This window comes from Podarcis muralis, chromosome 17 (assembly GCF_964188315.1).
Source record: "Podarcis muralis chromosome 17, rPodMur119.hap1.1, whole genome shotgun sequence".
NCBI lineage: Eukaryota > Metazoa > Chordata > Lepidosauria > Squamata > Lacertidae > Podarcis > Podarcis muralis.
Window position 1 is genome coordinate 36,404,749 of NC_135671.1, and position 136,164 is coordinate 36,540,912.

At 47.7% G+C, this 136,164-nt stretch overlaps 2 protein-coding genes across 3 annotated transcripts; both read left to right on the top strand.

The window, feature by feature from the left end:
- The first annotated feature begins 8,027 nt into the window (after nucleotides 1-8,027).
- Nucleotides 8,028-41,631, top strand: TFE3 (transcription factor binding to IGHM enhancer 3). The gene is given in 11 exon segments (XM_028711902.2): nucleotides 8,028-8,376; nucleotides 22,933-23,046; nucleotides 30,934-31,147; nucleotides 31,970-32,245; nucleotides 32,363-32,452; nucleotides 32,953-33,070; nucleotides 33,202-33,258; nucleotides 36,771-36,846; nucleotides 38,962-39,109; nucleotides 39,223-39,470; nucleotides 39,472-41,631. Coding segments are annotated over 11 exon segments (1,647 nt in total). The 5' UTR covers nucleotides 8,028-8,266; the 3' UTR covers nucleotides 39,668-41,631.
- A 3,230-nt stretch (nucleotides 41,632-44,861) lies between these two features.
- GRIPAP1 (GRIP1 associated protein 1) lies at nucleotides 44,862-110,735 on the top strand. Of its 2 annotated transcripts, XM_028711650.2 has the most exons (26): nucleotides 44,862-45,130; nucleotides 49,325-49,391; nucleotides 50,692-50,753; nucleotides 50,922-50,948; nucleotides 52,192-52,299; nucleotides 53,245-53,398; nucleotides 54,383-54,606; nucleotides 56,076-56,123; nucleotides 56,266-56,297; nucleotides 56,816-56,863; nucleotides 58,662-58,761; nucleotides 60,174-60,251; nucleotides 65,767-65,859; nucleotides 66,330-66,464; nucleotides 67,382-67,477; nucleotides 69,095-69,307; nucleotides 70,188-70,301; nucleotides 70,458-70,535; nucleotides 72,035-72,130; nucleotides 73,502-73,558; nucleotides 75,968-76,067; nucleotides 86,420-86,547; nucleotides 88,718-88,846; nucleotides 90,563-90,656; nucleotides 101,707-101,861; nucleotides 109,647-110,735. In XM_028711650.2, the coding sequence occupies exons 1-26, from the start codon at nucleotides 45,089-45,091 to the stop codon at nucleotides 109,737-109,739; spliced, it is 2,571 nt and encodes an 856-aa protein (XP_028567483.2). In that variant the 5' UTR covers nucleotides 44,862-45,088; the 3' UTR covers nucleotides 109,740-110,735. The 2 variants fall into 2 exon arrangements, with proteins under 2 accessions (XP_028567483.2, XP_028567484.2); XM_028711651.2 differs by lacking the exon at nucleotides 65,767-65,859.
- The last annotated feature ends 25,429 nt before the right edge of the window (nucleotides 110,736-136,164 follow it).

Below are 136,164 nucleotides of genomic sequence, written 5' to 3' on the forward strand. Positions count from 1 at the left end.
ACCCTAGAGTCTGGCAAGACTGGCCCGTACGGGCAGGGCTACCTTTACCTTTTTATAGGTTCAAATGAGAAAGATGCAGGTGTGGCTTCTATCTGACCCACCAAACACTCACTCTGCACCATAATAAAGGCAGAATGGAGCTCCATGTGGGAAGAATAAGGCAGGGATGGGTGCAAGGGCATGGCTGACAGCTGGAACATGATGCGCAACGGGCATGGCAGACTGGAAGAGGTGTGGCAGGCCCTCTAGAAAGCCCTGGGAGGCAGGATTAGGCCCGGGCACCAGATGTTCCACCCTGCTACTATAGAAACTGAGAGGAATGGGTAGATAATAGGAAGACAGAAGGATAACTGACAGGTGGAATCCATAGTTGCAAAGCAGAAGTAGAGAAGAGAGTAATGAAGAGATAGTGAGTATATACATATACTATATGCATATCCTTAAGTGGATATGATCTCATTTTATTTTCACAGCAGCCTTGTAAGGTAGACTTGGGCTGCATTACACTATACCATGCGTAGTCAAACTAAGGTCCAGGGGCCGGATCTGGCCCATCGCCTTTTAAATCCAGCCCATGGATTGTCCAGGAATCAGTGTGTTTTTACATGAGTAGAATGTGTCCTTTTATTTAAAATGCATCTCTGGGTTATTTGTGGGGCATAGGAATTCGTTCATTATTTTTTTCTTCAAAATATAGTCTGGCCCCCCACAAGGTCTGAGGGACAGTGGACCGGTCCCCTGCTGAAAAAGTTTGCTGACCCCTGCTATACCTTTAAAGCACATTCTTTTTCCTCAAAGAATTCTGGGCGTTGTAGTTTGTTAAGGGTTGCTGGGAATTGTAACTCCGAGAGGGGTAAACTGCTTGGGTGGGGAATATGCTTCTAACACCTTCTTTAAAGTGACAGTGTGTTCAGATCCTTGCCCAGCCCAAGATTAATTTTACATTGGGGATTTGATGCCAGGTCTGTTCTTTGCACCACCCTGCATGCAGAAACGTAGGCATTCAGGACTCCAGAACAGTGCAGGCAGCGAGAGAGAGGAGGGAAGCACCGAGAGAGTGTGTTAATCCCTGCAAAGCCTGGCATTGAGCAGCCAGCAGTTCGCACAGCTTTGTATACCAGGCATATGCGCGACCCAAACAGACACAGTCTGTTCCTCGCCAGCTCCGTCAGTTCCCGGGAAGACACCGCTCCTCTGCTGGAGGGAGGAAAGAGAGCTTTGCAGACCCAGCCCAGGAGTCCTGGCAATGCAGGAAGGGGTACCATTTGCCCATCCGCGAGCCTCGCCAAGGGGCCCCCGCGGGTCTCCGCCGCGCAGTGCTGCTCGCTCCATCAGCTGAGCTGCAACAGAGGCCCGGGCAGCTGCAAATCGCCCCATCATTTCCTCGCCTGCATCTTAGGTGGGCTGGAGAGAGCAGGAATCCGGCAGCTTGGAAACCGCAGGTCGTGGCGACAGCGCCCCCTTCTGACTCTGCCTGCAGCCGCAGGCGCGTTCCCTGCGCCCACTTTCAGCGGGGGAAAAAAAGCTTTTGATGAAATTTGACTGATGAAATTTAGAGGCAACCAGCCGCAAAGCTTGCCTTGGGGACCGCGGTCATTGGGAGGGTGGGAAAATATTTTGCTATTTTTTTTTTTATTGTGCTGCCTTTACTTTTAAAAAGTTATTTTCTCTGCAGTATCTTACTCTTGTTGGCAGCCTTGAGCAGCTATGGAGAAAAAATAGGGATGGTGGCATATGAAGGGTTAAATAAATCAAATAAATAAACTAGAAAGAGGCTGGATGTGAACCTTAATGGTCTTGATTTTGATGTTCACCCCATATATGCCTGTGGCATTTATTCAAACAGCAATTTTTAAATATTAAAAGTGATCTGTTTGTATTCCTATCGCAAAAGGCCGCTAGTCCTATGAGTCTGTCACATTAAAAGAAATGAGAGTGGAAAGAAGTGAAGGGGGATCTTGTGGCACGACAAAGACCCACAAATTTGTTATGGCATAAACGTTTATGAACCATTGTCTGCTTTTTCAGCTGTAAGGCTTCAACATTAACCTTAATGCAATGTTAGGTAAAGGTAAAGGGACCCCTGACCATTAGGTCCAGTCGTGACCAACTCTGGGGTTGTGGCGCTCATCTTGCTTTATTGGCCAAGGGAGCCGGCGTACAACTTCCGGGTCATGTGGCCAGCACGACTAAGCCGCTTCTGGCGAACCAGAGCAGCGCACGGAAACGCCATTTACCTTCCTGCTGGAGCGGTACCTATTTATCTACTTGCACTTTGACATGCTTTCAAACTGCTAGGTTGGCAGGAGCAGGGACTGAGCAACAGGAGCTCACCCCGTCGCGGGGATTCGAACTGCCGACCTTCTGATCGGCAAGTCCTAGGCTCTGTGGTTTAACCCACAGCGCCACCTGCGTCCCTTTAGATAGTTAGATAGTTCAGTGCTATTTTCATACCCATACTGCAGATGAGGGAGACTGAGGTTGAAGGATAATGCAGTGTTGCCCACAGATTAATTTTAGACTCTGGGCAATAGTCATATGGAAATCCTCTCTTTAGATAGTAATGTGCATTTGCTTCGACATATGGCAAGCCATTTGGGAGCCTTCCTGCTCATGGGGTTGTGTTTTGTTTTTTACCAGCTGCACAAATTCTTCATCAGATACCCCACACTAAAAGAAAATGCCAAATAAACACAAAGCATGCTTTGTTCCTTGCCTGCACTGGCAGTTTCTCCAAAGGAGCCCGTGGCTCTTATGTACCATACAGTGACAATTCATTTGTGCATCTGCCTCAGCTCATTAACAGGCACAAAGAGAGAGAACTTTTCTTAAAGCTCAGATTCATGATTTTGTGGGATCACAGAATTGTAACTTTTGCCCAACACGGGGCTCAAACCCACAACCCTGAGATTAAGAGTCCCCTGCTCTCCCATCTGAGCTACCCAGGAGTGTCACATAGCTCAGACACCCTAGTGCTTTCATTATATTTACAAGGGTGCAAGGAAGCATTACCTGCCTTGAGATGAAGGTGCAGAAGAGAAGGTTCCAGCCCAAAAGAAGGTGTTTTAAATTGCTTTGGGCAGTTTCAGTTTTCAGCACATTCTATCCTTTTGTAATTTGTGTACGTGCTGTTCTTGACATGCTGCTTAATAAAGACATATGCCTAACGTGTCTGATTGCCGTTCCTTTTTGAAAAAATTGTGCATTATCAGCTTTCCAACAACACTACTTCCTGCCTCCACTTTGCAGCTTCCCTAAAGCCATCAAGTGAGTTTGTGGTAGAGAGAGATGAGATCTGAACCAGGGATTCTCTGCTTCACAGATCATACAGTGGTAAAGGTAAAGGTAAAGGGACCCCTGCCCGTACGGGCCAGTCTTGACAAACTCTAGGGTTGTGCGCTCATCTCACTCTATAGGCCGGGGGCCAGCGCTGTCCGGAGACACTTCCGGGTCACGTGGCCAGCGTGACAAAGCTGCATCTGGCGAGCCAGCGCAGCACACGGAAACGCCGTTTACCTTCCCACCAATAAGCGGTCCCTATTTATCTACTTGCACCCGGGGGTGCTTTCAAACTGCTAGGTTGGCAGGCGCTGGGACCGAGCAACGGGAGCGCACCCCGCTGCGGGGATTCGAACTGCCGACCTTTCGATCAGCAAGCCCTAGGCGCTGAGGCTTTTACCCACAGCGCCACCCGCGTCCCGTCATACAGTGGTACCTCGGGTTAAGAACTTAATTCGTTCTGGAGGTCCGTTCTTAACTTGAAACTGTTCTTAACCCGAGGTACCACTTTAGCTAATGGGGCCTCCTGCTGCCGCCGCGCCGCCAGAGCACAATTTCTGTTCTCATCCTGAAGCAAAGTTCTTAACCTGAAGTGCTATTTCTGGGTTAGCAGAGTCTGTAACCTGAAGCGTATGTAACCTGAAGCGTATGTAACCTGAGGTACCACTGTACTTGTAACTGCTGTTCTCCCACCTCTCGATAATACTTCTACAGCCTACAGGAGTGACAGGAATCTTTCACGTAAAAAGGTAAAGGTAAAGGACCCCTGACAGTTAAGTCCAGTCACAAACGGCTCTCGGGTTGCGGCGCTCATCTCGCTTTACTGGCCGAGGGAGCCAGCGTTTGTCCGCAGACAGTTTTTCCAGGTCATGTGACCAGCACAACTAAGCCGCTTCTGGTGAAACCAGAGCAGCACACGGAAACGTCGTTTACCTTCCTGCCGGAGTGGTACCTATTTATCTACTTGCACTTTGACGTGCTTTTGAACTGCTAGGTTGGCAGGAGCAGGGACCGAGCAACAGGAGCTCACCCCGTAGTGGGGATTCAAACCACCAACCTTCTGACTGGCAAGCCCTAGGCTCTGTTGTTTAGACCACAGCGTACAGCGACATTAAAAAGAAAGAAAAGCATCCCCAGACTCCAGTTCTGAAGTGGTCCACCCCACTAGGGCACCTCAGGATCCAGCCCTTTATTCTATTGCAGGTGTAGGCAATGCTTCTGAGTGTGCGCGCTAGTCTAGCACTGGTTTGCCAGTTCTTTTGCAAATGCAATTCGAGGTGCTCACATTAGTGCTTAAAGCCCTACAGCAGAGCTTTCCAAACTTTCCTTGCTGGTGACACATTTGTAGACATGCATCATTTCACAACACAATATAGTGGTACCTCGGGTTACACACGCTTCAGGTTACATATGCTTCAGGTTACAGACTCCGCTAACCCAGAAATAGTACCTTGGGTTCAGTACTTTGCTTCAGGATGAGAACAGAAATCGTGCTTTGGCGGCGCGGCAGCATCAGGAGGCCCCATTAGCTAAAGTGGTGCTTCAGGTTAAGAACAGTTTCAGGTGAAGAACGGACCTCCGGAACGAATTAAGTACTTAACCCAAGGTACCACTGTAATTCAGTTTTACTAGCAAACTGGAGGTTAAACTAACCCCTTTCCATTCCCCCTACCGGTCAATGTTCTTTATTGGTTTCATTCAATATTACATCTATTCCATTCATCATCAAAAATATCATAGAGTACAAAAAAGAAAAAATAATGAAATACACCCAAAATTAATAAAAAAGTCAACACCTCCATAACTTTAAATCTTAAATAATCTTCTACTTTCCCAGTGTGACTTCCATCTGCCTCACTGTGGGTCCTTTCTTCCTTTTTTAACTGTGTTCTTTTTCACCTTATCAATTATCAGCATTATATACACTATATTATCCATCTGTCATGCAATTTGTGAAAATTAATCGAAGCACACTAAATGTTTTATTTGGGAGCAATGTTTTTTTAAGTACCCTCCATAGCATCTCCACTCTTTTATAAAAATTTGGCTTGTTTGATTCCTGATTATTTCTGTCATTTTTGCAAGTTCCAGATATTCAGAAAATTTTATCTGCCATTCTTCTCTCGTTGGAATTTTCTCTCCCTTCCAATTCTTAGCAATCAACATTCTCACTGCTGTTGTTGTGTATAGGAATCCCCTTCTTTTATCACTTGGGATATCTGTTGTCAAAATGCCTAGAAGAAAGGCTTCCGGGTTTTGGGGGGCAAATGTTTTTTAAAACATTTTTTTTAAAATTCCTCATAAATGATATTCCTTTTTCATTTTATTTTTGTACACCCCCACCACCAATCCCTTTCCAACCCTGGGAGCGTTCGCACAACACACCTACAGACTCCAGTCGACACACTAACGTGTCGTGACACACAGTTTGGAGAGCTCTGCCCTACAACAACTTAGGCCCCAAATATCCAAAGGAACGTCTCCATCCCTACTGACCAAGCTTCCTGTGTGTAAGATCTTGGTAGGTGAGACTCCTTCGAGGTCAGGTGAAGCCTTCTTCCCCATCTTCCCTTGCAGGGAAGGGGCAGCATTTGGTGGTTCGCCTCAGTTGCCCAAATGTCTTGGACCAGCCCTGCTGCCACCCTCAGAACTGTGGGCGACGGTGGCTCAGGAAAAGGTTTCCTTTGCGGCAGCCACTGAACTATGGACTCCCTCCCTGCCGAGGTCCATCTAACATAGTGAAGGCATAGTTCCACTTGGAGTGGCTTTACATGTTTTTACAATTGCAACCATTTTATCTGCTTTTATAATTCTATATTCTACTGTTGTAAACTGCCCTGCCCAGAGACCATATGGCAGGCGTGTCCAAAGTCCGTTTCGGGGGCCTAATCCGGTTTAATCCGGCCCCTGTGGCAGTTTGTTTTCTGGGGTAAAATCCTAAAAAAACCCTCAACAACTTCTTTTAAAAAAAATCATTTTTATTGATTTTCCAATAAAAAACATCCAATTAATATATCCCATCATAATACTTTTTTATTTTAATTGAAGTATTAAAACCTCAACAACTTCAATCCTTAAAAAAGGTCAACAATTTTGGTTGGCTCCTTTGTCGGCCTCCACGGCCCTTCATTTCATCAAATCTGGCCCTCTTTGAAAAATGTTTGGACACCACTGCCATATGGTGAAAGGCTGCTAAGAAATCTTACGAGGGAAAAGAAGTAAGTCTATAATATGCCCCACAATTCCTGATGGTAGAAAATGTGACATCCAGTAGCTCATGGTGATATGCCTAAAAGTGATAAAACAATCATTTAGTGCAATCATACTGGTGGAATTATAAGATGGTAGTAAGGTTGTGCCTGAATCCATTATGCTCCATGTTCCATGTCTTTGATATACAAGAATATGAGTAGGCATGGCTGACGAAGCCCGGTTGGGCAAAACAAGGAATTATCCTGAAATCCTTGTCTTATTTTCTGCATGTGCCATTCTTCCAAGTTCTTCGTCTGAAACCTGCATACAAGGAATGCTAGAATTCTTGAAATCATCTTTATGTGGAACACTACAAGATTGATATTAGAATTCCACATCGTGGATGCTAATATAAGAACTGAATAGATTGTATTTCCTGATCAATCTGCTGGACTTTAACTTCTCATAATATGTTTTGTTTATATGATAAGTTGGTCTATAGAACCATATATCTTGATATGATATGTTGAATCACATTTGAATTTTTTTTAATAGAGGTACATACAGCCTGTTATGTTTGTGTTGTTGGTAGTTAAGGTACTAGCAACTTGTTTGGAAATCAGGAGGTGGGAAGGAATTGGGTATGATTCACCACTAAACTCACATGTGATTATTGTGGGAAAAGCCAATTAACGTGTCTCGGACTGCAGTATAAGGAAGATTTGGAAGATAACGACAACAAATAATATCTATTTTGTTGGTATTTATGAGATTTCGTAGATTCTTTCCTTATATGTATGGCAGCTTTATATTGTCTGCTGGGAAAGGGACAAGACAGAAGAGAATGTGAGACAGCAACTGTTACCTGTGGTAATGAAACCCACTGATTTATAGAATCATAGACTCTTAAGAGTTGGAAGGGAGCCAAAGGTCATCTAGTCCAACCCCGCTGCAATGCGGGAATCGATGGCCTGATTCTCTGATGACAATATTGTCATATTTGTCGGTATAACAAATCTCTTCAATAATTTATGTGCTCTTGCGAAGGAATGAATAAAATATGATAACCGTGAGTAACGACAGAAATTTAGCAAATTCAGACATGCAAGGTTGGAACAGGGTCTTAGCTGATAGCCAAATTAATACAGGACGGGAAGAGTATTGCAATTTCCTTTGGGAGATCACCAGATCAGATCCGGACCCTGGAATCTATTTACCTCGATGTTTATCTCACAAATCTCAGCTATCGGTTGCCTTAGGGAGACCTAACCTTCCCCCCCAGTTGGCAACATCATGCAGGTGGCCCATCCGTCTAAAAATGTGAGGTTCAAGGGCGCAAGTTGACAAGCCGGACTCGGACCTGCAATCTCAGTCATCCGCGGCGGCGATCATTCTGCACATGCTCAGAGGCACGCTTGCCAGCGATCCCAACCCACGTCCCAGCTGAGCGCCGACCAATTTTAAGACCCCGTCGCTTCGCCTCGGCGAAGTGATCGCCTCCGATCCCAGCTCCACCCGGGGGAGGATCCCAGTCTGATGTCATTTCCCGTGGAGATCTCCCCCCGCTTGCTCCCTCTCCAGCCGGAAAATGAAGCAACACTCCGACTGGATGTTTTTCTCCCGCGCTGGGAGGAGACGGGTCTCTTGAACCCGCCACCCACCCGCAGCTCTTCGGCCCGAATCGCTTCTGCGCCCTTCTCCCCAACTTGGATCCGGAGCGCCTCTCCCCGCATTAGCCGCCGGGAGCCCCAGATTATCTACCGGGGGGGGGCTCCAGTCAGGGGGGGGCGGGGGAATGATGTCCCATGACACGAGCGAGAGGCCCCCCAACCCGGAGCCGCCCCCCGCCACGGTCTACGTCCTCGTGGAAGACCCGCGATCCACGGACGCGCTCCAGCTGCTCAGGTGAGAAGGCGCCCCCTGCGCACTTAGGATCGGGAAGAGGATCGGGCGGGGCATCTTCGGCAGGCGCCCCTGGGGAATCCGAGTCGCCTCCCGGATCACTTATCCGTGCAACGGCACTTGTGAATCCCCGTGCAAGAAAGGCCGGCTGCGTTTCCCGCTAGGCTAGCGTTCCAAGGCGCGCGGACGGGACGACTCGTGGGGAGAGGCCCGACGCGTGTTCGCTGTCGCGGTCCAGTTGGCCCCCGACGTGTGAATGGAGCGGCGTGAAAAAAAGAGAACTCTGCTCTTGTGCACAGGGTCAGAAGTGACTCCTGGAGCACTGGCGTTATTGGGAATCGGGGTCTGTGATTTTTTTCTTCTCTCTCTCTCCCCCCACTATAGAAGAGGAAGTGTTGTTTATTGGTTAGGGCTTTTGTAAGTGTCTTGGAGGCAGTGTTAGAAACTGAGATATGAAAGCTAGGAGCTAAATGGCACGTTAAACTTTCTAGGTTGTGGGCGCAACAACAGACTGTCTAGGTGCACTTTTTTAAAACGAGAATACCAAGCTGAAAATGAATGAACTGCAGCTAAAATATGTTCATTTTTCATATGGTCTAGTCCTTCCCTTGCCCCCCCCCCAATATATTCTTAAGAGGGTCTCTTCTCCAGTCTTCAGAGAGTAGCTGGAAGTGGGGAGGCAGAAAAAGGTACAGTGGTACCTCGGGTTACAGATGCTTCAGGTTAGAAACTTCGCTAACCCAGAAATAGTACCTTGGGTTAAGAACTTTGCTTCAGGATGAGAACAGAAATCATGCTCTGGTGGTGTGGCGGCAGCGGGAGGCCCCATTAGCTAAAGTGGTGCTTCAGGTTAAGAACAGTTTCAGGTTAAGTAAGGACCTCCAGAACGAATTAAGTACTTAACCCGAGCTACCTCTGTACTCCTTTCCTTCCCCTCTGCAGTTTTAATCTGAAATCTTAGGCTCAGTACTGCGCCCAGAGCTTAAAAACTCCTCGCACTAATGAAATTCCCTGTCGCAAAATGCGCCTAGAAAAATGGGAGTTTTGAACCCTGCTTGGAGGCCTATATGCAGTCGATAATACTTTCCTGTTTTCAGTTTAAGACACTTTAGCTGTAGACCAGCTGGGTTTAGGAACTGTGCTACCTTTATTTTATTTCCCTCCTTGCAGCGCACGGCATGTGAAACTGCTTTTCATCCGAATGTGGGCTCACCTGGGTTAAGCACAGAGAGCTGGTTCTAATGTCAGAAGCCTGGGCCTTAGGAAGAAGAGTGGAAAGGAGGTGTCTCTGAGCATGTGCCAAAAGCATGTCTCTTACCACCTCTCACCCAGCTGAGGCTGGACTTTCATGACCTAGGGTTAACTATATAACCCCAATGAAAATGAAAACAGAAGACCTAGACCAAACCCCTTAAGGGAATAGGAATTCCCCTGCAAAATCCAGGCCTCTCGGGTTTGGAACAGGGACACAAAAGCTCTGTGTCCTGCCGGCTCCTGGTGTTTTCCCAGCCCGTGGTTTGAATTTGCAGATTATCTGTGTGTTCGTGGTGTGTGTCTGGGGGGCGGGAGGAGAGAGAAGTAGCTCAGTCAGTGACTCATTTTCCTCCTGTTTTGCTGACAGCAGTGCCTCTCTGGGTGCAGTTAGCTCCCAATTCTTCCCTTTTCTGCAAAAACTTTCTGCTGATCTCAACTTTTACCTGCGAACCGATCAGTGCCAGCCTTGGGCTCTCTTGTTGACTGTCGTTCAAATTCCCATTTCTGCTCCGTTCTCCCTGCCCCCAGCCCCCAGGCCCCCTGCCTCAGACTCGAGAGCTGGACTTTTGCTGAGATGTGCACTCTTGGCTCACTGGGCTTTGGAAAAACAACAAATGTAGATGATGGACCTTTGAGACGCAAGTCTGACAATGATGTGGGGAACGGGATAGTGGTCTCTGTTGATCAGGGCAGGGATGGGGAACCTCTGGTCCTCAAGAACATAAGAATGCCAAAGCCCTGCTGGATCAGGCGAAGCTCCAATCTAGGCCAGCAGGACTTCCCCAGCCTGGGGAAGAAGCTCAGAAACAGGATTTGAGTGCAACTGCATTTTCCCTCCCTCCAGTAGAGCTAGAATCATGGCTGTCAACCTTCCCTTTTTTTGCGGGAAATTCCCTTATTCCAGCTCCGTTTCCCGCTGCTTCCCGCTGCTATCCCGGATTGTTAGATATCCCATAGACTGTCCCCGGGACAGGTGAGGCTGCTGATCCCTTATTTTCGAGGCTGCTGGTCCCTTATTTTCAAATCTGAAAGTTGACAGCTATGGCTAGAATATAGCCATCAGGGTTAAAAGACACGTGTATTGCTCGACTACAGCTTCCATTGGCTACATCCCAGACCATTGGCCAGGTGGGAAGACAAATTCCGGGGCCACCTTTGGATAAACCCCAGTAGTTTACCCACATTATGCCTGAAATATGTCTGGGGAGGTGAGTGGGGAAACTGTGGACTTAAGAGTAGATACATTTGTGGCTCGTAAGGTATGGGCAGTTGGATGTGGCCTTGCGAGACTCGGGTTCAGGTCTTACCTTTCTCACAGACTTTGGTTGCAATCCTAACCCCATTCATTTGGAATAAAGCCCCATTTGATTCAGTAGGATTTGCTTCTGAGTAGACAAGGACGCAGGTGGTGCTGTGGGTTAAACCACAGAGCCTAGGACTTGCCGATCAGAAGGTCAGTGGTTCGAATCCCCGCGACGGGGTGAGCTCCCGTTGTTCGGTCCCTGCTCCTGCCAACCTAGCAGTTTGAAAGCATGTCAAAGTGCAAGTAGATAAATAGGTACCGTTCTGGAGGGAAGGTAAACGGCGTTTCTGTGCGCTGCTCTGGTTCGCCAGAAGTGGCTTAGTCATGCTGGCCACATGACCCAGAAGCTGTACACCGGCTCCCTTGGCCAGTAAAGTGAGATGAGCGCCACAACCCCAGAGTCAGTCACGACTGGACCTAATGGTCAGGAGTCCCTTTACCTTTACCTAGACATGGTTAGGGTTGGGCAGGGGTGAAACCAGGCTTTATTTCACCCGGGTCAAAGACCCAGTTTGGCATCTCTGTATGCACACAAATAGGCTGGGAGCCTCAACAGCGCCCCTCTGGACAAAGAAGGCTCCCCCCCCCATAGATACAGCTCTGGATTGGGCTTAGTGAGTCATTCTCTCAGATCCAGTTTGTCCCATCTGCAAAACAGGGATAATACTATATTATTTTAATGTATTGTCATTCCTTCTAATAGGCACTCAGCCACTAAGTTCACTATCAACTGGAAGTGAAACAGAGCAACACAAAAGAAGCTAGTAGCTTCTACATACTGCCAAGGTGAGATGTGGGGAACCTTTCCCCCTTCAGATGTTTGCTGAACTACAACTCCCATCAGCCCCAACCAGTATGACTGATGACCAGGGATGTTGGGAGTTGTAGTTCAGCAATATCTAGTGGCTCAAAGGTTCCCTACACCTGCCCTAGGTATACAAAAGTATATAAATTTGTAAATTTAAACCATAACACCCCTCAAAATGGCCTGACAAGGACTTGTGAGTTTCCAGGATGTATAAAATGTTGAGGTACCGGTTGTGGAGATGAGGGAAAGATTGGAGCTTGGGAGGGGAAAGAAAAAGGGGAATTAAATCATATCCCTTAGAGTAAGCTTCAGAAGCGGGAATCAGGATTGTGGAGTGATGTGACATTTAAACTCCTTGCCTGTATTATAGAGTGATATTACAGAAGGAAGGATTGGGTGGGAGAGGGAATTCTTCTGCTGAGGGTAGCTATGTAGCACAGCAGGAGGCAGCTTGTGGGGTGGTCAAGCAAAGGTATCTGCTTCCCTCCTGCCCATGGGGCTTCTGTTCCTTCCAGGCTGGCTGGAGTCCTCACCTTAAGGAGAGGGAGACACACTGCAACATTTTGTTGCAGGCCCCCCTTGTCTTATTTCAGCCACATGGCGCACTGGGTGATGATCTTTCTCAAATGCAAAAGAAAATGTTTCAGCACGCAAATCACTTTGAAGAATCCTGCGAATTGTGATGTTAAAAATTAAGTTTCAATTTCAGGCGCATCAAAACCTCACTTTTTGTGCCTTCTGCTTTGCAAGTTTTGTCGCTGGTTCCTTCTGGTCCAGCGCTGGTGCCTGGAGATGTTTAGCTGATACAGTTGCCAAGCCAACTAGTCTCTTTTGCAACATCGTTGAGAGCATGTGTTTGTTTTTTTTATCAGTTTGAGCTTTGAGAAACCGTGTTCAAAATACAAAAGTAAAATATTATGATAAATTTACAAGACATAACAGAGACTGGTCTGTTTAAAATCTTGCCTCCGATACAATCCTTCCCATGCCTGCAACTCGTTTCTCTGCTCAGGGTGCGGCGACAACGCAGCAAACGAAGAAGACCTATAGTAACCAGATTGAAGAATCCAGGCGCGGCCCCTTTAAGCAGTCCCTCCCCCCCCTCCCCCGGAGGAAAGGGCGGGGGCCCCTTGGGGGATTGGAATGAAGCCTCCCTGCCGCCCCCTGGCGGCCAGCGGGGCGCACTGCCGAGCCGCTTGCGCTCCCGGGCTCGCTATTAATAGCTTCCAAACGAGGGCGCGTTTGCTGATGCGCCACACGGATTGCGTTTGCTCGTGTGGATTGGGGGAGAGATAAAGGGAGATCGGGGGTGGGGAAGGGGCTCCCTTCGCGGGAAAGCAGCCGGGGCTTCTGGTGGAGAAGGCGCTGCGCGTGTGCGTGCAAGACACACACACACCCAGGGCGGGCTCTGCGTTTGCGCTCCCCTCCTCCCCACGCAGCCGGGGATGCCGGGTTAAAATGCTTCTCCAAAATGGCCCGCACCAGGAAATGCAGCCGCCGCCGCCGCCAGCCCTGGGCAGAGGCCTAAAGTGGGGCAGGGAAGCGAAGGATCGCGGCGCCGGCGGGGAGCTGGTGGAGGAGCAGCCCGTGGCCATCTGGGGAAAAGACGCCGGCAAGGGAGGAGGAGGAGGAGGAGGTGAGCGAGATCCGGGCCCGATCCTAGTTCTCACGGGCTTAGGAAACTCCCAGCAACGCCCCCCTCCTTCCCAACATCGTCTGACCTGGTTGGGGGTGTGTGTTTTTTTGGGGGGGGGAAGAGAAGAGGTGGAGTTGTGGGCTGGGGTTTATTTTCCAGAAATGCGCTTTTACGCAAAACCAGCCGGCATAGCGATCTCCTCTCGCAGCTTCTTATAAACACAGCCCCCTCGCGCATCAATGGACCCAAATAACGACAGGTCGAAGCAAAGCAAAGCAAAAGACATAACGTGACATTTGAGATCCAGATATATATATATTTTAAATGTGCGCCCCCAACAGTCCCAAGTTCGAAATGAATCCCATCTCGTTCAGCGAGTTTGGAGCCCAGCCAAAGATTGCAGGAAGTTTTTTGCCACTCCCCGTCCCTCCCCCGGTTCGTGTCAAGAGAGTGAGAGAGTTGGCTTTTTTGTCGGAAGTTGCTAGTCCACTTGAAGGAGATTGGTGGGGAGGTTTCGTAACTCCTCTACACAGAGCTGGGCAGCGCAGTTTCTGGGAAGAGGAGCTGCTGGGACGTCCACACTTCAAATCTCATCTTTGCTCCTGAGAAGTCATTCAGTGCAGAGATGAGGAACCTCGTGACCCGTAGAGGTAGCAGGAGTCCCATCAGCCATGGCCAAAAACGTCTGCAGGGCCACCGGTTCTCAGCCCCTTCACTAAGTGGCCGCCTGGTGCAATCCTGTGGCTTTTATTGAGAAGTAATGCCCGCCAGGGTCAGTGGGGTTTATTTACACGTTGGCTCTCAAACTTAATCTCAAACTAATCAAGTTACAGGGAACTAGGCAGAGGGCCTTTTCGGTAGTGGCACCTGCCCTGTGGAACTCCCTCCCACCAGATATCAAAGAGAACAACAACTACCAGACTTTTAGAAGACATCTGAAGGCAGCCCTGTTTAGGGAAGCTTTTAATGTTTGATGCATTATTGTATTTTAATATTTTGTTGGAAGCCGCCCAGAGTGGCTGGGGAAGCCCAGCCAGATGGGCAGGGTATAAATAATAAATAATAAATTATTATTATTATTATTAATCCATTCCCGGGAGTCTGTTCGACTCCTGAAACCGTTTGAAAACCAAGGCAAGGCTTCCGATTGGCTACAGGAGCTTCCTGCACTCAAGCGGAAGCAGCATCGGACATTCAGCTTCCGAAAAACGTTCACAAACCGGAACACTTACTTCTGGGTTTGTGGTGTTCAGGGGCCGATCTGTTCGACCACTAAGCCGTTCGAGAACCAAGGTACCACTGTATAGGATTGCAGCTTTGCAGCACCTAACACAATCTGAAAGTGCCATTGAACTCACTGGGACTTACCTCTGAGTAGATATTTATAGAATTGGTGTGCTTGTCTCCCGTCTGCCATATGGTGCTAATAATACTGACCTTTGCAGGAGTGCACAGAAATAATGTTTATCAGTGTTTTGCAAACTTAGGTCGCCAGCGGTTTTTGGACTACAATTCCCATCATCCTTGACCACTGGTCTTGCCAGCGAGGGATGATGGGAGTTGTCGTCCAAAAACAGCTGGGGACCCAAGTTTGGGAAACACCAATTTAGATGAATTGTTTAGGCTGCTGAAACGTGCTATATAAATGCTGTCAGCTGATTAAAGAATTTTAGTTGATTAATTACTGGCTTTTTAACAAGTTGTTTGGTTGGTAAGTTTGATGTACATCAGGCATAGGCAAACTCTAGCCCTCCAGAGGTTTGGGACTACAATTCCCATCATCCCTAGCTAACAGGACCAGTGGTCAGGGATGACGGGAATTGTAGTCCCAAACATCTGGAGGGCCGGAGTTTGCCTATGCCTGATGTACATATTACCAAACCTCATCATAGATGGTGTTTTTTGTGGCAGTGGTGGGAATATATATTGGAGGAAGTCTGAAGTGGACATACAATAGCCTTTCTCAGCCTAATGATCGCCAGATGTTGTAGGCTTGCAACTCCCATATTCCTTGACTATTGGGTGTGCTGACTGGGGCTGATGGGAATTGGAGTCCAACATCTGCAGGGCATCAGGTTCAGGAAGGCTGCTCGTGTTACAACAGCTGAAAAAAAACAACCACCACCATTCATTGTGAGCACAAACTTCCTTCTATTCTATCCCCCCCCCCCCCAATTCTTTGGTAACAGCAGTGTTTATTGCTGTAAAAATAAACACTGCAACAGCTGTAGTTGATGAATCTTCTACTGACAGCTTGCATCCCTAATTGCTGATATTGTCTAAAGCCAGTCGTGAATATCTTTGCCCAAAAGTTGCATGACTGATCCATCCACACACTTAATCAAAAGCAAAGTTCTAATTGAAATGGAGGGGCTAATCCCAGGTTGCAGGTTTTAAAATCAGGTTAAGTGTTTTGTTGCTGTTGGATTGTCTAGTGTGCTCATAAATTGATTACAGCCCAACATTTCCGGTGCGGATAACCCTGAGGATTTCCTTTATGTTGCTGTTCAAATGCTTTCGCACCTGCCCCACAGAATGTACCATATTTTTCGCTCTATAAGACGCACCAGACCACAAGACGCACCTAGTTTTTGGAGGTGGAAAACAAGGAAAAAAATATTCTGAATCTCAGAAGCCAGAACAGCAAGAGGGATCGCTGCGCAGTGAAAGCAGCAACCCCTCTTGCTGTTCTGGCTTCTGGGATAGCTGCACAGCCTGCATTCGCTCCATAAGACGCACACACATTTCCCCTTACTTTTTAGGAGGGAAAAAGTGAGTCTTATAGAGCAAAAATTATGGTACGTCATAGATAGAAGAGCAGCAACTGGAGCTATGTCTTGTGTGAATGGTGCGCAAGGGGAATTGTGGAAAGGTGGTTTTGGAAGGCCATGGTAGCGACTGTGGATAGATAATAATATTAATAATAATAAAAAAAATTATTTATACTCCGCCCTCCCCAGCCAAGGCCGGGCTCAGGGCAGCTAACAAGCAATTATAAAAACAAGTTGAATGAATACAATTTAAAAACAAGATTAGAATACAACTTGAAAACATTGAAACATTAAAATGCAGCCTCATCACAGGAGGAGATAAGACTAGGGAGTCAGAAATAGTGTGTTGTCTGGAGTAATGGCTTCTATGTTGGTTTGGAATGTGGTATCAATGCTTCAGGGGTGCAATCCTATAGGCACTTTCTGGGGAGTAAATCCCCCAGCCGCAGTGGGACATTCTTCCATGTAAACATTTATACGATTATGCCGCTAAGTCTAGAATTTTAAATAGAAAATCAATTCCCTTTAAAAAAAATTTTAAACCCTGCTCTTCTTTAGGGGCCATGTTTTTAATCAGAGTACTTCTAACTGATTGATCAAGCTGATTAGCTAATTAAGCATTTCAGCTCTAATAATAGCTGATATTTATTTACACTGTACAGCAAATTCAGGTGCAAAGAGTGCTTCACATACTCAGTGCACTGATGATGCTGTATATATTGAAAAATCTTTACAGTGGTGCCCCGCAAGACGAATGCCTCGCAAGACGAAAAACCCGCTAGACGAAAGGGTTTTCAGTTTTTTAGTTGCTTCGCAAGACGATTTTCCCTATGGGCTTGCTTGCAAGACGAAAACTTCTTGCGAGTCTTGCGATTTTTTTTGCTCCCCCCCCCTTTTTCTAAAGCCGCTAAGCCGCTATAAACCGCTAGACAAAGAGACTTGTGGAACGGATTATTTTCGTCTTGCGAGGCACCACTGTATTGCTGTAAGCAACAATCCTATGGGATGAGACAGTGTTATTCCTTCAGTACTGCAGACAGGGACCTGTGGTTGAGAGTACTGATTAGCCGAAGGCCTGGTGCTTTCATGGCTGAGCTCAGATCTTGAACTGGAGAAGCCCATCTCCCAGTTCATGGGCTTCTCAAACCACTACACTAGGAAGGGCCAGTCTGTGGCCCTTTAGATGGTGTTGGACTACACCCCCCACTGTCTCTAACCATTGGCCATGTTGGCTGGGTCTAAAGAGAGAACAGCATTGTTTTTGAAAACCCCCAGGCACATTTTGTGACTGGTGCGGGTCCAATGGTGACTGACATCTCCATCTGGCTTCCCCCTCCAACTTTCTTAAGCAGAAGAGCTTATCTATTGCATATATACCCCACCATTTTCTCCATGGAGTACATGGTTCACTCCCCTCCTCAGTTAATCCCCAAAACAACACTGTGAGGTAGGTTGAGAGACTGACTGGCCCACGGTCATCTAGTGAGCTTCATGTCGGAGTGGGGATTTGAACCCTGATCTCCCAGGTCCTCCTCCGACACTCTAACCCAGCCTTTCTCAACCTGTGGGTTCCCAGATGTTGTTGGACTACAACTCCCATCACCCCTAGCTAGCAAGGCCAGAGTTCAGGGATGATGGGAGTTGTAGTCCAACAACATCTGGGGGCCACCCTGGCTTCCTAGAGTACTTCTGCTATGGGGCAGTTCTATAAAATAAAGTAGGTAAATAAATATGGGGAAAGCCAAACATCCCTTAGAGAAGGATCTTAACTGTTTTCCTTGAAGCTTGAATTTGTTTTATTCTGTCTTGTTTTATTTGATGTTTTAACGTGTTGTAAACCACTTTGATATTTTTTTCTTAAAAGTACAAAACAATAGAAATTAAATGAATAATAATAAATCTCACCCCCCCCCCAAAGCACCTCCAGATTCTGTTATGGCGACTGTAACCTAGGTTTAAAATGCCATTTGGTGATTAGTTTATATATCTGAGTTTCTAACACTGAGTTTCTAACACAACAGCACCTGAAGGTTCCTCTTCCCCAGATTTTATGCTATACTGTACTGTACCAGTTCTCTCTCCTCCCCCAATCCAAGTGGGATTAACTTTTGAGGTTACTTACACAGACCAGGTACAGATCGTTTTATTCCAGGAATGCAGACACTTTTGACATTGTGCTAGAGGTGCATATATGTTGATGGGAGGTGTGAAAAGAAAAAGTGTTCTTGTCACAAGTGGGTAAGATGAAACTTGGGAAGGAGATAATGCTGTGGGTCATTTGCCTATTGGTCCAGAAGGTTGACAGGGTGTGTTCATAGGAACCGCTGCATGGCCTGTGGTTCTCTGTGTTGATGCAGGTTGCCTGTGTTGAAATTATTTGTGTAGTTGAGGCAGTTCATTCCTTGTATGTGGTCTGTGACTAGCAATTTTACAAGTAGTACATGACTAATAAGAATACTTCAATGTTTATGTAGTGCTTTCAGGAGTGACATTATAGACCAAACAATCCAGACTTTTAATCTACTGCTGCAGTTTGTTGTTTTATTGTATTTGGCATTCTACATTGTGTGTAGCTCTGAGAGCCAAGGCTGAAGGCCAGCTAATAAATGTTAAAAAGACTGATATATGCATTGCGATGTGGGCCCGCATCCTTATTAAAGCATCAGAACCTGCCTTATATAGAGCTAGAACATGGATCCATGGATCCATCCATATCGTCTATGCCAGGGGTCTGCAACCCGCGGCTCCTTTGCCGCGGCTCCGGGGCGGATACTAGCGAGGGGAGGAGGCGCATTGTGCGCCCCGACACTCCCCACTGTGGCGGGCGCTGTACTGGCTGTGACGTCGCATGGGGGCGGTGCGTGCGTTAGTCACGCACCGTCCCCACGTCACCTTCCCGCCCGCTGTCAGATCGGAGGGCAGCGGCGCGCATGCTTTAAATGTCGCAATGGTTTTGCAGCTCCCAGGTTTTTTTCCCTTTGGAAACGGGTCCAAGTGGCTCTTTTTGTCTTAAAGGTTGCAGACCCCTGGTCTATGCTGACACCAAATCTTCAAGGTATCAGGCAGCGGGGATTGAATTAGGCACTTTGCAAACCAAGGCGCTGCAAGGCAGATCAACACCATACATTGAAAGCCCATCCAATGCCCCTTCAAAGCACTTGGCTTATCCCACAGAGTCCCGGGAACTATAGTTTTCCACACAAGCTACAATTCCCAGCACCCTTAATGAAGTACAGTGTTGGATGTGCTTTATGGATCTTCTCACAGTCCCTGTGCTATCAGATGCATGTTGGACAACAATGGTAGTGTTGGAATAGGAATGTATACACTGAGGAGGAACCTAGGAAGCAAGGCAACTCCATATCTGTGCCAAGCTTGGTGGAGTTACCAAACTCCTCTAGTTTACTCTTTTGAAGTACAGTGGTACCTTGGGTTGCAAACACCTTGGGTTACAAACACTTTCGGGTACAGACTCCGCTAACCCAGAAGTAGTACCTCAGGTTAAGAACTTGACCTCAGGGTGAGAACAGAAATTGTGCGGCAGCAGCGGGAGGCCCCATTAGCTAAAGTGGTACCTCAGGTTAAGAACGGACCTCTGGAATGAATTAAGTTCTTAACCAGAGGTACCACTGTATGTAGGTACCATCATGTGGAAACAGGTGGTCATTAAGTACCCTTGTCCCAAGCTCTTTAGGGCTTTTGTAGGTGGGAACCAGCACTTCTGATTGAACCGAGAAACTCACTGGTAGCCCAGGGTAACTGTTTCAAAACTCCAGTTACAGATGGGTAGCCGTGTTGGTCTGCCATAGTCAAAACAAAAAAAAATCCTTCCAGTAGCACCTTAAAGACCAACTAAGTTAGTTCTTGGTTTTCGTGCATGCACACGAAAGCTCATACCAAGAACTAACTTAGTTGGTCTTTAAGGTGCTACTGGAAGGAATTTTTTTTGTTTCAAAACTGGCATGATATATTATACTCCATACTGCTAGCCCCAGTCAAGCAACGGGCTGCTGTATTTTGCACTACCTGTGAATTTGTCAGTCTTAAAAGGTGCCATAGGATTACACTGTAGGTGGAACCGCCTGCCACACGTCTCGGTTATTGCGATGTTCAGCCATGTACATGCATCCCACAAGGAGTGGGAACCTAGAGGCTGAGGGATGACGAGGCAGAGCCAAGAAGCCCCTGGCTGAAATCTTGCCCTTTGCCAGAAACTCCAAAGCTTTAAGCTAGAAGCTTTACAGTTCTGTAACTGTAAAGTTACTCTACTGCACAGAACTCTACAGTCCTGTGGTTCTATGAAGGAGAATGCTATCAATGGCTATTAGCCATGAATAATGGCTATGTTCCATCTTCACTGTTGAAGGCAGTCTGTCTCTGAATACCAGTTTCCAGGAATCACAAATGTTGTTGAGCTCAGGTCCTGCTTACAGCCTTCTCAGGGGTGTCTGGGTGACATTTGTGAGAACAAGAAGCTGGCTTGAGGCAGACAGCTCCACCTCCAGCTCACCCCCCAAATCTAGGGATGATACTGCTGACCAACACTGCAGGGTTGTCGCAAGGATTCAGGTACTGTACATGGATGTTCTTTTGAACACCTGAAATGTCCTTTATTGAAAGGCCAGAGGTTATTGCTGGAAACACTGTGGATAATTTTTAATTTTAAAATACACCATTGGTATTTTTTTAGGGGAGCTGTTAACCCTGCTAGAGTTGAAGAAAAGCAGTCCTGTTAGGAAGATGGGACAAGGTGGCTGGGAGAGGCCAGGTCTAACCCTATATCTGGGTTTGCAAACACAACAACCCCACGTTTCTTAGTTCTGTGGGTGGGATTCTCACTCCTTTCTCCCAAGTTCAGCCCCAATACTGCTACTTTCTTTTTATTATGACATTCTGTGCAGTCCGTAGTCGTGAAAGTCTCTTTCGCTTCTTGATATTTGGCACACCAAAGCCTTTCTGTTTTGGTGAGCTTCACAGCCGAGTGGTGATTTGAATCTGGGTCTCCCAAGTCCTCGTTCAGCATTCTAATCCCCACAGCACCAGGAGGGGCCTGGGTGGTGGGGCAAAGCTTGTGGAGATACTTCCCAACGTCACTGGGCAGGGCAGGTAGCCATGGGGCTGTGGCCATATGAACACACTGACACAGCCCTTCCACTCTTTCTGTTATGCCCACACAGCCCTGGCATCGCTGCTCCTCTGTCTGCTCCAGCCTCATCTTGATAAATTGCAATAAAGTCGGTTTTGGGAGGTGATCTCTGTGCCGCTGTCCCATTGTGGCTGCTGTCGTATGCCACGCAGACTTAGGTGTGGGCGTTCCACATTCCCATTGGTTCAGCCTTGCTGTGTGAAACAGGACTAAGCTGTACTCTACAGAGATTTAAGGAAGGGAGGAACCTGAGCTTACACTGCCGACTGTGGTGGGCGACATGCAGTAAAAGATGGCATCAAGCAAGTCAAGAGAAACTGCAAGTGTTGGTATACTGCATTTTTTGCTCTATAAGACTCACTTTTTCCCTCCTAAAAAGTAAGGGGAAATGTGTGTGCGTCTTATGGAGCGAATGCAGACTGCGCAGCTATCCCAGAAGCCAGAACAGCAAGAGGGATTGCTGCTTTCACTGTGCAGCGATCCCTCTTGCTGTTCTGGCTTCTGAGATTCAGAATATTTTTTTTTCTTGTTTTCCTCCTCCAAAAACTAGGTGCGTCTTGTGGTCTGGTGCGTCTTATAGAGCGAAAAATACGGTACTTACAATAGCCTTTTCCCCATTCCAGTTGTTTTGAACTACAACTCCCATCAGCCCCAGCAGGCAAGGCCAAGGATCAGGGGAGTGGTAGTTCAGAACATCTTTGGTGCACCAGTTTGGGAGAACACCCGTCTGCTACATGAACAGTTGTTACTACAAGAATTCTGGCTTTCTTCCTCAAAAGATCTACATTTGCTACCAAGACTGAATATGAACAATTTGAACAACAGTTCTCAAAACATACAGCGAGAGTGCAGCAAATAAAAAGGCACAGTCCATCAAAACAATAAATGTAGCAGGCAGGCTTTTTAAAAAAAGACAAAGGTCCATTGCAGCAGCAGTAGAGAGGTCTCTGAAAAGCCATGTTTGCCAGGGCATCTAAAAACACTCTCCGTCTGGAGCCACAACTGAAAAGACCCTGCATTGCTGGGGGGTTGGACTAGATGACCCCCTGGTACCTTCCAACTATTATTCTATGATTTCATGACCCTGCGCCCCTGCTCTTTCTGGAAATCTGCTATATTTCCGTCAGTGAGGAACACACAGAGCAGACCACTGGCATTGACACAAGGTGGGTGTGAGTGGGATGAGCATATTGAGAGAAGGCCGTCCCTAATGTACTTTTACAATGCAGCTTTCCAGATACAAACAGTGTCCTAACTTAAACCTGGAAATGAGTAGTCAATCAGTGCAGATTGGACAAGACTGGAATAATATGCGCTGACTGACCTGGTCCAGGTAGCAGTCCAGTGGTGGCATTTCTGCACCTGTTGAATGTTAGGAATGTTTCCTCTTGTCAGTTCCATGTAGAGCATGTTTCAGTAGTCCACTGTGAAGATTGTGAACGGCCCTGGACAAGTCAGATGTCTCCAGAAAAGGGCACAGCTTGCCTCCTCAGCAAAGCTGGTTAAATGCATGTTTTTCTCTGTATAGAGAGAGGCTGAGTTGGGTCTGTGTCTCAGCCTGTTGTCCGAGATAACAGCCCTTGCAGTTCAAAGAGAACTCGCCTTTCTGACCCCGTGTCCTTTGTATTTTTCTTCCAACAGCTTCAACTCCCTCCTTCCAGAGTCTGGGATTGTGGCTGACATTGACCTGGAGAATATCCTCTCGCTGAGCAGTGACAACTTCTACGAACTGAAGAGCCAGCCCATTGGAGTCAGGTAAGGAGCCAGAGGGCCGCCATCTTTGAACCGCCTTGTAAGCTTGAGGGGAGGCCCTCTGGGCTGCGGCGGGGAGAGAAGGGGAAGGCTTTCCGAATACCCCAAGATCACCTTGAGGTCAGTCTGGATGATTTGCTTGATCTGCTGCTGTTGCGCAAGTGAATAAGGGAAACAAAGACGGACTATCCTTTCCCAGGTTTCCTCACGTTTGGATCCTTGTGGTGCTTCTGCTACCCCTCCCTGGGGCAAAAGGATGTGTAGGTGCCTCCATTATTTTTGCATTGATGATCCTTAGAGCAGCATGGTGGCTCATTTAAGGACTTCAGCCTCCTAGGGAGAGGAAAAGAGGCAAGATGACGTCAGGTCAGGCTAAGCTATGGTTTCTTGCCCACGTCTCCAGACAGAATTGCTGCCCTTGCTGAAGATTCTAATATGGTGGCGCCTTGGTTCTCAAACTTAATCCGTTCCAAAACCAAAGCGTTCCAAAACCAAGGCGCACTTTCCCATAGAAAGTAATGCAAAACAGATTAATCCGCTCCAGACTTTAAAAACAACAATCCCTAAAGCAGCAATTTAACTTGAATTTTACTATCTAACGAGACCATTGATCCATAAAATGAAAGCAGTAATCAATGTACTGTACTATAAAATAAATAAGGTGGTATTGTAGATGATAAAAAATATATTTTTTTCTTACCTGCACTGATGATAGTCATTGTTTGGATAGGGGGCTTTTATCCATTTCCACAGCCACAAAATCAATCCATCAGTAGCTGGACTGGGTTCCACACAGTCACAAAAACAAATTAACCGAAAAAGCCACAAAAGCTCAAATTAAATATCAAAAACAAAAGCTCCAAACTTAATCCGTTCTGGAAGTCTGTTTGACTTCCAAAATGTTCGAAAACCAAGGCACAGCTTCTGATTGGTGCAGGTGCCCCAGAAACAATAGCCGACAGCCGCATCGGACATTTGGCTTCCGAAAAACGATCGAAAACTGGAACACTTCCAGGTGTTTGAGAACCAAGGTACCACTGTATAGGGGAATGCACATATTTAGGAAATGGCCGAGACTTCTGCTGACACAGCTGGATTTTATTTTTTTGTCCTTGCTCAGGAGACCTAGAAGGAAGCTTCCTTATTTGAAGCAGAAGTTAAATTCAGACTGCTTGGGCATTTTCTCCAGTGTAGCGTGGTAAACACTGGATTTTCATAAAGGCCCCAAATGGTTCTTGGGAACAGTTGTGAGGGATTTGTATCCCGGATGTTTCCTTGCACACATGAGGGAACCCTTTTCCCTTGGTGGCCTGGCATTATGGACTTATACTTTGTCCCTGAGGTTCCTATCCTGACCCCATGTCCTCTGTTCCTTTATGAGTCTCTCTGTACAAACGTCTCACTGAGCATGGTGTACAGGCAGCGACCATTCTATTATTATTATTATTATTATTATTATTATTATTATTATTATTATTACTACTACTACTACTACTACTACTACTACTACAGTATTATTATTTATTTTCTTTTTTATACATTTCAATAATTTTACAGTCATTTTACCATTTCAAAACTCGACTTCCTTCCCCCTCTTCCTGCGGTTCTTTAAATTTATTTTTTATATTTTCTGTATATTCCAAATTAACTTAATTTACTCATTTAGTCATCTCCTTTAAATATATACTCTTATAAAACTGCAGGTTGTTGCAACAATCCTGCCAATGTTCTTATCTGTTTACAGTTTATTTGTAAATATAAATATTTCCATTCTTTTATAAAAAGTTTATCTTGATTTCTTATTTTTCCGGTAAGTTTTGCCATTTCTGCGTATTCCATAAGTTTTTGTATCCATTCTTCTTGCACTAGGACTTCTTTCCATTTTTTGGGCAAGTAGCATTCTTGCCGCTGTAGTCGCATACATGAATATATTTCTATACAGTTTGGGTAGTTCTGTCCCTATAATTCCCAAAGGAAGGCTTCTGGGTTTTTTTAAAGGCGGTAACCATTTTGCATGGAGCTTCCCATGTGTGCAACAGCAAAAGTCGGGGATTGCCTGTCAATTGGTCTGGGTTTGGTAGGCACTGACTGTAGAAGCTGGCTGTTGTTCTCTGACCCATGTTCACCTTTGGACTTAGTGAGGCAGGCAGCCGTCTGATGCAATGCAAACAGCGGGGAGGGAAGCAAACAAGACGGGGGAAATTCCCCTTCTCTGCCAACCTATGGCTGTCTCCTGCAGCCAATTCCTCAGAGCACAGGCAACAGAGTAATAAAAAATTCATTAATGATTGGAATAAATTTATAATTTACATGGAAAAAAGTTTAGGAAATATTAAAATAACAGTAGGTATAACATAGAACCTGTGAAGTGAAAAAACGGTTGAAAAAAGGAACTGCAAGAATGTTACTAATGTGTTATAGCTCAAATCGTGGTGGAGGGAAGTCAGATCGACGATATGATAGGATATGATAAGAACCAGTACTTTTGGAGAATGTATTTATGTATTGGTATTTGTTGTTTAGTGATTTTTATTTTTCCCCCCTCTTTCTTTATTGGTTTGTTTGTGGTTTTAAGATATTGTATGCTGGTAATAAAATTTGTTAAATAAAAAAAAAATTAAAAAAAATTTCCTCAGAGCACAAGATCTGCAACTGGCTCATAGAGCATCAGTTTTGCATGCAGAATTTCCCACATCAATCCCTGGCATCTCCAGGTGGAGCTAGGAGTAGGTAGAGTCATGTCTGAAACCCTCGAAAGCTGTTTGCAGTCAGTGCAGACAACAGTGAGCTAGGTGGACAACAGTGAGCTAGGTGTTCAACAGTGGAATTTGCTGCCAAGGAGTGTGGTGGAGTCTCCTTCTTTGGAGGTCTTTAAGCAGAGGCTTGACAACCATATGTCAGGAGTGCTCTGATGGTGTTTCCTGCTTGGCAGGGGGTTGGACTCGATGGCCCTTGTGGTCTATTCCAACTCTAGGATTCTATGACCAACAGTCTAGCTTCCTAGTGTAATAAACGAAAATCTGCAATAAACAAAATTCTGCCCTTATTCCCTTATGGGGGACACAAGAGCCCTTAGAGAGTCCTTTGCAGGTTCTCCATGGTCGTTACAGGAATTTAGTAATGTTACAGGAATTTAGTAATCACCATTTCAAAGGGTGACAGATTACCAGGAAAGGCAATCAGACAAGGCATTATCAGATAACCAGGGAGACAGGAAAAACAACAACATTCAAATTTCTGTTATAGACCGCCTTTTCTGTGATGTATGTATGATGTATGGAGGGGTGGTCTGGAGCTCCAGGGCAGGGAATTTAAAATGTCTATATAAGGGCAGGCACACCTTGGTTCTGGTCCTCCTCCATCCAAGGAGCACCCTGTTGCAACAGATCAATAAAGATCAGGCTTACTAGCTGCTTTGCTTCTCAATATTATTTGGTTGGCCTCTGTTATTCTCTCCTACCAATAGGGAACCCGTGTAAGGATTCTAAATGGGCTTTTGGGTACCCCATGAGAGAAAAAGAGCATATTTTGTTTACAACAAGGGTGAGGGAATGCCACAGTTTTTCAACTGGCATAGTGGTGTTTTTTTTTACCAGTAGACCATTTTTTTAACAACCTCTTCCTTGCAGGATGTGGGCAGGGGCTGCTTAAAGAGAGAGAGAGATTCAGAGTTATTGGTTGCAGAGCAGGGAAGGAGAACAATGCAGGGAGATTAGGTGTGTTGGAGGAGAAGGGTTGGGGGCTGCAGTTAAAGGACTATGACCGGTGAGTGGAGATAGGCCCTTAATCACAGGGATCTGCCGTTCTTGTGGCTAATTATTAAGCAGAAATTGACCACATATCTTTGAGTTTCTTCCTCACATCCAAGGGGGCCTGAAAATGTTCCTCCCTCTCTCCCCCAGCCCTTTTTTTCTTTCGTGAAGCTCTCCTACCTCATCCTGCATTTCCGGGTGTTTCAGTCCGATGATCTGCAGATCAGCTGCAGTTATGTTGTACTCTGTCCCTGTTACGGATTAGGACATACTCCCAGCACAATGATCAAAGCAGCCAAGCTTGTTCATTTATTTTGTTACTGTATGGATAGTTAATGGAATGTCCAATCCTTTAATGGCACCCACAATTACTTGTTTAATTTATATATGCAAAGGTGGCCTGCTTATTCATAATAATATACAGTCATACCTCGGGTTACAACCGCTTCAGGTTCCGTTTTTTCGGGTTGCGGACTGCCGAAACCCGGAATTACCGGAATGGGTTACTTCCGGGTTTCAGCAGTTGCGCATGCGCAGAAGCGCTAAATCACGCTTTGTGCATTTGCAGAAGCGCTGAATCGCAACCTGCGCAGACGCGGGTTGCGAATGCTGCAGGTTGCGAATGTGCATCTCGCACGGATCACTGTAATAATAATTCATAATAATTTATATATATCCCACCCACCTGGCTGGGTTTCCCCAGCCACTCTGGGTGGCTCCAACTGAATATTAAAATACAGTGTTAAACATTAAAAACTTCCCTAAGCAGGGCTGCCTTCAGGTGTCTTCTAAAAGTCAGATAGTTGTTTATTCCCTTGACATCTGATGGGAGGGCGTTCCACAGGGCAGGCGCCACCACCGAGAAGGCCCTCTGCCTGGTTCCCTGTAACCTCACTTCTCGCAGTGAGGGAACCGCCAGAAGGCCCTCGGAGCTGGACCTCAGTGTCCGGGCTGAACGGACCTCATCAGCCTCTGTGCTCAGGGCCGTCTCTGTTGCAGCACTCTGGATGTGGAACTCTTTCCCACTGGACATACGGTGGTCCCCCATGTCAGTAGGTCACCGTCAAGTCAAGATGTACTTTTTCGTTCAGGTCTGTGGAGGTGACTGATTTATAGAACTGATTTATAGTCCCTTCTGCTGGGTTGTGGGTTCATGACAAGTTTTACAAGTTTCTATGTTTTATTTGATTTGTTGCTTTTGTAATGAAAATGTTGTCAGCTGCCTCGGGAACTTCTGGGTTCAAGGGCAGGTAATAAGTCCAATAAATAAATAAATAAAATCAATAAGACAAAGCCCATTCTTATAAATTGTCTGTGTAGTTTTTAAAGCTAGAATGAAACTCCTGGCACTTGTTCAGTCTCCACTCACATAACTTACTTACTTACCACCTCCTCTTTTTAAATAACAGAAATGAAGACAAGCCTTAGTATTTTGTAGACTGGAAAGAAATTAGACTTTGTGATCTTTATTATTATTATTTTTTGTAAAGTTTTATTATTTCATTTTATAATGTGTATGAGAGAGAACATTTATAACAACAGGCAAATTAAAAGATGAAAAACAAAAATATAAAATAAGCATTTAGAATGAGATCATCAAGTCTAGTTCCAAATCTGTCACGCTTGTGACGAGGGTTGTCTTGAAAATGATGGTTTTGATATAAAAAGTATCTGGAGGTTCTAGCCTTTGTTGAAATCTCAAATTATTATTATAATAATAATAATAATAATAATAATAATAATAATAATAATAATAATAATTATTATTTATGTGCCACCCATCTGATTTGGGTTGCCCCAGCCATTCTGGGCGGCTCCCAACAAAATATTAAAAACACAATAAACGTCAAACAGTAAAACCTTCCCGATACAGGTCTCTGGAAAGTCAAATAGTTGTGTATTTCCTTGATGTTTACTGGAAGAGTAGCTCTGCAGGAGCAAGCCATGAGAAACAGAGCTGAGTTGGAATCCGTCTTTTTTATTTTTTAAAAAATTGATTTTACAAATTCATTCACACAAATAATATTCTTGCAAATATTAGAATTTTTAAAATTCTAATTATTTAAAGCCTGCCAAAGAGTGGAATCATTGTTGATTGACAATGTGGAATTCAACACTGCCCTCCTCCAGTCATTCCTTCTGTGCAAGCGGAAGAAGGGGAGAGCCCCTTTAAACTGAGAGCTGAGTTCTGCCCATGACATCAGTTCTAGAGGGCAGGTTTCAAGGCTACCTGCAAGCAATTAACAACAACACACAGAGAGAGAGAGGATTTGCAAGGTGTGACAGATTGTTGGGAGAACGATTTCCATGGTGACGCTGTAGGGAACAATCTTTGGGAAACGGCATTGCCCAGGTCGGAGAAGCAATGCTTCAAATGGTTTTTAGATGGAATTGCACACTGGAGAAATGGGACGTGGGTGGCGCTGTGGGTTAAACTGGTGTGCCTGCTTGGGCTTGCCAATCAAAAGGTCGGCAGTTCGAATCCCCGCGACGTTGCTCGGTCCCTGCTCCTGCCAACCTACCAGTTCGAAAGCACACAGTGCAAGTAGATTGATAGGTACCACTCTGGCGGGAAGGTAAATGGCGTTCTCATGCGCTGCTCTGGTTTTGCCAGAAGCAGCTTAGTCATGCTGGCCAAATGACCGGAAAAACTCTGCGGAAGAGGACAAATTCCAGCTCCCTCAGCCTTTAAAGCGAGATGAGCGCTGCAACTCAGAGTCATTCGCGACTGGACTTAATTGTCAGGGGTCCCTTTACCTTTACACGCTGGAGAAACTCTCCTCCATATCCAAAACAGACTCCCACTCTTGCTGGAAGAGTAGGGCAAGCAAAGGAACATATTGCCAGCTATGGTGGGAATGTTCTGCAGTGGCATGCTTTGGGGATAATGTTTTTGAAGAACTTGATACTTTATTACAGGCCTGAATCTCTTGCTTATACCCTCCGTGTTTCTCGTGAAAAAGATCATGAGCAGATATGGGGAACTTGTGACCCTCCAAAAGTTGCTGGACTACAACTCCCATCAACCCTGGCCATTTGCCATGATTTCTAGAGCTGATGGGAGTTTCAGTTCAGCCAAATCTGGTGGGCCACAGGTTCCCCATGCCTGAACTTGAAGGGAAAATGTATTTCTGTTCCATATTAAAAAAAGGAAAGCTTGCATAATTTAACGTTTATCCAAATGAAATTCAGTAACATCAGCTTCCCCCTACCTATGGCCTCCATTTATGTTTTTCAACTTCTTAGAGACACAGGATGGCGATATTTAACCTTTAACCTTTAACCGAACCCAGTGCAGAACTCTGAATGTAGAAAACAATTTTTTCTTTTAAAAGAACTTTACCAACTCATGGAACTGTTGTCTGACAACAAATGGATTAGAATCTCAGCATTAAGTATTCTATTGACATTCAACATTAAATTCTCCTGTTCGGTAGGTTTTTATTTCTATTCCATCTCTGAGGCTGACCTCCCAGTTTTATATATTTTTTAAAAATAGTAGTAACATAGCTTTTGACTGCCTGTTGTGTTCTGTATCCAGGTTGTGTCTAGGGCAGGGAATCTTGTCACTACAGTGGTACCTCTGGTTGCAAACAGGATCCGTTCCGGAGGCCCGTTTGCAACATGAAAAGAACGCAACCTGCAGCAGCGCATTTGTGCACGCGTGGGTTGCGACTCGCCGCTTCTGCGCATGCGCATGATGTTATTTTGCAATTCTGCGCATGCGCGAGCAACAAAACCCGGAAGTAACCCTTTCCCGTACTTCCCGGGTCACTGCGGGACGTAACCTGAAAGAACGTAACATGAAGCAACTGTAACATGAAGTATGACTGTAGTTTCATTACAGGAGTGTGCAGAACCCTGGTACAGTGGTATCTCCGGATGCGAATGGGATCCGTTCCGGAGCCCCGTTCGCACCCAGAAGCAAATGTAACTAGCGGTGGCACGTCTGCGCATGCGCGTGCTGCTTTTCGCCGCTTCTGCGCATGCGCGTGACATCATTTTTAGTCTCTGCGCGTGCGGCGAAACCCGGAAGTAACACGCTCAACATGAAGCATATTCACCCTGAGGTATGACTGTAGTGAGATTTCCTTGATGGCTGCTGAATCTTCTCTCTCTCCTTCCTCTGTTCCGGCAGCCCTCCAAGTGCCCCAGCTCAGGGTCCCGCCATGTCGTCCCGCGTGCTTCTCCGGCAGCAGCTGATGCGGGCGCAGACGCAGGAACAGGAGCGCCGGGAGCAGCAGCAGGCGGCACAATTCACTCCGGCGCCCCCGGCGCCTTCCACGCCCGCAATTTCCATGAGCCCCCTCGCCCGCCCTGCCCCTGCCCAGGTTCCTGTGGAGGTACTGAAGGTGAGTCGGAAGGAGAGAGGAAGTCCAGGAGGGGTGGCAGTCGGCTCTGATCTTGCCCGGAGGGACTGTGTGGCAGGAGGAGGGCTGTGTGGCCTAGTGGTGGGGGCATTTCCTTCTTTGGGGGTGGGATGCTACAGCACTGTAACAGGGAAAAGTGCAAGAAGGCCATGAAATGGTTGATGGCTTTAAACACAGCTTGAGCTGGCTGGCATAAGTCATCATTGAAACGTCTTTCTGCTGCGTGCTTGTGGTACCATTGAGGTTAGCGCTCCCAGCTCCTGCCAACCTAGCAGTTCGAAAGCACGTCAAAGTACAAGTAGATAAATAGGTACCACTCCAGCGGGAAGGTAAATGGCGTTTCTGTGCACTGCTCTGCTTCGCCAGAAGTGGCTTAGTCATGCTGGCCACATGACCCGGAAGCTGTACGCCGGCTCCCTCCGCCAATAAAGCGAGATGAGCGCCGCAACCCCTTAGTCGGTCACGACTGGACCTAATGGTCCCTTTACCCTTTACCTTTACTTTATCAACATGGTGCACCTCGCAATGCTTTGGGCTATAACTCTCCTCATCGCTTTGAGCTCAGCCTGGCTCAAGGGATGGGCAGAAGGATCCCATGGAAGAGCCAGCAGCATGCTCCAAGGCAGGGATGGTCCAGAACATCTGGCAAGCACATAGGCTGCCCCTGCAGTTGCTCCTTATTCTTTGAAATGAACACTTCTCCCTCATAAGTGCAGAGGCTGAGCTTCAGTCACTTGAGTTCTGGCTGGCTGGCGTTCTTTTTCCTGTGGCTAATGGCCCTTCTCTTCTCACCTCTGAGCTCAGGTCCAGACCCACCTGGAGAACCCCACCAAGTATCACATCCAACAGGCGCAGAGGCAACAGGTGAAGCAGTATCTCTCCACTGCCATGGGCAGCAAGATAGCAACACAGGCTGTAGCTGGGACCAGTCCGGGAGCCTCCACCTGCTCCCCACAGGCTGCCTCTGCTCCTGAGCCCCAACATGGTTTGGCCAAGCAGCCGGGAGTGGCAGGGGGTCCTGGCAGTGCCCCCAATAGCCCCATGGCTATGCTGAACATTGGCTCCAGCTCTGAGAAAGAGGTGAGTAAAACTCTTATCTCAATTACCTTTCGTTTGTCCCTCCCTCCTTGCTTTTTTTAAAGACTTCTGATTAAGGTCTCATATCTCAGGGCTATCTGCTTCCCTTTTAAAAATTAGATTGATGATGTAATTGATGAGATCATCAGCCTGGAATCCAGCTACAATGATGAAATCCTTAACTACGGAGGCCTACAGATGCCCAGCACTGTGAGTAGCCTTTTTTGTGGGTTCTTGGCAGAGGCGTGATTGTGGGGGGAAGTGGGATTTAAAATGGATCAGAACTTCCAGCCATAGCTAGCACAACTTACAGGGCTGTCAACTGATATTTTTTTTTTTTCAAAAACAGTTCATTGATTTAATCTCCTCTGTTGCATTAATGGGTGGAAGTTAATAAATCTTACTTATGCAGAGAAACTTTTCAGCTTCTGCTTTCGTCAGCAGCTCTGATAAAAATGAGAGGATGCTGTTGCTGAATAAATTTCTCCTTTGTTAATCGCAGTAGCATATATCTTGTTTTAAGCAAATCCCCAAAGGGACCTGGAGCCAGCTTGTGTGTAGCGCTGTTGGGTGAATTGTAATACACTGAAGAGCAGAGAGCTGGCAAGGTGGTGTGAGAGCCCTGTGGCCTGGAGGCCTTGCCCACTTCTCACTTGGGCCAGTCTTATCCATGTGAAAGTAAGTCGAACTCGTCCTATGATTATATGCAGCTGCCAGTCTCTGGAAACCTCCTGGATGTGTACAACAACCCAGGAATGATGGAGCCAGCTGTGACAGTTAGCAACTCCTGCCCGGCTGACCTGCCCAATATCAAGAGAGAGATGTCAGGTACTGGGGGTTCTTGCAATCCAAACCATCAGGGCTCCGCAGAAATAAGACGCTGTACAGCTGGGAAGGGGTAGAGACTTCAGAGTCATCCCTGACCATCATTTTTGTGGCTTATGTGTCTTCCTTAGCAGAAAATGAAGCCAAAGCATTCCTGAAGGAGAGGCAGAAGAAAGACAACCATAATCTGAGTGAGTACCCTTTACTGGTGAAAACGCCGTCTTAAAAATGTTTAAAGCGATTTTGCGTTGTGTCCCACTTAAGTGCTGCTGAAATTAATGGACCCAAAGTTATTCATGTCTGCAAATTTCAGTGGGCCTGCTCTGAGGATAAGGAGTGCTGGATACCTTGGTGACGGCAAGAGAGTATTTATCTATTTGTTATTTCGAAACCTAAGCATTGCATAGGGACGCAGGTGGCGCTGTGGGTTAAACCACAGAGCCTAGGACTTGCCGATCAGAAGGTTGGCGGTTCGAATCCCTGCGACGGGGTGAGCTCCCGTCGCTCGGTCCCTGCTCCTGCCAACCTAGCAGTTCGAAAGCACGTTAAAGTGCAAGTAGATAAATAGGTACCACTCCAGCGGGAAGGTAAACGGCGTTTCCGTGCGCTGCTCTGGTTCGCCAGAAGCGGCTTAGTCATGCTGGCCACATGACCCGGAAGCTGTACGCTGGCTCCCTCGGCCAATAAAGCGAGATGAGCACCGCAACCCCAGAGTCGGCCACGACTGGACCTAATGGTCAGGGGTCCCTTTACCTTTAAGCATTGCATACTTGGGGGGCGGAGAAGCTTGTAGGTACATAGAAAATGGCCTTATACCGACTCAGACAGTTTGCATTGTCTGTTTTGATTGACGGCAGTTCCCCCAGGGTCCCCGACAAGGATCAGGCTCATCACCAGCCAGCATGGCCAATGTTCAGAGATGAGGGGAGTTGCCATAGAATCATAGAACTGTAGAGATTGAAGGGACCAACCCCTTTTGGCCAGCAACCCTGAGATTAAGAGACTCATGCTCTATCAACTGAGCTATCCTAGGAGGGTTGAATTTTGGGGCTAAGGTAGAGTTGATACAGTACACCATGGTAGGCAAACTAAGGCCTGGGGGCCGGATCCGGCCCAATCACCTTCTCAATCCAGCCCGCGGATGGTGTGGGAATCAGCGTGGTTTTACACGAGTAGAATGTGCCCTTTTATTTAAAATGCATCTCTGGGTTATTTGTGGGACACAGGAATTTGTTCATTATTTTTCCCCCCAAAATATAGTCCGGCCCCCTACAAGGCCCATGGACCGGCCCCCTGCTGAAAAAGTTTGCTGACCCCTGCAGTACACTCTACTGTTTTGGGGTGTTAGTTACACGAATGCCTTTGGTCCACTGATGCATTTTAACCTACCAAACTTGAATGCATATTTTAAATTTTGTGTTCCCTATTATTGTTTTAAAGCAAAGGGCAAAAGGAAATTTGTGGTGGTGTTAACCAAGGCGTATGTTTGGAGGTTTCGATGCTAAACTGGTTGGTCCTGTTGGATTGATCCGAAAGAGGGGCGGGGAATGAGGGATGGTTGGTTGACACCACTCAAGCCAGTGTTGGGAGAGGAAGTAAAAGTGCAAGGCTGCTAGGCTTGTGGACCTGATCATGTAGGAGTGTGCAAACTGGTTGTGCCAGTTAACAGAGTATGCCCTGGGCTAATCTGATGGGTTAAGAACAGGATTGGCTGACTCAACTTGTTTGGTAGAGGCCAATGTAACTTCGCTATCTCCCCCCCCCCCCTGCATTTCCCCAAACATTTTGTGTGATGTACCAACACAGCAGAGACGCGGGTGGCGCTGTGAGTTAAACCACAGAGCCTAGGACTTGCCGATCAGAAGGGATCAGAAGGTCGGTGGTTCGAATAGCTGCGACGGGGTGAGCTCCCGTTGCTCATTCTGTGCTCCTGCCCACCTAGCAGTTCGAAAGCAAGAAGTGCAAGTAGATAAATAGGTACCGCTCCGGCGGGAAGGTAAACGGTGTTTCCGTGTGCTGCTCTGGTTCGCCAGAAGCGGCTTAGTCATGCTGGCCACATGACCGGAAGCTGTACGCCGGCTCCCTCAGCCAATAAAGCGAGATGAGCGCTGCAACCCCAGAGTCAGTCACGACTGGACCTGATGGTTAGGGGTCCCTTTACCTTTACCAACACAACATTTGGGGCCTGTGTCTGAGCTGCATTTGTGACCAAGTATAAGCCTAGATTTTGCACAAGCACTGAGAAAAAAAGCACCCTGTGTGGTACTGGAACAGGCTGTCGCACAACCATAGGAGCAAATCCTGCACCAAGATTCCCCAGCCTCTGTGGCAAAAAGGTGCTGGATTCTTGCGGCCTTTATAAATTATGGAAGTTAAGCCTGTTTGGGCAGCTTCTCCTTCACATGTTGACGGTGGTGGGGAGGAACAAGGAGCTACTCAGGTCACTGAATTCCTGACTACTGGAAATATTATTGAGCAGTCTGCCTGGCACCTGAGACTTCACCAGCGGTGCTGCCTACATGCCAGGGCTGGATTTAGGTTTGATGAGGCCCTAAGCCGCTGAAAGTAATGGGGCCCTTTATATGTCCAGCTGTCCTTCGTCAACAACAAATTGTGGCTGTTTTTTTGTGTTGAATATATACTATATGGTAATTTATGGACCTAACAGGTATCTGAAGCCATTTGCACATAACAAAACCAGTGATATTTTAGGGAGCAGGCGGGGCCCATTACCTACACCATAGGAGCCTACACAACACAAAACACTGTTGCTGTATGTAGGTTTTATTTTACAGTGGTACCTCGCAAGACGAATGCCTCGCAAGACAAAAAACTTGCTAGACGAAAGGGTTTTTTGAGCTGCTTCACAAGACGATTTTCCCTATGGGCTTGCTTCGCAAGACGGAAACGTCTTGCAAGTTTGTTTCCTTTTTCTTAACACCGTTAATACAGTTGCGACTTGACTTCGAGGAGCAACTCATAGAACGCGGTGTGGTAGCCTTTTTTGAGGTTTTTAAAGACTTTGGTGATTTTTGAAGCTTTTCCAAAACTTTCCCGACACCGTGCTTCGCAAGACGAAAAAAATCGCAAGGCAACAAAACTCGCGGAACGAATTAATTTCGTCTTGCGAGGCACCACTGTATTTTTTTTTATCCTATATTTTGGAAATGTACATCCAGGTTTTTTCCCTTTCAATTTTTTGGGGGCCCCCAAGAGAGTGGGGCCATAAGCTATAGCTTCTTTAGCTTATACGTAAATCCAGCACTGCTACATGTTTACAAGCCTATCTTTACAACCATAAGGGCTGGAAGCCTGGGCTCTCTCTCTAAGGAAACCTGAGATCCTTGGGAAGCTGAATCTGGTGCCCAGTTCCACTTCGTTCTCTGCTTGTGTGGCATTTCATCACACCCCCAACCCTGAATCCAGGGCTCATGCCGGTAAGGTATAGTTTGAGGTTTGGAGGTGTACCAGGCAGAGAGAATTACCTGGCTGACTTTGGGCAAGGCACCGCATTCTCTGCCTAGCCTACCTTATAGGGCTGTTGTGGGGTTAAATGAGATGATCGAATGGCAAAATGCTTTGCTTTCTGGAAAGTGTTGTGGAAATGAGGTTTTTTGTTATTTTCTTATACTAATAAAGATAAGACGAGTAGCTTTGCTTTAATGATATCTAGTGCCACTTACGTTTCTCTCCTTCTTGGCAGTTGAGCGGCGGCGGCGGTTCAATATCAACGACCGTATCAAAGAGCTTGGGACTCTCATCCCCAAATCGAATGATCCGTAAGTGTAGTAGATGAATGACAATTGCTCAGCACCGTGACATAAAGGCCTGTTGGGTGGGGGGTATGCGTGGAGGAAGGCTGTGAGTTCCCCTCCCTTGAGAAGCCTGCAAGTGTACGCCACCCTCTGCCAACCTGGCACCCTCTGGAAGTATGGGGCTACAGCTCCCATGAGCTGTGTTCACTGGGGCAGATGGGAGTTGTAATCCAAAATATCGGGGGAGGGGGGGCATCAGGCTGGTGGCAGTGCATTCACCCATCTTCTAACTGCTGTTGTATTCTAAATGTGTCTTCAGTGCCGATAGTTTGCCTGTTTGGGTGGCAGCATTTTTTTGTTCCTTGAGCTGTATCTTACCAGTGTACAGTGGTACCTCGGGTTAAGTAATTAATTCATTCCGGAGGTCCGTTCTTAACCTGAAACTGTTCTTAACCTGAAGCACCACTTTAGCTCATGGGGCCTCCTGCTGCTGCCGTGCTACCGGAGCCCAACTGAAGCAAAGTTCTTAACCCGAGGTACTATTTCTGGGTTAGCGGAGTGTGTAACCGGAAGCGTAGGTAACCCGAGGTACCGCTGTATATAGTGCTGAGTAGAATATATTGTATATATGTCTGTATACTCATGAAGGATTCATTCTCTGAATGCCTCTCCATATGTAGCCAGAATGATACCATCTGTGTAGAAGTGGGGAGGTGTCAGTAGGCTTGGTGCAACCCCAAAGTTGGAGGAGCTCCAAAATCTTTAGGATAAAATCCCTTGGGCAGCAGGGAAAGGAAAAACTCAGAAAACAAACCAATGAGGACTTGGCATGCCCAGTGGTCATGGAAACTGACTGACTGGCAGGGGGAGAGAAGGAAGGAAGGAATGGAGTATCCTGGCAGCGGGTAGGGAGCCTGCCAGCCAGCCATGTACAGACAGCAACATTTTGTGGGAGGCCCTGCATTGCTTAGTCCACTAGCCATGATAACTAGGGCTGCAGATTCTAGGGCTGGCATCCTTTTGGTGCCCTGCTTGCCAGTGCCCAGGGGTATCTGGCTGTCCTGCTGTTGGAAACAGGATGCTGGACTCAACCGGACCTTGGTCCAGTAATTCTTCTTAGTGTGTGTGTATGTATGTATTGGAACGCACAGACCTTAATTTATGATGAGTTAAAAAAAAGTTTGGAAACATTTCTAAAAAGACCAGAGGCATTTCTGTTAAGTATTGTTGGCAGGGACATCCCAAATGCCTTTAAGGAGGTATTTTTATATGCAACGGCTGCAGCTCGGACTTTGGTGGCAAAGGGGTGGAAGAAATAAGAAGTCCCGACAATAACGGATTGGCATAACAAGCTACAAGAATTTGTTGAAATGGCGCAGTTGACAAATAGCCTGAGAGGCACTTCAAAACAAAAAATTATGGAAAAGAGGGATAGATATGAGATGTATGTTCAAAAATACAGTAAAGGTTCGCTATCTATGCTAGCATTCAATTGATGTTGGAGAGAGACTGAGTTGAGAAATAAGACCAAGGGTACATATTGATATAGGAATGTATTAGATAAAATGTAAATAAATATACAAAAATAAGAGTACATTCATGTGTAAAAAAGGAAAATGCAACGGGATAGACAGGAAGTCCAAAGTGTTGGTATTTATATATATATATGATTCTGGAATAGTTTTTTGCCCTTGTTTTTTCTTTCTGCCCCCCCCCCCCTTTTAGTATATAAACTTTGTACAGTCATACCTTGGGTTGAAGTAGCTTCAAGTTAAGTATTTTCGGGTTGCGCTCCATGGCGACCCGGAAGTAACGGAGCACGCTACTTCCGGGTTTCGCCGCTCGCCTATGCGCAGACACTCAAAAATGACATCATGCGCATGCGCAGAAGCGGCAAAACGCGACCTGCGCACAGTCGCGTCTTACGTTTATTTCAGGATGCGAACGGGGCTCCAGAACGGATCCCGTTCGTATTCAGAGGTACCACTGTATACATGTTGAAAATTATAGTATAATAAGCCTGGCGATGTAATATGATAATGTTTACCGATGTAACGTAAGAACTTTAATAAATAAATAAAAGGAATGCACGGACCTCGCTTGCCCAGGTGACGAGCTCCTCTTCCCCCTCCTCCCTAGGGAGATGCGCTGGAACAAAGGAACCATCCTCAAAGCCTCGGTGGATTACATCCGGAAGCTGCAGAAAGAGCAGCAGCACTCGAAAGAGATGGAACTCCGGCAGCGCAAGTTGGAACAGGCCAACCGCAGCCTGCAGCTGCGAGTGCAGGTAGAAGAAGCGGGTGCCGTGCTCAGGAGGGGGCAGGGGCGGGGCGGGATGCCGAAGGTGTAGTTCAGGCATGCTGCTGGGTCTCACTCTCCCGTCTCTGGTCTCTTCCCCAGGAGCTGGAACTGCAGGTGCAGATGCACGGTCTGCCCTTGACTTCGGCACAGGGGCTTCTGAGTCAGCCCTTGGGAGGAGACCCGGTTCCTTCCTTTGCAGAGTCCCTGGACCTGCCCTTCACGGCAGAGGAACTGGGGCTGGGCCTTGCTCTGGGCTCCGACGGGGGAGCCCTGCAGGATGTTCTCATGGACGATGGGACCGCTCTGTCCCCGCTGGGTGCCTCTGATCCGCTCCTCTCCTCCGTCTCGCCTGGCGCCTCGAAGGGCAGCAGCCGCCGCTCCAGTTTCAGCATGGAAGATGATTCGTGATGGCAGCGCTTGGGACTTTTCGGCAGTGGAAGAGGAGTCGGAGAAGGCTCCCACCCTTACTCACCGTGCCCTGCTCCTCCTCTTGACTGTTCCTCTCCCTCAAATCTTGGAGGCTTCCTCCCCTCTGCTGCTATAGGCTGTGCCCCTTCCTTTCCCCGACATTCCATATTTTGGGAGAGCTTGAGCTGCTGCCTTTAGCAAGAGGGCCATGGGAAAGAGGGCTTGCAGAGCCATATAGTACCAGTCCTCCCCTGCAGCAAGAGAAATAGGGTGTCCCATCACAAAGTGAGGGGCCCTAAGCCTTCTGGACCCAAGCTTCAGAAACTCTGGGAAGAGTGGATTTTTGCGTTTCCCTAAACCTGCCATTTTAAACGTTAGTAGGGCGTTTCTTTAACACTGTGTGAGGAGCGTATAGCCACAAACCTCAGTTCATCCACTCCAACCCTCAGTTTGCATTCTTGCGCCTTTGCTGTGTATAATTTGGGGAAATTAAGGTGGGAGAGGAGGAGAAAGTGGCCTCCTTGCTTTTGCGTAATTTAGAGGCGCTCCCCCCTTTAAAAGAAGTTAGGTTTATTTTATATAGTTATCGGACGTTTTTTATTCGTAACTCTCACCCTTTCTTGTTTAAGTCGGCAGATTCAACGTTTTATCAAAACTACCGCTTTTAATTTTTAATTCTTTTTTCTTCGTCTCTTTCCTTCAGTTCTGACCTGACCGCAGAAAAACTTGATTTTTGTCCCTTGTGACTTCTTTGTGGGCAAAGAAAGGGGGAGGGGTGCAGAGGCAGAAAAATCCGTGAAATGATGTTCTTGCTCATGTGGTTGCATTTAAGGGTACATTACTGCCACACAGCATTTAATTGTCACCCCTTGTTTGTTTGTTTTTAATATAAATGAAGCTATAATCAAGTTTTTTTTATATACTCAAAAACTTTTTGCATACCAAATGGACATTAGGAGAAACAGAGGGCAAATGAGACTGTACTGTTTATTGAATCCACTAGTTTTTTAAAATACTGGAAGCGGGCTTCTGTATGACCCAACTCTTTGTTGGGTGTAAAAGTGTGGCCGCAATTGCTGCAGAGACAATCATTTGGGCTCCAGTATTAGCCTCACCACTGTGTGAATGTGTGTGAACCCCCTCGAAACAGAAGTGGTCACCCAGGAGTAGCTGTCTCAAAATATTATCTAAAAGCACTAAGCTTTTATGGCTTTTTAGGATAACTTGTGCCCCTCTAAGAAGTTATTAGATTCTACCTGCCGTCATCTCCTGATCATTGGCCATCCTGGCTGCGGCTGATGGCAGCTTAAATCCAACAGCTTCTAGAGGGCCTTGCGTCTCTCCCGCACTTTAGAATCACAGCATAGTCTGAAGTCTGTGCTGGAAAATGGAATACCAGACATCTGTCCTTCAGGAAGTGTAATTTTGGGTGGGATTCAACTAATGAGGCCTGTCCACAGAAGCCCAGTGCCCGACCCTCCATTTCTAGTGTGGAGCTTCTCTTCATCTCATCCGCACGTCCCATGAAATTGGCTCTGGGGAGGTTGGGAGAACTTCTGGAACAGTGGGCGGGGGATTGCTCCATCTGGCAAGCCAAAAAGGAACAATCACCTTAGCATGATGTTGAATTTCACCCTTTGAAACTGAGAAGAGCTGCCTTACTGGAGGTTGTCACTGGGTAGGAGGAAATATGGGTAACGGACCTTTTTGAGCTGGAAATGAGGGTAACAGGAGTGAGTGTTCAATGTAAACCAGACGCTGTAGTGGTATTCCAGTGTGTGTTGTTTGTAAGAAGCAAGAGGACCCGAGAGCAGAGGAAGTTGCAAAAATGAGATTAGGGCAAGTGGTTGTAGATCTTAAAAGGAGTAGAACTGGGTTCCATTAACAAAAGGTTGAGTCGGATTAAGGGGATGAAAGCGATAGAATTTCAGGCTGAGGGAAGGGGCTGAGGGAAGGGGCTGGTTTTCCTGTTGTGGATTCTACACCCTCAGTGATGACCCAGATTGCACCTTCTGTCCTTTTACTTTGTATGTTTAAACATTCCCACTACCAGTACTAGAAGCTTCTAAACAAATAAACCAGCAATGACCATTTTCTATAGCTACTGTAGTACCTGTTTCCTCATTGTGTCGTGTGGAGAATTCCGTTATGAGTGTATATAAATAGTTTTTTTCTGTTTTTAAAGCCACACTAAACTGGATGTCATAAGATGGTGGGACTTTGCTGTTGCGATTCACCTAACCAGACCCTGTCAGCGGAAGTGTTGTGCTAAGACTTCTGCTTGCTCTATAGGGCTTTCCTCCCTTTCTCCTCCTCCACCCCCGCTGGCCTCCATGGAAGAGAAGCCCCCTTTGGCTCAGGGTGCTGGTCAGAATATCCTCCAGAGCAGAGCATGGGGGAAGGGTTCTTTTGGGTGTGTGTGTGGGGTGGTCATTCTGTCCTGCAAACTGAAATGCTTGCACAGATGGAATAAGAGGAAGAGAGTGATGCTGAATTCCACCCCTGGTGCTGAATAAGGAGACTGCTACACAGTTCAAAATATGCTGTTAAGGCTGGCAGAAACCAGCAGCCATGAAGTTTGTACATATACCTTATTTTAGGCCAGGGATGGCCAGCTTTTGAATTTGCAGGAGTCACTTGGTTACTCAGGGCAGCATTTCCCCATGCATTGATTAAAATTTTGGTATAGCTGAGGGTGGGTGGGGGCCTTCCAATTTAGTCACTAATCCACAGTACAGTATACTTTTGCACTTGAAGGTCCAATTCTGAGACCATACTGCTAAATACACATATAGTCAGGAAAGGTGTGCATCAGTATGACTTGTCACTACTTCTTTCACTTGTCACTCTCAGACAGGGATGTGGTAATTTCTCTTGCCACTTGTGAATATTTTATGGGGGAACGCTGCCAATCATACAGGTGTCTACCCTTCGTAGGTAGCAGATAACTGTGGTACAAGAACCTGAGGGCAAGTACTTTAAATCTCTTGGTGAGACTGAATGAAAGAACTACAGTCAGCATTGAAGCCACGTCTGTACTCTAGGAGACTTCAAGAGGCTTAATGTTTTTTGTATATGGCAGCCATACTGTGAAACACTGCAGCTTAATGCCAAACCATAGATACATACACATATATGTTTGTACATGTGTATTTTTATTGGCATAAATCTTTCCTGAGAGACAAAAGAGATAGGTGAAGTCAAACTACTGCATTTGCAGCACCAAAGTGACCTTCCTGGGGCACAAGCTTGTATGGAAGTCCAGGGCTGCCCAGATGACAACACCCTCCTCTGCCTTGCTGATGTGGACCAAACGAAAGCAGAGTAATACGTTAGGCATCAGCTTGGCTGCAGGAGTTTCTGGAAGGAGGTGTACAAAGCACCATCCAACCACCTTTGTGTAGGGCTTACTCCTTAACCTTTTCTTCTCCTGAATATATCCTGCAAGGCAGCAGAGGGTTAGGATCAGTTTTCCAGGTTGGAAAGCCCCATTTGCTCCCCAATTCCCTCTACAGCATGTGCAGAAACAGCCCTCTTGACCGTTGGACCCATGATGGTTCTCGTCCATCCACCAGAGCCTATCTTCACATGCAGGGGAAGCCCCAAGGGTTTGAGACCCATTGGCTCCCTTCACCTGGTTTAGCCAGCCAGTCAAAACTGCTTCCTGGGATGAAGCTGCTGGTGCATGCTGACAGCTTCTAGGAGCCACAGGTAAGAGCCAAGTGCAGGGTGGAGACCAAAGGTGGACAAAATGACCCAGAAGGAGCAGGAAGTGTCTCCCACCAGAGGTACTACCCCTCCCCTAACACCCCTCCCAACCCCTTTATGTATGTGTATATATTATATACAGACATATATACATACCCACCCCCACCCCAATGGCCTCACTCTGCTGCAAGGCAGCTTCTGCAAGAATAACCCGGCAACGGCAACTATAATCATGTCCTAAACTCTCGTATCCAAGGGCAACCAACCTCCACTGACTGAAAGCCGCTCTAGGAGGGAAATGTGCCTGATCTCCATGGAGCCCACTTCCGCTTCGTGTGAACGTAACTTCCTCTCCCTGGCTACCCTGTAAATTATTGCCGTTTTCTTTAATTCTTTACGGGAGGGGGCGCAGGAAGGTGGGAATAAGGAGGACATTTAAGTCTCCCCCTCCCGCGGTAAGAGTCTAGTAGTTTTCCTAATCTCCGATAATTCTTCTTGCAATAGTTCTACGCTGCTCACTTCCTAAAAAATGTCCACTGAGAGAAAAATAAATTGGGAGAAAAGCAATGACAAACCTAGACAGCATCTTAAAAAGCAGAGACATCACCTTGCCGACCAAGGTCCGTATAGTTAAAGCTATGGTTTTCCCAGTAGTGATGTATGGAAGTGAGAGCTGGACCATAAAGAAGGCTGATCGCTGAAGAATTGATGCTTTTGAATTATGGTGCTGGAGGAGACTCTTGAGAGTCCCATGGACTGCAGGAAGATCAGACCTCTCCATTCTGAAGGAAATCTGCCCTGAGTGCTCACTGGAAGGACAGATCGTGAAGCTGAGGCTCCACTACTTTGGCCACCTCATGAGAAGAGAAGACTCCCTGGAAAAGACCCTGGTGTTGGGAAAGATGGAGGGCACAAGGAGAAGGGGACGACAGAGGACGAGATGGTTGGACAGTGTTCTCGAAGCTACGAACATGAACTGCGGGAGGCAGTGGAAGACAGGAGTGCCTGGCGTGCTCTGGTCCACGGGGTCACGAAGAGTCGGACACGACTAAACAAGAAGAGGGAGAGATATATATTAAAAGGATGGAGCTTGACGACCCTCGCCTGCTTCCAGTCAGGCCAGGAGGGCTGCCGTGACCTCCTCCGCCGAAAGGGGGGCTGTGGAAAGCGCCGAAATCTATCCAAGAGCGCGGGCCTCTGTGGGCTCCGCTGCGGCCTCTTCCACCTCCGCCCCGTCATCCCGCCCCGCGTCTTAAGGCGCAGGGAAAGGAGCGCGCAGCTTCCCCTCCTGAGCCAGCGGCCTTCGCACTTTCTCTCTTTCCCCAGTTCCATCCCATAATACTGGCGGGGAAGGGAAGAGGAGAAGCGCGAAGAGTTAAGCTGCCTCCTGGCCTCTTGGTCATCCTCGCTCGTCGCGCTTCTCCTCCTCCTCCGCGCTTCCGGTCTTCGGCACCTCTATGTTCCCTTACTTCCGGTCTTCGGCACCTCTATGCTCCCTTACGTCCGGTCTTCGGCGCCTCTATGCTCCATGACTTCCGGTCTCCGGCCCGTCTACCCTTCCCACTTCCGGCCTCCAGGCGCCTTTCCCTCTCCCCCCCCCCCCCGCCTTCGCTCATGCCGCTCTGCTTCCGGTGGGAGTGGGGAGGGAGGAGAGAGCGAGAGCGAGAGCGCCTGAAACCCCCCATTCAGAGCGTTCCTCTTCCCGGCTTCCTCTCTATGATCTCCTCTTAAAGCCATCCCGGGCCGGGCGGGGGCGGGGCTTCTCCCCCTCCTCCTCCCCCGCCTTCCCTCCTCCTCTCGTGGGTCGAACCAAGCAGGATCCGAACCGGGGGCCGGAGGGGGAGGGAAGATGGCGCAGGCCTTGTCTGAGGAGGAGTTCGAGCGCATGCAGGTGCGTCTGGCCGGCGGCCCGGTGGGTGGGTGGGGAGAGGAGTGGGGCGGGGCGTGGGGAGGAACAGCACCCAGTGGGTGTCATGAGTGGGGAGTGGGGGTGGGTGCCGATGAAAGTATTCAGGGCTGGTGGGGGTCCAGTTGCCATTATGATTTTTTTGGGGGGGGGCAGGGTGGAGATGCAGAGAATGGTGATGCCTGACGATTTGAGGCTGGGGGGACAGAACTGGGTGGGAGCTGTTATTTGTTTATTAAATCTGTATAGCGCCTTTCACCCCAAGATCACCCATAAAGAGAACCTAAGTACATAATGATAAAAGCCCAATAACAAACCAACAACGCCCCCCCCCCAATACATATTTAAAAGGCTGTAGATTGTTTAATCAAAGGGGCCCGGGTGGCGCTGTGGGTTAAACCACAGAGCCTAGGACTTGCCAATCAGAAGGTCGGCGGTTCGAATCCCCGTGACGGGGTGAGCTCCCTTTGCTCAGTCCCTGCTCCTGCCAACCTAGCAGTTCGAAAGCACATCAAAGTGCAAGTAGATAAATAGGTACCACTCTGGCGGGAAGGTAAATGGCGTTTCCGTGCGCTGCTCTGGTTCGCCAGAAGCAGCTTAGTCATGCTGGCCACATGACCAGAAGCTAATGGTCACCGACTCTGGGGTTGCAGCGCTCATCTCGCTTTATTGGCTGAGGGAGCCAGCGTACAGCTTCCGGGTCATGCTGCTAATGGTCAGGGGTCCCTTTACCTTTACCTAGATTATTTAATCAGTTGTGTGATATATATATATGTGTGTGTGTGTGTGTGTGTGTGTGCGCGTTTGCTGCATTTGCTCTTTCGGCTTCATGGTTAAAAACTCATTAGGTCAGGGCTGAGGAGCCTGTGGCCCTCTAGATGAGCCTTTCCCAAGCTTAGGTCCCCAGGTGTTGTTCGACTACAACTCTCATCATCCCTTGCCAGCAGGAAGAGTGGTCAGGGATGATGGGAGTTGTGGTCCAGCAACATCTGGGAACTGTCCTCATCCTGCCCGCCAGGTTGAGAACGGCTGCTCTAGATGTTTCTGGATTGCAGCTCCTATTTTCCCTGACCACTGAGTGTTCCAGCTGGGGCTGGAATTCAACAAGATCTGGAGGGCCACAGGTTCCCTGCTTGTGCCTTAATCCCCACGACGGGATGAGCTCCTGTTGCTCGGTCCTTGCTCCTGCCAACCTAGCAGTTCGAAAGCACATCAAAGTGCAAGTAGATAAATAGGTACCACTCCAGTGGGTAGGTAAACGGCATTTCCGTGCGCTGCTCTGGTTCGCCAGAAGCGGCTTAGGCATGCTGGCCACATGACCCGGAAGCTGTACGCCGGATCCCTTGGCCAGTAAAGCGAGATGAGCGCCGCAACCCCAGAGTCGTCCACAACTGGACCTAATGGTCAGGGATCCCTTTACCTTTAAGCCAGCCCTTTGCCTGTGGGAATTATCAAACACAGCACTTTTGAATTGGCAGCCTCCGCTGATGTTTGCTTTAAACCTTTCGGTGTGCTTTCTGTTGCCTCCCCCAAAATTATCATTAGTAAATTCTCATATGAACTGAAAATAAATTTATTTATTTTAATTTATATACTGCCTTTCATCAAAAGATCTCAGGATGCTTCACAGATTTTTTAAAATAAAAAAAACCCATCCTTTTCGTGGCTTCCTGTCTGTGGAATTGTCACCTCCTCTAAACTAAGCTGAGCACCAACACTGACGTTGTTCAAAACCCTTGTTCAAAACCCACTTATTTTCTCTGGCCTTCACCGGCCATTACTGCCAACATTGTGCATTCTTTTTTACGATCTTGTCATTTCAGATGGAAGGCGGTATCTAAATATTTTTTAAGAAATAAAGTAGAATAAACTTGCTTCCCCCAACCCTCCCTACCAGGCTCTAACTCTACTTTTGCCTCCCCACTTCTTGCAGGACTTGCTGGCCTTCTGTATACTAAGAGACAAAGAGAACGAAGAATGGAGTTCCTTTGCCCTTTAAATCATGTGTGGGGAATCTTTGGTCCTCCAGATGGTGCTGAATTACAACTCCATCAACCCCAGCAAGTATGGCCAGTGGCCAGGGATAATGGAAGTTGTAGTCCAGCAACACCTGGAGGGTCAAACCTTCTTCACACCTGTTTTAAATAGTTGTAGAAGAGGGGATTCTAGCAGATGTAGCTTTCCTCTCCTGCCACCATTCACTCTTCTATTTAACTATTCATGGAGCCTTGTTCTCATTTGCTGTTTGGTCCTCCTAGCATACATAAATATATGCCAAGGCATCTTTGCTGATTTCCATCATCTTGCACCTTGCTGTGCCCCAGAATCTTTGGGGGCTCAGTTCATCCCTGCAGGGGAAGCAGTGTCACATCCTCCTTTGCTTTCTTCTCTTGCTGCTGCTTTCCTTAGTTGTTTCCCAGCAAGGTTCCTGATGAATATAACACAGTAAGAAACTTGGTCCACTTCATTTCGTTTTAGGACCTTGAGGGAGTCAGTTCAGTGTCAGGAGAAACCAGCTAGCAATGAAAGGAGCCATGGAGGGGGTTTGTCATGTGATAAACACAAGGACTCTTTCTGCCCTGTTCCAGACTTGGTTATGTTGACTTTCTGATACCTGCAGCAACTCTTTCCAGCACTCAAACAATGTATGCTTTTTGCTTTGCTGCTGAAACACAACTATCTCTTGTGGGGAAGAAGGCAGCTGATACACTGATTTCTTTCACAGATCAAAAACATATGTAAGTTGTGGGGTGTGCTGTTGTGAGCAAACAGAGTTAAGACTATAAAGCAGGAGTGGGAAAACCTGTGACCATCCAGTGTTACTGGGCCACAACTCCCATTAGCTGTGACCATTGGCCCTGCTGTCTGGGCTTGATGGGTGTTGTTTGAGTACAACCTCTGGAGTTCCCCAGAAAGTCCCCAGCTCTGAACTCCTGGTGAAATATGGCCGACTGCGTGGTGTTTGGCACCTCGTCCCACAATCCCAGAGTCACTTCTTGGTGGCCAGAAAAACTAGCTGCTATAAAGGCTTTCAATGCCAAAATAGCCTTCCCCAAGCTGGCGCCCCCACCCTCCAGGTGTTTTGGAGTGTTGGTTTTAATGTGGGGAAGGGGTTGTCGTCTCTTTGGTAGTAATTCACTTTGGGTTGCCCTGGGCAAGATAAAGCGACTTAACAAATTTAACCCAGGGGTTAGGGACGATGGGAGCTTTGGCCACAAGTTGGGAAAGGCTGCATTCAAAAATAACAAATGGGGGAAACTGATGCAGACATATGGAAGGCTGATGGCAGTCTTTCCATTTCTTCCAGATTGCTGCTTCTATATCCCCCATATCAAACTCCAGGGTAGACATATATATTACACTTATCCCGAAACAGGAAACGAACCTATTATCTGTTAAAAATTATAGGCCAATCTGTTAATGGATTATAAGCTGTTTGCAATTATATTAGCACACCGCATGAAAGTGGTATTAAAGGATATAATTCACCAAGACCAGGCCAGATTTCTTCCAGGCCATCAGTTGAAAGACAATATAAGGAATACAACTAAAATAATAGAATATCTTGAGGTGAGAAATGGAAAGTAAGGGGCATTGATGTTTATAGATGCATAGAAGGCCTTTGATAATATTTCATGGACCTTTATGAATAAGTCTATAGAGATGATGAACTTTGGAGAGTCATTTCTTAAATGGGTGGTTACTGAGATCGGGTCAAGTCCTATCTCTGATCACCTTGAACTGTTAATACTACTACTACTTTATTATTATTATTATTATTATTATTATTATTATTATTATTATTATTATTATGAGACTCTTCTTCTCAGGCTTGTGGGTTTGAGCCCCATGTTGGGCAAAATATTCCTACATTGCAAGGGGTTGGAGTAGATGACCCTTTTAGTCCCTTCCAACGCTATGATTCTATGATTTCTGGGCCTCACGTCTGCAAAATGAGAGTAATGCAGGCTTATTTCCTAAAGGTTGAGGACAGATGAAATAAGATTTGGATTACATTGTCCACAATTCAAAAAGCGCCCCACGCATTGTTTCCCAAGGAACTCATGTTCCCGGCTTGATCAGTGGAAAAAGCCCTGGGCTCTTGGCCACAAACCTGGCCAGAGTTCTGCATTGACTGGCCCTGCCAGCTTCTTCATTCTTGACTGTTTCTCTCGCTAGGCTCAGCTACTGGAACTTCGGACTCAGAATTACCAGCTTTCTGATGAACTCCGCAAAAACACTGCTGGTAAGAAGCAGACCTTTCCCTGCCAGCCCCCTTGAGACTGCCAGTATCTCTGGTTACTGGGTACAGCATGTTGTTCACAGGCTTCTGTGTTCTGCAACTGAGATTAAAGCAGCAGTTCTCAACCTGTGGGTCCCCAGATGTTGTTGGACTACAACTCCCATCATCCCTGAGCTCTGGCCTTGCTAGCTAGGGGTGATGGGAGTTGTAGTTCAACAACATCTGGGGACCCACAGGTTGAGAAAGGCTGGATTAAAGTATCACAATCACCTTGACTCCTATTTATTTATGTTAATAGTTGCACACATGTAACATGTGCTCTGTTCTGTGTTTCACAACGGAACTGGTGTAGAGTTTGGAATTTTAAGGAAAACAATGGTTGCAGGAGGAAAACATTAAGTAGGAGTGGCATTTTCTGTACACACCAGGCTACCTGTGTGCTGTGGTTTTGTTGGAGTGCAAAACAACAACAACAACAAGAAGAAGGGAGGGGGGGATGGGATCTGGTGTTGATCACAGAATTCAGCTTTCATTAAAAACCACCAGTAGTCCATATGATTGCAAAGGCATGCTTCGAAGGCAATGCCTGGTGAAATTGTAAAATTGAAGCAAATTGCCACATCACCTTTCCTGTGGTTAGAGGGTTGGGTGTTGGTGCCCTAACCACAGCCTCTTACCTTCCTATAAGTAGCAGAAGCAGAATAAACTATGCTGAAGTTCCAGGGGCTTGCCAGTCCCCCCACATCCTTGGACAAGGGATGAAGAGGTTGCCAAACAGACAACTTCCCTCTCCAGATTGAAGCTCTCTAGCCTTGCCATCAGATAGGAAGTGGGGTTCCACCTCAACCAATCGCTACTGGCATCCTCTTTTGTCCTTTGTCCTTCTTTTGGCTGCTTTTGCCTTCCTTAAGATGACTGGCTGACCTCTCTCTGTGCACTGTTGGAAGGCCTAACATCTTTCTATGCCTTCTTACCTCTTGTGAAACTCCCCTGACGCTCCCATTTGGCTGTGCTGCTGCCGTGCTCCCTGAGCCTGTGGTCTCTCTGTCATTTCCAATGACCAGGAAAAACATCTCACTGCAGCAGAAACATACACACACTCTGCTTCTGAAATGCGGTTACAAGAGAGGACACGAAACTTGCTCTTTTATATGCATGTATTTAAAATGTTGAGATTCGAGTTCTGTGTCAGATACCAGAGTTCATGTCGTGTTCTACAAGTACAGAATCATACATAGAAAACCAGCGGCCCTCTCTCTAAAGTACTTCTTCAATCCTGATCTCTTTCCTTTGATATTTTTAGAATTAAATGGTCTTCGGCAACGGGTGACCTATTTGGATAAGGAATTTACCAAAGCTCAGAAGGTAAAGTTCTTCACTGCAGTGGATGTGTGGGAGGGAGTAGGGGAACCACATGGGAACAAGTGGGTACACCCTGCCATAGAAATAATTGACTCTGACTCTGGGGTGTAATGATAACTGTTTTCCCACCTTCCTGTTGGTGTATAATTAACCAATTTCTCTCTTTCCCAGGCTCTGAATAAGAGCAAGAAGGCTCAGGTAAGGCTTCTTGCATGTGCTGCTTGCTGTGGGTGCTCCCAATTATCATCCTGCCAAGCTCAACTCCATCTCTCCCACCAACACCTGTCATTTGATCTTCCATCTATCAATGGTTTGGGGAGCACCTCCAGCTTGTGGGCCTATCTGAGCCCACCAGGTCCCCCCATTTAGCCCAGCTGTTTTCGCCAGACCACACACCTACCTGCCACGCTAGCAGGTGTCTGGGTAGGGTGACTGACCCTTTCCATCTGTCAAACTTGGCCTAGAGGTGAGGTGGCGGGAGATCCAGTTCATGTGCCCCTGCTCTGCAAGGCCTCCTTTCGTCTGATGAAGGTCCGCCTCCCCATACGTAGGACGTATCAATAACCTAAACTGAGGTGGAAGCAGCCCTACCCCCCAGAAAAAAACTGATTTCCCTACCCAGCCCATCTCCACCCCAGATCTTGGAAAAGTTCTAGCATTCTGGGAAGATGGGTCATTTGAAGATTCAGGATATAGTGACACAGCTACTTTTTGTGTCATTATATCTGGCTCTAAGTCAAGTAGGGACGTGGGTGGCACTGTGGGTTAAACCACTGAGCCTAGGACTTGCCGATCAGAAGGTTGGCGGTTTGGATCCCCGTGATGGGGTGATCTTCTGTTGCTCAGTCCCTGCTCCTGCCCACCTAGCAGTTCGAAAGCACGGCAAAAACTTCGCCAGAAGCGGCTTAGTTATGCTGGCCACATGACCTGGAAGCTGTACGCCGGCTCCCTTGGCCAAGAAAGCGAGATGAGCGCCGCAACCCCAGAGTCGGCCACGACTGGACCTAATGGTCAGGGGTCCCTTTACCTTTATCTTTAAGTGTCAAGTAGGGAAAAGATCTGGGAACTGGCAGTGGACCCTTGAGGTAGGAATAATGCCTTCCAAACATCTTCCACTAAATGTAGAAGGGGGGTCGGGTTTTCCTCCCCCTTCCCTCCCTTCCAGTTTCACCCTTGTCCAATCAAGTACCTCTGCTACCCATCCTATAGGTTGTGGCACTCTGCCTAAGGCTAAGTACCACTTGCCCAGGGCTGAGTGGCCCTGTATGTTACTGGGAGAAAGGCAGGAAGCTAAGAGGAAGATAGTAAGTAGGGGCATTTCCTCTTGTGGTTGGGAAACAAGCAAACAAATCTTCTGCTTGTGGCTTAGGTGCTGGCCCCTAGTGGAGGGACGATGAGTCTGTCTTTGAGGTATCATTGAATTCTCTCTTTTCCCCCACAGGAGGTGGACGCCTTGCTTAGTGAAAATGAAATGCTTCAGGGAAAATTGCACAGCCAGGAGGATGACTTCAGGCTGCAAAATAGCACTCTCATGCAGGAGCTGTCCAAGGTACTGACTGCTGAAGTTGCTTCTGCAGTAGCGCTAGGGGCCTACCAGAGGGCGCTGCTGTGAGGCATAATATGGCATTGAGCGTCGCTGATGAGCCACCCAGAATTCTGGCACGGACCTTCACAGGAGCACAAGAATCACACTGTTGTCAGAACACAGTAGGCTAACTGTGTATATGATGCTGTATTTTTAGTCTTCCATCCACAGCTGTGGCCACAAGGAGATACTTCCTCCTCCAAGATCTGGTGTCCCCCTACACTGGGGAGGGGTGTATAAATAAAATTTATTATTATTATTATTATTACTCCCTTTCTCATGGGGACCACAGCTTAACAAAATAGGGTACCAGACAGAGAGCATGGTAGATGTGCCAAAGGACCAGCTGTCAAGAGCTGTCTACCTGATTGCTTGGCTTTCTTTGGGTTTATGAAATAATATATTTTACTCTTGTGCCCCAGCTGGCCAGTCAGACTGGTAGGTGGCACCAGTACAGGGTTTCATCTCCCCTCCTCCCTCCCCATAGCGTGTTGCTTGAGTCATAGAGACCGAGTTACTGAATGCTTTCCTGTGTGGCAGGCACCTTGTTAGCCGCAGCGTTACTGTAATTTGGATAGTGTGGGTTAATTAATGTGGGCAGGAGTTTTTGATACAATCATGGGTTTATTTCCAGACCTGTGAAGTTGGAGCTGTTGCAGCCCTTACCTGCACCCTTCCAAAGAACAGTCAGAGGAGCAAAAGAGCTGTGCAGTCGTCATGCTGGAACAGGGCTGGCTCCAACGACTGTTCTTCGGAAGGGTGCAGGTAGCCGCTGCTTCCTCTGGGAAAGAAGATCCCGGTGTAGCAGTATGCCTGTTTCTGCTCAGATGGATCAGCTGCGAATGCCTCCCTGCTTCCCTGAAGACTGTGCTGTTGCCTGCAGTTAACCCTCTGGTCTCTCTAACCCAGCTGTGCGCCCAGATCGAGCAGTTGGAGAAGGAGAACAAGAGTCTCCGGGAAGGGGGACCAGCAGCCCCTGAAGGCGCCCCCCCAGCCAGCCCTGCGGATGGGGAGCTGCTGAGGCTCCAGGCAGAGAATGCTGCACTGCAGAAGAACATGGCAGGTACCGCTCTGCATTGGGCTGGGCTTGCTCAGAATAAACACAAGAAAGTCCGGGAAATGTGGTTGGTTGGATGCAGCGGAAGACCAACAAAGTGGAGCACCAAAGAGCCAGGAGTGAACATCTGGTGGCCTCTTGATACTGTTGGGTTGTAACTTGCATCAGCCTCAGCCAGTGAGTGGTCAGGGGAGATGGGAGTTGGAGTCCAGCAACATCCTGAAGGGCTGTAGCTTCTCCAGCCCTGACCATGTATCTGTTGTATAACCCATATGCATGCTGAACTGTCACTTCAGTCCTGTATTTGTCAAGATCAGGGGTCAACAACATAAGGCCCATGGGCCACAAGCGACCCATGGGGGTGGTTTAACCAGCCCAAGAGCCACTCACGAACTGAGCCACCCACTCAGCGAGTCCCCGCACTAAACCGGCGTGGTGTGGTGCGGCGACTCGCTTCTGCGGTGCTAGAAATTGTGTCTGCGCAGACGCAGATGTTGGAAATCGCAGGCGCACGCGCGATCCAGCCCACAAAGGGATGTCCACTGGAGTGAACCAGCCCAGGTGAGGTAAACCTTGCCAACCCCTGGTCTAGAGAGAGTTACTTGCCTGCAGCAGAACACGGGAACCTGTTGTCCTCCAGATATTGTTGGACTATAACTCCCGTCATCCCTGATCATAGGCTGTGCTTTCTGGGGCTGCTTGGAGCCCAGCAACGCTTGGAGGGCCATAGGTTCCCTAGCTTCCTGCTGCTGGGAGGTTGGAGCCTCCAGAGTTCAGATCCTGTCTCAGGTCTGAAATTGGGTGGTCTTGAGTCTTGCCAGTCTTTCTCAGGCCCACGACTGTAGCGATGGCAAAGCGCTTGGCACCATTTTCAAAAGGCTGGTTTCAAATAATAATTTCGCAGGGCAAAGGGGCACTGGATGAGATGGGGACGGGGCTTTGGAGGCAATCTGGGTTGAATCTGGGGACCCACAGATTCTTGTTCCTCAGCTTTGCAGGAGCGCTATGAGAAGGAAGTGGCCCGGCAGGGAGACGACCGAGGTGGCGGGGAGGGCGACGCCTCCGTGGAGTCTCCTCCTGCCGGCCAGGCGGGTTCGGAGCCGCAGGCAGCTGACAGCAGCACCTCCCAGCAGCTCCTGTCCGAGGTGGAGCTGAAGTGGCAGACGGAGCGGGAGGAGAAACGACTCCTGAAGGAGCAGCTGCAGAGCCTCGAGGTGTGTGGGCGTGTGGAGGAGGCACCCTTGGGTGCTGCTGCCGTCCTCCTGCCAGCCTTTGGCTTCTAGCCAGGAGCGGCAGCTTGAGCTGGTCAAAAGCAGCCTGCAAGGAGAGCTAATGTTTTGCACCCCCTTCTGGAATTCAGATGCTCAGCAAATTAAACCCAGTTCTGGTCTCCCCTCAAGAAACCCTTGCCTGGAGAGCATGTGGGAGCCCAGCAAGATGTGGCAGGGAGCTTGGGATTCTGGGCCGAGGGCTACTGTTCAAGCCTTGTGCTGACCAAGGGAAAAGATGAAGCATTCTCCAGTTTTCTGCCATCTACTCCCTGGCTAAGCATCCCTGTGCCAACTGGGCTCCAGGGGAACTGGCCCTGATCTGGTGCTACAAGTCATTCAGTATTTCTTCCTGGCTGTTGCGCACTTCCTCCTGCGCCCTGGTCTCGCAGGGGCCAACCAGAGGTCTATGGGAAGTGGGACCTTTCTCTCTGCTTGTGATTCCCAGCAGCTGGTGTTCAGAGACCAAGAAGCCGCTAACAGTGGAGGCAGAGCTTAGCCATCGTGGCTACAAGCCGCTGATAATCCTCTCTTCTATGAATTTGTCTATATTGGGGGCTGAGTCAGCCCTAGTTTCTTTTTTTTCCCCTTCAAATTTTTTTCTTCATTTTATAACACAACTTAACAGCACAAACAGAAAAACAGACAATACAAACTAATTATTGTCTTATCCTTATTTTTCCATAAACATTGTTAGGTGAGCTTCCCCAAGTCCCCCCTATCTGATTTTCATTTTACCTCATCTTTAGCGGTTTACATATATCATAATTTTTAACCATTTTTTTAATCGCACTTACTTTTACCATGAAAATCATAACATTTTATCCCTTACAAGTAATACTATTTTAAAATACACTATGTTCTACTTCTAACCCTACAGCCTATATCCACTTCCAAAACAATTATATATTTTCAAATATTCTTTACATTTCTTCCAATCTTCTTCTCTTCTCTCTGGTCTTGGAGTCTCCCAGTCAGTTGGGCAAGTTCCATATAGTCCATCATCTTCGTCTGCCATTCTTCGATAGTTGGTAAATCCTGTTTCTTCCAGTTCTTCGCTAATAAAATTCTCACAGCTGTTGTGGCATACAGAAAAAAAGTAACACCCTTTTTGGGGGATTTCACCCCTCAGTCAGCCCCAGTTTCTTGGTGGTAGAGAAGAAGAGCGCGAGTCTTGCCCCTCTCCTGCTGCTGCACTAAGCCAGCTGTTCCCTTATGGACCAGGCTTTGCCAACCAGGTGTGCTCCGAACGTTGTGGATTACAGCTCCCCTTAGCCCCAACCAGCACAGCTTGATTGTGAAGGCTGTTGCAGACCTATCTGGCAGGGGTGCTGGAAGGATTTTCTGAGAGAGAGAGAGGGAGGAGAAGCACTCTGAACCCTTGAGAAATGTGTGCTTTTCTTTGCCTCCTGTAGGCATGCAAGACGACAGAGATGTCCCGGCTGCAGCAAGAACTCAGCAAGGTAAGGAGGACATGTAAACACCTGTGTGTGCTTTCCACTTCTTGAGGGCAGGGAAAGTGGAATGGGTGGGCGGCATGGATGTTTTTGAGGGGCGATCATGGTTGCCATTGGGAACTCACAGCCCATTCTCTCCCCTGTGCAGCTGGCTGAGAAGCTCAAGAAGAAGCAGGAGAGGTAAGTTTCTTATTAGCAGTCAGGACTTTTTGCCACACCCAGCTAATAAGTGTGCTTCCTGTCATTGGGCATTGACCCACAGGAGTGTTACAGGCAGGGCTGAGTCTGTTCTGCATCTTTGTAGAATCTGGAATCTGACATTCTGCAACTGGTTTGATTTGGGTTTATATATATGCATATCTTTATTATATATTCCCATATAACACTTCAACAGCATAAAATACAGTGGTACCTTGGGTTACAGATGCTTCTGGTTACAGACTCCACTAACCCAGAAATAGAACCTCAGGTTAAGAACTGTGCTTCAGAATGAAGCTCCATTAGCTAAAGTGGTGCTTCTGGTTAAGAACAGTTTCAGGTTAAGAACGGACCTCCAGAACGAATTAAGTTCTTAATCCGAGGTACCACTGTACTGTGGGGGGAGTTCTTGCTGTGTTTAGGACAGTGTCTCCTTTTGGGAAACCTACCCTGATGCATGTGTTTAACATTTCCCTCTGTCTTGCCTCCCACCTTCTTAGCTTTCTGCGGCTTCAGACTGAAAAGGAAGCTCTCTACAATGACAGCAGGTATGGAGCGAGTTTCCTAGAGCAGGGTTTCCCAAACGTAGGTCTCTGGCTGTTTTTGGACCCTAGCTAGTGGTTCCCACATACATACAGTGATTGGAAACCCAGCCAGATGGGTGGGGAATAAATAATAAATTATTATTATTGGTTCACAGTTTGGACAAGGCCATGGCAGAAAGTCCCCTGGGTGGAGCAAAGACTCCTGGAGGGGCAAAGTGAGCAGTAGGCAATGGTGGAAGTCACTGCTGGTGGCTGCAGCCTTGACCAGCAGAAGACCACGAAAGGCTGGTGGCATTTCTTGTAGCCTGGCAGGCTGGGACCAGGAAGGTGAGCTTGTGAGGGCCAGTCAATGGGTGGAATGAGCTGCGTCGCATGCCTGGTTGGGCTGGAGCAAAGGCACATGGGCACATACCCAGGAAGCCCAGGAACATTCCTGCATTACACTGTGCCAGGAAATGTTGTGTTCTTCCCAGCCTCCACCTGTATTTTATTGTGCTTTATTTACTCATTTTGACTTTCCACTCTGAGAAGAGTGCTTAAGGCAGCTTAACGACACATTGCAAGCAATGCAAAGAGCACGGGACACTCATAGTGATGCAGCACAATATCGAACCGCAACCGGGCAACATGCTGTAATCAGAGAGCTTAAGGCTGCAATGCTAACCTCGCTGAATTTGGGAGTAAGCCCCAGTGAATTCAGTGGGACAACTTCTGAATAGACATGGTTAGGATTGTTCAGGAACAGAACTGGGCAGAAAGCAAGCTGAAGGCTCACCTGAACAAGGAAGGTTTTCAAAGTGAGATGGGGCGTGAGGCAAGGGGTTTGTGCAGTCTGGGTGGCTCCTGCGGAGAACTCCTGTTCTCTTGTAGCTGAAGGTGGCTTGACCAGTTTGTGGTAGCGCCTGCTGGTTGCTGGCATAAGAGGTCTTGGATCCTGGTTCAGCAACAGCAAGGCATAACTTCTTTTTAAATAAATTTTATTGGTTTTCCAAACACATAATAAAAACAAACAATACACAATACGCAAACATACAAACATATAAACATGTATAGTTTCATAATCTTATTTTCATACACCTTACTTCCCGGACTTCCCCATACCTCCCCTTTTCTGCATCCTTGTTTTACATTTCTTCAGCAACTCCTCCAATTAACTAATTATTCAATTCAATTTCTTTTAAGTTCTTTTTTAACTTATTGATTACAGCTGCAATTCTCTATTTCCTAATTCCTTGACATCTTAACACTCCTCAATTTTACAACAATTTTAAAGATATGTTTTGAATTTCTTCCAGTCTTCTTCCACTGTCTCTTTTCCCTGGTCACGGATTCTGCCAGTCATCTCCGCCAGTCCCATATAGTCAATCACCTTCGTCTGCCATTCTTCCAGCGTGTGTAGTTCTTGTGTCTTCCAATACTTTGCTAAAAGAATCCTTGCTGCTGTGGTAGCATACATAAAAAACGTCCTATCCTTCCTTAACACCGATTGGCCGACCATGCCCAAGAGAAAAGCCTCTGGTTTCTTAGGAAAAGTCCTTTTAAGGACTTTCTTAATTTCATTATAGATCATTTCCCAAAAGGCTTTAATCTTCGGGCAGGTCCACCAAAGGTGGTAAAAGGTACCTTCAGCCTCATTACATTTCCAACATTTGTTATTGGGCAAATGGTAAATCAAGGCATAACTTCTTGTGTCCTCATGAAAATGAGATTGAAATGGCTGTGAGAATTACCAGTAAGAGGGGAAATGGGTGCATTTTGGTGAACCCCCTTCCCTCTGTTAGTAAGCCCTCTTGCCTTTCAGGACCAAAATTGAGGAGATCCAACAGCGGAAGGAGGATGAACTCAAATCCCTGCAGGTTCGCAACCAGAAGCTGCAGCAGGAGCTTCAGACAGCAAACCAGGTGAGAGTTGCCCTCCCCTTCCTTTGGAAGGGATGAGCTCCAGTTTTAGCTCTGCTCAGGGCACGAATTCATTGGTTGCCCCTCATGGTTCAGAAATAGAGTTCAGGGCCATTATTTCTTAAGCTGGAAAACCTGTTGATAGAAGTGTTTCAAAGCTCTGGGTTCAAAGCTCAGCCTAGCTCCTCACCTCTGTATCTGTTTCTCTCCACCCACCCCATCCTCAGTTCTGAAATCTACATTTGGCATAATTGTGGCCTAGCATGGATAAAGGTGTATCTTTATTGCTATGATGAACTGCCGCAGGAATCCTAGAAATTGTGGTTCTATGAGGAAGCTGACGGGACGCGGGTGGCGCTGTGGGTTAAACCACAGAGCCTAGGACTTGCTGATCAGAAGGTCAGCGGTTCGAATCCCCGCGACGGGGTGAGCTCCCGTTGTTCAGTCCCAGCTCCTGCCAACCTAGCAGTTCGAAAGCACAAAGTGCAAGTAGATAAATAGGTAAGGTAAACGGCGGGAAGGTAAACGGCGTTTCCGTGTGCTGCTCTGGTTCACCAGAAGCGGCTTAGTCATGCTGGCCACATGACCTGGAAGCTGTCTGCGGACAAACGCCAGCTCCCTCAGCCAATAAAGCGAGATGAGCGCCGCAACCCCAGAGTCGGTCACGACTGGACGTAATGGTCAGGGGTCCCTTTACCTTTACCTTTACCTTTATGAGGAAGCTGAGGGTCTCCACCAGAACATTCGTAGCATCTCACTAAATTACAGTTCACAGAATTCCTTGATTTGGGGAGAGCTATGACTGACGTAGGGGAGGCGGGTGGCGCTGTGGTCTAAACCACTGAGCCTAGGGTTTCCTGATTGGAAGGTCGACGGTTCGAATCCCCACAACGGGGTGAGCACCCATCGCTCGGTCCCTGCTCCTGCCAACCTAGCAGTTCAAAAGCACACCAAAAAGTGCAAGTAGATAAATAGGTACTGCTCCAGCGGGAAGGTAAACAACGTTTCTGTGTGCTGCTCTGGTTTCGCCAGAAGCGGCTTAGTCATGCTGGCCACATGACCCGGAAAAACTGTCTGCGGACAAACGTTGGCTCCCTCGTCCAGTAAAACAAGATGAGCGTCACAACCCCAGAGTCATTCGCGACTGGACTTAACTGTCAGGGGTCCTTTACCCTTTTTTTTAATGACTGACGTACCATAAATAAGCCCAGACAGAACAGCCTTAAAAACAACAACGTTAAAATGGTAAAGGCTAGAATATATCATCTCTATCTCTTGTCTGTTTTGCTGTGAGCCAGATTCCTACTTATCTACATAGTCCTTATGGGTGAACCACCTGTATGTCGGTGACTGGTATGTTGGTGAAATCTTCCCCTGAATCTCACTGCCTGATCAGATTGTTCCTCGCTTCACAGGGCTTCTCAGAATTAAAAGACCAACTGCAGAGCCGTCGGAAAGAGCATGAGGTGGCCCTGCAGGCTCTCCAGGACCAAGTGAGTTCCCTCTGCCCCACACTCTCTTTGTTGAGAAACTCTGGTCTGTATCAGACTTTATTGGCAAGGCATAAATCCCTTTTATTGTGGGTCTATGCCAGGGGTCAGCAAACTTTTACAGCAGGGGGCTGGTCCACTGTCCCTCAGACCTTGTGGGGGGGCCGGACTATATTTTTTTGGGGGAAATGAATGAATTCCTATGCCCCACAAATAACCCAGAGATGCCTTTTAAATAAAAGGACACATTCTACTCATGTAAAAACATGCTGATTCCCGGACCGTCCACGGGCCGGATTTAGAAGGTGATTGGGCCGGATCTGGGCCCGGGCCTTAGTTTGCCTACCCATGGTCTATGCAGAGTAAATAATCTCTCCATTTGAACATGTATCTTTGTCTTATGGTAAGAAATTATTTTATTTTTTTGCTGGGATGGGTAGGGCAGAACTACTTGTGAAGCAGCCAGATTTGACACCAAGAAAATGGAATTCTGTGTCCTGTATTTTGCGTAATTTTGCTTCTGGTCCCAAAATTTGTTGGGAGCCACCCAGAGTGGCTGGGGCAACCCGGTCAGATGGTTGGCATATAAATAATAAAAATATTATTGCTACTATTATTTAAAAAGTCTCGAACCCTTGGTGAGTTAGGGACCTGCCCTGCATGTGAAGACAGGCTCTGGAAAGAAGTCCCAGCAAAATAAGAATGGATACAAAAACTTATGGAATATGCAGGAATGGCGAAACTTACCGGAAAAATAAGAAATCAAGATAACAAACTTTTTATAAAAGAATGGAAATGGTTTATTGAATATTTACAAATAAATTGTAAACAGATAAGAACGCTGGTGGGATTATTGTAATAACCTGCAGTTTCATATTTAAAGTAGATGAATAAATTAGTAAATTACGTTAATTTGGATATGCAGAAAATATAAAAAATAAATTTAAGGAACCGCAGAAAGAGAGGGAAGGAAGTCAAGTGTTGAAATATTAAAATGATTATAAAATTATTGAAATGTAAAAAAGAAAGACAGACAGTCTCTGGCGGATGGAGCAGACAAGAACAATAGTGGTTCCAATGGTCAAGAAAGGGGTTTCTGCACATGCTGTAGAGGGAAGTGATGGGGCTCTTCAATCTGAGAAGAAAGCCCTTCTAGGAGAAGGAAAACTCTGATCCTAAACCTCCGCTACCATCCGGGATATCTTTGAGAGGCAATCTGCTATTTGGGCTGCCTGACTGATTGTGAATTGTGTTGGAGAGAGGATTCCCCTCTAAAGGATTGTGCTTTACTTTTAGTTACTGTTTTCTGATCTGTAACGCCCACAGGGGATTTATTGTGTTAAATGTTCAATTTCACTTCCTCCCTCCTCCATCTTGAGCTCCTTCAAAGGATGTTTTACATCTGTCTTAAAAATCCCATTGCTTATTCATTTTCACGGTGCATTCTACATTTCTCATGTTCTAAAATCAGAGCAGGAAATGTAAAAATGTGTAAAAGCTATGGAGCAGGGCAAGTTCTGGAGCAAAGAACTATATTATGAGTTGAGAATATATTGAGAATACATTGAGAATATATGTAGCATTAATCTAGTGCCCCCATGGTTCCCTCCCTGCCAAAAAAATGTTGGAAGTGTGAACATTACAAATTTTGAAGCGTGAACATTACAAATTCTGTGCTAGAAAGGTAGCTTGCATAGAGTGTGCCAATTTGTATAGCGGGCCCCCTCAAATCTGGTGTCAGCGTTTGGTTGCAGTCAATGATGGGGACGCTTTCCTGGTGTGTGGACTCAGTGTATGTCCCACCATGCAAGTTCCTTGCACTGGGCTTATCATACACTAACCACTGGAAATCCATCTCCAGCTTTTGAGATTTCACCAGTCATTGCCCATATACTTTTACACCAAGTTTTACAGTCTAAAGACCCAGGTTTTTATTTTTAAGGAAAGCTGTGATTCTCAGGATCCTGAATTCTATACCAGTTTCAAAGTCTGTGTGGCGCGAACACAGGATTGTGGAGCATGTAGCTTTGGATGTGGCCTGAAAAATTCCTGGGGCTTAGTTTGATCTGTCCCTAGGCTTCCCAGACTTGAATTGGGGGCTCATATGAGAGAGAGAGAGAGAGAGAGAGAGAGAGAGAGATTGACCAAAGAGAAGCTTTGCTTTGGGTAGCTTTTCTTCTTCATAAGTGAGTTGAAATTTATTGTTGTGTTAGAGAGGAGAAGGACCTGAAGGATTTCCGCTACTGGTTAGAGTGGCATAGTAAATCCTGGAAGTTTTCTCGCTTCTCTAACGGAGTAGATACTAGCTCACTAATCTTGAGCCATCTGGATTGTTTTATGCAATCCATCTGGATCAGCCTAGAAGATGACTTGCCTATTAAAACTGTACAGGGTGCCTCTTCTGCGGAGCGCTATTGGCAGGAGATCCTGCCAAGTGGGTGGTTTTGTCAGGAATCAACTGGAGGGTTTGTTTTCTAACCTCAGGTTACTGGGAGGTGTGGGGTTGGGGGTTGAGTCAGGATGTGGAACAGAGCAGGTGGAGGCTCAGCCTTATTTATCAGGGAAAGGCAACTAGCCAGGCTCCTAAAGGTAAAGGTAAAGGGACCCCTGAGCATTAGGTCCAGTCATGACCGACTCTGGTGTTGCGGTGCTCATCTCGCTTTATTGGCCGAGAGAGCTGGTGTACAGCTTCCGGGTCATGTGGCCAGCATGTCTAAGCCGCTTCTGGCGAACCAGAGCAGCGCACGGAAACGCCGCTTACCTTCCCGCCAGAGCAGTACCTATTTATCTACTTGCACTTTGACATGCTTTTGAACTGCTAGCCAGACTCCTAGCCATAGCCTATTCAGGCCAATCCAGACGCCAGCCTGCCTAGCAGTGACCGTAGCTATTCCTACTGTCCTGAAGAGGACTCTGGGGTGTGGGCTGCACAATGTCCTGGGGACCTTTGTAGCAGGGATGAAGGACCCGGGCCCCTCTACTGATTGCTGGGCTCTAGACTTCTATCATCCTGTATCATTGGCCATGCTGCCTGGGGACCACAGGTTCCTTATCCCTGCTGCATAGTTTAGCCTGTGGGCTCAGTTGGAGCACAGAGTTCATGGTCAGGGTGGATTTGATTTAAATCAAATCAATTTCGATCACGATTTCAATCACTAGTCAGTAAGACTTGATTTAAATCACTAGTTGGTAAGACTTGATTTAAACCATTCTTTTACAGAAAGACTCATTCTTGCTGGTATAATCTTAATATTTACAAGCAGATGAATGTTTCTTTTTTGGAATAATAAATTTTCAGAGTAGTTTTTACAGTTGTATCCAAAATTACTGATTTGGTTATACTATTAGAAATACATAGACAGATAATTATGGAATTATTGTGAGGTTAACTGTTTATATTTGGACAACTTTTCTGCTGTACTTTATTGGAAGGAGAAAAATAATAATTTCCGTAATAACAATATATATATATATATATATATATATATATATATATGCTTTCGTAGATTTTCACGGGTATAGGTATGCAGGTTTTGGTGTCCTCGGGTGTCTTCCCGTGTAAAAGTTGGGGTGTCTAGGCGACGTTTCCTCGTCGAAACGTCGCCTAGACACCCCAACTTTTACACGGGAAGACACCCGAGGACACCAAAACCTGCATATATATATACACCCTCACAACATGAACAAGCGTGACGACACATCCCGCTTGCCAGACATCTGGAAATTAGCCCTCCCCACAAAAACTGACACCAGATCCAGAGGCACACAGAACGCCATCACCAATCAACCACACCAGACACAAACCCAGACCCTCTCCACAGATAAATTACAGACACCATCCAGTAGCCAAACCATGGTGGCACCTCCGGATGCTGCACCCCCCTGCAATCCCTACACAGATCTGGCTGGCACAGGCCACAAAGCCACAGCTCGCCCCTATACACGAAGCCAAGCCAGAGCACAAAAAACTTCTCAGAAAAAACTCTTCACAAAGTTCAAGAGGTCAAGACACAAAGGCTTTAGCAACTAATCCACACCTAATGACCCACCTAAGTGGTACTCAGGATACCACTCAAGAAATCACTCAAGATTTCCCTCAAGCAATTAAGGAACAAAAGAAGAAAAGGCACACTAGCCTGGGAACTTCCTCTCTGCCCAGAACATTGGAGGCTACACACCACACCTCCTCCACAGTATTTATAGGAACTCAAACACTGAGATCCTGCTCTGTTCCAGTAACAAGAAGCCGAAAGCACCAGCCTGAAGATGACGAGTGAGACCTCGTCGAAACGTCGCCTAGACACCCCAACTTTTACACGGGAAGACACCCGAGGACACCAAAACCTGCATTCCTGTACCCGTGAAAATCTACGAAAGCATATATATATATATATATATATATATATATATATATATATATATATAACACATTATAGCATATGTATCCATGTTTGTTAACTGATGCGGCTAAACGATTTAAAAAACAACAGCAAACTTAGACTGAGTTTTAGCACACATAAAAACTTAAAACAAATCCTTATTTCCTGATGAATTGTCCTTTGGACTATAATGTTACTTAAATAGAAAACTTCCTTTAGAAAGATTTTTCCTCCGAAAGCATTTTATTTTGAAAATCCAATTTAAATTTTAAAAAATCCAATTTAAATCAAAACAATTTAAATAAAAAAAAATGATTTTTATCCAGCCTGTTCATAGTTCAGTGTCCAGCCCCTCTGTCTTCTAACTCCACCTGAGTTTAATTGCGCCCAAGGCACTGTGGGTGAACATAGGAAGGTACCTTATACCAAGTCACACCTTTGGTCCACATCACTCAGTCTTGTCTGCAGTGATTGGCAATGGCTCTCCAGGGCTTCAGACAGGGGATTTTCCAGCCCTAACTCGAGAGGTCAGGGATTGAAGCTGGAACCTTTGCAGGCAAACAGATGCCCTGGCCCTGAGCCATAATGTGGAGGGCCTGCCTCGCGCTTGCCAGCTCCCCTCCATAACCTCCGTCTTGACCCCTCCCATCTTACCATCCAGCGATATTTTCCCCTTCGTGTTTTGCTTTCACGTTTCTTTTCCTAGGCCTCTTCTCTTCCTAAGAGGTTTCCCCTCCCCCTCTTCATTTGCATTTATCAACACTCCTCCTTTTTCTAAATATGTCTTGTGCTTATTTTGAGTCTTTAATAGCAGTGCCTTGTCTCAATAACCATGTGTACGAAACATGCTTTGTTTTGTTGGTCTCTTTGAAATTTGCAGTTCGTGTTGATTTCCCCTCCTCATTTGGTTTTAAAGCAAAGGAAACCTGCTTTTTCCTATTAAAAGCAACAACAACCCCCTACTGCAATACTGCTGCCTCCATGTTCTGCTTTGTATTTTTAATCCCTTCTCTCCTTTTTCTCCTGCTTTGGTCTTTCTTTCTTTCTTTCTTTCTTTCTTTCTTTCTTTCTTTCTTTCTCCCTCCCTGTCTCCCTCTGGTCCCTATCCTTTGCCCATCCTGTACATCGTTGGGCATCAGGTTGCTTGCCAAAGTGCGGAGAGCCAGGAACAGGTTGAGACCATTCTGTCTGAGAACGATGCTCTGAGAACCAATCTGGCAGCGTTAGAACAGGTACCCAGGCCCTCTGTGGATGCAAGCGCTCAAGAGGGTGGTATAGGGTGGCAGCGGAAGCTGGGATGGGAAAGGCTAAGGCTGGCAACTTTTAACAGGTGTGTGCATGCGCGCGCACACATACATGTGCACAAACCCTGTTTTCAACTCCAGAGCTCTGAGGCCCCATCTGTACTATACAGTTAAAGCAGCATCATGCCGCTTGAAACAGTCACCGCTTCCCAAAGAATCCTGGGAATTGTAGTTTGTTAAGGGTGCTGAATGTTGTTAGGAGACCTCTGTTCCCTTCACAATTCCCAGATTGGTTTAACAGCCGGTCCCTCTTGGCAAGGAACTCTTGGGGAACCTGTGGCCCTCCAGATCCCAGAAGGCCAAGCGTGACTTGGGTGGGTGTACAGTCTACAAGGCATCCTGTGGTTTCCTCAAAAAGCCTTCCCTCTCCCCTGCTCTCCCCCTCTCTCACCATGTAGATACAGACCTCCAAGACCCAAGAGATGAATCTGATGCGAGATCAGGTGGCGGCACTGGGGGCCGAGCTGCAGCAGCGGCAGAGCGAGAAGGAGGTGCTGGCGGCACAGCGGGAGGACCTCAACACTCAGCTGCAGGTAGGCCCAAGGTGCTGTTCCTCCTCACAGGCCTTTCCAGAGGCCCCCGGGTGAGTCTGCTGCATCATATAGGGGTCAGCTGGCCCACTTTGCATATTCAGGAGGGGAGGGAGGAAGCCCTTCTCAGCACGAGGCGTTTCCTTCCTCCCGCCCCCCTTGGGGCACAGTATGCAAAATGGCCAGTTTTAGAACATTTGCCGTTCAGATTGCAACGACAGCAAGAAGGTAGGAAAGAAGGCTTGGGTCCTGCTTCGCTGCCCAAAAGTTTGTTTCCATGACTTCTTAATTTTCTCCTCTACTTTCATTTTATCTCTTTATAGTACCCCTTCCTGCTTCTAGTTCCCCACCCCGGCCATATCTTTCCCTTCCTTTCAACTATTCCTTTGGGTGCTTAGTCAATTTTCTCTCCCCCTCCCCTTCACCGCCCTTCCTTCTGTTTCCAGATGAAACATTTCACCGTCGTTTCGTTGCTGGACTTTGTCTCTAACTTGTTTTTAAGTGGTGGGTGCAAAACGGTGGTTTAAATATATTGAGGGATCACTTAACAAAAATGACTTGGTTAAGTTGCATTTGCCCATGCTGGAAAAAGTTCCACCCTTTTTTCACTCTTGGATGGTGAGCACAAAAGGGTATTTAAAGTTCTCAGCATGTACATGAAGTGCTTGTGGCAGCGGCGGGGGGCGCAGATGTGTGTTCAGAGTGCACCATGTAGCTGATCTCAGTAATCCTTCTAAGAGCCTTGTAAGGTGGGCCAAAATGTGTTATGGGAAATCTGTTCTCAGTGATGTGCTCTTGGATGTTTGTAGTCCCTCTGTCAGAAGCCTAAGAGGGTCTGTGACAGAACTGGGGTGCTGAGCAAAGAACTTGGGGTACGGGGAAGGGCCTTGCTCTACAGCCATTTTAATTTTCTCCCTCAGGAGTCTCTCCGGGCCAACACCCGTCTCCTGGAGCAGCTACAAGAAATAGGAGAGGAGAAGGAGAGATTGCTACAAGACCTTGATGAAACCAGGAAGGTGAGGAGTTTGGAGACAGGAAGGAGGGAGGGGCAGGCAGTGGATTTAATTCTGTTTGGCACCCAGTTTAGCTGAAGAAACTCGCCACTTCACTTTGGACTCTGGCCGCATTCAGATGTAGCTTCAAACCATGGTGCAGAACACAGAGTCTGAGGCTCATGTGTGACTTCTTCCTCCCCCCTTTGCACCAGGGTTTCTGAACTGACACCCACCCCAAGCATCAGCAAAACCTGGCTTGTTGTTGTGTCTGAATATGACATGCTATGGCTTCCTCAAACCATAAAGGTAAAGGGACCCCTGACCATTAGGTCCAGTCATGACCGATTCTGGGGTTGCGGCGCTCATCTCGCTTTATTGGCCAAGGGAGACAGCGTACAGCTTCCGGGTCATGTGGCCAGCATGACTAAGCCGCTTCTGGCGAACCAGAGCAGCACACGGAAACACCGTTTACCTTCCTGCTGGAGCGGTACCTATTTATCTACTTTGACGTGCTTTCGAACTGCTAGGTTGGCAGGAGCAGGGACCGAGCAACGGGAGCTCACCCCATCGTGGGGATTCAAACTGCCGACCTTCTGATCAGCAAGTCCTAGGCTCTGTGGTTATAACTCACAGCGCCACCCGCATCCCTTTCCTCAAACCATATTTTGCCCTGAATTCTGATTTTCAAAAGGCAAGTAAGAGATCAGTTCTAGAAATCCCCAGGTCTGTGATAGGAGGAGTGAGTCTGTGGGTCTGAGGCTCAGCTCTGCTTATGCATGGAACACTGAACAATAGTTTGCTCTGTCTCTTGATACGGCCAGCCTGTTACCTGCCTTAAACAAGACACAGATTGGATTCCATCCGATCCCAAGCATTTTGGAAACCCACAGCTGATGGGACTGGAGGAAAGTGAAAGACAAGGGAGAAGGGGAATTTGGGCAAGGAATGGTAGCTTTGAGAACTTGCGGTGAACTGAAGTGGTTCCTGCTGACTCATAGAAGCCTACTCAGTTCTGCCTGGTTTCCAGGCTTTCTTGAAAAACTGGCTTATAAGTATAAAACCAAATTTACTAGATTAATAGCTAGAATAGAGCTAGACTTGTAACCATTCAAGCAACAAACATACTAAGGTGCCACGTGCAAAACAAGGCCTGGAGTTACTGTAAACACGGAGTGGATAAATGTACAACTCTATCTTTAACAAGTTACATGTGCAATAAACGTTATACAGGCTGGATAAATGAACCGTTCAACAAGTAGCGCAAGTCCAGTCACAGAACGGCGTGCCACCACAATGGCAAGGGTGGCACACTGGAGAATAGGAAGAAATTTTTCAAAGCTGTTGTTCAAAGATTGAACTGGATGAGATGTTCTTCAGTGGGTCTTGAGTTGGAAACACAAAGCCGTATGCATGGATCAATCACAGGAAGGCAAATTAAAGCCACCAGCCTGGTGAGAATAACGCAAGTGGGCAAAAGGAGACCTGTTCTCCGGATATATTACAGGTTTCGCTACACGCTTCATCAGTCCGAAAAGCTGCATGATACAAAATAGCACTCCAATTACAATGTGTGGTAAACCATAAAAATTAGAAAATATCAGTCTCATAAGACTGCTCTGACTTGTGCCTGCTTTCTAGACGGCAGAGAAGCGCAAGGCCATGCTAGACGAGATGGCCATTGAGACCCTGCAGGAGAAGGGGCGCCACAAGGAAGAGCTGGGCAACCTCCGCCTGCAGCACGAGAAAGAGGTGCTCGCTGTGCGGGCGCGATATGAGCGGGAGCTGAGGGAGCTGCATGAGCACAAGAAACGGCAGGAGGATGAGCTACGTGGCCAGCTGAAGGAGGAGAAGGTACTGGTCAAAGGAGCTTGGGGGCCTGGGCCTGGTCTTCCCATCAAGATGGGCATGTTCAGGTCTTAAGGACTAGAACCTTAGTATATCTTCTTTCAACAAGAGCTGAAGTTTTCAGCAGGCTGAATTTTTGTGCCTTCCATCTGTAGGTACGAGGGTCCTATACAGCCTAGGACCCTCGTATCTACGGGACTGCCTCTCCTGGTATGTCCCACGGAGGACCTTACGGTCTTCAAATAAAAACATCTTGGAGGTCCCGGGGCACAGGGAGGTTAGGCTGGCCTCAACCAGAGCCAGGGCTTTTTCGGACGTGGCCCCGATCTGGTGGAACACTCTGTCACAAGAGACTAGGGCCCTGCGGGAATTGACATCTTTCCTCAGGGCCTGCAAGACAGAGCTGTTCCACAAGGCCTTTGGCCAAGGCACAGCTTCCGGGTCATGTGGCCAGCATGACTAAGCCGCTTCTGGCGAACCAGAGCAGCACACAGAAATGCCGTTTACCTTCCCGTTAGAGCGGTACCTATTTATCTACTTGCACTTTGACGTGCTTTCGAACTGCTAGGTTGGCAGGAGCTGGGACAGAGCAACGGGAGCTCACCCCGTCGCGGGGATTCGAACCACTGACCTTCTGATCGGCAAGCCCTAGGCTCAGTGGTTTAGACCACAGCACCACCCGCGTCTTTAATTTGCGCTAATTCCCCTGGGCCTGCTGCCTGCATCTGGGATAGCTCAGTTAGTAGAGCATGAGACTCTTAATCTCTGGGTCGTGGGTTCGATCCCCACGCTGGGCAAAAGATTCCTGCATTGCAGAGTTGATAACTCTTGGGGTCCCTTCCAAGTCTCCAATTCTATGATTGCTTCCCTTTCTCTTACCCTTCAGGCACGTAGCCAGGAACTGGAGTGCATGCAGCAAACCGTGGAAGAGCTGCGCCTCCAAATACAGTCCATGGATGGCACAAAGGGCTGGTTTGAACGGCGGCTGAAAGAGGCGGAGGTGACTGGACCCCCCCCCTTCCCCTTAGTGACATGTCACAGGGCAGAACTGGCGTACGCTACCAGAGGGCCAGTACGACCCAAACGCTTGGTTCCTGCCCCCCCAAGTCTTCCTGTCCTGCTCCAGGGATCTGATTGTTCCCATCCTCTTTCCCAGGAGCTGATAGAGAAGCATCAGCAAGAGCACGCGGAGGCCATGCGAGTCTGTAAGGAGCAGCATGTGGCTGACTTGCAGGTACAGGAAATATTTCGGGCTTCCCCAATTGGGAGAAATAGCAGTGATCCACTCTGGCCGTTGAGCTGCTTCCACAGTCTTGTGGGAGGCTAGTGAACCCAGATGACGCCGTTGGCGGATGCTCCTTTGACTTCTACTCTCCAGCAGCTGCCTTGATGCAGACCGTGTGGGTTACCGAATTCCAATTAAACTTTTTACTGCACTAGCCATAGGCCATGGCATCATTCAGAAGGAGAACAACAATAACCATAAAAATCACGGGGCGCCACACATACAATAAAACCATGGTCATGGCTGCTAAATTTATTTGTTGCATTAAATAGAATAGAGTAGGAGAAGATTCTCAGGTAAGATGTGCCAAATTAAATATCCGAATCCCCTTTGCAGTTGACTGCTATTTTATCTAGTTCCTTCTTCCTGATCTTCTTAGCTGCCAGAGCATAGAGTGCTACTTTATAAGTAACAAAGTCGTCGGTGTCGCTCAGCAGCCATTTCGCCCTTTCCACCCTATTCTGTATGCAATAAATAATGGCACAGGTATGTGTGGGTTACCCTGTGGCAGGAGGTTGATGGGAGAAGTGTCTCTGGTGTGGACCAGCCGTTCGATGCAATGGATTTCTCACCAATTAGCAGGGGTCAGCAAACTTTTTCAGCAGGGGGCCGGTCCACTGTCCCTCAGACTTTGTGGGGGGCCGGACTATATTTTGGAGGGGGGGAAAAAGAACGAATTCTTATGCCCCACAAATAACCCAGAGATGCATTTTAAATAAAGGCACACACTCCACTCATGTAAAAACACCAGGCAGGCCCCACAAATAGCCCAGAGATGCATTCTGCTCACATTCTTCTCAATCCGCGGGCCGGATTGAGAAGGCGATTGCGGGCCGGATTGAGAAGGCGATTGGGCCGCATCCGGCCCCTGGGCCTTAGTTTGCCTACCCATGAATTACAGCAACTGGACGGTGAAACTCAGTTATTCAGATGACCAGCAGCATGCCTCTTTCATCCTCTTATTTATTTAGCTTTTGCTGCAGTCATTGAGAAATGTTTTTTATCCTGGCCTTCATCAAAATGGATCTCAGGGCAATTTGCAATAATAGAAGCAGGGTGGGGACCCAAATTTAAAATGCAACCGCCTGAAACAGAACAACACATAAAAGATAAGAAAACATACTTTAAAACACATGGATGAATCCCCGAAGCTAAAAGAGAACAACATTAGCATTCGGCAGAGGGGAGGAAAGTGGTGGTGGGTGGGTTCTCTTTTGATATCTTTTTGCTTCTTCGATTTGGAGTTTTGGATGATTTTGAGATGTTTGCTGGTCAAATGGGCAGGGGGAAATTTGGGGGTGCAGGTGGTAGGTTTAAGCGTGTTTTCTTCTCCCCTGCAAGTGCCTCCTTCTCAGCCACTGGCATTTTTTAAACTAGCAGCAATTGCAGGGTTGGGGAAATCCCGTATCTGCTCCCCAATGCCTGCTCTTGGGTTTTCTCCTCTGCAGCTAAAGGACCGTGAGGTGGAAGCAACCAAGGAGAAGCTGCGAGAGATTGAAAGAGCGAAGGATGAACACTTGGACACAATCAGCCGACTGAAACAGGTGTGTGTGTGCTGCTGCCTGCCAGCTTCCCCCAGCCAGGAGCAGGTGCTTGGCAGCATGAGGTTCCTGGGTCCACCTGTTCCCTTCCCTCCTGATGGGTTTGCCCATCTGCTGGATTGTGCCTCTTTTCTTTCCAGCATGCTTGCAGTGTCTGGCACAGATAGGCAGGTGGTGCTGTCCCACCCCAAGTCACATATCCAGACTGGACTTCTGCAGATCCTTCTCAATGAGTCCTGGTTCCCCGTCTGGTGCACTAGGTGGAAAGTGCCCCGTGCTACGTTTGAGTGTAGCAGAGATCCTTGGGTCTGGGTCCCTTGGATCTCTCTTCACGTGCCTCCCCAGTCTTTTTATCCCATTTATCCTAGTTTAGACCAAAGGTTGGACGCGGGTGGCGCTGTGGGTTAAACCACAGAGCCTAGGACTTGCCGATCAGAAGGTTGGCGGTTCAAATCCCCGCGGCGGGGTGAGCTCCCGTTGCTCGGTCCCTGCTCCTGCCAACCTAGCAGTTCGAAAGCACGTCAAAGTGCAAGTAGATAAATAGGTACTGCTCCGACGGGAAGGTAAACGGCGTTTCTGTGCGCTGCTCTGGTTCGCCAGAAGCGGCTTAGTCATGCTGGCCACATGACCCAGAAGCTGTATGCTGGCTCCCTCTGCCAATAAAGCGAGATGAGCGCCACAACTCCAGAGTCAGCCACGACTGGACCTAATGGTCAGGGGTCCCTTTACTTAGACCAAAGGTTGGGAGGTAAAAATGAAAAATGGCAGAGTGACAGGAGGAATGTTTTCCTAGTGGTGGGTTGAAGGGGGCCAGAGGATTTGGTAGGGAGATCTGTGAGTAGAAACAGCAGTGTGTGAAGATTCTACGTGTGAATAGTGCTCAGTAACGGTTCCTCGTCATCCTGCAAGGAAGTGACAAGTGGGGTGACACAGGGCTCTGTCCTGGGACTGTTGTTGTTCAATGTCTTTATAAACGACTTGGACGAAGGAATCGAGGGGATCCTCATCAGATTTGCAGATGACACCAAACTGGGAGGAGTAGCCAGTGCTGCTGAAGACAAAATCAGAATTCAAAATGACCATAACAGGTTAGAGACGTGGGCCAAAATTGAATGTCCAGTCCACCATGAGGACTAGAAATGTCTCCTTTTTAAAAAAACAGGTGTTAGTATTTTTCGGGAAACGGAAGGTGGGACCCGGATTCCACAGCTTTCAGCACAGCTGTCCCCTGCATGATAACCGTTCTGCCTCTCAGAGGGTGAGACGGAGCAGAGAGGAGAATTGCCAAGCATTTTCACCCCCCGAAAGTGTGATAGAAACATAATTTGGCACTTCTGGTCCCAGTGGTTTGTGACAGCCTTGTCTCCCTGGCAGGAAGTGAAGGACACGGTTGACGGGCAGCGGATCCTCGAGAAGAAAGGCAGCGCAGCGGTGAGATGGGGCTTTCCCCAAGGGAAGTGGGTTGGGGGGGGCGGGCGAGGCAAGAGACCCTGCTGATCTTTCTCTTTGAACCCAGGTTGCCATTCCTAGTTGACTCAGGCCATTAACTGCCCTTCTCCCTCTGGGCTCATTTTATCTTGAGAGTCAGGGCATTCTCTCTTCAAGAAAGCATGTAGCTGGAGGCTGCAGGAGGTCTTGAAGACCCCCCTCTCTGAGCTACATTCCCCACCCTGCTAAAGAGAGAACAGCAGGAGCAGCAGGCCGATAGTTGTCCACTGCAATGTTATCACGTGGGGTGGGGTGGGGTACTATGGTTGAAGTTCTAGAAAGAAGGAGCTGCTGTGAACTGTGAAGGCACAACAGCCACTGTGCTCCCCTGGTTGCCCCCCTGCCTGAGTCTTAAGTGCATCAGACTCTGAGCTGCTGCTGCTGCTGCTCCTGCTGCTTTGGGTCTCCTCGCTCTGTGCTGAGCTGCATCTCACGCATGCCCTCTTGCCTGTCTGCCTCACTCCCAGCTGGTTATCCGAGCAACCAGACGCAAAGAGGCTGGGATGCAGAATTGCAGCTGCACTCTTCTTTTTATGGACAGCATCCCTATGCTCCCAGTACGTTTCCGAGCACAATTCAAAGTGTGGGTGTTGACCTTTAAAGCCCCAAATGGTCTTGACCCAGTAGACCTGAAGGAGCGTCTCCACCCCCATCGTTCTGCCTAGATGCTGAGGTCCAGCTCCGAGGGCTTTCTGGCGGTTCCCTCACTGCGAGAAGCAAAGCTACAGGGAACCAGGCGGAGGGCCTTCTTGGTAATAATAATAATAATAATAATAATAATAAATTTTATTTATATCCCGCCCTCCCCAGCCGAAGCTGGGCTCAGGGCGGCTAACAACAATCAAATAACCAAATAGTTGAATAATCACACATTCTAAAATATTTCATTATAAAAATTAATTAAAATCAAATTGATGGCAACCAAAATACTGTGCAGGTTGCCAGAGGAGGGAGTCAGGCTGCGCCCTGACCAAAGGCCTGGTGGAACAACTCTGTCTTGCAGGCCCTGCGGAAAGATGTCAGGTCCCGCAGGGCCCTAGTCTCTTGTGACAGAGCATTCCACCAGATTGGAGCCGCAGCCGAGAAGGCCCTGGCTCTAGTTGAGGCCAGCCTAACCTCTCTGAGGCCTGGGACCTTAAGGATGTTTTTATTTACAGATCGTAGGTTTCTCTGTGGGGCATACCAGGAGAGGCGGTCCCGTAGGTACGAGGGTCCTAGGCCGTATGTGGTAGTGGCCCTCGCCCTGTGGAACGCCCTCCCACCAGATGTCAAAGAGATAAACAACTACCTGACATTTAGAAGACATCTGAAGGCAGCCCTGTTTAGGGAAGTTTTTAATGTGTGACATTTTAATGTATTTTTAATCTTTGTTGGAAGCCACCCAGAGTGGTTGGGGAAACCCAGCCAGATGGACGGGCTACGAATAAATTCCAGTGTGGTGTGGAGTGTGGAGAGCCAGTGTGGTGTAGTGGTTAAGAGCGGTAGTCACCTAATCTGGGGAACCGCGTTCGCGTCTCCGCTCCTCCACATGCAGCTGCTGGGTGACCTTGGGCTAGTCACACTTCTTTGAAGTCTCTCAGCCCCACGCACCTCACAGAGTGTTTGTTGTGGGGGAGGAAGGGAAAGGAGATTGTTAGCCGCTTTGAGACTCCTGAAGGGGAGTGAAAGGCGGGATATCAAATCCAAACTCCTCTTCTTCTTCTATTATTATTATTATTATTATTATTATTATTATTATTATTATTATGCTGTGATGCCTCTTCCCCTCCCACCCTTCACCACCCTAAGAAATTGCCCCCTTCCCCTGCTTAGAAGCTCAGCTCTCCCAAGGCTCTCCCTACCCCTGATGAGGGGGTCACTGTGGCCTCCAACTGATGCCCAATTTTGAAGGGTCCCAAGCTCCCTGGAAGTGTGTGTCTTCTGACCTTTAACTGCAGAAGTGCATTAGGGTTAGGGGTCTCCATGGAGTTAGTTAGACTGGTGTTTCCTGTTTCCACTGGATAGCAGCTATTTGGGTGGCAGCCTTCGAAGCTGGATGGGGAGAGAACCTCGTTCTTCCCACATCGTGGTCCCGGCACTCAGAACAGCAGTATTCGAACCGGAGCTTAGAAATTGTGATCTGTATGCAATTCTGATCTTTCCTTCTGGGTTGGATGGTTGTGGGCTCGCACTGGTGAGAGAGAGGGGGGAGTATTAACTCTGCCCATGCTCAGTGGCACCCTTTTTTATGCTGTTGCATTGGCCTGTTCGGGGCTGGGTTCTGGCACGGAAAATGGGTTGTGGGGCTAAGCCTTGCTGAAGCCTGCCTCCAGCCCTGATTTCCCTTGCGCCTCCCTCCCTCTCCCCCAACAGTTGAAGGACCTCAAGAGGCAGCTCCACCTGGAACGGAAGCGAGCGGACAAACTCCAGGAGCGGCTGCAGGAGATCTTGACCAATAGCAAGAGCCGGACAGGTGAGAGGGGGCTCCTAGGAAGAGGAAGGAACTTCCCCTCCCCTCTAGAGGATGTTGTGCTCAGAAATGGGAGGATTGTCCTGTGTTTCTGTCCCTGGAGCATATGCACCTGGTGGATCAGCTGTGAAGGGTACAGGTGTTTTCAAAATAGCTATGTTTTCCTTGTGAAGTGCTGGGTAGGAAAGGAGTCAATCAACTGCTGCCCCACCACTGCCTGTGTCTATCTACAAGAAGGGTGGAGGTATTCCCTGCTGAGGGCCACATGTTGGTGGCAGGTGGTGCCAGAGGCAAAAGTAGGAGGGGCAACACATGGAAATGTTGCCTTTGTACAGTGGGCTGCTTTCTGCATGCGCTTAGCACACCCCCCTCTCTCCTTCCTCTAGGCAAGCAAAAGGCATTATCAGCATTCTTTCTTGGGGGAAACAGGATACAAAGCAAGGGGGCAGTGAGGGGTGTGGCTTGGGGAGACTGTCGAGGGCCAGATAGTAAAGTCTGGAGGGCCACATTCGAGCCTCAGACTTCCCACCCTGATTTACAAGCAGGTGTTCTTTTCAATCGGCAGGCTGCAAGCTGTTCTAAACAGCTTTTAATGCTGTGTTTTATACTGCTGTAACCTGCTGTGGGACTTTCTGGTAAAATAATAATATGTAGTGATTGGTGGCTTGTACCCAAGTAGAAAACAGTGTGACAAGTTTCTCCGTGGGCAAGCTGGGAAGTAGCTTTTCCTATTCAACTGTCCTTCTCTAGGGGCTCCTTCACACAAAACTCTTCTAACAGGCCCATATTTCATACCCACTAAGATGAGAATTGGAGCTGGGTGCACTTTGCCTTAAAAAGAATAATGAGAATCTTGCTCCAATGAAACCTAACTTCGTCTCTAAGAGAAAGCTGTTTTTTTCAGGCTATATAAATCATGCACTTTAAGTTGATCTGCACAGTTGATTTCCCAGTGTTTGATATTTTGCATAATTCTGGTTTCATTACATGTGGAGTGGAGCAGAGAGCTGTGTGTAGGGCCACACAGGGTTGCCTGCTGACCACTAGAAATTTTATTATTCTGCCACCCCTCTCTGGCTTTTCAGCTTGACCAGCTGTTGCTCACACTTCCTTTGAGTCTGCATGTGGAACTATAAGGACTAGAAACCTGCTTTAAAGCAAAAACAAAGCAAAAACGGATATTCTCACAGACAAGCTGAATTTTGCACCTTATACTGAATAGGATTTCCTTCCCCCACCCCACAATTCCTCTAGAATCATAGCATATATATTTAGCCCCAACTATTATGTTAGCAGCACATAACATGTCTGTGTCTTCAACCTCATGTTAGATGCACCCCAGGGAGGGGAGGCTGTGATGACTCATTGTTGTGAGATAATGGAAGGTTTAAAATGGTGAATGGTAGGCATTTAAAATATTACAGTTTTTAGCAGGTAAAGTGTTTGCGTCTTCAGCCTTTAGATACTGGAGCACTTTCCAGACTTGACTCTTGAGACTGAACTCAAGATGTGGACTGGGGTGGCTTAGAGCCACCTCTGAATGGGAGAGCCATGATGGATGGAGGCACTGAATTCTTACCAGGCCTGCTTGAGATGTCACCTCTCCCCCCGCAGTGCTGAACAAAGTCCGCTTGAATTCTGTGTTTGGAATAAATGAAGCATTCGGAGCAAATGCATTTCCAGAAAATTTATTAAGAACTTGCTCAGGCAGCAGCTTTCAAAGCTCCTGGCTCAGCGTTGCTGTGAACACGGGTAGCATTCCTAATGGGAAAAACAGCCCCTTCTTCCATCCCCGGACACCGCTGCAGTAGGAAGCCAGCTGCCCAGCTGGTGCTGTGGTCAGTCCGACACCTGGCTGTGTCAGCTGCGTGGCCCAGGGAGGGTAGAAGGAACTGTGCCAAGGTAGAGTTGACCTGCAGGTGCGTAAGCATGAAAACAGCTGATCTCTTAAATGAGCCATCTGGTTGAGGCTTCAGAGAGAGAGAGAGGATAATGGGGAAGAGAGAATGTGGGTGTCAGATTTGTGTCTGGCAGCCCTGCACCACGATTGCATATGTTTGTGTGTGTAGGAGTGTTGCTGCTGGGGCAGAGCTGGGTTGTGTGAGGTCACAGTCAGAGCAAGCTGCTCTCCGTGGAGGAAACAGGTGACATCTATGAGGACTGCAAGCAAAAAGGATGGTAACGGAGGTGGGGAGAGGAAGTCAAAAGGCTGATTCTTTATAGAGTATCAACAGGAAACTGGAAGACATTGTCAGAACACAGTAGGAAGAAGAGAACTGTTTGAAAAATGTTCCCTTTTCTATGGGAAGAACTTCCCCTTGCTGCAGATGAAACGCATCAGAGTTTTTAATCGGCAAAGTGAAAGTACAGGGAACCTTGGGAGGAAGTGATCATGTCCTCTTGGGTTTCATTATACACAGGCAAGGGGAAGCTGAGCGTCGTCGTCTTCTTTGACGATCATTTGTAGCCAAGTAAGATTGTCTTCCATGAACACAGTCTTAATGGCGTGTCTGTAAGTGACTGTGGAGGCCAATTCTGCATCCAGACGTCCTTCCACAGTGGAGACATAGGTTTCCGGATGGGAGTTGATCATGATGAGGGTTTGCCAAACATGCCTTCCTCTTAGCACGTTTCTCCCTTTCATCCTAAGTTTGAGAGTCTTCAAAGTCCATGACACCCTTGGTAAAGGCTGTCCTCCAATTAGAGCACTTGCAGACCAGTGTTTCCCAGTTGTCGGTGTTTATACTACATTTTTAAGGGGTTGGACTCAGGGGACCTTCCCACTCTTTCTCAGTGTCTCCTGTCTGACTGAACACTTGGTTTATGTTAAGGGCTTATTGAGAAGGCCTGTGGCTCAGTCGTAGAGCATCGGCTTTGCATGCAAAAGGTTCCAGATTCAATCCCTCGCATCTCTAGGTAGGGCTAGGAGAAAACCCTGTCTGAAGACCTGGATTGCCCTTGCCTGTCAGTGTAGACCAGTGGATCTGACCCAATATAAAGCAACTTCCTTCGTTTCTGTATTTCAAGGACCAGATGAGTAGACCTGGTTGACCCAAGCTTTTAGGGCTGCTGAATTTCTACCATCTTCCAGTGCACAAAAGAGTTCCATGTAGGGATTTAATCATGTGAAAGTGGCCCGTGGCCTTAATTTGGAGACTAGAACTCCTAGCCTTGCCCTGCAGACACCATCTCTCAAGTGAAGGCTGTCTGTCTCCTTCACAAGTTCAGTCATTGCCCATCAGTACGGCAGGGGGTGATCCTGGCTTCACCTGGTCTGCAGTTATAAAATAAATAGCATAATCTGCACAAAGTGTTTTCAAGCACTCGGAAAGGTGTCCCATCAACTCCTGCAGTCAAGTTCTAGAAACCAGATCTCTTGACCTCCCTTTGCATGTTCTAAGCCACTAAACGCTGCTCACTTGCTAAAGGACAAAAGCACAAGAAACTTTCAACCTGCCCAGTCTCCTCCTGGGACCATCCACTAGGATCCATTCCTCTCCCAGGAGACCACCTTGTCCCTTGATGCTGCACCATTTTGCGTTTCTTGGGCCACAGGCACAAGATTTCACCCTTGCACCCGGCAATCATTTGCATGCTCTTAGAAAACCTTTCCTCCAACCATAGGCATGCGTTCAATGGGTCGCAAGTGCAGCCCTTTCTCTGCTCCCTGGCTTTGAGGGCAGCAGAGCAGTCAAAAGGTATTTAAAGGAGCAGTTCCTCCATGTTTGAAAGCGATTTTCCTGATTGTGTCCTGCTTCTCTGCCTCCAAGTATGGTTGGGAAAAGGGATTGTCAGCTGTTGCTGCTAGTGCAACCTGCAGAGAAATCTCTCTCTCTCTTTCTCTCTCTCTGTTCCTCTCCCTCTTTAAAGGAGGCCTTGAAGTGAGCGCCATTCCTTCCGTGGTCCCCAAGAGGCACTGTCGTTTGGCCCCTGGCAAATTGCTTGGGAGGGATGCCTTTTATCTCCCTGCTTTGATCTAATGCACCCTGGAGTGTGAAGGGACTTTCATTGCCTTCTGAATTCCTCTGTTTTGTGTGTGTGTGTGTGTGTGTGCGCACACAGAGCAGCCTGCACAAAAGAGTCCTTCTCCCTCCACAGGGCTTTCTCCCAGCATGGAGTTCTGTTGAAAAGCCATCGTCTGCTAATCCCCTCTTCTCCCTCCCTCTTAACAAAGAGCCAGTGACCTCCAACTCAGCTTGCTCCTTTAAAAGAAAGAAAGCTGAGCTAAAGAGGAAGAGAGTCACAGGAGGGGGATTGAAAGGCATCAGTTGGTCCCAGGGGAGGTTAGCGCTTGAGTTAACAGGTGGGTTTGAAAGGCGCTGGAGGCCACTTGCAGCAGGGAGTTCAGGAGGTGCGTATAGTCGGCATCTCCCAGCATTGAATGGGTCTCTTGTTTTCACCACCGGATTAAAAATTAACCAGCCAGGCTGGGCAGCTGCAGCACTTGCTTGTAGGATTTCTCACTTCCTACACACCCAGCACTCTCCCTCTGCAAAGCTCTCCGGCAGGCAGGCAGCACAAATGGCTAGAAATGCCATTTCTGGGCTTGTGGAACAGTCTGGGAACACCAGGTGCTCGGAGTTTAGTGGAGCAAAGTGGAGAAAGGACTTGATAGATCATTTGGATAGGAGTTCCTCATGAGGCCCCATGCAAGAGCATACCTATTACAAGCTTATGTGTGTGTGTTTCAAAAAAAATTTAAAATGCCTCTTTTTGCTCTTTCTTTAATTGAGGAATGGCAGATAAACGGCGACTGTCTCCTTGCCATGTTGCTTCCAGGTTCCGACTCTGTTCCCGTCCTCTATTTCCCTACTCCCCCACTTTTTATAACTAACCACAGTTTTTGAGTATTTTTATTTAGGGAGATGTGGCACTCTAGCATGACCCAAGAAATGGAATCCAGGCTAGAACTGGGCAGGGGTTGGGATTGTACATATGTAAACAGTTATTGGTTCTCAGTGGCTGGGATCAAGAAGGGAGCAGGTTCCACATTTAGCCTTTGGGTGTCCTGGAATACAAAATTTTACTTCTGCCCATAAAAATGAACAGTGTTCATATTACCCCTGTTTGGGGAATGGCCTCTGCTCGATTGCAGAGTGTACGCCTTGCAAGCAGCCAGTAGCCCAGGTTCAGTCCCTATCACACAAACAGCCCATCCATCGTCATGATGGGCATTTTGCTAATAAAAGGCTTAGAAAGGCTTAAAGTGCTTCACTTAGGTTATCTCAGCGATGCTTACAGCCGCGCTGTACGGGGGCATTCTGATCCCTTGTGTTTCCCATGGCTAGTGGGGGGCTGAAGCTGCAGCAGATGTGCCTCACCTTTAACTACCAAAGTCGTGGCAGAGGTGGGAGTTGTATCAGTGTCTTCACATTTCCACGTAATGGAGGGGAAATTGGGTCTGCTGCTCAGCTTCTCTCTACATTTCCTCTGCTGTCTTTCTAGAGTAGGAATTTGTGCTCTTTTAGTTCTTTTTGGTTTGTTCCAAAGGATATTGTCCATTTTAGCTGTCCCATGGTGTGGGAGTGTCTGATATCCTATCTTTTTAATCTATAGGGTTTATGGCAAGCTGGTTTATAGCAAAACAACCACAATAACATAAAACACAGTTGGTTAAGAAACATTTGTTGTATAGTCATTTAGTCGTGTCCGACTCTTTGTGACCCCCTGGACCAGAGCACGCCAGGCACTCCTGTCTTCCACTGCCTCCCGCAGTTTGGTCAAACTCATGTTAGTAGCTTCTAGAACACTGTCCAACCATCTCTTCCTCTCTCTCGTCCCCTTCTCAATCTTTCCCATCAGGGTCTTTTCCAGGGAGTCTTCTCTTCTCATGAGGTGGCCAAAGTATTGGAGCCTCAGCTTCAGGATCTGTCCTTCCAGTGAGCACTCAGGGCTGATTTCCTTCAGAATGGATAGGTTTGATCTTCTTGCAGTCCATGGGACTCTCAAGAGTCTCCTCCAGCACCATAATTCAAAAGCATCAATTCTTCGGCGATCAGCCTTCTTTATGGTCCAGCTACATAAAGACACATAAGACGTTGCAAACCACAAGCAAAAACAAAATCCAACAACATTATGCATCATAACAAGCCCAAATTTTCCCTGTAAAAACTACATTTCTGCTTGTCAATTAAAGCCTTGTGAACGTCCTCAGGACAGGAGTTTCGTAACCTCTGCACACTATTCAGAAGGCTGTGCTTTGTGTAGTTACCCATCCCACTTCAGATGGCAAAGCAAAGCCTCTGAGGGTGACTCAAGGGCCCAGATAGCGTCTTATGCAAGACTCCTAGAGCTGGGAAGTGCCTGGCAGGTCTTCTCATGCAACTCCCTGCTCAGTGCGGGATCTGCAACTGCAGCATCCCTGACAGTTGACTGTGTGGCCTCTGCTGAAGCACCTGCAAGGAAGGAGAGCTCTCGAGGCAGACTGTCCCACTGTCAAACAGCAGCCCTCAAGGTACCAGCGGTCTTCAGCCTTGTAGTCCAGCATCGTCTGCTATTTTTATTTAAATACAAAAATAAGGTCAGACACCATGTATATTGTTTCAAGTAATATAATCTGGATGTTAGCAAGACATTAGTGACAGTGGCCAGATTCTTTTTAACTTTATAATTTGTTTTTTTTTAAATAAAAAAAATCACTATTCATTAATTCACCGCAGTCTTTAATTCATAGCAGTCTTGCAGTTGTTTCATTGACAAGCTCCCGCTTTCGCTCCCCTCTTTGAAAATGATTTGCCAAAGGGGGTCATCCCACATTACGATAAATTTGTATTCACTGTCAAATGATGCAATGCTGGTAGATGAGACCCTTGTGATACCAGCCAAGCCCAGGTAGGAGGACTGAGACAGGAGAGCTGGGAAGAAAGGAAAAATGGCCCCTGGATCCCCATTGAGCAGATGGTTTGGGAACCCCTCTGGTCTTGGGTACTCGTTCCCCTTCCAGAGGCTTCTCTGCAGTCAGCTTTGCTAAAATGCATTAAAAAAACACAAAACAAAGGAAGCCAGTTCTGTTGTTTAGGGGGTCTGTATGCACCAGATGGTCTCTACTGGAAGCTGCATTCTGCAATCTGCTGTGTAAAAAGTGTCCCTCGTCTTTCGTGTGTGTGTGTGTGTGTGTGTGTGTGTGTGTTCGGGGTGTGTGTGTACTCAAGCAGATTTCTATCCTGCCCTTTCTCTAATGAATTCAGGGTGGAGTACACAGTTCCCCGCCCCCATTTTTATATAATCACAATAGCCATGTGAGGTAGGTGAGACTGAGAAATAATAACCTACGGTAATCCAGCGAGTTTTGTGCCCCAGCAAGAATGGTAATAGCAAAGTTTTGTTTATTAGACCAAGGGTGGGCTAAATCTTGACCCACTAATGGATTAGTGGGCATTTTTTGCTGGGATTCTGAGAGAATGCTTGACTAGCTAGAGCTTGATCTGATCCATTAAGGTACTACTTTATGCTCTTCAGCAGCAAGAATACAGACTCAGGATCACTTCATATATGTGAGTTACAGTTTAGCTGTGTTAGAGATCTTGAGTATGAATGAATTTATTAATACGGTCACAGACCAGCGTCAACACACACAATATCACAGATCATAAAATATATCAGAAATAAAAGATATCAGAAATACAAGGGACAATATGACCATAACAAGGATTTAAATATAAAAATAAAAATTAATTGTTAGCGTGCCCCCTGTAATTAACATTTAGGGGATTGGACATTATGGGATACCACTTGCTTCCTGCGATTGATTGCAGACGCACAGAATTTAGCTACATTTAATGTAGTCTTGGGCTTCTTGTCCTCTAGCAGTAGTTTTAAACAATGGAATTCCGATTCTTTCCTGGACTTTTGCAAAACAGGTGTAATAAAAGTCAAACGTATATCCTCATAAAAATGACAACGTAATAGTACATGTGAGGCAGTTTCAACTTCCAACGAGCCACAGGGACAGACCCGTGCTGTGTATGGTTTACCCTCAAATCTGCCCGAGATCTTGAGTATGTACTCTTGATGTGTACATTATAAATGCACTGGTAGACTGTGGACCTTCTTTTTTTAATCTATTTTTAAAAAAGATAGAGCACACAAGACTAGTTGGTTCATTCCTGTACATCAGCTCTCAGCACTTGGGCTTTGCGGTGTATTTCAGCACTTCGGACAGCTCCTTGGTCCTATTCCTTAGAATAGAGATGGAGAACTTGGAGCCCTCCAGGGGTTGTTGGATCCCATCCCATCATCCCCAACCAGAATGACCAATGCTCAACATCTGGAGGGCCACAGGTTTCTCTTCCTGGCCTTAAGAGAAGAAAATGCAATAATAATACCAATGCTAGTAGTAGTAAGGTAGAGGTAAAGGTAAAGGTACTCCTGACAGTTAAGTCCAGTTGCAGACGACTCTGGGTTTGCGGCGCTCATCTCGCTCTATAGGCCAAGGGAGCCGACGTTTGTCCGCAGACAGTTTTTCCAGGTCATGTAGCCAGCATGACTAAGCCGCTTCTGGCGAACCAGACCAGTGCACGGAAACACTGTTTACCTTCCCGCCGGAGTAGTACCTATTCATCTACTTGCACTTTGACGTGCTTTCGAACTGCTAGGTTGGCAGGAGCTGGGACTGAGCAACGGGAGCTCACCCCATCGTGGGGATTTGAACTGCCGACCTTCCGATCAGCAAGCCTAGGCTCTGTTGTTTAGACCACAGTGCCACCCATGTCCCAGCTAGTAGTAGTAGTAGTAGTAGTAGTAGTAGTAGTAGTAGTAACTTGTGATGTACAAGAGCCCCACAGGAAGCTTTCAGGAATCAAGCTGGATTTTCAGTATGGGTTTATTCAGTCACAGTCTTTCGGCATCGTAAAACAAGCAGCGTGGGTACATTCAAGATACACAGCACACAGGTGGAATTACATTCAGGGAGAAGCCTTCACCTCTTCACACTCCTACCAACTAACTGAAGTGGGAAGTCAACCATGCCTCTTTATACTAGCTGGATCAGTTAGGCAACGCCCCATGTCTCGTGATGCTTAGTCATCACATGCTGCTGAGTCAGCATTCCCAGTTAGCACAGAGTGTTTAACTCTTTGATCCCCACGACACTTCAACAGTAACAATATCTTGGAATTCTGCTATGTGTATCCTGAGCAGAAATAAAATATAGGGTACCTTTGGCAGGAAGGATTCCAAATGAGGCTGGCTGGTATATTGCAGGATAAGCTTTCATGAACACGAGCAGACATAGCACAGAAGCTTAAAGCTGGGGATTCAACACAAGCAAACCACTTCAGACTGCCGGGAATCTCCCATGTGACAAACACCTTGGGCTTGTGTGCGAACACTGTGCTCCCAATACTTTAACCATGGTTGGGGAAGTGGGCTTTGGGGTGGGTTCTCTCATATCCCCCTGCTGGCCTTTTGCATGATTGAGAGTTACATTGACACCAACCTTGACAACGGCCAATGTTTCATTTTAACCAGCTTATGGGTCCTGGTTAAGATGCATAGCATTAACCATTCTATAAGAAGTATTAACTTCCAGTAGAGGGAAGTTGAATTTGTACTGGGGGTGGAGGCATGCGACTCTGGGATCCAGCAGCCTGCTCCTGATCCCTAATCTGTGGCTAATGGATTCTGAATGCTTGCCTCCACTGGGAACCTTGTGTGTTCCCGATTATGTAAACAAGATTGGTTCTGTCTAGCTCCTAGGGGCCACTTGGGAGTTCTGCAAAAGCAGAGAGGTGGTTTCTCCTAAGGAAAGAAGTTGGTGTTGTTTTGGGGGGAGATGTGAGAACAGTGAGATCAGTTTAGGACAAGATTCAGCCGCAGAGCAGTGCGGGGGGTGGGACTAACATCCAAACGCTCAGGTAAATCCTGCTTTGGGCAGACAGTCTCTGACACCATCTTTTTTCAAAATACTAATTGGGATATGCTAGGAAATAGCACCTTCCGGGAAATCAGATCCCCCAGGGAGCTAAACTAACCACTCAGCTGGTTATTTGGAGCCAGGTACTTTCAGAGATTTGAGGGTGGGGAGGGAGAGAGAGAAGAGCCTGAATCTGTGTTTAATCTGAACTGGATCTTGTTCATGCCAGCCCCGTTTGAGGAGCAGATACCAGCCCGTGATGTGCAACGGACATTACCTAGGCTATGGTATATGCGCCTGTGTACTTTCTGACTGTTGAAAGTATTGTCTCTGAGCATGTAGAGAGTGTTCTTCCTGTGCCAAGGAGCTGCTCCCAGCTAGCACCTACCCACCTGAGGGTTACAGGGCAGAGCAATGGGGAGCGGCTGTGGCTTTCTAGCTGCTTTGGGCCTCAGAACTGCCACCCTTATTTGCGTTTCTAACATTGTGCTCTGCCCTCCAGGAATCGAGGATCTTGTCTTGGCGGATATCAGCTCGCCAAGCAGGGCACAGACAGGAGACAGCAGCAGCATCTCGTCCTTCAGCTACCGTGAAATCATGAAAGAGGGATCTGGACCTGGCAGCAACAAGGTGAGGCATGAATAGGTGTCAAGAGGTTTGGCTGTAGGTGCCAAGGATGCCAGAGCCCTTGAAGGGGTGAGGTCTGTAATTTCTCTTCCTGCACCTGTAGATGGGAGCAGACACCTGGAGCTTTCCTTTCAAAAGCAGTGCCTTTCCTCAGATTTGAGGAAGGGCCATAGCTCAGTGGTAGATCATTTGCTTTATAAGCGGAAGGTCCCAAGTTCAGTCCCAGGCATTTCTAGCTAGGGTTTGGAAAGATCCCTGCCTGAAATCCTGGAGAGCTGCTGCCAGTGAGTGTAGACAGTACTGAGCTAGATGGACCCAAAGCAGCTTCCTATGTCCCAAACTTCCACTCCTGGGTTGTTGGTAGTTTTCCTATGGTGCCATTTTAGGGATGGTGCTGCGGGAGTCCCTGTCCCCATGCAACTGGTCTTGCAGACAGCACAAGAACTCCTTAGGATTGCCTCTATTTCTGGCCAGCTCATTAATTCTACCCAGGGGGTGATTGTTTATAACTGGAGGTGTTGGGGGATGAGTGTTCAGGCCCCTGGGCTCTCACTTGTGGGGTGCCTCAGGGTTCCGTCCTCTCCCCCATGCTTTTTAACATCTGCATGAAGCCGCTGGGAGAGATCATCCGGGGGTTTGGGCTGGGTGTTCATCAGTATGCAAATGATACCCAGCTCTACCTCTCTTTTAAATCAAAACCAGTGAAGGCAGTGAAGGTCCTGTGTGAGTGTCTGGAGGCTGTTGGAGGATGGATGGTGGCTAACGGATTGAGGTTGAATCCTGACAAGACAGAAGTACTGTTCTTGAGGGACAGGGGCGAGCTGGTGTGGGGGACTCCCTGGTCCTGAATGGGGTAACTGTGCCCCTGAAGGACCAGGTGCAAAGCCTGGGAGTCATTTTGGACTCACAGCTGTCCATGGAGGTGCAGGTCAATTCTGTGTCCAGGGCAGTTGTTTACCAGCGCCATCTGCTACACAGGCTGAGACCCTACCTGCCCGCAGACTGTCTTGCCAGAGTGGTGCATGCTCTAGTTATCTCCCGCTTGGACTGCAATGCGCTCTATGTGGGGCTACCTTTGAAGGTGACTTGGAAACTGCTGTTAATCCAGAATGTGGCAGCTAGACTGGTGAATGGGAGTGGCTGCCGAGGCCATATAACACCAGTCCTGAAAGATCTTCATTGGCTCTCAGTACGTTTCCGAGCACAATTCAAAGTGTTGGTGCTGAACTTTAAAGCCCTAAACGGCCTCGGTCCAGTATACCTGAAGGAGCGTCTCCACCCCCCATCGTTCAGCCCAGACACTGAGATCCAGCACCAAGGGCCTTCTGGCAGTTCCCTCGCTTTGAGAAGTGAGGTTACAGGGAACCAGGCAGAGGGCCTTCTTGGCGCCTGCCCTGTAGAACACCCTCCCACCAGATGTCAAGGCAATAAGAAACTATTTTACTTTTAAAAGACAACTGAAGGCGGCCCTGTTTAGGGAAGTTTTTAATGTTCGATGCTGCATTGTTTTTAATATTTGGTTGGATGCCGCCCAGAGTGGCTGGGGAATAAATAATAATATATTATTATTAGTATTATTAGTAGATCAACTTGATCTATGTATTAGCTGCACAAGCCAAAGGAATCCTTTTGCTGTTGTTTTTAAAGGTTGCCTCTGTGTGTGTGGTTGTTTGACCTGCCTTGGAAGTTGCTACAACAAAGACTCTTAAAATAAACTGGGTTTGTTATTCCCCACCCCTGCAATATAATCTTGAACATATTCAAGAGAAACTCTCACCCACCCACTGGCTTCTTTTCTCCCAAAGTCTCGTCTGAAGATTGGAGAAAATGGGCTTCTTTAAGAAGAAGAAGAAGAAACAGCCAATCAGTTCTTTACTGGAAAATTGGCCAGGGTGTCAGGCATGAGGTTACTTGTCTTATACTATAGGACGATGGATATTCTGTGGGTGCCTAGCATCTAGATTGGTAGCTTGGGGCCTGCATCCCTATAATTGTTACTTAATTTTTTACATGCAGTTTTGATGTTAAAGTTAATTAGTGAGACACCTTTGAGCGCTTTGCAAAATGAGAGAGAAATGTTTAAAAATTACTTTGGGGGTGGAGGATGATGGATGCAGTGAAAGACTCTGCTTTGGCTGCCAGCCTGCCTGCCAACCCCCTTCTCTGCTTGCAGTCCACCACAGGCAGCCCGCAGTCACAGTCGCAACCCCCTCGGCCAGCTGACCTCTCTGATGAGGAGATCTCCGAGCTCTTCCAGCGCCTGGCAGAAGTTCAGCAGGAGAAATGGCTGCTGGAGGAGAAGGTATGGAAACCTCTGCAGGCCCGGTTTTGGAATGGCAGAATAGGCTCTTGCGCGGCACCTTACGGCAGGTCCATACTGGCTCTCCCGCAGTATAGCTGGCGAAGCTGGATGTCTGTACACAGTGATACACTCCCAGCTCCTGCCAGTGACTGATAACGTTACCTCTTGGGAGTTTTGTCTGTGCTTGACTCTTTGGTAGGTGTGCAGAACTTTTATCAGCCTGAGGGCGGTATTCCCCCTGGATAACTTTTTTCGGGGGGGGGGGATGCGAGGGATGGTGGTAAGATCAGGGGCAGAAAGTAGGTGGGTTGATGGATGTGACTATTAACCTTTGTATAAAGGTAAAGGTACCCCTGACCGTTAGGTCCAGTTGCGAACGACTCTGGGGTTGTGCACTCATCTCGCTCTATAGGCCGAGGGAGCCGGCGTTTGTCTGCAGACAGCATGTGGCCGGCGTACAGCTTCCGGGTCATGTGGCCAGCATGACTAAGCCGCTTCTGGCGAACCAGAGCAGCGCACAGAAACGCTGTTTACCTTCCCGCCAGAGCGGTACCTATTTATCTACTTGCACTTGACGTGCTTTTGAACTGCTAGGTTGGCAGGAGCTGGGACCAAACAACGGGAGTTCACTCCGTTGCGGAGATTCAAACTGCCGACCTTCTGAACGGCAAGCCCTAGGCTCTGTGGTTTAGACCACAACGCCACCCACATCCCCTATTAACCTTTGTACAATAGGCTATTTTGAGCCACACAAAACCAGAGGTTCCTACATAGACCCCTGTCTCTATCAACCATTCAGAAAAGCCAGAGGTGTTGCAGTTCGGGGTTACATTCCAGCCATACGAAACACACTTCCAAGAGGGTGTGGAGCAGTACCAGCAAGTAGAATGTGGCAGGGCCCAGGCCCTGGCCTAGTGAGAATCCTGAGGGCCGCGTCTGGCCCCCAAGGCCTCTAAAGTCCCCAGAGGAACCACCATGTGGCAGCACATTCTGATCTTCTGGAGATTATTTCCAGAGCCCAGACTGGTGAGATGACTTCCAAGAGGAAAGTCAGCGATGTTAGGGTTAGATGAAGGAATATGTTTAGCCAGGAGCTCCATCTGTAAAAGCATGAGACTCTTAATCTCATGGTCATGGGTTCAAACCCCACCAGGGGGGGAACAACTGCATTGCAGAGGGCTGGATTAGATGACCCTGATGGTCCCTTGCAACTCCGCATGATCCTATGATCTAAGAGGCACAGGCTGGCCTGCCATTGGTGGAGGTTCTGGATTCCAGGGCTTTGGGGGCAGGTAAGCATCACTGGAGGGACGCGGGTGGCGCTGTGGGTAAAACCTCAGTGCCTAGGACTTGCCAATCGTATGGTCGGCGGTTCGAATCCCCGTGGCGGGGTGAGCTCCCGTCGTTCGGTCCCAGCTCCTGCCCACCTAGCAGTTCGAAAGCACCTCTAAGTGCAAGTAGTAGATAAATAGGTACCGCTTTACAGCAGGAAGGTAACGGCGTTTCCTTGCGCTGCGTTGGTGATGGCTCACCAGAACAGCTTCGTCACGCTGGCCACGTGACCTGGAAGTGTCTTCAGACAGCGCTGGCTCCCAGCCTCTTAAGCGAGATGAGCACGCAACCCCAGAGTCGGTACGACTGGCCCATACGGGCAGGGGTACCTTTACCTTTTAAGCATCACTGGCTGTGAGGAATGATGCCATCTCCCTTTGCTAGGTGAAACACCTGGAGGTCAGCAGTGCTTCCATGGCTGAGGACCTGTGTCGCAAGAGTGCCATCATCGAGACCTACGTCATGGACAGCCGCATCGGTGAGGACTCCTGGCAGTCAGGAGGGAATAAGCTTGAGCAAACCAGGGGGTAGTGGCCTTGACCTCAGCTTGGTGGAAGGGGGTGGATCGAAGCAAAGATTGTGTGTCCAGGAATTTCAGATCTACTATGGATACCTGAGGATTCTCTCCGCTTTCATTGGATAGTGGTCCTAGGGAACCCTGAGGCTGCTGAATAGGCTTGCAGCTCAGGTGAGCTCTGAATCGGGGCCTCACACTTGACACAGTTCTCTGGTGGAATTCCCTATGGGTAGTGCCTGGTCAGGCCATGAGGCAAAGTGAGGCGGCTGCCTCAGGCAGCAGGAACTACCAGGGCAGCAGATCTCAATGTTGATCTTTCTCCTCACCCCCACTTTATTCTTGATGTAGATCTTCTCTCATTCCTTCTTCTGTGGTGAGGAGGGGCACCATTTTGGGGTCTGCAGGGAATAAGAGGTGATGTTAAGTTAGGAAGGAAGTTCGAGTGCAGTGCCCACATCCCTCAGGAGTACTGTCAGCAAATGAGGGGCAGAACTGGGCAGGCATAGTTGCACCGTCTCTCTTGGTCACACTGGAGCATAACCAACCGATCTGAGACTTTCTATGTACAGCGGTACCTCGGGTTAAGTACTTAATTCGTTCCGGAGGTCCGTTCTTAACCTGAAACTGTTCTTAACCTGAAGCACCACTTTAGCTAATGGGACCTCCTGCTGCCGCCACATGATTTCTGTTCTCATCCTGAGGTAAAGTTCTTAACCTGAGGTACTTTTTCTGGGTTAGTGGAGTCTGTAACCTGAAGCATATGTAACCCGAGGTACCACTGTACATAGATTTTAGGAGAAACTGAAGGTGCTTTGGAAATATTTTATTATTAGGTATATACACCCATAAAAGAAATAACATAAATCATAAACAAAAATAGTGTTATAGTTAGAGTCCCCTCCCCACGCTAGCTTACAAGTCCAGAATCTGACATGTCTCAACTTCGTTGTAAAGAAAGACCAACATCATGGCTGCTGGGGGGGGGGGGGAAATGTCAAGGGTGTGTGGATAACGTTGGCTAAAACTGGGGAAGAAGATGGATCTCAGAGGGGTCTCCTGAGACTTTGACGCCTCACCTCCTTTTTTGGCTAACCTCTCTCTTCCACCATGGGGCCATCCCTCTTGTACACCAGGGAAGAGAGAGGATGGTAAAAATTCCACACTTCACACTCTAGAATGGAAGCGGAGGTGCCCTTTAAATGTTACACTGGTGCCCTGGGAAATGTCTTTCTGTAGGTTCATCTCCTGGCACACCTGTGACATTTCATTAAAGGCCTGAAGCTATGGGGGGGGGGCGGTCCAGCCACGCACAACTTTCCCACCAAATCAGACCTGCCTGCCCATTCCATGGGAGCGATGCTTTGCCTTCAGCCTGTCCCCCACCTCTTAAGAAAGCCTTGTCCCTTCCTGAAGCGTGGGGCGCAGAGTAAATCGGAAGAAGCTAAATCATTTCAAACTGGTCGTATTTGCAGAACTCAAGCTTGTGGGGAACGGGTAGGTGTACACATATATAGTGGTACCTCGGGTTAAGAACTTAATTTGTTCTGGAGGTCCGTTCTTAACCTGAAACTGTTCTTAACCTGAAGACCACTTTAGCTAATGGGGCCTCCTGCTGCTGCCGCGCCGCCGGAGCACAATTTCTGTTCTCATCCTGAAGCAAAGTTCTTAACTATTCCTGGGTTAGGAATAGTAACTATTCCTAGGTTACTATTCCTGGTAACCTGAAGCGCCTGTAACCTGAAGTGTCTGTAACCTGAAGCGTCTGTAACTCGAGGTACCACTGTATTAGCACTCCCCCTTTTTGCATATTTGACTGCTAATGGGCACAGAGTGAATTTGGGCAGCAGGCATGAACGTTAGCGGCCTCTACGTTAGCAGCCTTGCATGTACAGTGGTACCTTGGGTTACATACGCTTCAGGTTAAAGACTCTGTTACATACGCTTCAGGTTAAAGACTCCGCTAACCCAGAAATAGTACCTATTAGCTAAAGTGGTGCTTCAGGTTAAGAACAGTTTCAGGTTAAGAACAGACCTCCAGAACGAATTAATTTCTTAACCCGAGGTACCACTGTATTAGCAGCTCCCCCTTTTTGCATATTTGACTGTTGACGGGCACAGAGTGAATTTGGGCAGCAGGCATGAACCGTGGCCTCTACGTTAGCAGCCTTGCACGTATTTTGGGTAGGGTGCAGATATCCTCTTTTAAGCGCTGGGAAGGTTTTTCGGCCTGTGAAGCTAGGCCACGAAGAGGGGTGGAGCTGGAAAGAGCCCTTTGAAGCGTCCCCTGCCTGCATGTGGCTGTTCCTCCTCGCCCGTGTCCCTGTCCCTCCCACCTCTGCGTTCTTTCCGTGACAGGCCGGGCCTGCGGTAGGGACCTTTCTGTGCCATCGGTGAAGCCGAGGGGGCAGGCCCCTCCCCCTGCAGCAGCCGGAATGACAGCCCCCGTGGGGACCTGCTGTCAAACCCTGTTAGCGCCACTTCCCATCACCAGGCAGAGACAAAAGGCAGGAGGAAAGGGCTGTTCCCACTCGGCTTCACTGGTTCAAAGGGAACCATGTGCAGCGCAGCTATCCCAGGTCTCTCTGTCTCCTTTGCACTGCCCTTTCGGCTCTCTGCAGCTTCTCTTGCAGGCCTTGCAAAGTCTGCAGGATCTGCTGGAGGGCTTGCTTTTAACACCTCTCCTCAACGTTCTGTAGATTAAAGTCCTGGCTTTTCAGTGTTGGTGCTGACCTTTAAAGCCCTAAACGGTTTCGGTTCAGTATACCTGAAGGAGCGTCTCCACTCCCATCGTTCTGCCCGGACACTGAGGTCCAGCTCCGAGGGCCTTCTGGCGGTTCCCTCATTGCGAGAAATGAGGTTACAGGGAACCAGACAGAGGGCCTTCTCGGTAGCGGCACCCGCCCTGTGGAACGCCCTCCACAGGAAAGGAAATAAGTAGCTATCTTATCTTTAAAAGACATCTGAAGGCAGCCCTGTTTAGGGAAGTTTTTAATATTTAATGCTGTATTGTTTTTAACACTCGACTGGGAGCCGCCCAGAGTAGCTGGGGAAACTCAGCCAGATGGGTGGGGTATAAATAAATTATTATTATTATTATTATTATTATTATTATTATTATTATTAATAATAATAATAATAATAATAATTTTGTTTTCCTTACAAGTTTCTAGCCCATGTGGTTGCAGAAATAAGCTTGAAAGAGTTGTGGTTCTTGCTACAGGCCCTCTGGGAGGTGACTCCACTCGACAGCTCAGTCCCAGGCCAGCCGTCCTCAGTCCCACAAGGTGGTCTAATGGTACAGGATGAAGCAGGTCCAGACAGTGGCCTGTGTGTGGAGGCTGCCTGGGAACTCCCATCTTTGCAGCCGTGACTTGGTCTGTTGTGGAGGGAAGGCAGGGTAAAAATGAAATAAGTACAAATAAAAATAGATCTGCCCGTTTTCCCCCCTGCTGCCCACCCATGTCTCACTCCTTCTCCTCTACTGTATAATTTTGCCGCGAGGATGAGAGGACTGAACCCTGTGTGGGTGTGAACATGAGTTCAGTATTAAGCTTCAGATAGGATCCCCAGCTTCACGAACTGTGGGGTCTTCGTTCTCTACATCCACACACGCAAATCATGGAGAGAAGTAAGATCTGGGCATCCCTGCTGCCTTGAATAAGCTGCTTCTGTGCTCAGTGCTGGATGGAACTGATGTCTTAGCATGTTAACTCCCCACATTTCTGACATCAAATAATCCTTGTGACAGAATTCCTGCTTAATGTTGCTTTTCAGAGAGCAGATCATTGGTAATGCGGCTTTCACAGCTTCTGGGTTGCTGCCATTTGCCCTCTGGATGGTGGTGGTGGGATGTCTCGATGGCCGCATGTTACCTGCATGGCTAATGTGTAAGAGAGAGAGTGCACTAGAGGCTCTGGTTATGCAATGTGCATCGTGGCCAATGTAGGTTTTGAATTCACATCAGAAACCTGACTGAGGCATCAAGCCTTGTGTGGTGTGAAATTACCCTTGATGTGAAAGGGGGCTGATGTGAGGGCCGCCGACACGGCCCTCAGCCAGGATTCTTTGATATAAGAGAGCCTTCAGATCCTTTGCAAGTTTGATTCCACTGATCTTTTAAAAATTCCTCTCTCATACTTCCGGCACCCTTGCCAGCATTCCACCTGGAACATTCCCAAAGCTTGTTGAAGCTTTCGGAGTTCCCAATTTGGTTTTTGGGGATCATGGTCCCTTGGCTTAACCAATTAGTCTTAACCAAGATGCTTTGTTGGGGATGGGGCTGAAAATTGTGCCTTGACGGAAGAACATTTCCACAACCTGCATAAATTATACCAAAAGGGATTTGCATCTGTTTGCATGATGCGTTCTGCTACTCCAAGTGAAATAATAATAATAATAATAATAATAATAATAATAATAATAATAATAATAATAATTTTTATAGAGTCAATATGCTTTGCATTGCAATGAAGCCCCATTTCCTGACGAATGGAGATCCTCCTCCATGCTCCTCCCTCCCTCTATCTTATGCTCCTCCCTCCCTCTATCTTATGCCTTCCAAACTTTCACTCCAGCAGCCTTAGGGACTAGAAGCTTCTTTCCCTTAACAAAAATTTAAAGCAAAGCTGCAAATCTCATGCTACTGAAATTTGCATCTGCCACCAGATTCTGTGGCTCTGCTGTGTGATTGCAGAACCATAGCCTATACAGAACTATAGTCCCAACCAACTTGGGGGAAAGGGGGCTGGGCCCCAGATAAGGATCTGACCACAGCCTGCAGTTGCTCTGGTTTTATTCCGGCTACCAGTGAAGTGGAAATTCCACAAGTTTGGGGATAGTTTGAAATAGGGAGACAATGGCTCGGAACTTCAGCTTCACTTTAGGGCGGGTGGAGAGAGCAGAAGCCCCCCCGTATCTCTTAATGAAGTGTCTTCTCTGTGCTTCGTGGGCTTCCTCCTTGGCAAGAGGGAGAGAGATGGAGGAGGAGCAGGGCTCTGAAGTCTTGCATGACTTGGAGATTGGATGTTCCGTTATAGGTGGAAGGTGCAGCCAGGAGGAGAATCCAGGGAGAGCTCTCTTGGTTTTTTGTCCCGCTTTCTGCGCACCAAGGTGGAAAGCACAGGTGGCCCTCGAGTCTCTGCTCTTGGCACGAGAATGTGCGGGCTCAGCAGATTCACTTGGCAAGTCAGTTGGAGCAAGAAGCCAGGCCATGAGATTCTCATTCCCAGAGCCCCTCTCCGACAGACTGCAATCCGTCCCCCAGCCCCACAAACCCACATAGCATTCACACAGGGATTGTCTCCTCCGTTCTGCTTTGTTTTCCCTGGCTTTGAGCCCCCCCTCTCTCCCCCCCTTCTATAAGAATCTGCCCCCTACTCTCGCCCCATTGTGATCCCGCTGCCATTCCTGTGTCCCACTTGAACTTGCCAAAGAGCAATGGTGTTGGACTCGGCCACAGTGCCAAGGGCGAGAGAGAGAGGGTCCTGCGATGTTGAGGGGCGACGTGCAAAGGGCCTCTCCTGTGCTTGGAGGTAAAAATCCGGCAGCCGGGGTGGTGGGTCCTCTTGAGCGGCTGTGGATAAGTTTTCCATACTTCCACGCAGAACTGCGCCGCGGGCAGGGAACAGGAGCCGGTTATAAATAGCTTGCGCAGGGTCGCCTTCGCCTCAGCTTGGCAACACACAGCCCAGCCAGTGAATATTTCATGAACGCTAAAAATACAAACCTCCTCCTCCTCCTCTTGCATCTTGTGCCACTTCCTTCTGCCTTTGCCTGTCATTCTCAGGCAGATTTGTCCTCCAAATCTTTGTAACTGAACCCAGAAGTCACTGCTGGCCCTTCTGCTCCAAGCACTTGACCCCGCTGCCCCAGGAGTCCTCAGTGTGTGTGTGTGTGTGTGTGTGTGTGTGTGTGTGTGTGTGTTTCTCTCTCCAATTAACTCCTCTTTTATTTCTACCTCTCCTACAATATAAACTAGATGGATTTAGCCTCAGGCAATTACCTTAGGTTTTGATAATTGAACTGAGGTTCCCTCTTGCCCCATCTCTGGGAGGGGAGCGGGTTCAGTGGATTTGGGCTTTGCAGATAGGAGGCTAAGAGGAGAGTGAGATGTTTCAGGTGGGAGGCTGGGTCCAGGGAAAGGATGGTAAGCCTGGTGAATTGTGCGGGGGCAGACAGTGCCTCATACTCTAGGGCCGTGTTTCTCAACCGTGGGTCTCCAGCTATTGTTGCACTACAACTCCCATCATCCCTAGCTAGCAGGACCAGTGGTCAGGGATGCTGGGAGTTGAAGTCCAACAACAGCTGGAGACCCGAGGATGCTCAACACTGCTCTAGGCATTATTCCTAAAGCTTGTGAGAGCGGGCCAGGCTTGTGAACTCTGGGACTAGCCAGAGGAAAGTGGGCCTGATGTCAATGTACTCATCAGCTAGGAGGATGGAGGGGGGAGAGAGAGAAGCAGCGACACTAAGGGTGCCACAAACAAAATATTGGTGGTTTTCCATTCCCATTGTTAAAAAAAAAAGCATTGACAATTAAATGTTTCCAACTTAGGTTTAAAAAATGCTATTGAGAGATCCATGGAACAAACCAAACCAAAAGAAAAACGATTTGAGATTGAACAAGTGATGCAGTTTGGCAATGAGGCATACGATATATTGGGAATAGATAGATATATCAGGCCTGAATTGTTCTGTTTCTGTGACGCCTCTGCTTTAGTACAGCATGATGTCAGCCAAAATGCACATATACAGGTCCTTTAAAGATTTCATATCTCCATTGCAAAAAATCAAAAACAAAACAAATTGCGGGTGGGGTGGGGGGCAGATGATAACATCAGTGGGAAGAAAGGGGTTTTGCACTCAGAAGCCCCACACTGGCCGACTTGAGCAGGAGGACTCAGAGGTTGCGACCCCTACTGGATGGTAGGGGTGATTTTGAAGGTGAATGAGCTGCCTGGGCTGTTGGGAGGCGATGCAGGGATTTCACTGAGTGCTTTTAAGACACACCTAGTCATTTGAATGCTGCTGCAGGTCTGCCCTCTTTATCAACAGCAGTTAAGCACAGCACAGAGGGAAGTTTTGGCAGGCAAGCAGCCCAAATGCTAATGCACCTGTTATCCTGCCCTAAAGAGCGGCTTCCTAGCTGTGGCAGACTTCATGCTCAGGTTGGCAGAACCTTCTGTTAGTTTAGACTGTTTTCAGGGTGGGCAAAGGGCTGAGTTTCCTCCCACCTTTCGGTGAATGCTAACAGGCAGAGGTGGGCCCGTGTGGGGTTGCGGTACATGACTTTTGCAGGCTGCAGAATTAGGATTTTTGTTGTTGTCGTTTAACAGTGGAGAATTTTAATTTTTAAACTTGCCTATACTCAGCCCTGGGGAAGGGCGCCACGGAGATCATAACTCACGTTGACAATTGTGCGCAAGGGAGACCGGAGTGGTTGTGGTAGTCACTCAGGGTGAACCGAAGGGTGTCGGAGGCGATCCTGCGTACGAGTTGGGTTTGGTGGCGGAAGGAGCGGAGGCCGGGAGTCAGGATTCCTGGCTCCTTCCTGTCCTGTGTAAGGCAGGGGCGTTGCGGGGGTGAGCGACGCATGACGGCGCAGCCAAGGGATGGAAGGATTTCTGCCTTGAGAGACAGGCCGGCTGATGAGTGCTGAAGCTGCAGAGCAGGGAGAGCAGGTGGGATCGATCTAGTTGTCAGGGTTACTTTAGCTCGGCATCAGTCTGGGGAATCAAGGGCGCAAACTGCAACGGACAGCTACTGGGGCAGTGGGGGGAGATGCCTGCAGAAAGAGCGCAGGAATCCTGGTGCTCAGCCGTAGCCTTTTCTCTACGACTCTTTCAAGTACTTATTACAAAGCACAGAGGGTGCTGCCATCTAAGCTCCGTCCTCGCAGCTGCTTGGAATAGAGCTGTGTGCATAGAACCAGGGCTAGCATGGAAGTTGGTTGGAACTTTTGCATTCTAAAATAACCGGCCCCATAGGAAGGAGTAGAAGTGGGGTCAAGCCCAGGGGTGATGGGTCAAGACATGGAACCTAGAGGAATCTGGTAGACCAAGACAGAACCAGGATGAAACCCAGCAGGTTGTTGGGTGGAGATGGGCAGTAAATTCCAGGTTCTGGTTTCTTGAAACTTGGTACAGTGGTACCTCGGGTTAAGTAATTCATTCCGGAGGTCTGTTCTTAACCTGAAACTGTTCTTAACCTGAAGCACCTCTTTAGCTAATGGGGCCTCCTGCTGCCGCCGCACCGCCGAAGCACGATTTCTGTTCTCATCCTGAAGCAAAGTTCTTAACCCGAGGTAATATTTCTGGGTTAGCAGAGTCTGTAACCTGAAGCGTATGTAACCCGAGGTACCACTGTACTTGTTAACTCACAGATCACGGTTTTACCACACAGCCTGGTTGACCACTTGACATCTCTGGGCTCGACTTGATGATGTTGCATCTAGCCTGTGGCCATTCATTCCCTGATATCCCCAGACATGTGGTCCCCAAGTGTGGTTACTCAGTGGTGAAGAGGGAGCACTCTGCACAAGCTCAGAGGAAGCTCTTGCTAGTTCATCCAGAGCTCAGCTCTGTTTTTGAAAACAGGCTCCAAAGCAACGTGTGTGTGTGTGTGTGTGTGTGTGTGTGTGTGTGTGTGTGTGTTTTATGATGCCCTTGTACTTGGTCATAGCCTGTGCCCTGCTTGCAACTTGCTTGTTTGCCTAACGCCACCAGTCCAGGCAGTGGCTGTGGTGTTAATGGGGGCCATGTCATCGTCATCCATCCGGTGAGCCTGCCTTCCCACTCACAGAAGTTGCAAAACAGCAGGAAGGCCTCTTGGCTGTTCCTTCTAGCATACGAGTTAAGAATCTCATTCAGTTCCTCTTCCGCAGTTTTTCTTTTCTGTTTGAAGCCAGTTTCTTGGGGTGGGGGCAGAGAGGATGGGTGGCTGCTGTTATCTGTTCCCCTGCTGTTTTGCTAATTTCGTGGCTGAGCAGGTTTCAGGGAAAGACCCCAAATTTATGTCAGCTCCCTAAGGAGATCAGAGCAGGCCCAGGCTCTGGAGAAGAGGGCAGTGAGCAATGGTTAGAGAGCAAAGGAGGTGATGGTTTTGGAGAGAGACGTCTCAGCTGCAGGCTGCCAGTTCTGAAAGGAGGAGCAGGTGATGGGAGGAAAGTGGTGGGTGTCACTGTTGTTGTTTTTAGTATACAGTGGTACCTCTGGTTGCGAACTGGATCCGTTCCGGAGCCCCGTTCGCAACCTGAACGGAATGCAACCCGCGCCTGCACATGTGCAGGTTGCGATTCGCGGCTTCTGTGCATGCGCGTGACGTCATTTTGCGTGTCTGCGCATCCGCGAGCGGTGAAACCCGGAAGTAACCCTTTCCGGTACTTCCAGGTCGCTGTGGGACACAACCTGAAAAGACGTAACCTGAACTGAACGTAACAAGAGGTATGACTGTACTTAATGTAACACCCACTAGCAGGAGAGGAGTGCGTGTTTGTGTTGCCCCTGGGGGGAAAACGCTCATTGTTTTGGTGGTTTTTCTAGGCATAGGGGCCTGCAAACAAAGGTGAGATTGTTTCAGCACATCTCCCTCCCAATGCTCATTCAGAGTGAGGGATAGCATGGCCTGCTTTCACTCTGAACTGGCTTTTTAACATTGTCACACAAGCAAATCTGATGCTGCAATTGCCTCGTGCCTCCCGCATGATCCCTGGGATCACTCAGAGGAGGAAGGGCCTAAGAAGAGAAAGGGGAAATTATTTTCCTCAAGGGTATCTCATGGTATTTGTTACTCCCCTTGGAGAAATGGCCAAGAAGTCCTCAAGGTAGCTTGCAGTAAGCAGACAGTCATATGGAAACCCTGACAATAAAATAACTATAAAACCAGCTCAGCAGCTTGGGGGAGAAGGCCAGCCAGTATCGACCTGAAACCGTGTTTGTTAATGCACTTCCTAGGAGTCTCCAGGGGAAAGAGCCCTGCAGAATGGCCTGGGAGTCTTGGCTCCAGTGGGGAGGTGGCACAGGAAGGGACCTGGAGCAAGGCTGCTGTCTGAAAGTCCTGGGCATGACGTTTGTTGCATTTTACAAGTTATAGTACTAGTGCTTCTGTCCCATTTTCCAGCATTTCCCCTTTTGCACTGCGCTACCGGTTGCGTTACGGAACTTTGGCAGTCCAGATTTCAAATGGTGGGAGGGAACTGTAGGCTGGGACGCCGCTCCACCTTTCATCACATGACATTACATGGCGGAATTCTCTGAATTGCGAGTGGAAATGGGGTTGCAAATGGATTTTTTTCCTGGGGACAATTTAAAATTAGCACTGAACTTCTGCTAGATTCCACCAGATTTCCTGACGTGGCTTTTTGCAGTCTCTTTCTCCCTCTCTGAGTTGCTAGACCTGTGTCCGGTGCTGCTACTTCACACTGATGTTGGAGAGAAGTACGTCTTCTACACAAGTCCCCTCCGTATCATACGTTGAATATCAAATCACTTTCAACAGTCATGGCTTCTGCCAAAGAATCCTGGGAACTGTAGTTTCTCAAATGAGCTGAAAGTCGTTAGGAGAGACCCCTCTTTCCCTCACAGAGCTACAGTTCCCAGTGTGGTTTAATAATCAATCTCCCTTCCCAAGGGGGATAAGGGTCTCCTAACACCTCAGCACCCTTAAGGAACTACAGTTCCCAGGATGCTTTGTGGGGAAGCCATGACTGTTTACAGTTGCTTGATACTGCTTTAAATGTATGGTGCAGATGGGGCTATAGAAAGGTAGTTGTCAAGGAGCAGGATTCTAGCAGAGTCCTGACATGCTAGCTTTCTGTGCACAGAGAACTGTTTTTGGGTTAGGGAGCACCTAGTCGTGTGTGGCCCCCTTTGCTCTCACAAATGGTACAGCCCTGACAGAGGTTTGTCCCCTCACCCCCGAGAACTAAATTTGAGGTGCCCTTCAAACCACAACACACCCACTTCCTTTCTCTCTCTCTCTCTTGACTCTCTTCCCCTCCGCCCAATTCTGACAGACGTGTCGGGGGCCCACGGCCAAGTCGACCGCAGCAGCCTGAGCAGCGTCTTGCGGGACCTGGTGAAGCCGGGAGATGAGAATGTACGGGAGATGAACAAGAAGCTTCAGAACATGCTGGAGGAGCAACTGACCAAAAACATGCACTTGCAGAAGGTTTGTGGGCGCAGCCTTGGGGATCGCGGGTGAGGTGTGTACCTGAGGAAGGCATTATCCAAGGGCGCTAGAGATGAGAGCCGGTTCCAGGAGAACGGCAGAGTCAAGAGCCAGTGTGGTGTAGTGGTTAAGAGCAGTGGACTTGTAATCGGGTGAACTGGGTTCGCTTCCCCGCTCCTCCACATGCAGCTGCTGGATGACCTTGGGCCAGTCACACTTCTCTGAAGTCCCTCAGCCTCACTCACCTCACAGAGTGTTTGTTGTCGGGGAGGAAGGGAGGGAAAGGAGAAAGTTAGCCATTTTGAGCATCCTTCGGGTAGTGATAAAGCGGGATATCAAATCCAAACTCTTCTTCTTCTTCTTCAAGAGAAGACAGCAAAGCAATAGCCAGCCCTGAACCCCACTCCCCGGTCCAAAGTGAAAGTTTCCATTAACATAGTGCAGATAGATCTCATCTTTCATGGGGTTACATTCCAGGCTATTGTGCAAAGCCAGAAAAACAAAACAAAACCCCCGACAACGAGCACATCCCTCAAACTCTCCTCTGATGACTCTCCAACCTCCTCCACAACTCTCTCCATGCACCTCCAAAATTCTCTGCAACTTCCTCTGCTCCACTGACTCTCCAGCCACACCCAAATGCTCTCCCAGTAGCGGATGGGTTTGCCAGTCATCTCCCCTTCCTCTTCCCCTCCTCCCCCTTTGCGTTTATGTATTTATTTTTCGCAATTCCACGTAAAGTTGCAGTCACGTCAAGGAAACCAGCGATCTGCCTGTATATAGGATCATGGGCAAGTTTCTGAACACACATCAGCCTGGATAAAGAGTGTGGTGCTGATAACGCCAAGGTTGCAGGTTCAATCCCTGTATGGGACAGCTGCATGTTCCTGCATTGTAGCGGGTTGGACTAGAATGGACTACAATGCAAGGGAGAAAGTTAGAAGTCCTAGCTAACTTTTTGGAGGGGCAGAAATCATGCCTTTATGCAGCTGCTACCAGCAGTTTGGAATGGTACAGCCCAGGAGCAGTTTTACCATAGGATGAGGGTCCTTCGGAGGAGGACCAGGGAGTTCCTAGAGGAGGTACCAGCTTATCTGACTCAGTTCCCCCTGCATACAGCATCAGCTGGGTTCTGTGCTCTCACCTGGCTGGGCTAATTGACAGCACTGCTCAATGCTGGGGCCACACTTGCTCCTGTAGGCTCTTCTTGTGTTCTTAGAGAGACTTTGCCCCTAGATCTGTTGTTATTGTTTTGTTGTTTTTGTTTTAACTATTAACTTGTGTTTTTACCTTGTATTTTATCCTATGAACCACCCTGGGGTCTTGTGATGAAGGGCAGTATATTATCATCATCATCATCATCATCATCATAATTTTTTATCATCATTTTAAATTTGTATACAGTCTTTCTATCTTACAATACTCAAGGCAGTTTACAAGCTGAAGGAAAAAAAAACGTACATCTTATAACAATCTAATGCAATAGAAAAATGTGATAATAAAACATAACTTTAAAACAGGTAACCTATATCAAAAAAGTAATGTTCAACAACCATTAGAATAGTATTAAATAATAATAACAACATATAAAAGTTAAACAGAAATCAACTCAGCAGTTGCAATAAATAATTTCTAAACTATAATCAATAAAACAATGGCAAACCACAGTACATAAAATAATACAATACAAATTGAGAGGCAGACTAGAGGGTGGGGCAAGGCAGGTGGAAGGCCTTGCCTGATGGAATCTCTCCCTTCACAGTTCTGCTTCTTATTATTAGACTCTTCCTTGTGTGGAAAAGGAACTCTGCACATGCTCAGAAGCACACAACCTGAGCTAGTAGGGTTTTTCGGGTATTTCCCCCCCAGAACAGTTGGCACATGTGAATTGCATGGGGTCAAGAGAGGAAGCCTTATTGGAGCACCTAGCCCCCCAGGGACTAACAGTGGCAGAAATGGATTGGCTGGGGCAAATTCTCCAGGGAGGGATCCCAGCAAATAGCAGCAGAAGGTGGGGTCAGTGGGAGGAGAGTCCTGCTGCATCTTAACAGGGACATGCAACTGCAAAATGGAGGCCAGTCAGGACTTGGGGTGGTTCCACACCAGGCGTCGGCAAGGTTTACCTCGCCTGGGCTGCTTCACGCCTGCGGAGATCGCTCCGTGGGCCGGCAGCACGGAAGCGAGTCCCCACTCCGCGCTGTGCTGGTTTAGTGCAGTGCGGGGGGACTCGCTGAGTGGGCAGCTTGGTTCAGAGGCGGCTTGTGGGCCGTTTAGACGACCCCCGTGGACCTCTTGTGGGCCGCAGGTTGCCGACCCCGTTCCAGAGAGATTGCAAGCAGGGTGGCAAAGGGGCCAGCTTGGAGGTGGCCATCACAGTGAACCAGCAGCAGGGGCCCAGGGCCCTTCCCCATAAGCCCGCTTCCGTCCCACCCCTGATTTCACATGCATGGGGCTGGTACAGCCGCTAAGGAACAACTGAGAGCTGAAAGCGAGCAGCGGAAGGGGGAGCAGCTCCACAGCTGCGGGAGATGGGGAGATATTTCCCCCTGGCGAATAAGGGCAGCTGGCAGCTCCTGGGACGCTGGCATCTTTTCCGGGTGCTCCTGCCGTGAGCCCACGGGGGCCGGGCTCCCGCAGCTGCCCTCCCGCTGCCTCTCTCCATCCTCCTGGTCTCGGGATGCAGGTCAAGGTGACTGCGAGGGGAACTGAAGAGGCGAGCGGGAGCCTGGCTCCTGGCACCGAGCGGCAGCTGAGGGAGTAGCAGGTTTCCCTCCCCATTACGAGCCGTGGTGACCTTGAGCTGCAGAGGAGCAGCCGCCGCTGCTGCTGCTTCCTTGTGCCAGAGATCTGCTGGGGCTGGAGCCGCCTCTCTCCCCGTGTCACAAATGGGTGACCACCCAAAACCAGAGAGGGAGGCTTCTCCCTGGGCCGCGGCGAGGCTGCCTCTGGGGCTGAGCAGTCAAACAGAACAGGACAGGGTGCGCAGGGCAGAAATTGTCCCCACAGCCTTGAATGGGGGCGGGTGGGGGGTCCGTTCTGGCATGGCAGCGGGGGTGCTGTGTCCTGGGTCTTGCCCCTCTTGGCCCCTCCTCACCCCGGGAAGATGCAGAGGGGTGGGGGAGAGAAGAAGCGGACGCTAGTGCCCTCCCCAGCCCTTGTGCTCGGAGAGCCATAAATGCTCAGATCCTGCACAAGCGTTCCTTGAGAAGGGGCAGTGAGAGCCTGGGCACGAGACCCAGCCACTCAGAATCCCACCTAAGGGTGAGGAGCATCATATACAGTGGTACCTCGGGTTACAGACGCTTCAGGTTACATAGAATCATAGAATCATAGAGTTGGAAGAGACCACAAGGGCCATCGAGTCCAACCCCCTGCCAAGCAGGAAACACCATCAGAGCACTCCTGACATATGGTTGTCAAGCCTGTGCTTAAAGACCTCCAAAGAAGGAGACTCCACCACACTCCTTGGCAGCAAATTCCACTGTCGAACAGCTCTTACTGTCAGGAAGTTCTTCCTAATGTTTAGGTGGAATCTTCTTTCTTGTAGTTTGAATCCATTGCTCCGTGTCCGCTTCTCTGGAGCAGCAGACTCCGCTAACCCAGAAATAGTACCTCGGGTTAAGAACTTTGCTTCAGGATGAGAACAGAAATCGTGCTCCAGCAGCGCGGCGGCAGTGGGAGTCCCCATTAGTTAAAGTGGTGCTTCAGGTTAAGAACAGTTTCAGGTTAAGAACAGACCTCAAGAACGAGTTAAGTACTTAACCCGTGGTACCACTGTATTTAAAATGCATCTCTGGGTTATTTGTGGGGCAAAGGAATTCGTTCATTCCCCCCTCCCCCCCAAAAATATAGTCTGGCCCCCCACAAAGTCTGAGGGACAGTGGACCGGCCCCCTGCTGGAAAAGTTTTCTGACCCCTGGCTAGCCTTTCTCCCTAGCATATTATTTTTTGATGAGTAGGGAGGGGATTTTGGGGCGGTGATAAGGAATATGGAACTAAGTACTTAACTAAGTACTTAACCACAGTATAGGATATTCTGAGCATATGCACGGGGTTTTCTCCCCACTCCACTGTATTATTCCCTTTGGAAAACTTGCAGCAGCTTATGGGGGGCGGGAAATATCTCTTCCAATGCACCCCTAACAGCCACGAGAGCTAAGCGAATCCTCCATGTTCAGAGGCAGTGTACCTCCAAATACCAGCTGATGGGGACATAGCAGCGGGCGGACGTCAGTCTCCCTGCCCTGCTCTTACAAGTTTCTCAGCAGCATCTGGCTGACGGCTGCTTAGCAATCAGGGCTGGGTAGACCTTAAGTCTGATCCCGCAAGGCCGTTCATGTGCTCACCTGTTTTAATCACCAGCGCTCACAAACACAGGCTATGGGGAGAGGCGAGAGGGAGCCCGCCCCAGCAAAAGACTTTGCAGCATATTGGCCTTCCCCCCCCCCCCTTTCCTTTTTCAATATTAACTTGATGTAGAATCTGATCCTTCCAACGTCCTAATGGAGCAAGGGGACGAAAGAGTGATGTCAGCGGAAAGAGGCGGCTATTTATAGCTGCATCTGAGTGGGGAGGGATGGGGGGGGAGCAGAGCTGCTTCAGAGGACGGACTGTCAAGGTTGGGGCTGCAAAGGAGCGGTCAGTGCAGCGGGGGGGGGGGCAGAGGGAGGATGCTGTCTTGGAGACAAGGTGGGCGTGTTGCAGGGGGTGCAAATCCACAGATAATGTGGTGCTGGGGAGGAGGGGTGTGGGGTTTGGGGTTTGGGGCAGATTAAGGTGTGTGGGCGACCTGAGTGGGGGCCTCTAGGGGGCGCTGTGCAGCTGGGAAAGAGGCTGCCAGCCAGGCATACTGCAGGTGGTGTGGTTGGAAGAGGCACTGGTCAGAAGGAGCCTGGGGGGGGCATGCTGTAGCCAAGGGAGCGTGGTCTGAGAGACAGCACGTGGCTTGCCTCCAAGAGGACCCTTTCGCTATCGAAATCCACACTTGGTTCGTTCTCTCTCTGCCTCTTTTATTGATTGTGATTGGTTCTTTATCTCGTGATTTTAAGAAAGAGTTTCCCTCTGAACTCGAGCCCAATGGTGATCAATAAGCAATTTTTAACTGCATAATCCCATAATGAATTTAGATATTTATAAGGTTTTTATCCTGCCTCTGGTCGCAAGTCATCTCATTGATGAATGTCAATAGGCACAGCCTGAGAAGGGTGTCCTGTTCAGATCTGGTGTTTCCTCTTAGCGGCATCTTTTCCCAATACAGTGGTACCTCTGGATGCGAACGGGATCCGTTCCAGAGCCCCGTTCGCATCCTGAACATAGCTTCCAACTTTTCCCTTTTCTTGCGAGGAATCGTATTCAAAATAAGGGAATTTCCCTTTAAAAAAAGGGAAACGTTGACAGCTATAATCCTGAAGCGAACGCAACCCACGTCTGGGCGTGCGCGGGTCACAATTCGCTGCTTCCTTGCATGCGCGTGACGTCATTTTGAGCATCTGCGAGAGCGGCAGAACCCGGAAGTAACATGCTCCGTTACTTCCGGGTCGCCGCGGAGCGCAACCCGAAAACACTCAACCTGAAGCTACTTCAACCCGAGGTGTGACTATGGGGCAGGGGACTGAAGCAGAAGAAGAAGAGAAGAAGAGTTTGGATTTGATATCCTGCTTTATCACTACCCGAAGGAGTCTCAAAGCGGCTCACATTCTCCTTTTCCTTCCTCCCCCACAACAAACACTCTGTGAGGTGAGTGAGGCTGAGAAACTTCAGAAAAGTGTGAGTAGCCCAAGGTCACCTGGCAGCTGCATGTGGAGGAGCGGGGAAGCGAACCCAGTTCCCCAGATTACGAGTCTACCGCTCTTAACCACTACACCACACTGACTCCTTCCTTTCCCAAGCGTTCCTTTCCCAAACTCAGATTTGTGCCTGTGGCTTCTGCCTGTGCCTCTGTTGTCGGGGTTGACAACTTGCTGTTTTGAAAAAAGACTCTCCTCCCCGCCGTCCCTGAAGAGGACAAAGAGAGCTAAGGCAGTGGTGTCTCAGAGGCAAGCCAGAACTTAATAATAGTAATAATAATAATAATAATAATAATAATAATAATAATAATAATAATAATAATAATTTATTATTTGTACCCCGCCCATTTGGCTGGGTTTCCCCAGCCACTCTGGGCGGCTTCCAACAAAGTTTTAAAATACATTAAAATGTCACACATTAAAAACTTCCATAAACAGGACTGCCTTCAGATGTCTTCTAAATCAAAATTAGAGGCAAAATAAAGGAAGTAATCATATTTTAACTTAAACATAGGGAAAGTGCCATATAAATACTATGCTTTATAAGATAAATACTAAGCTTTATAGTAACTATTGTCAAAATAAAGCACACCTGAGGGATGCAAAGCAAAAGACCAATTCATTGCCAAGCAGTGCTCTTGCTTAAAATTAATCATGTGACATACCAATATTTCATAATTTCTTCTGATGGACCAGAAGCAGGGCTTGAAGAAAACTGGCCGGCCAGGGAGGAGCCTGGCAGAACCGTAGAATTGGAAGGGGATGTGGGGGTCATCTGGTCCAGCCCCCTGCAATGCTGGAACCTTTTGCCCAACGTGGGGCTTGAATCCATGATCTCGAGCAGAGCCAGGCAGAGGCCCGGGCCAGGTAGATAATGTGCCCCCCTTTTTTTAACCCTGGGGATAACTGAAGTCTTATAAATAAGTAAGTATATAAATAAATTTCACAAAAGTTATGCTGACAAATAATTTTATTTCAAGCCTTGAACTGCATCTGCATATAAAGACAAAATGGAAAATATAGATATACAAAAGTGCTTTTTTAAAATACGTAGGGGCTGTATGAATGTTAAGAATGTGTATGATTAGGAAACTTTTGCTTCAGCAACTAGATTAGGTGAATTGGAAACTAAGTTATAAGAAAGACGAGGTGGACAACATGAAATAACTATATTATGTTTATTTTAAGGTACAAACAACTGAGACATAGTATTTTGAATTTAGAAACATAATATTTGAAAGATACAGTAAGACATGAAAAAAGGTAACAAATTGCTGATGTTTTTATTGCAAAGAACGCAGGGTTCGGAAGATGTGGGGAAGTCCAGTTGGAATGGTAAAAATATTCTGGAAAGTTGGTTTTTATGTTTTTCTTTTTCTCTTTGTTCTTTTCTTTTTTCTTTATTCTGTAAATTTCTGACTGTTTGAAAGAAAATTTAATAAAACATTTTATAAAAAATAAATAAATAAATAAAATACGTAGGGGAAAGGATTATTTTAAGTATTTACATTTAAAAATGCTTTCCTAGCTTTCTTTTCTGCGAATTCTTGAATTACGCAGGAAAAAGCAAGCAACTTCACCTTATCGTGGTTTATGTTTATCATTGCTAAACCATTTAGGCGTTCTTGAGCCATTGTTGATCGAAAGAAAGACTTAATTCATTTTAATAGATCGAAACTTCTCTCCACTGTAGCTGGTAATGATAAGAAAATACGTTTTCCAAATTCAAGTTTAGTATTTGATTGGCAATTTCTTTCGGTGACCGAGGCCCCCTTCGGAATCGGAGGCCCGGGCCAAGTGGCCCATATGCCCCCCCCCCCTGTCTGGGCCTGATCCCGAGATTAAGAGTTTTACCAGTAGCTGCAAACGTCTACCATTAACCTGTGCAGGGGCAGAGTGTGAATATGGGCAGGGTTTGTCCTGTGGCAGATGATGGCACCGTCTTCCCGTGGGCTCAGCTGACTTGCTTCTTCCCCTTCCTTTCTTTCCCCCTCACTAGGATTTGGAAGTGCTCTCCCAGGAGATTGTCCGCCTCAGCAAGGAGTGTGTTCCGTCCCCTGACGCTGAGCCTGCCCTGGATGACGCCGTCTGAGCTCAGTCCCGTCCTGTGATGCCCCATCCTTCACTTTGCCCTCGACTGCACTGCTGGCACGGGAGAGGGGGGTGGTATTGGCGCCTTCTGCCTCCCTCCCGATGGGTCAATTCTCTTAACCTTGTTTTGTTTTAGGGAGGCGTTCAGTCCTCTCCAGCTAGCTGTCTTTCCCGTCTCTGCGCCAACAAACAAGTTTGCCCTTTCACCGCCTCCCAACTCAGGCCTCCCCACTCCCTGCCCTGAAACGGATTTGTTTCTCCTAAGTAACACACACACTGACTATCCTCTATCTGCTTCTCTTCAAGGCTGTAAATGCTGGCCCTTTAAGAAGCACTGGTTGAGGTGGCCTTCCTGCAGCAGCACTCCTTGTGGGCTGGAGGGCAAACTGCAGCTTGGTTCTCAAAATTGACCCGGGGTGGGGTGGGATTCTGTGAACAGAGGGGAATAACAGAGGAGCTGCAAAGCAGAATGGGAGGCATTCCTGCCATGGTAAACAGCCATTTCAAGCACCGCCCTTGAAATACTATTGCTCTGGGGATGTTTAACTTTCTCCCAAGCCTCTCTGTCTGCTTCCGACTCTTCAAGCTACGTCTCTGAATCCTGCCTTCCTGATTCATTCATAACACCCCCTTCCCCTGTTCTTCGATCACCTTGCATGCTCAGTCAGTCCTGAATCTTATTCTGCCCCAGCTCTGTCCAGCTGTTGCTGCTGTTAATAAAAAGGTAAAATATTATAGATAAATAAATATATATATAGATATATATATATATTTGTGCTGATTCCCTCCCTCTAGGTGGGACTTGACCCAAGCGGAGCAAAGCCCTTATGTCTCCAGGAGGGCGGACTCTTGGGGCTCATTCAAGGTTCCAGCTGCACTTTTTCTCCCCTGTTGGGTGAGGGTAGCGTGTGTGTTTTATTTAACGTATCAATGACTTGTACAAGGCTGTAATTGTTGAGCAACTGATAATGCAAACAATGATTTTTGACTGGCTTCAGCTCTGTGTGTTGTTCTTGTTTTGAGGAGGGCGGGGGGTGAAATAGGGCCTGAGCGTCCCTCTTTCTATGCCTGAGTAAGTTGCTTTCAGCACCCTGGATTCATGGTAAGGGGTGAGGGCTGCTGGGGGTGGGGCTGTTCCAATGGCGCTTGACATGCTGTGTTTGCTGGTGTGGCATCAACACCTGAGCTAAGTTCACCCTGCTCTCTCTTTTAAGAGGTTAGACCAGAGTCAGATCCCCTCTCCACTCACCCCCTGCAAATCTTCACTTGCTGGCCCTGCAGCGGATCCTTACCACTGAAAAGAGGTGGCATTCGTAGACTTGAGAGGGGTGTCGTGGGGTCTTAAGGCACATCACCAAAGTAAAGTGACCCTGGTTCTTCCTCATCCCGGTGTTATAAGAAAAAGCTGCTCCTTTATCCCTTATGGGGTATCCAAGGGCCCGTCTAGAGTCCTTATGTAGGTTTTCTGTCGGTAGAAGAAAATAACAGAGGCCAACCAGAGAATATTGAGAAGCAAAGCAGCCGGTAAGCCTGATCTTTATTAAACTGTTGCAACAGGGTGCCCTGCCCACCCCACGCAGGGAGGGAGGAGATGAACCCCGAACATTGGTGTGCAAGCTCTTCTATAGACTTTTGAAATTACCTACCCTGTAGCTCAAGACCACCCCCCAAAACATCATACAGTACATACATCACAGAAAGAGGTAGTGCCCAGCAGAAATTTGAGTGTGTTGCTTCTCTCCTGTACTTCCAGGATACCTGATAATGCCTTATCTGATTGCCTTTTCTGGGCAGCCTGGCCATTCCTTTGAGATGGTAAATACTTAGTTCCTGAATCTCTTATGCCAGGCATGGTCGGCCCTCACACATGTTCACTTCATCAAATCTGGCCCTCTTTGAAAAAAGTTTGGGCACCCCTGTCTTGCACATATTGATAGTGGGAGAGTCAAAATGGCTTTGGGATTGTTCTCCTGTACTATTTCAGACATGTGGTTTATATACTTATATATTGTTTGCCTTCTACATTTTTATGAACATAATATATATATATATATATATATATATATATATATATATATATATATATAATCTCCTTAAAATTCCTATAACACTGTCTTCCTTTGACACCCACCAACATTTTGGGTGCTCTCTCAACTCCTCTTTGTCTGGAAGAGGCAATGCAAGCCAAGGATTTACTCATGCCTCTCATCCCCAGAGCTCTCTGCAAAGGGAGAATGGTGGGGCAGTGGGCTCTTGTCTGTGTTTGTGGCCCTAGTGAACACCCGACCTTGCAGCCCCAGAGCTTGGCAACTGCTTGCCCCCCTCCCCAGTGCTTCCATTGAGGAAAGGTCTTTTGCATCACAGAGCGGGAATGATCAGCAAGCTCAGCCTTTCCTAGACAAAACCAAAATAATGTTTTTATGTGGGTCTTCCACTGAGACGTCAGGGATTGCAACAGACTTTAATTACCTCCAAAGTTTGTGTGTGTTCTCTGCTGGTCATCTGGCAGAGCAGCTCCATAAAAGCACAGACTCTTGCTTGACCCTGGAGAAAGAAAAGGGGAGCTTTGAACCTTCCACCGCAGCAAGACAACCTGATGGAAGCTTCTGCAGCTCAATTATTCTGTCCCATAAAGGTAAAGGTAAAGGTACCCCTGCCCGTACAGGCCAGTCTTGCCAGACTCTAGGGTTGTGCGCTCATCTCACTCTATAGGCCGGGAGCCAGTGCTGTCCGCAGACACTTCCGGGTCACGTGGCCAGCGTGACATCATTGCTCTGGCAAGCCAGAGCCGCACACGGAACACCGTTTACCTTCCCGCTAGAAAGCGGTCCCTATTTATCTACTTGCACCCGAAGGTGCTTTCGAACTGCTAGGTTGGCAGGTGCTGGGACCGAACGACAGGAGCGCACCCCGCCACAGGGATTCGAACTGCCGACCTTTCGATCGGCAAGTCCTAGGTGCTGAGGCTTTAACCCACAGCGCCACCTGCGTCCTTATTCTGTCCCATAAAAATAGTTAATTTTGCTTCTAAGAGTCAGGTGTACAAATAACCAGCCTCCCCTCCCTCTTTGAAAAATGCTGTGAGGAGAATGGAGGGAGGCTCTGGTAACTGAAATAAGGCGAGCAGGTGTCTCTCAGCTTCTTTCAGAGAAGGTGTCAAATATTGCTTCCAGAGCCCAGATCGCCTCCCATCAGGTGCAAAATTATTTCCATAACATTATCTCAAGACTTCTGGGTTTGCAGTGTTTCTGTGCAGCCCTCCCTTGTCAAATGAGACACGGATGTCTGGCTCTAGAAAATACAGTGGTACTTCGGGCTAAGTACTTAATTCGTTCCGAAGGTCCGTTCTTAACCTGAAACTGTTCTTAACCTGAAGCACCACTTTAGCTTAATGGGGCCTCCTGCAGCTGCTGCGCCGCCGGAGCATGATTTCTGTTCTCATCCTGAAGCAAAGTTCTTAACCCAAGGTACTATTTCTGGGTTAGTGGAGTATGTAACCTGAAGCATATGTAACCCGAGGTACCACTGTAACCATCTTGGGAAGAAGGCACAGAGCAATGCTGGACCCCTGCTTTTGAGCTCACTCACAAAACTTCCAAGTGTTTCTCTGCAACCACAAGGGCCAGGATCCTCCTTTGTTTGTGAGGGCAAGAGAGTGGACGAGAAGAGAGACCATCTCTCACTGTGCAGGTGTCAGCAATAGGATTGCCCAGCTGCGCAGCAACTCGATTGGTGCTCGGATTCAAGCGATGCCTTCGAGGGCAGCTCTGTTTCAGGCTCTCTTCACCCGCATAGTCTTGCTTTGAGATGCTGAAACCAAAGTGCCTGGATTTCTCTTGTTCCTCCCCCTCCCCTCCCTTTCTTCCACTGCTTAAGACGCCTCCGAGAATCTAAATAAAACTGGGCCTTTGATCTGGGGAAACAATAACAATGAAATATTTATCCATGCATCAGGGACTTAGCAACATTCCAACATGCAGGTGTTGCCAGTCAAGGAGAAGATGCAAATTGTATACATCAGACTAGTTTCCTACCCCTCCATCAATCCCCCCCTCCATACTGATTCCCTATATTTGTGGTAGGATACACCTAGAGACGCGGGTGGTGCAATGGGTTAAACCACAGAGCCTAGGGCTTGCCGATCAGAAGGTCAGTGGTTCGAATCCCCGCGACGGGGTGAGTTCCCGTTGCTTGGTCCCTGCTCCTGCCAACCTAGCAGTTCGAAAGCACATCAAAGTGCAAGTAGATAAATAGGTACCACTCCAGCGGGAAGGTAAACTGCATTTTCATGCACTGCTCTGGTTTGTCAGAAGCGGCTTAGTCATGCTGGCCACATGACCCGGAAGCTGTACGCTGGCCCCCTCGGCCAATAAAGCGAGATGAGAGCCGCAACCCCAGAGTTGGCCACGACTGGACCTAATGGTCAGGGGTCCCTTTACCTTTACTTTACATGCACCTACCTATAATAAAAACCCAGTATTCCCATTATACCAAGTAACAAACCATTCCAAATGGCTCCCTCTTTCCTCCTGTTAGGAAAAGGAAATAGGCTGCAACCCGGGATCCAGTTGAGAGGGATAATACCAACCTTTTAGACCAGCTACACCAATGCTGTTGAATTGACCTTAATGCTGCTAGCATTTTCACCTGTTTACAATTATTTTCCAAATACTCCAGAAAGTTTTTCCACTCCACAGCTTCTTGGTCTTAGGTGGACTGCTTACATCCTGATAATGATAACAGCAACTGATCTGCCTCACAGGGTGTATTTATATATCTATTGCATTTCTATTCCTCTGTTTCTCAAAGGAGCTCAAGGTGACATACATGGTCCCCCCCCCATTTAATCCCCACAACAACCCTGTGAGGTTGGTTAGGCTGAGGCGCAGTGAATAGCCCCCAAAGTCAGCCAGGGAGCCTCATGGCTGAGTGGGGATTTGAACCCGGGTCCCTGAGGCCCTAGCCCAGGGCTTGGCAAGGTTTACCTTGCCTGGGCTGGTTCACTCCAGCGGAGATCCCTCTGCAGGCCGGATTGCGCATGCGCATGAGTGTGCGTGCCCGCAATTTCCAGTGTCTACATCTGCGCAAACGCGCATGCACAGACGAGATTTTTGGTGCCGCGGAAGCGAGTCTCCGCACCGCACCGGTTTAGCATGGCGCGCAGGGACTCAGTGAGCAGACGGCTCGGTTCGGGAGCAGCTCATGGGCCGGTTAAACGACCTCCGTGGGCCGCTTGTGGCCCATGGGCCTTAGGTTGCCGACCCCTGCCCTAGCCTGACATTCTAAGCACGACACCACAATGGTGGTGTAGTGGTTAAGAGCGGTAGACTCGTAATCTGGTGAACCGGGTTCGCGTCCCTGCTCCTCCACATGCAGCTGCTGGGTGACCTTGGGCCAGTCCCACTTCCTTGAAGTCTCTCAGCCCCACTCACCTCACAGAGTGTTTGTTGTGGGGGAGGAAGGGAAAGGAGAATGTTAGCCGCTTTGAGTCTCCTTCGGGTAGTGATAAAACGGGATATCAAATCCAAAGTTCTTCTCTCTAAACAATGCAAAATGTTACTCTGATAACGTTTGTCAAGTGGTTTGAACGCTGAAAGTGTTACATAAACATCCAGGATTATTATTTTTGCATAATTTGGCACATGTTTAATACACAAAGCTACTTTTAGAATCTGGGTTCTTGTCACTACAGCCCCTGTGAGTGAAGATGCAGCCTGTAACGTGAGTGGCGTTACTGCGCAACTGGTTCTTGTGCTCTACAATAAGGAATCCAGAGTAACTACGACTTGCTCATGTGACGCTCACCACAGTTCCTTGCCATCTCTTAAGTTGGGGACAGGTGCTGCAGAGCAGGTGAGGAGGGCAGGCAGCTCAGATGTGAAGGAAGGCAACAGAGACACACCTGGAGATTCAAAGCTATACCTGGCGTTTTCTTGGTAAGAGGCAGCAAACCCAGCTCACGACCGCTAAGACCTAACACACACATTCAGAAAGAGTCACATTAATTTTAGTTAACAAAAAGTATATAGTGCCCACTCAGTAGGAGACCTCTCAGCAATTTACTAAAAAATAAAAAATGGTAAAGCTGAAGAAATAGAGCACAGCTGTAAAGTAACACAGAGACTGAGGCTGTGCCACTTGAGGTGGGAAACTGTATATATGAATGCTCCCCTGTGTACATTTGGGTGTTGTTTTTTTAAGCCCAACAATAAACACCCTGCAATTAAAAAGCTTGTGCGTGATTAAGATGTCACTATAAATAGATAGTTGTATAAATACTATATTTATTTTATAAATAGATGAAATGGGACGGCCAACCTTTTGCAACATTAAGCCTGGATGTTGTAATTATGGCGCATCCGTGGACCAATTGGGGAGGGGGGCAAGGATACAGAGAGGCTGCTGTTTAGCACTAAGCCCCCTGTTCCCATCTAGCAAACGGGCTTGCTAATTCACCAGGAAAAACAGCAACCACCTCCCCTGCGTGTTTGCCTTGAACAATGGCTTTGTTTGCAGATAGCAGCAGGGAAACTTTTCCATGCTGCTGGTAAAAGACACTGGAATAGGGGCTTGCTTTAAAAAAGGGGAGCTGGCAATCCTATCTACCAACTTCAGGTGTCTTGCCACCTTTTCCTTCTGTCAGGGTCTTTTTGCTTGATGCTGAAATTCAGCCAGTGAAGTTTTTGTTCCTTTATGTGTGTGTAAGGCTGGTGTCCCTAAAAGTGGCAAGCCCTAGGACAGAGGGATGGGCAGGACCGGATGAGGGGAGAGAGAGAGATTGCTGTGTCTGTTACATCACAACCAACCAGGAATCCAGGGGGGAATTGGATAACAAGAGATCCAAGGAAAAGAGGACAGTGAGCTGCAGTGAGCAAGACTTTCTGAGAGGTTCCGACTCCATTTGCAGAGCCATTGCAAGTGGAGACATCTGTGTCCTCCAGGGCCACTCTAAAGCATAACTGCACAGCAGAAAAGAATTGAAGAGACAAAGCAATAAGGCTACAACCAGTGTGTGTGTTGGTTGGGTTGTGAATGCTGCTCTTGTGATTTCCCTGCTCCTAAATATGCTGAGTGGAGGGACGCAGGTGGCGCTATGGGTTAAACCGCAGAGCCTAAGACTTGCTGATCAGAAGGTTGGCGGTTCGAATCCCTGTGATGGGGTGAGCTCCTGTTGCTCGGTCCCTGCTCCTGCCAACCTAGCAGTTCGAAAGCACACCAAAGTGCAAGTAGATAAATAGGTACCGCTCCAGTGGGAAGGTAAACGGCGTTTCCGTGCGCTGCTCTGGTTCTCCAGAAGTGGCTTAGTCTTGCTGGCCACATGACCCGGAAGCTGTATGCCGGCTCCCTCGGCCAATAAAGCAAGATGAGCGCCGCAACCCCAGAGTCGGCCACAACTGGACCTAATGGTCAGGGGTCCCTTTACAGAAACAGTCACAGTTCCTGGCCTTCCTTTACTCATAGATTGCCTCTGTAGTGACTGTGCCAGTTTGTCGATCAACCTGTCAGGAAAGGTGGGGTGAAAGTGACTTTGAAAAGCGAATCTGGCCATTGGAGGGAGACTTTGGCCTGGACCAGTGAAAGTGTTCAAGCCCAGGAACTGCCATGACCACGAGGAAAGGTGAGAAGGGCTGCTCCCAGCTGCTGATTCAAAGATGGCTCAGGCCTATGGAGTCCAATGCATCATGTGCAGACCTCACCGAAGTGAGCATGAGCTATGCAAGCACAGTTCCCCCCCTCTCAACAGCCCTATAAGGTAGCTTAGTCTGAGAGATAGCAGCTGGCCCAAGGTCATGCACAGAGCTTCCTAGCTGAGCAGAGATTTGAATCCATATTTTCCTGGCCAAACGCAACACTTTGCTGACTGTTGCACCACAGTCAAGTAGAGACAATTTTTCAACATGGCTCTGTACCCATGCTTTGAACAGCAGCTTCATTGGCTGGAATTAGCAGGTGCTAACACCTCCTCATGCTGTGAAAAACATCATCTGGCTTGTATCTGTGGATCAAGCTGCTGTTGCAAGAGCCCCCAGTGCCAGTGAATTTTCCCTGTCAGTTGGCAACTGTACTCCAGGGTTCTATAATGCCCACCTCCCGCTGGAACGCAAGTCCAGAAGGGAAAGCGCTGTATGCTCTTCTGAGCCCCCTCAATTTCATAGAATCATAGAATCATAGAGTTGGAAGAGACCACAAGGGCCCTCGAGTCCAACCCCCTGCCAAGCAGGAAACACCATCAGAGCACTCCTGACATATGGTTGTCAAGCCTCTGCTTAAAGACCTCCAAAGACGGAGACTCCACCACACTCCTTGGCAGCAAATTCCACTGTCAAACAGCTCTTACTGTCAGGAAGTTCTTCCTGATGTTTAGGTGGAATCTTCTTTCTTGTAGTTTGGATCCATTGCTCCGTGTCCGCTTCTCTGGAGCAGCAGAAAACAACCTTTCTCCCTCCTCTATGTGACATCCTTTTATATATTTGAACATGGCTATCATATCACCCCTTAACCTCCTCTTCTCCAGGCTAAACATGCCCAGCTCCCTTAGCCGTTCCTCATAAGGCATCGTTTCCAGGCCTCTGACCATTTTGGGTGCCCTCCTCTGGACACGTTCCAGTTTGTCAGTGTCCTTCTTGAACTGTGGTGCCCAGAACTGGACACAGTACTCCAGGTGAGGTCTGACCAGAGCAGAATACAGTGGCAAGAATTTGAATAAGAACTTCCCGATGGAATGTACTCCTAGTTCAGGACTGCCAACTAGCCAGAAAAAGCCTGCAGACCTGCTCTTGCGCCCCTAACAGCAACTCAATTTGCAGGAATTAGCTGCTTATATTAAGGATTCCAAGGCTAGTAGTGCAGATGGGGAGAGATGTTATTACTTTCCGATGGCTGCAAATTACACGGTTGTTAAAGGACCAGTTCAAAAGTTGGCAATCCTTCGTTATTCGGTATGTATTATGCATATTTAGGTTTCCTGCCGAGGGCATCTAAGCATCTTGAGCCAGACTTTGCTGAAGCATCCGGAGAGTTTGGGACAATGATTAATTTCTTTAAAGTGAGGTTGTCAGGCTGCTTTTAAAAGCACAGGAGCAGGTGTGCTGCTAAAAGAAAAGAAGAAAAGTGGGAGGGAGGGAGACCTTAATAACTCTCCAGGGAGCCTTTTTTGCCTTCCAGCATTTTACAAATATCCGTCTCCAATTCTATCAGGAAAAGAGGTTCTGGAGCCGAGTCCTTGCTTGCATTAAGCCCTGGCCTTATACCTAGTTGCCATTGTGGTGCAGTTGATGCAGGACACGGGAAAAAAATATTGTCCCTTTGCAACCTGACTGCCCAGTAAACTAACTAAAACTACACCAAGAACCCTGGGAACTGTACTTCCTTAAGAGTAGTTAGGAAATTGTAGCACCGTGAGAAGTAAACTGTAGTTTCCATGATTCTTTGCCAAGGGGTGTGTTCTTTAAATGTGTGGTGTGTATTCGGTTGGCCAGACGTAATGTAAGCTTTGCTTTGTGTAAGTAAATTAAGGAGAGTTGTTTATGTTTAGCCTGACACGCGTACCCTGCAGGGAACTTGCAGGATTTTTTCTTGATTCCCCATAATGGCTTCATTCCTGTCCTTCACTTGCATTTTTAATTTCTTATTAAAAAAGGAACCAGATTTCTGATTGGCAAACACTTTCGGCTAGGATCAGGCAGTATGCAAAATTCACCCCCAATGAATCTTCTTTCTTGGCCAGGAGAAAAACTTTTCTTGGTAAAATTGTAAGAATTCCAACTTTCAGAGGAGTAAAAGAGCTTGGGGTGGGTTTTTTTGCTGTCCCCATCTAATACAAGGCAGGACTATCTAGCAACTTAAATTAGGCAGCAGTAGCAGCACCTGAATTCCTGTTCCGCTCCCTTCCTGCCTTGTCAGTAGAGAGGGCTTGCCATTGATCAGTTTTCAAAGCACTCGGGTAGAATAGATCAATGACCATAATATATATTTTTAATGACCATAATATTAATAATCCTTAATTTAGTTTGGTGGAAAGGAATTGATAATTGGAGAAAGGATTCTCAGCGACAAAGGCATGATGGCAAGTATTGATACTTTCTCTCTGTGGGAGGGCTGCCAGCTTCTTAGCCAGGCTCCATAGTTGTGCCTTAGCATCAGTTTCAAATTAGCAGTTGCTACAGTTTGTGTCCCTATTCTGGAAAGCTTCAGCTGCTGCTAAAGCCACAGAAGCAAGTCAAACAGAGAAGTGTTGCTTATAGGGATGGGCCAAGGAGCACAGTCCCCAAATACCTTTCTAGGTGTCTTGAGGGCCAGCATGGTGTAGTGGTTAAGAGCAGTGGACTCGTAATCTGGTGAACTGGGTTCACTTCCCCACTCCTCCACATGCAGCTGCTGGGTGACCTTGGGCCAGTCACACTTCTTTGAAGTCTCTCAGCCTCACTCACCTCACAGAGTGTTTGTTGTGGGGGAGGAAGGGAAAGGAGATTGTTAGCTGCTTTGAGACTCCTTAAGGGGAGTGAAAGGCGGGATATCAAGTCCAAACTCTTCTTCTTCCTCCTCCTCTTCTTCTTCTTGAGTAATGATTCTGGGTGGGGAGGCCTGATCTGGGTTACTGAGTAGGATATGAATTTGGGTAACTCAATTTTATTTTATCTGGGGGTGATTTGGCAGATAATGCCTGGGTGAGTGGAAGGACAATTGGATTGATCTTGTGTGGGTAGAGGATCTGTTGGAAATAAACTGGCAATGCCTGAATTGAAGAGAAGCCGAGCTGGGGGTTAGGTGCACATTAACTGAAGATTTTATCTGGGGTGATCTGGATGAGAAATCAGCTGGCTTCTCTTCTGTGCTATATACAGTGGTACCTCGGGTTACATACGCTTCAGGTTACAGATGCTTCAGATTACAGACTCCGCTAACCCAGAAATAGTGCTTCAGGTTAAGAACTTTGCTTCAGGATGAGAACAGAAATCGTGCTCCAACGGCGCGGTGGCAGCAGGAGGCCCCATTAGCTAAAGTGGTGCTTCAGGTTAAGAACAGTTTCAGGTTAAGTACGGACCTCCGGAACGAATTAAGTACTTAACCCGAGGTACCACTGTACATCCTAAATGTTTGTTGCGCAAGATCTCTCACTCAGCTGCAATTAGCCAGTATGGGATTGAAACTCACCTGAAAACAGTGACCATGTGGAATTGTCTCTGTGCCTTTAGGAGTTGCAAAATAGGCAGAAATCCACAGGTGAAGTTTCCGTCATTACACAGCTCCTAAAAGCAAAAGTCTGCAATTGTAAAATAGGAACTATCATTGTTGATGACAAGGATAAGGATTGTAAGCTTTCTTTCAAAATCTATAAATGGAGCCGTTAGTCTGATTCAATGTGGGGATGACAGGTAGATGGATATTCAGGGATGGGAAGGAGCCAGTGTGGGACACGAAATTGAATTTGCAGGAAAAGCAGTCTGTTACATCCTCCCTTGCAAAACTGTATTCCTAAGAGCCCCAAACCTGGATTCAAGCAAGACCTTGATCCTTCTAGTTAGGGTCCCAAAACAGTAAAATGTCACCCTCCAGATGTTGCTAAACATCAAACTCCACCGTCCTTGACCACTGGAAATGCTGGCTGGGAATGCTTATTCGTTTTTCTGTTATGATTATCTGTGAGCTCCCCAAATTCTCTCTTGACATGTTCAATGTGCCATGATGTAGCATGGCCAACTGACCAGAAAACCACCACCACCTGTCTTGGCCAGGAAGTTGATGTGCAGACGAAGCTTTTCACAGTATGAAGTATAGCTTAATCATGTCCATTCATTTCAAGGGGTCTATTGTTGAATACAGTGGTACCTTGGTACTCAAACGCCTTGGTTCCTAAACGCCGAAAACCCTGAAGTAAGTGTTCCGGTTTTCAAACATTTTTTGGAAGTTGGACATCTGATGTGGCTGTCAGCTATTGTTTCCGGGGCGCCTGCACCAATCAGAAGCTGTGCCTCAGATTTCGGAAGTCAAACGGACATCCAGAACAGATTTAGTTTGGCGCTTTTGTTTTGCTTTTTTGTTTTTGAGACTTTTTCGGTTAATTTGTTTTTGTGACTGTGTGGAACCCAGTTCGGCTACTGATTGATTGATTGTGCGACTGCAGAAATGAGTAAAAAAACCATCCAAACAATGACTATCATTAGTGCAGGTAAGAAAAAAATATTTTAATTTTTATCATCTACAATACTATCTTATTTATTTTATAGTACGGTACATTGATTATTGCTTTCATTTTATGGATCAATGGTCTCGTTAGGTAGTAAAGATAATGTTAAATTGCTGTTTTAGGGGTTGTTCTTACAAGTCTGGAACAGATTAATCCATTTGCATTACTTTTTATGGGAAAGCGTGCCTTGGTTTTGGAATGCTTTGGTTTTGGAACGGACTTTCGGAATGGATTAAGTTTGAGAACCAAGGTACCACTGCACCACTCAGTGTTTGGCGATCAAGCTGCTAATCAATGCACACCAATGGGGGCAAGGGTGCCAACTTGAATAAAATATTGGGGGGTCAGGTAACACCCCATACACATAATTGATCACAAGATGCAGTGCACACACAGCAATGTCCATCAACTTTGGGGGTTCCCAGCTCCCTCTAATATTTTATTTGGGGGGGGGGGGCAAAGGGACTTCAGCCCCTAGGAGTCGGCTCCTATGAATGGGGGCCAGAATAGAACCCCTCACCTTGCATGAGACCTGTTGGTCACTGTATCCCTTGCAGGGAAATAAGCTAACTTTTGGTCATGTTACTTGGCTTCCCAGCATTTAAGTGCTCTGTTTCCCCTAACATTTTAAGGGTGGGCTTTCTAGAGCTAGTGTTTCCTTCGAATTAGGCTTGACTGAGGCTGCAAAATGAGGTTAGGGTCTTCAGGCGAATTGCGCAGTAATTGCGCAGAAGAGCAGGAATTTCAGCAGGTGTCGCTTGCCTTTCTTTCTACATTGATTCTTCTGAATCATTGCCACTTGGCAATGGAAGTGTGAACCAACAATTAAGAGTGCCTCTGAGCATGTATAGACTATAATTACCCCCTCCCCGGCTAAGCATGCATATCTGGGACTGCAGGAAGAGCTTCCACAATGGCACTGAGCTCACTTTGGAAATCAACAGTAGGTTGCAATGGATTGAGGTAGTTTGAAAATAGGGGAAGTTGGAACCCTTTTTCTCAGCGGTGGAACGCAGAACGATTCTGCAATGCCATTGAGGAAGAGTTTTGAGAGCGGTCACAATGCTTTGTGTTGGAGGAGGGGAGGTTGTTGTAGCACAATGTGTTATATACCTCAAGGGCACATGCCCAGTTCATGCTGGGCCTATGCATCTAGTGATTATTATGACCAGTGTCAATGAGCATACGCACTATTCATATTAAAGAGCACAACTCCCTTTGCTTTAAAATATAGAGGGGAGAGAGGTTGTTGATGTGTGTTGATAACTTTGCAGTAGTTTCCAGAAGATTAGCCCTGTCACCATCCTGCCTGGACAATCGGTCACTGCAACCATTTCACCTTAGGTAATTGCCACTTCTGTCCTTGTTTCATTTATTTCCCCTCCCACCTCACTCCTCTCTCTACACACACAAAAACACTCCCATGTATGCACTTATGTTTGCCAATTCAGGATGGAGCTTCATGCAGCTCGCGACGCGGACTGTGGCCCACAAATGCTTCGACCACAATAAATTTGTACGTTCCCTGTTTGCGCTTCTTAGCCATCCCCTCCCAGCCAGGTGGCTGCCAGATGTGTTGGGGAGCAGAACTCCCTTCATCGGCAGCCAACACAAATATCTGGAGAGAACGGAGTTGAGGAAGACTGCCCTTAGTCTTTAAAGTGCCACAAAAAGTCCTTGCTACAGTTATTTTGTGACAGTATTAAAAACCCCAAAAGGTGATGACGCCACAGCTTTTTTTTTTTTGCAGTGTCATCATGAATATATCTTCTCATCTTTGCTGAGAATCTTGCCCTCCCTCTGAAATCTACGCCTCCCCTGCCTGGTCTGATATGGCAGCTCTCCAGGGTCTCTTTGGGAGTGTGGCTAACTGCAGCCATTATCCTCACTAGAGCCTTTCCCCGTCTTGCAGTTGGGGACCCTGTTAAGGGAAGGTGCCACAAAACCCAACCAGAAACCTTCCACAAGCGACAGAGTGTGTTCCATGCGTCGTGGAGCAAAGACAGCCCTTCCCTCTTTTCGCATCCATGGTTCCACATCCCCCCTCTAGGAAGGGGAGGGGGATTCTGGGGGGTGGGGGGTGGAGTGAGCCTCCTTCTTCTGAAACCGGTTGTTTTTCTGGGGCGCATCTCTCCCAAGCGCTGACATATCGGGGTCACCGTCACCCGCCTGTCGCTGAGCTGGCTTTGAAGGCTCCAGATTAAAGAGCGGTGGCTGTCACAGGCGCCGAGCTAATTGAGAGCTGACGTGGGCACCAGGGGCCTCAGGTGTGTGCGTGTCTATGGAAGGATCCTGCCTCTTCAGAAGAGAGTGGGGCGCAGTGAACACTGGTGGAGGACACTTGCTCCAACTCAGACCCACTTTGGAATGGTGTTGGGATGTGTGCTGTGCATAGGATGGGGAGACGGAGATTGAGGGACCCATAACCAATGCATTCCCTTAGGGTTCATTACGTTTCCGAGCACAATTCAAAGTGTTGGTGTTGACCTTTAAAGCCCTAAACGACTCAGTAGACCTGAAAGAGCGTCTCCACCCCCATCGTTCTGCCCAAATGCTGAGGTCCAGCGCCAAGGGCCTTCTGGTGGTTCCCTCATTGCGAGAAGCAAAGCCACAGGGAACCAGGCAGAGGGCCTTCTCGGTAGTGGCGCCCGCCCTGTGGAACTCCCTCCCACCAGATGTCACAGAGATAAACAACCACCTAACATTTAGAAGACATCTGAAGGCAGCCCTGTTCAGGGAAGTTTTTAATGTGTGACATTTTAATGTATTTTTAACCTTTGTTGGAAGCCACCCAGAGTGGCTGGGGAAACCCAGCCAGATGGGTAGGGTGCAAATAATAAATTATTATTATTATTATTATTATTATTATTATTATTATTATTAATTTATTTAATTAATCATGACGGTTTCCATTCCAAGAGTCACGGAGACTCCATATAGTGACAGTCCATTTGTGATGGATACTTTTCGGTTTGCACAAGACGAGGATGCGAAATGATGTGGCCCCTGCTGTGTGCACTTAGGATCTGTGCTCATGGTCACTTAATAAATAAATGTCAGAACAGCATGTGACCGGGTCAAGGAGGGGATCAAAGGAGCCATGATCTCACCTACGGAGACTGTAGCAAAAACCCTCCTGTTGCTGAATCTCTCCACTACCAAGAAATCACTCTACCTTTCACGGGTGACGGTCCTAGAATGTGTGGTGACCAGTTGGCTCCAGGTTTTTGTATATGAAACTGATTATTTTGCTCCCTTCCTGTCTAGTTTTTAGCATAGCTCTGGGACTGAAACTTGCCCCTCCATGAATGACCTGTGCTGAGAGAGATGAGGGAGAACAGGGTTGCATACAAACCTGTTGATTCTCCTGGATTTCGACACAGCTTTTGATAGTATTGACCACATTATCTTTCTGGGCTGCCTTGCCTAGATAGGCTTTCTAGGAGAAGTGGCACACTTTTGCAGTGGCTTTGCTCCTTCTTGGTATGATGAACTACTGCCTCACCCTGTAGCTCAGCGATGGGGAACCTTTGGCCTTCAAGATGTTGCTGTGCTACAACTCCCAACTATTGGCCATGCTTGCAGGGACTGATTGGAGTTGCAGTTCAGCAACAACTGGAGGGCCAAAAGTTCCCCACAGTTGCCATGCCCCCCTCATGCTTCTTAACACCTCAATCAGCCTTCCTCAACCTGATGCCCTCCATATGTTTTGAACTACAACTCCCATCACCCTCAGCCGGCATGACCAGTAGTCAGGAATGATAGGAGTTGTAGTCCAGCAACATCTTGAAGGCCACAGGTCCCTCACTCCTGATCTAGGCAAAACCACTGAGAGAAGTCGTTCACAGATGTGGACTGGGATTCAAGTGGGTATGCTGGCGGTACCCAATTTTGTGTCTTGTTTCCATTGCCTGATTTTGGGGAGGCAATGAAAGTTCTAAACTTGTGTCTCACCACAGTTTTGGAGGAGAGGGCACTGAACAAACTGAAATGTAATCCAGACACAACAGAGGCACTATTGTGGAAGTACTGAAGATCTGGGAAGAGGTATTTTGGTTATGTTAGAATCCAGGGATCAGCAAACTTTTTCAGCAGGGGGCCGGTCCACTGTCCCTCAGACCTTGTGGGGGGGGGGCAGACTATATTTTTTGGGGGGAAATGAACAAATTCCTATGCCCCACAAACAACCCAGAGATGCATTTTAAATAAAAGCACACATTCTACTCATGTAAAAACATGCTGATTCCTGGACCGCAGGCTGAAGGCAATTGGGCCGGATCTGGCCCCCGGGCCTTGGCTTGCCTACCCATGTGTTAGGTGGAGTTTCATTCACCCTAAAGCAACAGGCATGGATTGTAGGGGGTGCTTTTGAACCCATTTCTGCTTACTGGTGACAGTGGAACCAGTAAGTGCCCTTTGCTAACTCCACCAGGTTCTCCAGCTACACTCCTTCCTAGACAAAAGTCAGACCTAGCCTTGGTCACTCATGCCCAGGTTCACGGTGGATTACTGAAATACAATCTATGTTGAGGTGTCTCTGAAGGAAGTTCAATTGGTTCAGAATGCTGTGGCCAGGCTTTCACCTGGGGTCTGCACCACTGACCGTCACTCTGGCTACCAATTTGTGTCTGGGCTCAATTCAAGGTGCTGCCTGTGGCTTTTAAAAGCCCTAAGCCACCTGGGACCAGCTTTGGGCTCCTTCGGGAGGAAGGGTAGGATATAAAGCTCAATAAATAAAATAAAATAAATACCAGGCATTATTGCTCAGTGGCCCAACCCACAACTAGCTGGAGATCTGCATTCAGTTGTCAAGCTTCGTTGTCATCCCTTTGTCAATGTGTGGTTGGTGAGGATGAAGGGAGCAAATGCCTTTGGGGCTGTGGCAAAATGCTATTAAATGGCCTCTCAAGGGAGGCTTGTCTGATTACTCTTAAGCAGGTGCTTTATGCCATTTTATTACGGAAAGCATTTTATTAAAAAGTAAATATTTGCATTTTGTAAGACAGCTTGATTTAGGGAGCATAAACGCTGAAATAGAGCTTCTTCCATTCAAGCAAGCTGGCAGGTGCTGCCAAGTTCTACATAAAATGCAGGGTTGCCAACTTTTCCTACTGGCCACAGTCACTGTTTTCTTTTTTAAAATAAACAACTTCATCCGTGGGGTGTGGGGAGAGATTTAGGAGTGCTCCCAGATACCCTGTTTGTTGAGTACTCATGCCGGGAGATTAGATGACAACTCTTTAATGAGCTGCATTCACTCTGATTTGTTTGCGGAGATGTTAGACAGCTCTTGCGTCAAAGCCAGCATTATCCCACATTCTCTGGTGTGTTCCCCCATCCCTGTCCTTATCACAAAAGACTGATCTTTTGCGGAAGCCTGTTGGTTGCACAAGAGCTCCAAGTCAGCTTTAATTGCTCAGCCTCAATTTGCTGGTATGTGACTGAATCCCACCCAAAAATAGTGACAGTCTGGAAGTTCCTCAACTCTGCTGTGAAAGACTTTGCTCCTTGTTTTTTGCGCACCGGGCTGCTGCTGAAGGCATAAGAGCAGACCAAGCCTATTTGTTTTCTGATCAGTTGGCAACCCTACATGAATGCAAGGTTGACTTATTGGTGGAATGGAAAGAGATTCTGTGGTGGTGACCACATGCAAAGGGGGAGAGGGTTCCTGTGCCTTTAAGAGGGAATTTTAACAGCATGACAAGCTGCACCTCCCATAATACTTTGCTGGTTGCTCCCTTGCTCCTTGGTCCCCTTTGGTGGTCCATGTGTCCCACAATACACATCCTTTCCCAGACTCTATCAATAAAAGTAATTGCAAAGAAAGAAAAATATGTATTCTCTCCAGACCTGCCTTTTGGAACCTTGCTGGTGCTATTGGTCTGTAATTAGTATTTAGAGCAGTGGTTCCCAATTGGTGGTGGTCTGTGGCACCATTCACATAGCAAAAACTCGGGCTTTTTTCATCTGGAACTCAGTTCGGGCACCTCTCAGGTGGGTGCCATTGCCAATAAGAGAATGAGAGAGGTGTTCGTGGTGAGTTCCATCACCTACTTTTCTAGAAAAATAGCACTGGCAAAAACTATCAATTTATTTTTTTAAATTAAGGGATCCATGGCTTATCTTTTGAAAAACGGGGGGTCCACAGAACTTAGGTCATTGGGAACCACTGATTTGTCCCCAAGCAAGATGGGGAAGTTGTAACTGCAGGACCAGACACCATTTTGCAGTTGTGCTGTTGAGCCCCTCACCAACAGGAAAGATGATCAATCCAGGATTTCACTGGTGCGAGACTTTGCTTTTCTGCAACTGGGCTGAATCCAAGAATATGGGGAGCTGAAGTGAATCCCCACACCACAGCCTATGCTGGATCAGAGCAAAGATTTATTTGGTCTGGAGAGAGATGGCTCTGAGCCTGAGGGGGCACTTTATTATTTATTATTTACTTATAATATCTATATCCCAAGAGCCTAGGGTGCCACACATGGTTCTTCCCCTCCCCATTTTATCCTCACAGCCATCCTGTGAAGTAGGTCTTGCTGTGGCAACACCATTATTCTGAACATAGATTTTTTTCTCTTTACTTGTCAGGGCTAAAACTTAACCACAAGCAGGCTCCTCCTCCAGGAGTTTTCTGTAATCTTTTTTAAAAAGTGCCTAAGACCTAGTCTACACATGCAGTAGAATTCTGAGGTAAAAGTCTGAGGTGGAGTTGTAGACTGTACGACTTCAGGCTGCAGAGAAAATACCTTTTTGGCTTTTTAGTTTCCCTCTGTTAAAACTCCTGGGATTATTTTATTTTTTTATGTGCCACTACAAACACTTCAGGGACACAGCCAGCTCTTGCTGTGCTTTTTTCTTCAGTGCAGATAGGTTTTTGGTAGGGTGGAGTTGAGGAGCTTTTTTGATATTTCATCTTAAGGCTCCATCACCACTTCCTGTGGCAGCAAACTGTGTACATTAAGGCCACACTGGCCACACATTTAAAGCACTCTGATACCACTTCAGTTATGCCTTGGTGGAAGCTGTGGCTGTTCAAAACAGTGTCATGGCAAATGTGACCATTGTAAGCAACCCCGCGCACTGGGCATGGAGGAGCCAAGTCCCCTCTCTTCAGCCCCAAATCACAGGGTCCCTGCTCTCAAACACCTGCCTCTTACCCATTTGTTGTTTAGTCATTTAGTCGTGTCCGACTCTTTGTGACCCCATGGACCCGAGCACGCCAGGCACTCCTGTCTTCCCCTGCCTCCCGCAGTTTGGTCAAACTCATGCTGGTAGCTTCGAGAACACTGTCCCACCATCTTGTCCTCTGTCGTCCCCTTCTCCTTGTGCCCTCCATCTTTCCCAACATCAGGGTCTTTTCCAGGGAATCTTCTCTTCTCATGAGGTGGCCAAAGTCTTGGAGCCTCAGCTTCAGGATCTGTCCTTCCAGTGAGCACTCAGGGCTGATTTCCTTCAGAATGGAGAGGTTTGATCTTCTTGCAGTCCATGGGACTCTCAAGAGTCTCCTCCAGCACCTCTTATCCATTACTGTTGCTTAATGTGGATTGCAGACTTCCTGTAACTCCATTACTTCTCTGCTTTCCATATGACATTCTCCCCCCAAGGAATGGCATTCCCACACTTTCCCAAATACTCCAAAATCCAAATTGAGGGAGGGGGGGGAAGTATGGGGCCAACAGAGTTAATGGAGGTACAGGAAGCTTATAACCCACCTTAAATGGCAGTATGGATGAGCCCCAGGCCTAGTGTTCCTGGTTGGGTTTGGTCTTTTAACATCTCTTCATAGAATCTTCATAGAGTCGGAAGGGACCCTGAGGGTCATCTAGTCCAACCCCCTGCAATGCAGGAATCTCAACTTAGTAATACGTACAGAATCATACATATAGAATAGAGCGGTTATCCTGCATTCTGAACTAGCTCCTCTCTGGGCCTAGCGAAGCCACTTTTCCTGGCTCTGCCAACATCTGAGAGCCAGGGGGCTTTTATGGGGAGGAGGAAGGGGTGCCATTGCTCGCATGCCAGCCTTAGAAATGGGAGGGAGAGGTTGGCTTTTGGCCAATGTAATGAACAGCTCTTAGCCAGAGCCTGTATTGATCGCTGCTAAGTGCTGGTTGTTCCCTCATTGCTGATTCAGAGGTTGATTCATGCTGGAGCGTCCAATTCAGAGGAGGTGGGGGAAGGAAAACTCCAACGGAGGGGATTATTGGAGCGCCCATTACATTGGCCGGTGAGGAGATTCCCAGCTCAAGTGGAAGCTGGTGAATCACTTGATTCCAGCAGGAAATGCTGAGTTGAAGAGGAGGGGGTTTCCAGGGGTCTCCCTCCTGCAAATTTCACACATGCTGCATGGGGCCTCTACTGCTACGTAATGTCCCAATCCGGATATTGGCCACTCCTCTTGTATCAAGACCTAAGCCTCTGGAGCAGATAGGTGTGGACATGATCTGGATTGGGGAGCTACCAAAAGCACCACCCTGTGCAAAATTTACAGCGGGGGTGGGGGAGAGGATAATATTGCCAGTTCTGTTTCCCCGTCTCAGGTAATGATTTTTTAATGGCAAATCAATTGACCAAATCAAAATTCGATATGCATCTCCATCCGTTTCCTGCTTTTTCAATTGTTCAATTAGCACCATCCATTGCATTGTTAGGCTTGTGTTACGATGCTCACGGTCCTGCTGCATGATGGATTTTGTAGTCTTGAAGCGTCAATAACAGCTTTTTATCACACCTGCCTAGATCGTTCAGTGCTACACTGTGATCTTAAAGTTGCACAAGGATGATTCAGCAGTTATGCATTTTTGGGGAGGGGAGGGAGTTGCCATCTGTGCCGTTAACATCAACCCATCATGTAAAAATTAAGCACAGGAAACTTTCTCCACTATCAGTTAACGTCTGAGCCAGGAAAATTTCACCCGTTCAATTCACATGTGTCAAGTTGCACAGCAGATCTCTGAGAAAGAAAGGCAGCCCCTCTAGCATTTATCTGATGCAAAAGATGGCAGTGCTGCAGGATTTGAGACTGGCTGGGGTGGGGTGCAGGGGAAATCTCGTGGTTTGTAGGTAGATGTTGAAATTTAGACAGCTGTGTCTTTGTTTAGTAGACAGAATTCGAGAGATCCAGCTTTCCAGGTTAGGTGAAGGGGCAACAACAAGCAGTAATTACCAGAGGGGACAAAGTGGAACCTTTTTTTTACCAGCTCAGCCTGAAATGCAGAAATGAAATCATGCAGCTGAACCCTGTCACTCTGAAACCTTGATCTCCATGCCAGGAGAAGCCTCACCTGCTGAATTTACGCCTGCCATGCAGCTACTAAGAGTCCTGAAAAGCATAAAGTGGCAGTGCTCCCGATGATTTGAGGTTTCTTGGGGGAGAATTGTGGGCTGATCAAAAGGAGGCAACTTTACAAGGAAGGTTGGTTCAACGAAGCAGCCCTGGCCTTCTGCCTGTGTCACAAGGAGGCATGTTCTCAGACTTTGCTGAGAAGGCAACTTTGCTGCAGCGTAACAGGCAGAAACCAAGAGGAAATGTTTTCCTTAGTGAGCAGCTTTACCTGTTGAATTCTGCTTGTCATGCAGCTATCTAAAGGCAACAAGAGCCAGGTATACACCAGTCTTCTCTAAGCTACTGCTCTCTAGCTATTTCAGACCACAGATCCCATCAGCCCCAGCGAGGACACAAGCTACAGCTGATGGAGGGCAGCAGGTTGGGGCTGCTACACTTTACCTGCATCCCACAGCATAGAGGAAGCTGCTTGCTACTGAGTCAGATCACTGGTTTGTCCATCTAGTTTAGTGTTGTCTGCTCTGACTGGCAGCAGCTCTCTAGAGTCTCACGTGGGAAGTCTTTCTGATCACCAGCTACCCAACCCTTTTAACTGGAGATAAAGCAGGAATCAAACCTTGCATCTTCTGCAACTACAGAGCATGTCCCTAACCACCAGCTCGTGGGAACTGAAACAAGGCCCAATGTGAGAATCAAGCCTGACTCACAAATTCCAGATATTGGCCGTACCATTTGCAGGGCGGGGCAGAGAGGTAGACACAGACACACTTTGGAACTCCCTAACTCAAGAAGGTGGACTGTCCTTCTGCCAGCAGCTGAAGACTTTTGGGGACTGACAGCTTTTAATGAAAGAGCTGGTGAGGTGCTATTTTTATTGTAAATTATTTGTAATTATATCTCTATATATCTATATAGATACACATACACACACACTTTTAATTCTATCAGTGTTTAATTGTTTTTAAATATCAGCCCCCCCCCCATGTTTTTAGCTGTTCTTATTCTTATTTATAGGGATGCGGGTGGTGCTGTGGGTTAAACCACAGAGCCTAGGACTTGCCGATCAGAAGGTCGGCGGTTCGAATCCCCGCGACGGGGTGAGCTTGGTCCCTGCTCCTGCCCACCTAGCAGTTTGAAAGCACGTCAAAGTGCAAGTTGATGAATACGTACCGTTCCGGCGGGAAGACCTTTACCTTTACCTATTCTTATTTATAGGCTGCCATGAGTCTCTGTCAGGGAAGAAGGCTGGATATAAGTACAGTATACTACTACTACTACTACATGCATATCATACATATTTTAAAAAGCAATATATATATATATATATATGAGAAAGTGAAAATCTGGACACAAATGTTGTTGAGCTTTCTTCTTCTTTTTGCCAAAGTTGTTGAACTATTTTTAAGGAAATCCGCCCAAATCTACACTTCTGACATGGGATGCCAAGCACCCGGCCTTCCCCGGACACATAGATTATTTCCCCGAATCCGCTGTGCGTCCGGAAAATTCCGGAAGAATGGCAGCCCCGGATGTGAATAGTAAAAGCTCACGTGTATGCTAGCGATACAGCATTTCATTGTAAAGCGCAATGGGACTCAGCTTTACCGACGCGCGGCGCCCCTTAACAGATCCCGGCGGCCAAGTGGGGAGGGACCCCGTCTCGCGCCAAGTGGGTCTCCGAGGGGTCCCCCCAGGCCGCATAGAAGGAGACAGACTCCTCCCTCGGCGCCCCGATTCCTGGAGGGAGAGCTGCGGGGTGGAGACGCGGCGTCGGCTCCGGCCCCATGGCTGGCTAGCCTGGCCAGGGGAAGGCGGAAGGCAGCGCCCGGAGAGGCTGCCCGGACAGCAGCGCGCGCACTCACTCGCACCCACGGGTGCCCGCCCTGTGCCACCCCATCGCCCCCTCCTCTGGGGGGAGCGGGAGGAGGAGGTCTGCAAAAGTACCCAGGCCCATGGCTGGTACGCAGGGGCTGGACGATCTTCAGGATCAGAAGAAGGTGGCCAGGTGGACTTGGGGCATCACCCCGTTTCAGCATCGGGTTCCTTGCGCGGACCAAGAAGAAAGCTTTCTCTGGCCTACACATAGCACTTAAACTGCGTCACGCGCAGTGCGGGATTTACTTATAAGCTAAACAAGCTATAGCTTAGGGCCCCACTCTCTCCCCCCCCCCATATACTTCTTCTTAATTGTATTTCACTATTAATATACTTAATTGTCTTTCAGTTCAATAATTACTTTGATAAAATACATATTTTGTTATGTGCAAATGGCTTTAGATACCTATTAGGTCCATAAATTACAATACAGTGGTACCTCGGGTCAGTGGCGTAGCGTGGGTTGTCAGCACCCAGGGCAAGGCAAGTAATTTGCGCCCCCTAACCTGTGGATTTGCCCTAACCCCAGATGTTGCACCCGGTGCAGCCGGCCCCCCCTGCACCCCCCACGCTACGCCACTGCCTCGGGTTAAGTACTTAATTCGTTCCAGATGTCCGTTCTTAACCTGAAACTGTTCTTAACCTGAAGCACCACTTTAGCTAATGGGGCCTCCTGCTGCTGCAGCGCTGCCAGAGCATGATTTCTCTTCTTATCCTGAAGCAAAGTTATTAACCTGAAGCACTATTTCTGGGTTAGTGGAGTCTGTAACCTGAAGCGTATGTAACCCGAGGTACCACTGTACAGTGGTACCTCTGGTTGCGAACAGGATCCGTTCTGGAGACCCGTTCGCAACGTGAAAAGAGCACAACCCGCAGCAGTGCGTCTGTGCACATGCGGGTTGCGATTCGCCGCTTCTGCACATGCGCATGATGTCATTTTGCACTTCTGCGCATGCGTGAGCGGCGAAACCCAGAAATAACCCTTTCCGGTACTTGCGGGTCACCACGGGATGTAACCTGAAAGAACGTAACATGAAGCAAACGTAACATGAGGTATGACTGTATAGCATATATTCAACACAAAAAACAGCAACAATTTGTTGACAAAGGACAGCTGGACATATAAAGGGCCCCATTACCTGCAGTAGCTTAGGGCCTCATCAAATCTAAATCCCGCCCTGGTCAAGCGAGGTAGCGGCGGGGAAGGGGAGCACGCGTCCTCATGGGAGGGGAAAGAAGTCCCCTGCCTGCTCCTAGGAAACCAATACAGAACAACAAACCCCTGTGTTGCAAACTTAACACAACAAACAGTACAAGCAACATGCTATACTAGTATACTAGATAGACCAGTATACTAGATAGCACTGTATACTAGACCAGTATACTAGATAGCAATGTAATTCTTACTGCATAATATACATGATTTAGTAACAAAAACACAATATGCACTTGTAAATTCTCTAATATATTTGAAATCAATTGAACACACGTCTGCTTCTAGGAAACCTGCAGCTCATGGGAAAAGGGCTCTCTGTGCAAAGAGGTTCCCCCACTGGCCATGCCAAGCCCAGCCTGAGCACAAAGTGGTGCAGCAGTCCAAGAAAAGTTTTGCTACTTAATGCTGCCAGTGGTATAATAAACTGGCCCTCAGAGTAGTGCGGAACTGGGACATTGTGTATTTCGGAATGCTCCCTTAAAATACACTATATATAAGTGACCAACCTCCCAGAGTTTAATACATTCTGTTGGCCATTTGGCCTTTTGGGAAAAACCAAGACTTTCTCACATGAATCATAGGAAAGGTGAGCCTGAATCTTTATCGTACCTTTCTTCTGTTGCACATGCACAGGGGTCTTCTTTTTTCATTTAGCTTCTGTTTGCAAAAATCACCAATGGATTACTTATGTGCCACCTATTATATTGTGGCATGTGTGCCATAGTTATGGCCATATCTCGCATGGGCCAAATGCAGTGCTGACTGGTGGGGCCTTGGAGATCTTAGGAGCCCAGCAGGAGGTGCAGCCAGAACTTCTAGGCCCAGCTGAGGCAAGTTATTGCCTGTACTTTTCTTCATTTCATTTCTCTCTTATCTCACTTGTCCACACATACACACACGCCTATGACGGATAGTCATATCTTGGTTTTCTAACAGCTTAGTTCTCAAATGTTTTGGCTCCCGAACACAGCAAACCCAGAAGTGAGTGTTCCGGTTTGTGAACTATTTTTAGAAGCCAAACGTCCGACGGGGCATGCGGCTTCCAATTGGCTGCAGGAAGCTCCAATCAGAAGCTGTGCTTTGGTTTTCGAATGTTTTGGAAGTCGAACAGACTTTCAGAATGGACTCTGTTTGACTTCCAAGGTACGACTGTATAGGTATAGGCCAGCCCTATGATGAGGCAGAGTGAGGCAGCTGCCTCAGGCAGCAGATGTTGAGGTGCAGGGAGTGGCCAGAGCTGTGGGTGCCCTGTGGCCTGAACCTGCATCCGCTATGCTAGCCTGCTGCTTTCGAGTGCAGTAGAAGGCACTGCCCTTCAACCCATATTGGATCAAGGTTCCACTGCCAGTCCATTTGGCTTCTGTATGTTCCTTAGGAGAAGGCACTGTCTTGTCTTTTGTGGCAATGTTCAGGGTGGCAGGAGAGGATATATAGTTTATTAATATCCTTCCTAACTTGTGCTAGCAAGTCCCTTTATTTAGCAGAGTGCATTCCCCTTTACACAGCACAAAACTAGTTGCAAACTCGTGTGAGTTTCTTACAACAATATGCAGTTCAATCTGGCCTGTCCAGATTGAAATGTGTTCTAATATTTTTCTGGTAAAATTCTCACCTAAAAGAATAAAGACACCACAGTCTTATTCATATGCAAGAAAAAGAAAGTTTACTCACGATCAGGCAAAGCGCAGTGTGAACCCTGAAGGCAGGCTTTAGGCTTAAAGTTGCAAATTTATATATAAAGGTAAAGGGACCCCTGACCATTAGGTGCAGTTGTGACCGACTCTGGGGTTATGGCACTCATCTCGCTTTATTGGCCGAGAGAGCCGGCGTACAGCTTCTGGGTCATGTGGCCAGCATGA

What these genes read in the sequence shown, in the direction of transcription:
- GRIPAP1 (XM_028711650.2), top strand. Translation starts at nt 45,089, where the DNA reads ATGGCGCAGGCCTTGTCTGAGGAGGAGTTCGAGCGCATGCAG. An exon ending in ACTGCAGAAGAACATGGCAG is followed by an intron (nt 53,399 to 54,382) that starts GTACCGCTCTGC and finishes CTTGTTCCTCAG; the next exon opens with CTTTGCAGGAGCGCTATGAG. An exon ending in AGCTTCAGACAGCAAACCAG is followed by an intron (nt 58,762 to 60,173) that starts GTGAGAGTTGCC and finishes CTCGCTTCACAG; the next exon opens with GGCTTCTCAGAATTAAAAGA.